The sequence below is a fragment of the Tachysurus fulvidraco genome, chromosome 26 (assembly GCF_022655615.1).
Source record: "Tachysurus fulvidraco isolate hzauxx_2018 chromosome 26, HZAU_PFXX_2.0, whole genome shotgun sequence".
Lineage (NCBI taxonomy): Eukaryota > Metazoa > Chordata > Actinopteri > Siluriformes > Bagridae > Tachysurus > Tachysurus fulvidraco.
In genome coordinates, this window is record NC_062543.1 from 4841267 (window position 1) to 4984134 (window position 142868).

The window sequence follows — 142868 nt, forward strand, 5'->3', positions numbered from 1 at the left end:
GGTTGAGGTATTCCACGTGATGTTTGGTTGCTACAAATACGACCGTCTGCTCCTGAGGCTTTACGACGTTTCGCAGAAGATACAGCAGCAGTGCAGGTTTGTCATCCAGACGCAGGTGAAAGAACGAGAGCTAATGCGGAGAAACAAACTGGTTATTGTTTCCTGATTGATGCGGTACAGCAGTTCCTCCAGGATTTCATGACTTTGTTGTGATCAAAACTTGTTGTTGTTGTTGTTTTCGGCGAAACTGCTTTCGGGATTCTGCTTTAAAACTCCTAGCAGTGAAAAACATGTGTAATAACTTTCTATGAGTTGTACTCCTGCTAAATGCATGTGAATGGAAGAAGGAAAGGAAAGTGTGTGTTGTGAACTCTCTGTTCTGACAGCTTGATGGTGGAATGAACTTCCCCTAGATATCCAAACAGCTTAGTGTTCAAACGAAATCTAAAGTCTAACCTCTTATTAAGGTACTTCAACTAGTTCTTCAAAGAAGTTCCCCCCAAAAGAAGAGTTTTATACTATATATTGCATATTATACTATATATATACAGTCTCAATTCTGATTGGTCAGACTTTGTTGATTCTTTCTAACACATCTCCAAGGCATATATATATTGTATAATATACTATATATAGTATATTATACAATATATATATATATATATAGGACTGATGGTCCTTTTTGTCTATGACCTGCGGATGACCAATAAAGTCTTCTCAGGACTTTTGCTAAAAGCCATAATAGTTGTGATTATGTCACATGATGCCATGATGATGTCATGAATGTGCAAAAAAAAAAACCTGCAGTAAGTTTAAAAAAATTCTCTCAAACATAAAGTGGAGACTCTAAGAATCCTGAGAGGCCGACTCTAAGAATCCTGAGAGGCCGACTCTAAGAATCCTGAGAGGCCGACTCTAAGAATCCTGAGAGGCCGACTCTAAGAATCCTGAGAGGCCGACTCTAAGAATCCTGAGACATCTCCAGTTAGACTCTGTGATACTAAGGAGATCTGAAGTCCATGATCCTTACACCAATACAACATTTGTATGACTGTATATTAAAATCACACCCCCAGTGTCACCCAGATGAGGATGGGTTCCCCCTTGAGTCCGGTTCCTCTCAAGGTTTCTTCCTTTACCAATTTAAGGGAGTTTTTCCTTGCCACTGCTGCCTGAGTCACCTCAGACTTGCTCATAGGGGAATAAATACATACAGATTGTGAACCATATATATTTAAATCGTGAATTTTTTATTCTGTTAATTCTTTTTCTTTTATTATTCGTTATTTCTTTTATCATTAATTATGTTTACCTTCTGCTCTATGTTTATGTTCTGTAAAGCTGCTTTGAGACAATGTCTATTGTAAAAAGCGCTATACAAATAAACTTGAATTGAATTGATGTTTTTTTTTTTCTTCATTTCTGTGATCACAAAATCCTGAAGCAACCGATACACAGTGAGAAATGAAGATATCCTTCAGCTGACATTTGTTCCAGTTTACCTTTAACTGTTCGCTGAGCTTACTGTCCACATCAAGCCGGATCAAGACTGGATCTGTCAATCCTGTGGATGAGAAAATAGAGATGCTTATTATGTGCTGATGTTTTTTGAGGTTTTTTTGTTTTTTTTGTTAACTCTGACAACGTAAGTGCTCTAACCAGCTCTCGCAAATTCCACAAGCAGTTTGGGCAGCGTGGCGGAGAACAACAGCGTCTGCCGAGTTTCTGGGAGTCGTCTGATGATCTCCTGCAGTTGGTCGGTGAAACCCATTTCAAAGAGTCTGTTGAGACGAACCACAGCACAAACCGAGGCTTACAACAAAACACTATTACGTAAGGAATAAACGCGTTACGGCTTACTCGAAGGAGCCCGCTGCTTACCGATCAGCCTCGTCAAACACCACATACTCCACATTCTGCAGTTTGAGGTTCATTTCCATGATGACGTGCATCAGACGGCCAGGAGTACCGATGATGCTGGAGAAATACAGTACAAGGAAGATTAGTTTGGAGGGGTGACGATTTCATTTATACTATTCATGTGTGCTTGATGACGCACTTACATGTCTGGATTTTCGTGCAGAGCAGCAAATTGATCGTCCATGCTGGAGAAAATTAGAACAACACACATCGATTGGCTGCTCAAAAGCCAACCTTTTTTATATGTCAGTAAAATAAATACTCAAAAACTTACCTGTCTCCACCAAGGATTAGTGCAGTTTTCAGACCAGTAAACCTGCCGAGCTTGGAAAGACCCAAACACGTGCGAATGAGCAAACAGTTTAAAAATAAATAAACAAATAAAAAAATCTTGCACTGTTTGAGTTTCAAGTCACCTCTTTAGTGAACTTCATGGTCTGTAGTGCCAGCTCTCTGGTGGGTGTGAGGACTACAGCTCTGGCACCTGTTTGAGCTTGAGGTCCCTTCAACCTCTCGAACATGGGCACCAAGAACGCAGCCGTCTTTCCGCTTCCTGTCCTCGCCATGGCAACGACGTCTTTCCCATCCAGGATGACGGGGATAGTCTGTCACAACAAAACATAAAAGGTCACCAGAAAATAAAGTAAATAAAATAAATAACTGGCAAAGAGTAAGAAGGGACTCACTTTTCTTTGGATAGGAGTCGGAACATTGTAGCCTTTCTTCATGACCCCTTTATAGACAGGATAGCTGAGCCCTACACCATGAGGAAGGATGATTTTTCAGGGAGAAGAGGAAAAAAAAGGGTGTGAATGAAAGTTCAGTGTGTAAAAGTCAGTAATATGTTTTTAACAAAAGTCTCCAAATGGACAAACCCATGGACTGAAAGCCTCCAGACTTTTTCTTTTTCTTGTTCTGAGCACGCACCATCTCTCTGGTGTCTGGTTCTACATCCGACAGGCAATCAGCAGACGTGGGGAAGCGAGGGAGCTTTTTACCAAACTGTGGGAAGCGAAAAGGTTAAACACTTATTTGTATAACTTTACAGCCTACTTGGTAATTTGAATATTGATCAGCTCTTAATAATTCATTAATTACTGAGGACTTGTCATTCCATCAAGCCTCATTCTGGTTCACGGTCTTTAAAGTATTTCTGTCTCTGCTTCATTTTTCCTTAAACTGCCTTGTAATTCTAAACAAAACATTTATAGAAATACTGATGCAAGAAGCAATCAGAGGGGTCCAAGCACCGATCAGAAAATTGTTTCTGGTCATTTGGTACAAACTTGCCAGATCATTTAACATTTACATCCATCTGCCTACTTCTATCAGGGATGACACTGGATTAAAAGACTACATTGACAGAGGCAGATGAGATCTGATGTTTAATTTATTTCCTATCTCAATCCCAGGCCATAGTTAACATGTGGGATCTTGACAAGTCACAGAGTCAAATCAAACATTTTCCAATAACAAGGAACTAGTACAAGGAATATTATTTTGCTTTTTAATGTAACTATATATACAATTACAGATTCAAAGTTTGTCATGATTTGTTGTTGTAGAATATTTAGAATGTTCACTTGGTACTGTTCGCTCAAAAGGTTAATGAATCTCTGGAATAAACCCAATTGTAAATATACAGAATACATTAAAAACCATCCAGTCAATAGCTGTGAAGTGAATTGTAATGATTTTAACTCCGTGACATTGATAACCAGAAATCCTCTCATGTGCAGTAGCAAGAATAATTGGTAAGATATATAGCAAGAATATTTTGTAACATGTGTATATACAAAATTTATTTGTAACATTTATTCTTGATTTTATATCTATCTATCTATATCTATATATCTATATATATATATATATATATATATATATATATATATATATAGATAGATAGATAGATAGATAGATAGATAGATATCAAGAATAATTGGTAAGATATGGTAACATAGATAGATAGAGAGAGAGAGAGAGAGAGAGAGAGAGAGAGAGAGAGAGAGAGAGAGAGAGAGAGAGAGAGAGAGAATTTGGTAACATATAGCAAGAATAATTGTCAAACAGTCAGTTATACAGATAAATTTGTACAGTTTACAGTATAGATCCTGTGACAGAACCCATATAAAGCTAAACATCAGCAGCCATGATGATGATGATGATGATGATGATGACAGCAGTCTTGTGAATAGTGTTTGTACTTTAATCACTTACTACAACGTCGTCTTTAATTTCAGCCGCCAGCTCGAAATCTCCTCCATCTGAGTCAACATCAGGCTCCCTGTTTCCTGAAAGCTTCTTCTTCTTCCACATCCTCTTCTTCCTCTGCGCCATTGTCATATACTGATCTGTAATATATCTACCTTTATACTTCCTGAGGAAGTCGAAGGCGAAATTTTCAATTTAAAACTCTTTAATAATTTAGGACTCTTTGCACAAAATGACTACACGACCAAAACAGTAAAGTAGGACATTTTGGAACACGTGTGGTCCGGTTCTTCTTCTTCTTCTTCATGGAGCTTTTTTTTTTAACAATTCTGTTGCATTAGCGCCCTCTTCAGGACGGTTAACAAAACTGCAACTACACTGTTTTTCCTTACCTTCCTTACTTTCTCTATTTCCATTTTCTTAATGATATAAAATATATAATGCATGCAACAGTCCCGTATTTATTCAGTAAGTAGTTTATGTAGAATCCACATTTCACTGCTAAAAGCTGTGATTGCAGTGAATGTCCACACGGTGGAGACACAAGCAGACAAAAGCATCTGCCTACTGCAGTAAATATAAGTATAAACCTAATTATATAATAAATGAAACCTCCCATGATCTTCACTCTGTTTTCAAATATTGTATCAGTAGAAGCTTTTTAAATATATATTTAAGTCTTTTGAAATTGATTGATTGTGTCATTAAAAAAAGATTGTAAATAAGTGGGGGGGGGAGAGAGAGAGAGAAAGAGAGAGAGAGAGAGAGAGAGAGAGAGAGACAGACAGACAGACAGACAGACAGAGAGTGAGTGAGAAAGAGAGAGAGACAGACAGACAGACAGACAGACAGACAGAGAGGGAGAGAGAGAGAGAGAGAGAGAGAGAGAGAGAGAGAGACAGACAGACAGACAGACAGACAGACAGACAGACAGACAGAGAGACAGTCATCCATTTCAAATAAACAGGGAACGTTTTGTATACCCACAGTTTTTAATGAAATACCAGAAATAAATGAGTTTCTAAATGTTTAAAATGAAACATTTGGCATCCTGCAACATAATGCAAATTAAATACATTGAAAACAATATAAACAGACTTTTTGCTGCTAACCTTTTGGATTCCAGACTTGATACAAAGGACACAATTTATGACATTTGGCAAAGTTACCAGATGTAAACATCTCAGTTATTAGAAAATAACTATATAGCTTATTAAATATATAAAAAAAATCTGTTTATTATCATAATTTTGATTGAAATTATTGATTTTCTACATACTATAAATTAGTTTTGTTTCCAATTGGTAATAAAGGGGGGGGGAGGTAGAGAGAGAGAGAGAGAGAGAGAGAGAGAGAGAGAGAGAGAGAGAGAGAGAGAGAGAGAGAGAGAGAGAGAGAGAATTAATACAGAATTAATGTGTTTTTAACAGGAAAATGAAAATTTTGCCCAAAACTAAATCAATAATAATATTAATACTAAAAAAGAATTATGGAATCCAAGTTAAAATATTCTACATATGATGGGAAGCCACAAACTCATTAAACATTTCATATTTTTTGTTCTCCGCTCCTGAAATCCCTTTTCTTGCAGCTTCATCAAGAATTCTGGACTCTGCACCATAGAGCTATACACTATAGCTGTCACTCTTCTGCTAAGGGATTTAAAATGGGCTTTTTCAAGCATGTCTGTGGGACATTAGATAAGGAAAAAAGCTTCTTAAATGATGGTGTTTGTGTTTGAGAAGCACAGCTCAAACGCTTTCAACCTCTGAGGCAAAGCTTCAGAAGCAGCACTTGGACTGGAGCATTATTTATTTATTTATAAAGGTCATTTCAGGTCATTCAGACATTTTTCTTCTGATGTGCATAGACTTAGTAATTCCTGTAATATACCGGGTATACAGGATGACGATTTGTGATGAGTTATGAGATCACATATGGTAGACAGTAAACTGTATTTCACTCCTACGACTAGTGCATCCCCTGATGGTGTAATGGTTTGTGACGGGGTTTGGTGGATTAAATGCCATTTTCACACAGCTTATCTCTGAGTAGAATATTAATAAGCATTTCAAAAGCCTTCAGCTCAGCTCCTACTGTTCTTCACCACTTCTTCACCACAATATTCCTTTACAGCACAGAATAAGGACACACGAATACACAGGAAGCCTTTCTGGTGTTACTTAACCATGGCCTAAAAAAGAAATAAAGCCATCCTGAGCGGTTTGTACCACTATCCTTGTAAACATATCTTTTATTATGAGGTGGAATCGTGTGTAATCACGTATCAAGCACGACCATATGTTGCTTCAGGGCCGAGAGAGAATGGGAGCTTATCGGAAAAGCTTGACTTATCCGCAGCATTACGGACTCTAAGAAAGGATTTAGCGTTTAATTCTTGATTACATAGAATGTCTCTACAGTCTGAAAAGCCTGGGGATATGATGAAGGGATGCAACCTGCTCAGAGGGAGAACAAACAAAAGCACAGATGAACCTAGACTGGGTGCTAGCTCCTAGTCTTTAAAGTAGCTTTGTTACTCAATTCTGACCTTCTCTGTGAGGTTTATTACTCTGTTGTCATTAATACCCACTAAATAAATCCTAGGGCACATATTAAACATATTCCATTAGTATTATATGTCCAGTGTTTTTCATCCCCAAAACAAAAATGAATACATCACTGATATCATAGATTATTAAAACAAAATCAATACGAATCAATCATTGGATGGAGTTTATGCCAAAAAAATAGAATTATACTAAAACTTGCTCTCCATTTGCTATCTCAACTCTGACCTGTGGTCATACACCTAAAAGGTTGATTACTCTTATTTCATTGATATAATTACTCATATTTTGGTTTCCTCTGGGTTCTTCGGTTCACTCCCATTTACTAAAAAACACCAATAAGCTGACTGCACTGCAAAATTTCCGTTGGTTGTATACCTATAATTGGAAAATGTTTGTATCCCTATAATGCCAGAGACAAAATTGCAAAATTAAGCATGCTTCTGAATGGGATGTATGGCATACTCTCTCTCTCCTGCAATCACAGGCACCTGTGAGCACTCTTTGTATCTGGAAGAGGGTGAATTAGTGCTTTTGGGTGTGTTACGCTACCGTGTGATGCAGCATGAGGAACAGTATGAAAACTCATCAAAAACCTTTCACGAATACTGTTCAGGCTCTTTACACTCCCTGGTTGTGTTGTGTTGTGTTGTGTTGTGACCTGGCTAGTGGGTTGGTATTTGTAAAAGGCAGGTGAAGAAATGTGGAAGTGAAGGCAGAATAAAGACTTGCCACCAATTACCATCCCATCTCTGACCTCTAATCCCAGAGGAATTCATGCGTTCCAAATGCAATGCAGACGTTAATTGGTGAACCACAGAACCCAGTATTTGTACACTCCTCATAGTTCATTTAACACTGTGGGTGTTAATTAAGCACTAGAGATAATGCTGTGGATAATGCTTTTCTCTTTCTCGTGACAGACTCATTGTTGATGGTTGTTATGGTTGAAGTGTTTCTCTCCCCCACCCCACTGCTTTTCTCCATGCGCTCTGCTCATCCTGCGTCCTGCGCTCTGCGCTCACAGCTCGCGCCTTGCGCTAAACGGAACAGCTGCGGTGCGCTTTATGGACTGGTTCTAACAAGAAATCTGGTTTAAACCCGAGGTTGTGGTAGACGTCCGACCCAAACGGATAAGACCTCAACGGAGCTGCATCCATGACTTTACACACTTGGTTGCTGTACGGGGTTGGATTCATTTTGGCATTCGCGCTCTTTGCTGCACAGGGTATGTGATCTAAAAATCACACAGAATAAGATTCTGTTTATCTTTTAAACTCCTTAAAACATCAATAACACGCAATGAAATTTTCCTCAGATAGTAGATGACTCCATTAGGAATGTGTTGATTATAGGTATTAGGTTTGATAGTGCGTGATGTGGGAGATAACGTGGCTCACACCTCTGGGGCTGGGGGCTTGATTCCTATACATGACCTGCACTCTTAAGATGCCAGGAAGAGACAAAAAAAAAAAGGTTTTCACAGAAATGTCACTGAAAAACCATTTTGGTTCACCAAAAAAAAAAAAAAAAAACGTTCTGTAAGATTTTCTTAGTTTCTTTCTTCTTAGTGCCATACCGAAGCTTTTTATAGTCTAGAAAGGTCTAGTTTAGACAGTTCTAAAACCTTTCCACTACAAAGAACCTCTTGAGCAATAGAAAGGTTCCATGGATATTAACCGTTCTTCACGGAACCATACACCTTGACATACAACCATTTAAGAACCTTTATTTTTAACAGTGATGTGTTCATGGAGCTCAGTCCAAAGGAATGTGCTGTAGGTTGACAAACATCTCTAAAATTGTTCATAATTTAAATCTATGCAGGATTGTGCCCTGTTATGGGTTGGCACCCTGTCCATTTATTCATTCTGTAGCTACTTTATCCTGCACAGGTTTGCAGTGACTCTTTCCTACCTCACGTATGATTGGTATGAAGTGGGAAAACACCCTGAATGAGACACCAGTTCATCACAGGGCAATTTATTTACCTACTATCTACCTACTGCCATGTTTTTAGGAGATGAAAGGAGTCTGAACAACCTGAAGGAATGTACACAAGTTTGTGCAATAAAATGCAACATAGAAAACAGGCCCATACAATATATACTAAATCCCCGAAAATAAAATTGCAAAAAAATGCAATTTCAATGAGGATAAAATCTTAAAAATTATGTATACTAGACCTAAACACACACACACACACACATACACACACACACACACACACACATACAAACACACACACACACACACACACACACACACACACACACACACACACACACACACACACACACACACACACACACACACACACACACACACATCAAATTATGCTTTGGACAATTTTTTCAACTGAGAGTATTTAGTATGGATTAATGGGCTTTGAAAATCTGTCTGAAAGCTTTTGATGTGATGATTTAATGGTGTAGTAAAGCGATTTTTGGGGACGGTTAACAATAATTGTTAATAGAGGACGATTAACAATAATAACAAGAAGATGTGTGCATTGAAAGGGGTCATGGGCAGGTGTAAAGGTGCATCAGACTACATTGCCTGCAGTGAGAGTCTTGGGTTTATTTTGAAAATTATTATTTTATTATGATGTATATACATGTTCTCCTATATTTGCTGTATATAGACGAACGCAATGCTCTGTTGGGTGACTTCACCAACTAATAAAACACTTAGGTAGTTACAGTACGGTAGAGCGATGCCATCTCAAGGTGGATTATTTTATCTGTTGTGGTTCATTCAGAGGTTATTTAATAGGTTGTGCACAAAAACAGACAGTTGTCAGTTTGTTGAAAGCCTTAGTACACCTTGTGCATTTAGGCATTACATGTTTTCATTTAAACTAAAAGTCATGTTGTGCCCTTTTACTTAATGAGGTCCAGGTAGAACAAGGCCTAATCAGATTACCTTTAAACATAGCTAATTTCCTGTGCATTCCATAATACCTCAATTCTGCCTCTGTGTCCTGTTTTAGATTTAGATAAGCTTTGTTTTTGGATTAACATTAAATATTCTTCATTTAAAGGCTGATACATTGCTTCCTTTCTCAAAATCGGACATTTGGATGATTTTGTTTTATTAATTGTGTAATTCTGTGTGTTCTAATCACACACTTAGCTGACGGATGAATTTTCTTTTCTGTCATTTTATAGTCCATGGACTGCAGTGCTACGGCTGTAACGTCATCCATGGCCAGAAGTATGTAGACGTTGGTTGCTCCAAACCTGAGATCATCACCTGTACTCATTCTCACAAAGGCTTTAAACACCGATTCTGCATCAAAACAGAGAGCAGTGAGTACTGTCTGCAGTTCATACTCAATTTCATACCGTCTGAATAGAAACTTCCACATCCAGAGATAAAAATCAGACTTTAAAGTTCACAGTAAAGCATTATATCGATATGCTTATATGCGTTTTTCTGTAGAGATTAATACAACAGCATAATCAAAACCTGATGTTCACCGTATAAGGAAATCACATGCTAGCAAGGTTTTAGTCACTAATAGGCTGATAGACTCAAAGACTCCATAACTTTTTACAGATCTTTTAAACAAGCAAAGCTAAATAGCTTTTGAGGTGCATGCAATAAAGAAACATAATAAGAAATCTATAGGACAACAGACTGCTCAAAAAACATGTTAAACAAGTGAAAACTATTTCATATTTTAAATAAAGATTCCTGGTGAATCCTCGTGTATCTGCTTAAACAGCTTCATGAGGTAGATTTGGATTAAAATGCATTTTATTTAGAAATTTAGAAATATATTTGCAAATCATCATTAATTTCACCATTTACATTTGTATTAGAAACCAGTTTAACCAAATTATCTTTAAGCTAAAGAACTGGGGTTCATCCTTTATCAACATTTACATATACCTGTACAGAACAATAATGAAGCTCTCATATGATGATACTAAAACATCCTGTTTTAATACCACATGTTAATGGTGAAGACATTGATCAATACAATGATACTTCAAATAATACACAATAATTTTGTATATTGGTATATGTAGTTATCTCCTATTAGTTATAAACCAAACATTTTTAATGAAAAGTTGTTTTAATTTTTGTTCTTATTTTGTAAATTCCTCCTCTATTAATAGTCCTTTTGTGTAGGTCAAATCCCAGACCTCAAAAGATTCAATAAAGAAGTACATGCTAATGTCCACCTAAGACAAGGCATCAATCTTGGAGACGTTTGTAGAGCTCGGCATCTTTGGTGAAGGGCTGAGGTAGCACTGTTTTCACCGGCTCAGGAAAATAACAGGGTCAGTGAGTGCTGATGATGGGTCGTCAGTTAGCGGACATACTGACGTATGAGACCAGGCTGTTTTAAGGAAGAGGCTTTCAGTCTTATGGGTTTTATCTGGACCTGAACAGCATCCCAGTCCAAGCAAAGCAGGTTTCCAGTCCTGTTAGAGGAATTATGTAACAGGCCTTGCAGCTTCTGCTGGCTGGACATTGCATATTAAAGCAAAGTGTCATTCACGGTGCGGAAATATATTTCTATAGCAACAGCTCATTCACAAGAATTTGTATTGTTCAGTCTCTCTCTATGTCTATCTTTATATCATATCATATATATGACATTATATACTGTATATATAATGATAATATATAGATATAGATATAATATATAATATATAGATATATATAACATAATATATCATATATAAACTTCAAGAAAGAAAAAAGATAGTAGAAAGGGTTATTGTGAGGGAACATCTGCTTACCTGCTTTAAAGTAAATGATAAACGAAGTTACATGTTTGTCTGTAAAATATGTTGGTTTATGGTCAAAAGTTTTGCCTTTGAACGTAATTGTGGTGGTGGGTGAGGACTTCTTCAATAAATTATGGAGTCTTAGTATTTCACACAGGGATTCATTGTTACCTTCAAAAGGATCCTCTTGCATGCTTTAAACCTCCTTCTTCTCCCAACAGGAAATTTCAGACACAATCTGGTTCCAAATCCAGCCATCAAAAAGTTAATGAATGCAGAGATACAGATGTAGATTTGTCATAGATTTTTCGTTAGAACATATTGAAGAAGGCAAAGACATTTAATTAGCACCTGCATGACACTGCTTAGTTTTCACATCTGGTGCTTCATTATAACAAGCAGAAAAATAGTGTTTACTAAGATTTTAATAAAGACAAAAACAAAGTTTATTTTTTCGTTATCCTGACATGCACTGCATTCGTCAAGATGGTTTGGATGCAGGAGGCTAATGTGAACCTGATATAAAACAGGATTTAGTGTAAACTTTTAAATAAGGCTATAATTATTTTTAAATGTAACTTAAAACTAAGAGACTTTTTAGACTTTTTATTCTACTTCTTTATTTATGGCATCCTAAATCTGTGGAAAACAGACAAGGTATTGGGAAGAGATCTGAAATTAAATATAAATTTACAAAAAAATTGTTTAACTAATATTGATTTTGAGATAATCTGTATGCTGACAATCTGTGTGATCTGTCTTCGGGTCCACAGTGGCACTGGGTATCGTCCTGACCAGCGGCTGTGCCACATCCCGCCACTGCCAGCAGCAGGAGCTTCCTGGAGTGAAAATCCACTGCTGTGATACAGACTTATGTAACAGCGCTCCTTGCTGGCACCAGGGAACACTGCATTACATCTGCATGCTGGTTGGTCTTGCGGTAATGCATCTGTGAAGGAAGAGAACTGCTAATAATGATGCTCAAAAGTTATGTTTTGTCCTTTGCATTATATGCAGCATAATACATTCCTACTGCCAATCAGGGATTGAACTAAAGGATGGCCAAAGGGACTGTGATGATCTACCTGTCATCAACATTAGCAAAAAAAAAGGAGTAATTTTGAATAATTGAATAATTTTGTTTTTTAATAGAGTGATGAGCCAATGTGTCTTTAAATGTAGTGAATATGAAAGGAAGTGCATATGTTGTTGTAAAGAGGTTATAAATTTAAATAAATACATTACATTTTATTTCATTTAAAATTGTTCACACTTTGTAAAGGCAAAGTCCTAATTATTTTAATCGGTATTTGTAGGGTTTGAGTCACTGTTGTCAAGTCTAAGATGCATTTTGAAAGCAATGTAAGTGTCATTATGGCATGGACAACAGTCATTGTGTTTACATACCTAAATATTCTTCATAATCGTTTGAACGTGTTTTGATCTGTATATAAATGAACTTGTCAGTATTAAAATAAAAGTTTCACATGAGTCTCTTCTGTTTCTCAGCAACTGGAGGTGAGAACAGTAAAGTGCCTGTAGTCAGCAAAACTAAGTTAACATTCGACTCTGTGCTTCAGTTGCAAATCACTCTTTCACACTAATTAAATCATTGACTTAAAATATAAGCAGAACAAAAAAGTGGTTATCAATTCGCTAATGTATATTTAAACAATTTGACACACTTTTAAAAACAGGGATGAAGGTAAGCTTATTTATTATTAATATCACCAAAATATGCTGCACTACCAATCTTTAAACTAGAACTGTATACAAATTATATTAAAGTCTGTATGACTCTTCTTTAAACGATGTATAAAATTCTGTTTAGAAATAAATTGAGGTAGTAACCTACTCATTCTCCACTGACAATACAGATTCCCTATAACTGTTTTTTTTTTTACTTTGTGTATTTCTGTATTCTGTAAATTAATCTCTTACTACAGTGAACTACAGTTTTTAATGCTTATCTTATAATCATAATAATAATAACTCAATGGTGGGTTGATTTCATGATTGGTTTAATATTTGGTCTTGTAAATCTAATGCTAGATCTTTAATTTTCCTTTTTTACTATCTCAGTTATTTTAGAAACCAAGTATCGGGTAAATGAACTGCCCAAACTCAGGAAACACTATCTACAATGATCTATTTACTAAGGTTTTTTTGTTGATGTTGTGTTAATCCCAAATGGTGTTCAGTAGGGTTGAGTTCATGGCTCTGTTCAGGACACTTGTACAACCTTGTCAGTTTGTCGATCTCAGTTTGTGTACACGTGATGGTTAAGATGTCGGCTTTCTGATTAGAAGGTTGCGAGTTCAAATCCCAGCCCCACCAATCTGGTACTGCAGGGTCCTTAATCAAGGCCATTAACCCTCAACTCCTCAGTTGTATAAATGTAAGTTGAACTTTATATGGGTGTCACACAATGCAGTAAATCTAAACACAAGGTCATTATCATATTAGAACAAATTTAGGCCCAATAGTTCTGGTGAAGGAATATCAATGACACAGCATACAATGACAGCCTGGGATTTCTAATTAAATTTCTAAGACAAACTATTAGAAATTACGATTTTAATCAGATATCACATTATTATTATTATTTGCTTTTTTTAACACTACATCACAATATTAGATGAGCAATGCTAAGTTTAAACGTTCATTTTAGCTTGTTAGTTTAATTTCACTCTTTAGATATATACTCTTTAAATATATAGCTTTATTTCTTGTTTTTTTAGAACGTGTTGTTTGACTAATAAAAGTGCTTCAATGATTATTTCTGACACATTTTGTGTGTCAAACACCCCTTTGTGTACGATAGAGGAAACCCTGTGGCGTTTACGCCGCCATCTTGGACAGGCAAGTTTCCCTCCTCCAGCCCAGAGGAAGCTGCAGATCCGCTCGGAAAAGCTCACGGCGTGAAATCAACACCACAGCCACTGGTAAGGACTTTATCTGCGTATAATTATAATGGAAATTTTGTCAGATACTACTGTATATTTGTCATGGAAAAGCGGTCTCTTGGTGTATTTGTTTAGAGCAAATATTTGGCTGGAAAACGCCTGGGATAGCATGTTAGCATGCTAGCTAATTTTACTCAGGTAAGCATATCATAGCCTGCAGTTAGCAGTGTAGCAGGCTAGCTAGCTAGCTAGCTAGTGTAGGAAGCAAATTGATGGACTGTTTGTGTCTCTGGGAAAACAGGAAGCTAGGTACCGGACTACACCCACATTCTACTTTGAGTTATTTTTTTTGGTATATTCTGCTTGTTAGATACTAGATCAGTTGTAGTTACTTTGCTGTCAGTGTAGCTTTATCAGTTGTGTTAGCTTTGTTTTAACATCTGTAGAATATAACAAGGATGATTGTGTTTTTCGACCTGCTAGCTAGCTAATATGTGCACATGACTCGTTTGAATTTATTTATTTATATAGTTTTAAGTGGTCGTTTTTGAATGCCATGAGGCAAAGAGAGTTGTTTGTTATTGTGTCTGTGTGCGTGACAGAAATTAATAAAGCAAGTTAGCTATTATTTGTTATGACACCACAATTAATGTCTAGATATGCTCGAGTTATTGTGTCAGTAATCGGTGTTTATGGCTTTTGGAGATAAATAGTTAGCGTTTGCTGTCTAGATGCTGTTCATTTTAATAGTGCAGGCGATTCCTGAGAGCTAGGCGTGTAACAATGCACTCGGGTCACGATTCGATTCACGATTCATGAATCGATTCTCAGAATATTTTGAACTACATTTAAATGAGGAAAAATGGTTACTTAGAAGAATCCTTTTTATCTTCTAAATAGTAAACAATGAGTACAAAAAGAGCCAAGGGAGGATACGATACATGGTTTAATAATGTTGATTTGAATGGTGTTATCTACTCTTAAATCTCATTCATTGCACAATAGAGAGCTTCACTTGGATATAATAGACCTAGAAATCCTCCTGATGCTTATCTTTCAAATACACATAGTATTGTTTGACTATTTAGTATACAACCGTAAAAGAGTACAAGTTTAAATCAGAATCAGATTTATTGGCCAAGTGTGTCACACACACAAGGAATTTGGTTCCAGCTGTTTGTGACTCTGAAAAGTACAGACATAAATAACACTATACTATACAAGATAGTACAGTGATCACATTATACAGTGTCACCTCGAATTTTGGGCTTCTCTGGAGTTTTTTCTTGATACCTTTGCCTCTGGCTTGCTTAATAGTTATAAATCAAACTCCATGTCTATATCCGGATATCTGTGAAAGCTGCTTCATGATAGTCTCCATGGTTAAAAGCACCATATAAATAAAATTGAACTGAACGTATTAACAAACAATAGCAGGAAATAACTTGCAGAAATGTTTTGCAGACATTCCATAACATGAAATTTAATCAGTTAAGTCAGATGTTGTTTAGATGTCGTATGATTATTCATACACGAGCGCTTCCATTTTTTGCTGTACTTACACATCAGTGCAGGCAATTCTCAAATACGATGCTCCACATAAATTAAGAGTGAGATCAAAACAATGTGTTGTTAATCAAGCTAAAACCAAGCTTTAACATTTTTATTAAGGAGTCTCGGTTTGTAAAACTTTAAGAATTGTGGTGCTTTGCAAAGTTTATCAACACAGGTAAGTGTTCAGGACAAAGACACTTGAGACTTGTTTTGCCATACTTTATGATCATGTGAGTTTCCTCCTGATTTTCTCCGGCATTGGTAGGTGGATTCCACATGTAAAATTGCCTTGTGTGTGAAAAAGTGTGTGAATGTTTGTGCGTACATGGTGCCCTGTGATGTACTGGAATCCCACAGAGCATGTATTTTCTACATTATGCCTGGTATGCCAGGCGTAGTCTACTGATCCACCATGACCTGTTTAGTTCACTTGTTGTGCCTGATTGTGGGTAAGAAGTCATCGAGTTTGTTGTGTTGGATGTAATGTGAATCAGAAAGTGTGCTCTTCTGCAGAAAAATATAAACACTTGTGAGAGATTTCTGCTTTCTGAATCATGGAAGGGAAGTGCTGAGATGGCAGACTGATCACATGCTTTCCTCTGTTTCTCCTTAATGCAGCACATTGAGTTTGAAGTCAGAAAGCTTTTATCACTCCACTGTGTAGAAATAGTATATAATATAACTCCATGGGAGGGTATGGGTCATATTTCTGTGCTGTGAGATCAGATGTGTGGTCTCGGATCACTTTGCAAGGGTAAGACTCTGTTGCTGAAGTCTCACATGTTTTACATGTAGTCTAATGTAATAGTCACATGATGCAGGGTCATAATAAGGTGGAGGTGAGAAAGCATTGTGTCCTGAGAGCTTATGGATTCTGAATGGGGGTAAAAATATCAGCCATGCTGTATTCATGAGTCAGTAAAAATTGCTTAGGGATTTTCCAAAACTGAGATCAGTCTCGCAGAACTGGTGCGACTCACTGTTAAGATGGCCCAGATGTTTCATTTTTCACCTATTCATTAGTTAGTGTACTAGTGTTGTGTGTTTTAATATTAACACACGGTTATGTAGAGAACTTCTGCATATCTATTTTAGCCCACTACTCAAGGTAATGTTATTAAGTCATATTTCAGAGGCCTGGGAAGCTTTTAATGCGAAACACAATTATATCTCTGGCTTATGTCTCATCTTATTACAGTCTGGATGTTCTCTTTTTCCTTGCTGAACAAAATCAGATAATAGATTTAAAGATGTTTTTTTTCAATGGCACCTGATCAGAGCCTCTACATCATAATCACAAGTCTCTGCCACAGTTATTTTATTATGCAGTACTAATGTACTTAACATGGTACATCCTTTATGGAAAGAAAGTTTTGTTCTGTGGTCCTGATTATGGTCAGGAGAATTACACCACAAACATGCTTGGTTCTTTCTCTGTCAAAAAGATGATAAATTTGTACACACCTTAGTAGGCTGATACTATTCTGATGCATTCATTACTTAAGTTCACCATTTTTTTTTTTAATTAACCAGACTCAATGTGTATCGAAATGAAATCCATTTTCACATTTTTTTAGTCAAACAGTTTAGTCTATCAGTCAGAGCTCCTAGGACGAGGGATATCACATGCTTCACAGCCAACTGCATCTTTACAGACTGCTCCTTTTGCTGCATCACAGTGCAGTGTAACACACTCGGAGGAAAGCAGTATCTACACCCAAGACCGGCTAGGACACTGGACATATTTTAATGAAACAGTAAACAAAAAATGTTAGACAGCATCCTGTAAAGCTGTGACCATCCATAAAAACTTTCAAAGATGCACCAAAAAAGTTGTAAGCAGCTGAAATCTTTGAGGCTGTGGTGTGGTGCTTCTAAACAACAGGAAATTCACAGTAAACTAAAGCTTGACTTTTCGTAGCGTGTTGTTAAATATCAAATCATTGAGACTTCTTATTGAAATAATAATAATTGACGATTCACAAGACAGTCTTTATGATCACAGAAAGGGCACACTTAACTTTTCCCCATCTCTTTCTTTCTCTTTCTCTTTTCAGAGCCACGATGGCCACTGCACCGTACAACTACTCATACATTTTTAAATACATCATCATCGGTGAGTATGAATGAGAAATCATGGGGGTTATAAATGGGTCAGACAACACTACATCATAGTCTATACTGGCAGCAAAAAAATTCCGTTCATACTTGAAGACTGTGCATTTATTCTTCACCCTAATTTGTCCCTCTTTGTGACTCTAGCACTGCTCGTAAATGACTTCCTTTACTCGAACTGTAGGAGAGAAGGCTCGCCGTACTGCGTGACACGTTACTGTTACGTTTGTGTGTGGAATGTAACACATGTTTTCTGCTCTCTCCCCAGGGGACATGGGGGTAGGGAAGTCATGTTTGCTTCACCAGTTTACAGAAAAGAAATGTAAGTACCACACCCAATGTTGCACCATTTAAATTCAAATATGTAAGCACGAGGCATGTAAGGATGATGCTTTTTTAAATCATTGATGTAGCAGTTAGATGAGGCTCTTGACAGTGAATAGCGAATGATGAACATCATCCCTAAAATGCATAATGAAAGTATAGGACTACTGACTGAAGAGCGGAGCCTCCAGATGCGCCGCCCGTCTTTCACCAGCGATGCATCCTGTATCACTCCACACAAGTGGGCCATTGAGAGCACAAAATAAACAGGATCTTGTGCAGTGTGAAGAGAAAAGGTTACGGAGTGTGACCGAGAAATTCAGTCAGCTGTTCTAGTGTTTTAGCTCTTCTAGCTGAGGCAATGACAAATTTTTAATGGGAGGAATTGAGAATAAATCTTTACAGGTCTTCAGTTCTTTATAGATACAGGACCGTACATCTTTGAGTCAAATTGAACCCAGTCCTGTCTTTATGCAGAGGTGCCATGGTTTAGTCAGAGCATTATTGGATTTTGATACTGCAGCAATATGAACACCTGAAAAGTAAAAAAAAAAAAAAAAAAAAAAAAGCTTTTCTGCTGTTTTAGTTAAAACGACAGTCAGACCAAAAGTTAATTCACTAAAGGAGAAAGAAAACAGTGCGTGTTCTTTTCCTTTATTGGTTGCTTTTGTATAACAGACTTTATCTAGGTGAACATTTTCCTGTGACTTCACAATGTTCATTTTGTAAACCAACATAAAACAAAGGAAGGGTTGAGCTCTCATAAATGTATCATTTATGCTGTAAGCATGGAGTTGTCTTTTCCACCCACATACACCAGGTTTTTTTGTGGGTTTATTTTTCTGTCTGTCACAATTTTCTTTAAAAGATGTTGGCACCTTTGCTTTTATGTACTTGGATCTCTTTTAGTACACCCTAAGGCAGGGGTGTCAAACTCAAATTCACAGTGGGCCAAAATATATAACTGAGATAAAGTCACGGGCCAAACTGAATATTTATTGAAAAATTAACTGCAACTGATATGTAATGTTCAACCTTTTTCATATGGAAACAAACTTTAGTTTTGATTAAATACAGGATTTGGAACAACCAGAGCTTGATGTTACAAACACATAAGAAATTAAATTTGAAATAAAAGACACATCAGTGGTGTTCATTTCGCAAACTTTGACCATACACTTTTTGACAAACTCCCTCATTAAAGGGCCGGGCAGATTTTGCTGTCTCTGCCGGGAAACCAGACTTTTTTTCATCTCCTCCAAGTTCTGGAGCTTCTGCTTTACATCCAGGTCCTTATACTTCTCATAATGTTTCGTGTCATAGTGTCTTGTGTTATGTTCTTTCGTTACAGACTCGTTAGCTCCGTCAGCACACAAGACAAACAGGTCTGTCCTTTATATACGTGAACAGATAATCTGCCTCCCACCTGCCTTGAAAGCTCCTATTGTTCATCTTTCGTTTGGCCATTTTTGTGGAGGGTGGAATTAACTTGTTAACGACTGTCAACAGAGAATGAGGGGCGCTTGCTGTTAGTGACTACGCGTCAATACAGTGGCAAGGCATTCTGGGATTTGTAGTATTAGCGGAGCATGGGGCTAGCCAGCTGTAATGCACTTTTGATATGATCTCACGGGCCAAATATAATTACACCGGCCAGAGTTTGACACCCCTGCCCTAAGGCCAAAAGTGTGTGGACCCCTGACCATCGCACCAATATGTGGTTCCTCCCCAGACTGTTGCCACAAAGTTGGACACATGCAGCTTTTTTCGGATGGCTGTATGCCGTAGCATCGCAGATCTGCTTTACCAAGGTTGGAGCCTCATCTCTCAATATCATTACCTGACCTCACTAATGCTGAATGGACAACATCTGGAATGGGTGTGATGGTCTGCTCTCCACATGCTTTTGGCTATTTAGTGTACTTTTTCCACTAGCCACTGTGGAAGGCATGGTGTGGTTATTAATCCGACTCCAGAACTGTCTGGAAAAGTCTGTGTCTGTTTCCCATCACGCAACGGCACCAGGGAAAGTGTGAGGCATTTCTGGATGTTCTGAAGTGATGATATCATTTTCAAGTGATGCTTGTAGCATCAGTGGAGTGTCTTTAAGGCCCGAGTAACCTTGTATGTAAAGGATCATTTAAACATTCATGTTACTGAAGATTGCTGTGTCATGCTTTTTGCCTGATGTCAATTACATCTGATCTGCAGTATTTCTAACCACATCCTGTTTGCTAATCTTGCTAACCTGGCAAGAAAGATTTAGCTTAGGAACCTTGTTATGGTGCTCTCGACATTGAAAAATGACAACAGAGACTGGACTAAAGCCCTGTGTCAGTGCATTTTCTTACCAGACCATCTGCAGTGTCCAGTTGGCCCATGAAGCATGTAGTGAAATATTTGATGTCTACAGTTCTATTTGTGTGGCATTATTTCCTTAGTGATCATAAATAATGTAATTTCACGCTTCCCCTGCAGTCATGGCGGACTGCCCCCACACGATCGGCGTGGAGTTTGGCACGAGGATTATTGAGGTGAGCGGGCAGAAGATCAAGCTGCAGATCTGGGACACGGCAGGACAGGAGCGCTTCAGAGCTGTGACCCGCAGTTACTACCGAGGGGCCGCTGGAGCGCTCATGGTGTATGACATTACCAGGTAGAAAGCTGCTCTTCTCCCAGCATATTGTTTACCCTAATGGCTAAGAGCAGCTTTGCATACAGTACAAAGATGCAAGGTGTGGCTCAGTTGAGTCTTTAACCCCCTCAATCGTCTCCTTGCCCATTAATCAGAATTTTTTTTTTAACATGTCTGTATACTTTTGCCGTAAACCAAACGTGCACTTTGGGGCCAAGTTAATTGTTTGACCTGCAACAAAAGTCTCATTCAGGATGTATTTATTTTTAATGATTGATGAGTGTACAACTATTCCGATGTTTATTTTAGATAGTGACAGTATTTGATGTAGACACCCGATAGTAAATTGTAACGGATTAACATTTACATTTTAGTAAATTATGTTTACAATTCAGCTGAGATTAAGCAGAGTTGTTAGTTTTTAAAGTCACGACTGTCCGAGAATTAGCCCAATTTCTTACCCTAAAATCGTTAACTGATAATCAGTGTGTGATTAGGTGGATATATAACACGTAGTTGTGCTCAAGCACTAAGGCTGAATATAATGACAGGTGTTTGTGTGCTATCTGTCTGTTCCTGATTGCTTTTACAACAATTATTGTTTTCTTTCTGTCTCCTCTTTGTCCATCACTCTGACAGGAGAAGCACATATAACCACCTCAGTAGCTGGCTTACTGATGCTAGGAACCTCACCAACCCCAATACTGTGAGTAGACATCTGCAGGAGTCCTCTTGTTTGTTTTTCCCTCTTCCTGAGTCTTTAAATAATCTATATATAATAGATTATATAGATATAACAGTGTTTCACTCTCAAGCCCAAAAGCCTATTTCAAGATGTATGTATTTTTAATGATGACCATTTTCAGAATATTTGTGTGTGTGTGTGTTACAGGTGATCATTCTCATAGGTAATAAAGCAGACCTTGAAGCCCAGCGAGATGTGACATATGAAGAAGCCAAGCAGTTTGCTGAGGAAAATGGTGAGAAATGAGGGAGAGAAACTTGTTGAACCTTAACATACATCAGATTCTTATAAACGTGCGCACACACACACACATACACACCAAGCATTACTGTTTCTACTTTACTCATTTCTGTCCTCTGCTCTGCAGGTTTGCTATTTTTGGAAGCCAGTGCAAAAACGTAAGTTAGTATTAAGCGGAATGAAGACCTGCCCACACTAACACTAGTTGCTCTAGAAGGGTAAATAAAGGCATAGTGGTATGATGCAATTTGATTAGACATGATTATTTAAAAATAAATAAACAATTTTTTGTTCAACATTCAGATTAGTTTCTATTTTGTGGGAGAGGAAAGGCTTCTGTCACCACAAAACATGCATCGTTATATCTGTTTTCTCTTTTCCACAGAGGTGAGAATGTGGAGGATGCTTTCCTGGAGGCGGCAAAAAAGATTTACCAAAACATTCAGGATGGCAGCCTGGACCTGAACGCAGCTGAATCAGGGGTCCAGCACAAGCCCTCTGCCCCTCAGGGTGGCCGGCTAACAAGCGAAGCACAGCCTCAGAGAGAAGGATGTGGCTGCTAATGACCAACACTACGTACTCGACCTTCTCATCCCCTCTCACCTCTTCTTCTCTCCCATCACTCCACCGGCCTTGTCCTTACCTGACCCGCAGGGGGGGTGAACAGGGGGCCGAAGAACGGAGGCAACTACACACAGGCACGACTGTTTGTGATTCTCCCCCTCACTTCCACTCTAACTCAGTTACCAGTTTGTCCTTTATCTTCCATCATGCTCTACTTGAGTTTCGGCCCATATCTGATACCGGTCAGGGGTATGAGAAGCATCAAGGGCATGATGGCGGTCAGTCAGATCAGAAAATATGTGAGTTCTGAGACAGTATTAGCCGTAATACCAATACTCAGGATCAGGTGTTATGTCCATATTAGCAGCAAAATCTCGTCAGATTAACAGTGTGTATTTTATTAGTGTGTGTTAATTCCTGGGGATGTTGGAGAGTCTTGTATCTCTCAAAGAATGACACTTTATGAAAAGGCACTTCCCTCACTTAATCTTTTAAAAGATTCCCAAGATTTCCTCCTCACCATCTCTTTGTGCTGGGCATCAGTTTTCCCTTCTCGAACCATGTCCATTAGAACTAGAACCAGCATCTTATTTGTTGCCTTATCGTCTTGATTTATGTTAATAATATAACCATCACTGGCTAATCTTATTCTGTCAGAATTAAACATGCAGTTTTACATGGTTGAGACATTTTTATTTTAATATTGATCTCAGTGTGACAGAAAAACAGCCTCGTTCGTAAAAGCAGTGTGGTAGATGCGCTTGTTCTGGCTGTAAATTTGACCTACCGCTGTCTTAGGCTTGTATAGAAACGTGACGGATCACAAAAGGTGTAAATCTATTGCGGTGTTAGAGGGAAGAGATCAGTGTTGGTTTCATGCGTTGTACCATATAAAACACATATTCAGCAGCTGTATATATGGCTAACTATGTTGGGGCAGAGTATATAGCAGCACTCTTCCTATTGTACAGCAGATACCCAGATCACTGGTAACCCTCGGCTAGGAAAGTCTTTAACATTTTCTATGACTAAACGTGTGGACACGCTCTCGCTTTGCTCACAGGGTGTTCAGCTTAAATCTTACTGCTCACCACCTCTCGGCTTCCATGTGGCAAAATCCTTCTGTCCGGCTCTGAAATTCCGCTCCGCACTGGAAGTTCTTTAGAGAGGACGGAACGCTGCTTAAAGCAGAGATGCGAACGGTTTTGTTAAGAGGAGGCGAACGTGTCTTCGTGCTCTGTCCGTCTCTTCACTGTCTCCGTAACCACTTGTGGCTGCGTCCACATCAGTTTAAAATGTATAAACTTTATACATACGAGTACATTTTGAAGCAGCTGCGCTAACATTAAAATGCATTCTTGCGTGTATATGATTAAAATGTTGATATTTTGATTTTAATTATAATAAAATATTCTAAACAGAAAATGTTTTGAAAATTTTTTTGGGTTAGATTTTGGTATAATTGTGCAATTTCTTTTAATATGAAATAGCATTGGAACATTCACTCAAAATGTGTGTGTACTATTTGCTTCACAATATGTAAGGAATAAAACACTCGGTCATGCTGCTATGACAAAATAATCAACTACATGGTGTGTGGAGGTCTGGTTGCTGTTTCTGCAGTTTACTATCTAATAACAGCATGCCCTTTATTCCTCTTATACCACAGCAACGTGCAGATTTTATTAATAAGACATGACGAACGAGACATGTTATCGTTTATTATAAACGTCTATCCATAGACGTTCCTTCACCCCACACTCAATTTCGCAAAGATATTCCTGTTGTGAAACTCGTGAGACTCCTTCCATAGATGTTCAAATTTAATCAGTTTATTATTAAAGTTTGGATTATGAGAAGCATCTACCATAATGTCCCTGTGTAAGTTGTTACTGTCCTTACAGCAGGCACAACTCTGATATGCTGGAACAGAATATTAATCAACGCTTTCTGACATACACAAATGGAGAATTTCAACAGCGATGTGGTATCAAGGAAATTAAACGCTGACCTTCCAGTAAACATCGCCCGTGAACAAAAACTGCCATCATTCAAGTAACAAAATTGCTTTGTATTTTATGCAGGAAATTGCACCATGGTTACAACAAAGAGGAACGAACAAAGAAAGAGTAAGAAATGTGTATTTACAAAGATGAGCAAAGTAGTGTACAAATCCGTGACGCATTAAAAAAAAAAGTAGTGGCATGATTTTTTTTTTTATGGAGATAAAAACAAGTCAACGTTGGCAGTACCATGTTGAAACTAAGGCAGCTTGTGGTTGGCTTCATCCTCAAGCATGGCAGTCAGAGGGCTGAGTGTTGAAAATGCAAACACTAATACTGTAAAACAATACGTGTAAAATGTAAAAGAACATCTTTCCAGTAAGAGTTTCTGACTTAGCAGTGAAGGTTCATTGGTTGGTTAAGTATACGATTTCTTAACTCTCGATACATCCCGGTCTTAACGTTTAACGACGTGTATAAGACGAGGCAAGTGACCTTGCCACTGAACTACGGGACATCAGAAAACCTTGAATCATGTTAGTGATTCTAATCCTTAAAGTCTCTCAGCAATCTGAACCCTGTTTACACCTGGTTGATTAATGCATCCTGGATTAGATTTAGTCTTTGTGATTTTAACTTGCATGCACTAATCGAAATTATTATTTATTTATTTATGCTCAATACGCATGGGCAGCATTTCCTTGTTTCCAGGAGTTTTTAGCTCTAACCTGAGGAAACGTTATCCCGATACCCAAGACACGCAAAACAACCAGGTGTATCTAGGCTTTATGTGAGTGGTGTGCAGAACATTACAAAGCGATGCAACGAGTGCCGGCTTCAGATCATTAGATAATATAATAAAATTCAGATACATAATTTTTTTTTTGTTGCAGGTCTTGCTTCACCAGTCCTTCTCCAGCTCCTAGAGACAGTAGTTTTCAGAATATCAAAAATCCATGTCAATTACTGTAGCTGAATGTATAAGTTAAAATGCTCAGTCAGTCCTGGATTTCCAAGGCCACATGGCTGATTATTGGTGCGACAGTCTTTAAGGGCAACAACGTTTAAGGCACAATCTGTTCAAAAGAACTGCACTGATTTGGAACTTTAATGGCACAGTGATTCTCTAATACTTAACTGGGCTCGATATTAACAATGGGGCTGTAACATCACACAACAGAGCCCTTTACTCAAAAAAAAAACAATAAATGGGAAAAAAAACAAGCTGGGGAACAAAGGTCTTTGTCAAAACCACGATAGTCTCCCATCTGTACACAAATATCTAGAGTGGATTTCTTGAGTAAGCCCCAGATAACACAATGTGAGGTTTGTCTTTGATACTGTAATGAACAAAATCAGAGAAGACTTTGGAGTTTTTGGCTGTTTTTTTTTTTTTTAAGAAACACTTCTAAAGACCCAATTAGTTCAATGTAACTAATATGCAGGCTTGGATCTTTTCAGATTTCAAGATTCTTTTATGATCAAAACCAATTGACATGAAGGTTCTTTTGAATTTGTGCTCAACACCCAGAGGCTTCTGTCCTATGATATGCAACCTATCAAGTCCTACAGTATTTTTTTAAAATGAGAGTTGATTTCAGATTGTTTAGGAAAAATGTATGTCACAGCCAATCAGAGAAAATATTCCCCCCTCTAAATCTTATCAAGATCGTTATTCTGCTGGTTTCCCTGAAAAGGGGAAAAATACAGGGAGGGTCGGTGAACTTCCGCTACCTCTGAACAATGTCACTAATCTCCTTGACAGATGATAGGAGCTTGGTAAAGTCTTGTGGTGTGCTAGCACCCCCTGTGGCTGAAGGGCAGATCTGCAGCTCCCTCAGGCTGTTCTCCAGCTTGTTGATGGCCTCACGGAATGCAAACTTGTTCCTCATCTGCTGTATGGAGTCCACGTAGCTCAGGCAGTACTTGGACAAGTTGTTGCCAGCCTCCAAAACCGCGTTGTGACTGCCCGTCTGCTCAGAGTTCCTGCTGATGGCAGCACGCAGAAGCTCTGTGCTCTCTAGGACCATCTCCCGCGTAATGGTCGAGTTGGGAATACGTTCGTTCTGTCGTGTTTTCCTTAAAGAGCGGCGCGTAGTCACAAGGGGGATGAAAGCCGTAGCTGAGCCCTGATCTCCAGCAGGTGAGCTGGGCACTACTCCCACTGGCTGACTGATCGGAGAAGTGGGCGTGGTCTTTGCTGACTGTGCTTTCGAGGTGCTAAGTTTTTTGGTGCTTTCCTGGGGCAAGAAGGATCTGCCTTGTTCGGAGCCAGAGGGGCTTAGGTCAAGACTGACTTTGACTTTGGTGTCAGCAGTTAGGTCTTGTGTGGGGCTCCTTGAAACCTTCCCAGATTTGACACTCGAGGGTGGAGGTGGAGGAGGAGCTGGCTTGGACTTTGTAACCTTCCCCCTATCCTTCTCTCTCTGACCCAAGATATCTAGAGGTTGTTTGTGTCGGCGTGCTCTACACTCCTCCCCAGCTGCTCCCAGGGCAGAGAATGCATTCAATTTAAGCAGGTCTGCTTGGAAGGCACTAGTTTTGGAGCTTTCGTTCTGTATTTGTGGCCGATGACCCAACTTGGGCGTTAGAGTCTGGGGGCTTGATCCCGGACTAGATTCAGAATCCTTAAAAACCTCGTCTAAAGCATCTTCAGTCTTTTTGGACAGGCGTGGGGGTGGAGTAAGAGTGCCACCACGTGGTGTGCTCTTGCGGGGCAGAGCAGGTTTGCTTCCCAAGGTGCTTGAGTCAAAGTGGCGAGACTGCACATCACGGGGGAGTGTGACCGACTTCCACTCTTTGCGGTCTGATCCTGGCGGCATGCTTGAGGCTGATGAGGACCTCTGAAAGCGCTTTGAGTTCGACAGATCGTCTTCACCTGGGGGCGTCGTTGCCAGTCTCCCAACACTGGAATTTCCCGGTGTGCCCTTTTTCCGTGGGTGTGGTGGAAAAACCTGGCCAGGATATGCAGGGGCTCCATTAGTCAGACCCCCAGCTCCATTATTATTCAGGCAGAGGAACTTTGAAGGGTCCATACCTAGCGTGGCATCATTAAATGAAGAGCCGTTGTTAAAATCATCCCTGGGGTGCTTAAAGGAACTGCTACGTGTTGGAGGGGTAGGAGCGGTTTTCTTTTTCTTTTTGATTAAACTGATCAAGGGGTTGAGGCTGGTCTTGGATTTTGGCTCCTCATTTAGATTGCTATCTACCAAAAGCCTCTCCTTCCGAGGAAGCATCGGCGACACAGCTACCTCTGCCTCTGCACCATCTGGAAACACAGATTTTAGATCAAACCAATATGCTAGATGTGGGCGACTGATTTGAACAGATTCGAGCTTTCATTTGCACACATAGTAAAAGCATTTTAACAAATGATTTCCTCTAAAATTTGATGCTCACCAGGGCTGTCTCCATCTTTCTCCATGGGTCTGCGTATCGTCCTAGTTTTGGTGGGTAACTCTGGGGCCTGCTGCATGGGTCCAAGTGTCAGCTTCTTACCCTTTTTCCCCAATTCTTTCTCCACCTCTGCCAATGGCAAAACATTTTGCTGTTAGCTATACTGGATAAAAGCATGCATAATGCATGCTTGCTTAGTAGTAAGAGATACCGATGTACCGTCTGAGATGCTGGATTCCTGGAACATAGTTTCAAATGCTTGATGGGTCTCTGCAAAGGATGGCCTTTCTGCTGGATTCCATTTCCAACCTGTAATTCAAAAACATATGAATCTGATGCTGCAGAATTTGTATATATTATATTGTATATCATTCCTAATATAAAACAAAGTTACTCACAGGCTCTCATTAGCTCATAGACCTTCTCTGGGCATCCTTCAGGTCTGTCCATGCGATAGTCCTTCTCAAGTAGCTCATATACCTGGGACAAATCTATCCCAGGGTATGGGGACATCCCATAGGTGGCAATCTCCCATAGCAGCACTCCAAAAGCTGAGTCGCCAACGACACAATTGGTTCAATAATACTTTCATGTAAATGTACCAAGAACAGACATCTTTACAAGAAGCAGTCATTCACACTCACCCCATACATCTGATTTGATTGAGAATTTATTATATGCCAGGCTTTCTGGTGCAGTCCATTTGATAGGGAATTTGGCTCCGGCATGAGCTGTGTATGTGTCTCCAGTCATCAGACGACTCAAACCAAAATCCGCTACCTTCACCAAATGGTTTTCCCCGACCAAGCAGTTGCGGGCAGCCAAGTCCCTGGAGGAGGAAAACGAGATGAAAGTGCTTAATTTAAACCACGAGAATTAAATACAACCCCTTGTTATTTTTTCATTAAGTAGGGAGGAGAAATATCTGGAAATTAGGGATTATTATATAAAGCTGGAATATTGTTCTGATCATCAGCCTGCTATATAAACTTGCCACAACAAGGGCTCCAGTCTGGGTTACTATACACTGAAGGAACCTTAACCAAACTACCACATTTACTAAAACCACAAAGTATGCATGCTATAATCATAAAGGAATGCACTGAGACTACTGAGCAATGCAAAGATGGAACAAAAAATATGTTCGATGCTACTGAAAAGAAAGCTTGAGTTACATAACTGTAGAATACCGAATCTTTATGAATTCCAGATAATAAAATGCACTGTATTTGTATCTGTGTTTTAATGGTTTCTCTTGCCTGTGAATAAAATTCTTCTTCTCCAAATACTCCATTGCTGAGGAAATCTGAGTGGCCATGTAGAGCAGCACCACAGCATTGACCTCCTCGCGGTTACACTCACGCAGGTAGTCCAGCAGGTTACCGTGGGTCATGAACTCCGTAATGATGTAGAATGGAGGTTCCCGTGTACAGACACCTGGCACAATAACATTTAAATCAAATATTATGCATATTCATAAAGTAATTTGATCTGATATTTTTTTTTTTTTTTTTTTTTTTATAATCATTGAATAATTAGGTTAAAAACAAGGATTTTTTTTTCCTCAGGCCCAGATATACCTAATAGTTGAACTAAATTGGGATGCTTGATTTCTTTCATGACCGCAGCCTCCTTTAGGAACTCTTCCACCTCCATTGTGTCCTCCTACAGGATCAAGAAAAATAGAAAATATAGTGCTCTTGTGTTTTTGTAATCTTAATCACACCATTTCTATTACAGAAGTCCAAGGCTAACACGCTATGCATTGTGTACCTGTATATTGAACAGCACTTACTGACCTTTAGCGTTTTCACAGCAACAGTGAGATTGTACTTTTTCCAGACCCCCTCATACACCTCTCCATACTGGCCTCCGCCCAGTTTGTGTTTCATAGTAATGTCTGTGCGCTCCATCTCCCACTTGTCGTAGTTGGGCGAGACGCCGTAGATGGTGGGCTTGTTGCGTTTGGGTGCTGGGTAGTGTAGTGTCGTAATGAGGCCATCAGCTACAGTGGAATGGTGGTGCACCAATTCGGCCAGTGTGTTGAAACGACTCTCTGATGATACATAGAGCTGTGTGGGAGGTAAACGGATTACATTTGGACATGGGCTCGCCAACTTCGCATACACTTTAGAAGCACAGCGTAGATTTATTTTATGAACACAAGACCAACTATACTTTCTATGTCTATTTATACGAGCCATTACATTTGTTTCTTATTAAGATACAGATCAGGAAATAAAAAACATTTCCTGTAGGAAACAAATTATTTCCTAGCCAAGAAGGCTTATAGGGCCACAGTACTTTTACATTTTTTATGAATTCTTTAAAACTGTTGATTCGGAACAGAAGCTCTGACAAGCTGCGGGCTGTATATTAAATGTTCCTGTAATGGAAAGGCTTCAGGTTGCATTGCTTTACAGTATCTGTGGAACCGGACATGTAGCATATCTTGTGATAAGTATGCGATAGCAGGCTAACTTGTTTTGGAAATGTTTCACAAACATTGCATGTAACTTTATAGAAATAAAAATAAGAGGAATTTTCGGCACAGGTCTGAAAACTGTGAGTAACACTGTGCCTGCCTTCAGAATGAGTAACATGACTGTCGATGATCAAGACAAAAAAATGAAGTGACACACAGCTTGAGGATGAAGTTCCTGGTATGAGGTCATCATAGCTGGGCCTCTAAAATCCTCTAGAATTACAGAATTCACTAAATCAAGAAGGACCCAGACTACTGCTCAATTAATCACCACGTGTGATGTCACTGAGATTAACTGAAAACGGGTGACTGCTTAAAGGGCTTTCAAATGATTAAATGGGAAGTGTATCATCTCTCCACTGCAGGCATTCTTCTCATACCCACCATTCTTCAGCCTCACCTCAATGTGCTGAGCAATGAAGAGCAGTGACATGCTCGTCTCTCTCTCTCTCTCTCACACACACACACACACACACACACACACACACACACACACACACACACACACAGCATTCTTTATTGGTGATAAAACTAACTGCTGAAATGTATCCAGCCTCCCTACAGTTTTGTAGGCCAGAAAAGATGTCTTCCGGAGCAGACTAGAGTGTCGCAACACATCTACGCCTTAGCACACTCACATGGAGGCATGAAAGTTTATATTTAAATAAATAAATAAATAAATAAATAAACAAACAAACCCACTAGCATTCATTTCAGCTGATGCTCTTATATGGTACGATCTATGGACAATAAATGTCCATTTTTTTTTTTAATCCTGCCATAAAATGGCTTCAGAACAGTAGGGGAAAAAATGTTCAAAATATAGTCTAGCCATTCTAACTGAAAAACAGTTAATAATTTATGATTATAAGGGCTTTATAATATAATACATCATTATATATAATAATAAGGAGTAAATAAAACACTAGGGGACATATTTTAGGAAAATAATCAGTCACTGGATGTTGTGATGTTTGTGTGATGTGAAGCAGAGTTACTGCTACCTCCTCAAAGCTAATTATCTTGCTGTGCTTTATTCCTCTTATATGAGAGCAATTTGCCAAAACGTATAATATACTCATAATCTACTTACTTAAAGTATCACATCGACGATCATATGTGTTTCTGTGTTAGCAAGAATACTTCTATTACGTGTATTATGTGCCACACTAGCTGAACAAGTCCCTTAGCATTAGCTGTTGGTACTAAGGTACTGATCTGTGACATGAACTATTAGAGCCTGCAATACAGGTCAGAGCTCCTGACCAATCACAATCAAGAATGGATCGGTACTGTGTTATACGTGGAACGTCGGAAGCGGGAGACTTTTGTGTGCGTTTGTGTTCTCACCTTGCCGTCAGAGGCTGTATTGATGCGGTAATGGTAGACGCGACCTTCGTAGCGTAGTGAGATGGACCGCTGCCCTGGGCTGCTCTCGCTCTCTCGCACCAGGAAGCTGCCGTTAATGCCGCTGCTGAGCAGGTACTCGGCGGCGTTGCGGGACACTGGCCCATGGTACCAGCTGTGCTTCTCCAGACTGTTGACAGGTGTGATATAGTTGCTGGGCACCCAACCCTGGCCATTCTTGGTCTGTGCTTCACACCACTCGCCATTGTGATTGTAACCTAGCACTCGCAGCTTCTCTCCTAAAAAAAAGAGACAGACAAACTAGATCACTTAGTACATTCTGAAAGTTGAGTTGGATTTGGCACAAACTCTGATAAATGTTAACCACTTTTTAGCTTTGATGAAGTAAGACAGACCCGGAGAGTCGACTTCCTTTGAAGATTATAAACAACGGATTTAAAGTCTACACACCCCTGTGCAGGGCAGGATTTTGTGATGTAAAAAAAAAAAATCCCCAATGAAACCAAGATAAATTGTTTATTTTTTTTCTACCTTCGATGTGAAACTAAAACACAAAATGTAAAAAAAAAACACCAGAGACAAGAAAAAAAAACTTTTATAATTAGGGTGTGGCAGTATGAGCCAATCGCATTCTAGCCTTTGTTCGATAGTAATTAGCATACAGCGGTCATTAATGAAATTCTGAGAAACCCCAATTAAAGTTCGTTGTTTTTATAGAGATGCTGCCAAGAAACGTATGTCACCATTCAAGGAGCTCAGGAATATCATCCTTGTTCAACAAATCAGTTGTTTGATGGTGATGAAGAAGGAGGAGGAAAAAAAAAACACCATACCCAGAGTAAAGCACGGTGTTGGTTGCATCATGCTTCAGGGCTGCTTTGCTCAGCCTTTAATTAAAGTGGTATTTTAAAAGGGGTGAGTAGTTTTTAATCCTTTAATTAACCCAGACTAAACCTGTGCTTATGGTGTAGGACGTTGAACGCCGATGATTGATTTGAAACATTAATAAGAAACACCACACGTTTGACTCATAGCATCCGGACACGACACGGCAAAGACTAATGGAGAGTGCGATGAGGTAGGAGTCTGACTCATGTACACTAATTGTATCATGATAACCTGTGCAATGATGTACAATGTTTTTCCACGCATTATGACAAATTTGTGGCAGTCTGTGGAAACTCAAACATCTGAGGATGATGAAACTTTTCATTAGACAAACTAAATAAACAGCCATGTGCTTGATTATAAGATAAGTCATCGATCTATTTGTTTAGTGAATTTATGACTAATACTACACTAGTACTAATACTATATATACTAATACTATACTAATACTACACTAGTACTAATACTAATACTATACTAATACTATACTAATACTATATATACTAATACTATACTAATACTATACTAATACTATAATACTAATACGAGTTATTGGAGGAAACACTGAAATACGGAACCCGATTTTTTGTAATTAAATTGTTTTCTCTCTTTAAACGCAACATCCTCATTTCCGTGGTTACACAAATTGGCTGTACAAACTTGGCAACAATGAAATCCTGAACTTGTCCTGAAAGCGACGACCCCTCATTTGTCTCTCTACAAACCGTCCAAAGTAAGTTTTGTGCAACTCCGAGCTCTTTCAGCCAGTCATATAAAGCACATTATTCAGTAACCACAATGATAATAACAGGAGAGGTTTTGTAGTAACGAGGGTTGAGGAATGCAACTCTGGACGCACGCACGCACGCACACACACACACACACACACACACACACGGACGGACAGACACACACAGACAGACACACACGGACAGACAGACACACACGGACAGACAGACACACACACACACTGACAGACACACACACACACACACACACACACTGACAGACACACACTGACACACACACACACACTCTGACAGACACACACACACACACTGACAGACACACACACACACACACACACTGACAGACACACACACACACACTCTGACAGACACACACACACACACACACACACACACTGACAGACACACACACACACTGACAGACACACACACACACTGACAGACACACACACACACTGACAGACACACACACACACACACTGACACACACACACACACACTGACACACACACACACACACACACACTGACACACACACACACACTGACACACACACACACACTGACACACACACACACACTGACACACACACACACACTGACACACACACACACACTGACACACACACACACTGACACACACACACACTGACACACACACACACTGACACACACACACACTGACACACACACACAAACATACACACACACACTGACACACACACACTGACACACACACACTGACACACACACACTGACACACACACACACTGACACACACACACACTGACACACACACACACTGACACACACACACTGACACACACACACACTGACACACACACACACTGACACACACACACTGACACACACACACACTGACACACAGACACACACACACACACAGACACACACACACACTGACACACACACACACTGACACACACACACTGACACACACACACACTGACACACACACACACTGACACACACACACACTGACACACACACACACTGACACACACACACACTGACACACACACACACTGACACACACACACACTGACACACACACACACACACACTGACACACACAGCCTAAGATTTTAAGTGGATAATTGACTTAAAGAAAAAAATAAAACATTTTGAAATGAAGTGTCATTTGATAGTAAGGTAATCCAACTGCGCTAAGATCATCCAACAGCCCCGAGTTCATTTCACCTTAGACATGAGCATAAATTGAATTTCTAAAGAACATGACTAAACGTGCTGTTCAGTGCTACAGGATTTTAGCTAGACAGACCACACTCCACAACAACAATGGGAAAGTTAGCAAATGTTCTTTTCTGGGAGATCATATTAAAAAATTTCGCATTGCTTCAGATGATGACTTTATGAAAATGACCAGTCGACACTTAAAAACGTATTCCGTCATTACTAAATTAAAGGTATGTGTATGTACTATTTATATCTAGAGTTTTCACAGGTCTAGACACTGGATTTCTATGTAGTGACAAAGTGTGATCGTGGCGTGGCTGATTTACATGCAGCGGCGCCCTGAATAACATGCGTTGAAATAATCAATGAAATTGAAACAGAAAAAAAAGCCTCTGAAATACAGAGAGCGCAAAAACGTCCAATAATGCAGCTCAGCCACTGCAGCGTGTCAGCTACAACATTTACTAGCTCTTCCCCCATCAGACTCGCTCATTGGGGATAAATACATACACACTGTCAACTAAATCTATCTAATATTAATCATGAATTTTGCATTCTATTAATCTTTATGTTATTCTCTATATTAACCTTTTGTTCTAAGTTTTAAGTTCTTTAAAGCTGCTTTGAGACCATGTCAAACTTGAATTGGATTGAATTTATAAAGTGTCATTACTTTTGTTCTAATCAGCAGCCTAGATATATTTGCCTTACTGTGTAGATTTGTTTTGGATCACTTTGTCAAGTCGTTAATGTAAAAAGCTTACTAACGTTTTCTGTAATAAACAACATGCGTTCTGCGTCCCTTCCGTGCAGTTAATCTTGCCACGTAAACGTAATTTAAAAGTGTGAAGCAGGCGCTCCCCGCGTGAGAAGCCGGCACTAGCCTGGCGGCAGCTGCCGTATTGTTTTTCAGTAAGTCCAGTGGAAAGAACGCACATGTTGCATGCGATAAAGGAAGCAGAAGGGAGATAGAGAATGTGGGGTAAATATGTGGATTTCCAGACAGTGACGTCACCAGGCTGGACGGGATGGAAGTCCCGGGACGCTCGCTTAACTCATTAACAAACAAACTGTCCTGTGCCCTTTCATTCAAACAGAATGGTTTAGATTGTACTTAGGGATTTTAGGGAGTAAATGTAAATGGAACTGGGAAAGTGCTTCTAGGGAACGTTTAATCAGATAAACCGTTTAATCAGATAGAAAACGCTGTATGTTGCTAGCTATATATATATATATATATATATATATATATATATATATATATATATATATATATATATATATATATATATATATATATATATATATTTCTAACCGCATCAGTATAAACAAACTTGTCTCGTCACAGAGTTTATTTTAAACTGAACTCACTACTTATTAACTAACTCCAAACCTACACATTAGCACAAAAACAATGGTGCGGTACAATGTGTGTCTCCAAACAGAAGTGGAAAACTTTTACTTTAATGGGCCCTTCAACACACATTACTGAAGGGAACAACTGATGGACACTTTGCTCCTTTGAGGCTGCGTGCGGTGTTAACTTGGAATGGAAAAACTGACAAACAACAAGGTTACTTATAAACATAGGTCTAGTATGAATACTCAACGTAGTGAGGTTACTTTCTGTAGTAAGATGTACCTCTTAGGAATACAACAGCAGAGGTTAGTGCGGTATCGGATAAGGTCTACGATAGAGATTTCCGGGTTTTATTACATCTTGTTCTCGTCGTGATGACTCAATACGTTCACGATCGCTTCGGAACGGACAGAAGATTTATCTGGTCAACACCCTACTGGCTTACCTTTGGTGATGCTGAGCGTGTTGTCGCCGCTCGCCACGAAGTCGTACAGCGCTACGAACAGATTGGGGTCATTTTCACTGGGTCCTGCCAACAGGTTCTCTTTAGAGTTCCAGCGCGCCGCCTCAGACAGACCAGAGGGCTCAAAATCCGGTCGAGCTTCTGTTATACAAGAAAAAAAACAAGTACAGAAAGATAAGTGAAAATAGGAAAAATATAAACAGGAATATAAACAAATGAACAAATACACAAACTTGTATCAAAACGGTGAATTCAGCCATAATCCTAGCCGTAACCACGGTCTCGTTTATTCCTCTGAATAATAATAATAATGAAGAATTCTGGTAGTCAGTCATCTTCAAGATCTAATCGTTTAAACCTGGTAACAAATGTTGTATAGAAAATCTCAGTGCTAATAAAACAAAACAAAAAACGAACCCATGTTCATGTATTTAGTTAAACCTGGGAAACATCAGTATCCTTACATTAACACCGATCTCCTTTGTTGTAACTGTGTGAAGCTTAATGAAGCATCATGTGATGTTGAAAAACATGTTTTTGTACGATGAGACATAAGAATGAGGTCTTGAGGTCTGGCAAGGAAATGAGGCAGCGATAGATAGCGGAAGATAAACAAATGACAGAGAACTGGCTGTGATTTTCCTGTTAGGCAAGAACCAGACAAAGAAGGGGTGGATATATTCTCCCATCTGAGAGGACCGTAAATCCTTCTCCAGCTGGACAAATTGAAGGTGCAGTATGTAACGTTGGGAAATTTAGCGATGTTGATGTATATGTGATGAAATCAGCTCATGAAAGAATGTGTACAACAGCAGCGCGAACTCCTTCACACTGTATAACAACAACAACAGAGAAACCGAGCCGGCAATTCGAAACGCCACCAAACACACACGTGTTGGCAAGATAAGCTTAACTAGCCAGCTGAAACAACCACAACAGCTACATTCCGTAAGATCCGATCAGGAATGTGTCACTGTTTCAGCAAGGAAACTAACGTGTGCGATATAACGTTTTAAATGATAATCCGTTAAAAAACAAAAATCACGATAAACAATTGAATAGTCTAGAAAAACTCGTCTGATTAAAAATTTAGATACAAAACAATCCACAAGAGCATTTCCACTACATTTTCTGTTAGCCTCCTGCGGCTCGAAGTGCTTCGATACGTCTGTGCGCTGAACTAAATTATCCCCGTTAACGATAACGATTTTATTATAGTGTTAGTTCTGGCACTTACACCATTTCAAACTGAGAGACATGGAGGTGGACGTGAAAGGTCTTAATATCCAAATAGCTGCACAAATCATTCCAGATTCATTATTAGCAAGAAGAATAAACTCGTTTTTGCTGGTGTTCGGTTCTGGTATTCAGAATAAACGTCACAGGGTATTGTGATTAAACCCATTAAATCATTACGTAGCACTCGTTTGTCCGTTCGCGAACGAAAGGTATAAATTTACACACGTTTACTTTTACAATCTTACAAACTGAACACTTAAAGTGAAAAACAAGCAGTGAATAGATCTTTTAATAAGGTTTAAATTCTGAATTTCTCCATCAACCTCCCTCGAAGTGATAAACCCCCAGCTAGCTCTGAATATCTACACTAATATTTATCTTTAGCTTAGTCATGTTGTCTTTTTGTTGCTGGCTCTTTATAGTAAAAGATAAAGGGCTTTGACCTACAGGGAGTTCCTCCACTTCCTCTGCTAAAGGCACAGGATTAGAGATGGCTTCACGCTCACTCATCAACGCTCCATGACCTTGATTTTCTTTTTTGTCGAAGTCGGTGGCATGACGTCCGGCATACGGATGGCGAAACTTCGGCCAATTTCAATCGACAACTCGTTTCTATTACTATTTTGAGCTTGACTCACATGACTGTAAGAACACTATATTTCAGAGGTCGGTGTACATCTGGGCGTTAGATTTCTGCTGTAAAAACAACTATTTTCATTGTTAACCAGACGAGCTTTATATACGAGTGCCAACTGGAAATAAAACACACAGCTAGATTCGTGTCATTTAAAAATATGTGCTGCTGTAAAATGATTTTTATTATTTACACAGAAACATCATCCTGCACTGAACAAACAAACCTAAACTGCATGACGATACAGTTATGTAATATGTAATATGACAAAAATCTGTTAAATCGACATGACGTTCCCACATGGCCTGAAGCTTTAGTATAGATTAGTGACTTTTTTTTTTTTTTGTACCGATACACAAAATTCAAACTATAAAATGTGAAGCTACGGTATGAGCGACACATCGTCTTAAAACTGATGCCTTTTAAAACTCCCTCAGCATCTTGCTGTACAGAAAAGCGAGATAAAGAAAAATCGGCTAAACCTGATTAGTTAAATAAAACCTGAGAATCAAACTCCGTTAATTTGTTTATTATTTGGTTCCAGACCAAACCAAGAGACGAATCATTTAAGAACATTTCGGTTGATACAAAAATCGAATGTATACGTCACAACCTACAGCGTTCGGTATCTTTTATTTTTGGGACTATTTGTATTAGTTTGTTCGGGTTTGCCCTCGGGGCATAAAGAGTTTGGGCTGGAATCGTCTTAAGTGTTACACATAACATGGCTTTTATAGTTACTGGAGCACGCACAAAGAACACACAGATGAAGGAAGGACAGATATAAATATAGGTATAAACATGTATGGAGGCTGGAGCAGGTTGAGAGGAAAAAGAAAAACAGCCAGCCATAAGAACCACTGTAAAAAGTCTGTAAAACCAAAGCAGGCCAGAATCATACTGGGGTTTTTTTTCCCCTCCCATTTTTTTCACATTTAACTTTCTTTTTCTTCTTTGAGACTTGAGGATACCTGCAGATCTTTTCCTCTGTTGCTAACTAACTAAACCAGACAACAGGAAACACACATGAAGCACGTCCTCCTCAGAAAAACTCCTCGGTTGCTAAATATGTCAGGGAAGTCCGGAAAAGTTTTCCCCCCCGTTTTTGAAAAAGAACCCCATGGCGACATACAGCAGTGTAAACATGAAGCAGAACACCTTTTCCTATATGTGCACAGGGGAGTGTGAAGTTCTATACACAATTGAACGTTTGCTTACACTGAACATATGCAGGCAATCAGGCTGGAGTCAGATTTCCTAGTATTCTCTCCTCCCTGCCTTTTTACCCCCCCTTTTTTCTTTTGCTGTGAGCCAGAGTGTCTGGCTTTGCTCTCTTTCTCTCTCTCGTTCCCCTCCTCCACTTTCCAAACGGCCAGGCAGAGAAGAGCTCAGAGGCCTAGAGATTTGCAAAAACCTATGATTTTCAAAAGACCATTACCCCAGAGTTCCCTCGCTTACATTAGTCTGTAACAGATTCTTCATGAAGCCACACACACATACACACACACACACTCTCTCGCACACACTCTCTCGCACACTCACACACACGCACGCACACACAAAAGCCATGCTAACTTTCTTGTGCTGCTCCCACGCAATCCCAGATTCTTACCTTGGAGGTTATAGCTGGAAGCTGAGAGGCCTTTTTTTGATTTGCACCCCACCAATTTCAGACAGATTTCCAACATTTTCATTTGATTTGCACAATCCTGCTTTAAAAGAAAAAGAGTCTCTTTCCCCCCAACACACGCACCGGGTAAAACGTCTTAGTTATCAGACATCCAAAAAGAAGTGACACAAAAATTAAAAAAAAAAAAAAACAACTTTAAAAAGCATATGACAAAGTGGAGGAAACAATAAAAGGAATCAGTTTTTCAGTGTAAAAGCTGGTATCCACATCACAAGGCTCTACAGCTGTATCCACTTTCTGACTTCTATGGATCTCTTCTACCGACTTTCCAATGCGAGAGGCTCCATTTTCTCCTCATTCCAGCTCTGCTTAATCGTTTTTTACTGGAAGAAAAGAAAAGAAAAAAAAAAAGAAAACATCCAAACACGAAAAAACCTTTCCCCGAGTTGATTAAGGAGCCAAGCTAACAGTTTGTCATGAAAAGGTACGGTCCGTATCGTGCCATTCTGACGACTCGGGAGTGCAATAGCGGGAGAAGCCGAGTGCTGGAGCTGCTCTCTGCCAACAAAGGGCCCCTTTCAGGCGCTGCCTTCTGGACTGAATGACATCAGCTGGCTGGATCCTCCCACCTCCCCCAAAACACACACACACTCACTCACGGTTGGAAATATACACACTTTCAAACACTCACATCAACAGAGTGGGACACCGAAGCACTCTCTCTGGCCACAAGTCAGGCTATGAGACGGTTTGAGCATTAATCTGCCTTTTGTCGCACGTCACTGTTTTTAGCTCCTTCTTCGATGTTTACAGCTTAGAAGAATAAATGAATGGCAAGAGTGCTGTAAAATGTCATGGCAAGCATTGCATTTAGATTTTTTTTGTTTTGTTTGAGCGATGAGGCGAACCAAGCAACAGCCTGATCTGAGAATAAAAAAAAAGAGAGAGAGAGAAAGAGAAAGAGAGAGAGAAAAATTCAATTGTGTCTTGTTGACTCATCATGGCCTGCTGGTCAACAGTGATCAATCAAGCTTAATGACTGAGTGATGATGAATTTGTATTTAGGATTAGAATTTGTGGGGTGTTTTTCCATGCACTCGATGTTCTAACCGAATGAAAACGTTTTTGTTTTTTTAAAAACCCTCTATTGTCCTGTTATGGATGTCTGGACTCTGAGTCGAGTTCAACAAGACTCGGGATGAGATAATTACGCAAGAAGAACAATATGTGATGAAGGCTTTATTCAGACGAGTTCAGGACCCTGAGTGTAGATTATTGAGCTGGATTGTGACTGTGGAAGAAATTCAAGATGGATGTTACACCGAACAATGAGCTTTAATGCTGTAGCTATACAGTGATCGTGAACGTAGAGAACATGCATGACTGCTGTGTGGAAACTAAGAATGAGCTTCGATGCTTCGATGTGCTGGAGAGAAAAACGTAGCCCGTTAGTAGACAGGAACTCCCGTCTAAATCGGTCTAATCAAGGCATTTCTTACGCAAAAATCAAGCAAACTGGCGTTCTGAGAAGCTCGCGCTTTTTCATGATTATCTGCAGATTTGGGTCAAGACGTGTTGTGTGATGTCATCATGACACGTATTCATACAAATCCCTGTTCAGTTCGTGTGTCGAACACGAGTGAGGCCATAACAAGAAGTCGATACATATTTAATAATAATAATAATAATAATAATAATAATAATAATAATAATAATAATAATAACAACAACAACAACAACAACAGTGTCTTTAATGGTAGTAGTTTAAAAGAAGAATCCAGTGCTTGAAATTTCACCAAAGATTTCTGTTAAATAATTAATAGACAGATAGACAGATGATAGATAGACAAATAGACATTTAAATATTCAGATATTCAGATAGATAGATAGATAGATAGATAGATAGATAGATAGATAGATAGATAGATAGATAGATAGATAGATAGATAGATAGATGTAAATAGACAGACAGACATGTAGATAGACAGATAGATAGAAGGATAGATAGATAGATAGATAGATAGATAGATAGATAGATAGATAGATAGATAGATAGATAGATAGATAGATAGATAGATAGATAGATAGATAGACAGACAGACTGAACGAATTCACAACTACATCATAAAGGTCTGAGGGCAAAAAAATTCAAAAACAAAATAAATAATAATAAATGAATAATAAAAATTCAAGCAACAATCTATAAAAACAACAAAATATGAGCAGCAAACAGAGAGATTACAGAAACTTACAGCAAACATCATGCCTTCAGTTAAAAACATTTACTCTATTACATTTATAGCCGGATGCTTTACACTGAGTAACTTTGCGACACATCCTGTGCAGTTTTCCACAGCGTCACGACGTCATTTATTGCTCCCGATCTAGGTTTTTTGTCTCCTGTGGCATTTCTAACGAGTGCAATTGTCTCACACTCGATCCGGTGAACACTAAACCAGCTCTAATGTAATAATCAGGATTTCAATCTGGTCTCCGTCAGCTAAGATTAAATGAATTATAACCAGTGTACCAAGAGCTGGAGCTGGTCACTAATCAGAACCAGATCATCTCTGCACGTACATTAAAGTATTCCTTTTAATTCATGCAGCCTTTATTAAAATAAAAACTTGGTGAATGTTTTGTGTAGCTAAGGAAAAGATTTCTCTTGCCAGCTCCAAATGATCCCAGTGTGTCTTCCATGTGTTTTAAAGCATAATTATGTGTTGTTTAGCGAGACAAATCATTTCTAATGTTCACCATCAGGACAACGACCTGCGAGTTGGATAATACAGCTTCATTTATTTATAACAATTTTTAGATTCAGAGCCAATGCTGACTTTCCAAAAACTGAGAGAGTGTGTTTGTTTTAAAACACAGATAAAAACATTGAGACTATTTCTGAGCTTGTAAACAAATATCACTTTCACTTTTAGAGCTAATTTCTGCTCAAGAAATTGTAGTTAAAATTCATTTCGAACCTCTGATAGCTCTCCATGAGCATGTGGAAAAGAGGTATTAATGTTTCTGAAGCTGACATCACCGCTCTCTACACCAGTCAACTGGAGTCTCCAGACAGGCGGGAACCTGGGCTCGCTCCGGAGTCCAGAGCCGCGTTGGCCCGCAAAGACATTCTCTTGACTTTCCAGTCTTAAGGGAGTGAAAACAACAGAAAATATGACAATGATACAATTCCACGTCTATAGTCTGGCCAACGGAACGAGAATAGAAGCGAGGTATGAAATGAGCCGTACCACCTAGGCTGCAACAAGGACTCCTTGGCATTCCAGCTACCCCACTTCATTTACAATAAAAACGCAGCTGGAAAGCGAGCGAGCTTAGCGTTCCTGAGCGGCATACCGAAAAAGGTCACTGTGTATATTATAGATCGGTACGATTGCATGAACGCTTCATACAGAGATAAAAAAACAAAAACAAATAAAAACAAACAAAAAAAAAATTATTCTGTTAGTCAAACAATGTTTGTGGTGCAGTAAGGAGCTTTTGCTTTACATTTGCTAAAAGGATTAAAAAGTTTTCACTGAAGGACTTCAGGGTCTTTGCAAGACACCTGGTTTACATCATCGACAATATCAAACTCTGGAAACAATTTATACCGAGGGGGGGGGGACGACAAAAAAAAAACAACAACAGATTTTGCAAGATGCACCAAATGACCTTGCTTTCATTAGTAATTAATAGTAATTTACCTCGATTATGCAAAAAAATAAATAAATAAAACAAAAACAAATAAATAAATCACACAACTGCCAAGCGTTGCTCCGATGTCTAATAGACTAATTGAGTAAAAACAAGACTTTAAAAAGCACCTGTGGACCTTTATACGTCCTTTAGGGTTTCTGAGTGCGAGGTTTAGAAAGAGCCGAGGGAGGAGGAGACTGCAGACGGAGAAACATGAAGCACATTGTTCAGTGATGAGCTCACAGGAGAATCACTTCATTACGATTTATATAATGCCACGCTCAGTATGTTAACAGTTAGCTGACGTCCACGGTATGCTCCCCCCCCCCCCTCCCGTCCTTCCTCTGTTTTTTTTTTTCAACCCCGCTTTTTAAGCTTTTTCCGAACCCTAGGGCACGAGCGAATAAAAGACAAATAACGTTCTGCACACCTACTGAAGCCTAGACACATCTAGATATTCCCTTTAAGAAAACTTTTATTTAAAAACCTAAATAAATAAAAAGATGTGCAGTGTTTAACTGAGAAGGGAAATGTGAGCCAGGTGTGGGACGCCACTCGCTTGCAAATGCAAACACGGCCTTGTATAAAACGAGGAGTGAGAACGCAAGATGAAACATCGTGCTGATTTTAAAATGTCAAGACTGTTAGTTGGTTTTTGTTGCCGGTATCCGTTCCACCCACGTCGACTGAGGGGGAAAATCAATGTTGTGCTCTAGACAAGGTCAGGTCAAGGTAGAGCAGCATACGCGCATTGGTCTACATCTATATTCGAAATATAGACGCCAGAATAATAACTTATTATTAATAATATCTTTTTGTCTGGGTGACTAACAGGATGTGCTACATGATGATGAGTCCTTCATTCTGTATTTACACACTGAACTAAATACCTGGCTGTGTCACATACAATTTTATCTTTACATTTTGGCTTTAAAGTTTATTTTGTAAAGGTTAATTTGACATTTTTTTATACACACACACATATATATAAATACATACAGTACAGACCAAGTTTGGACAAACCTTCCAAAAGTTTGGACACACCACCTCTTCAACAGGACAATGACCCCAAACACACCTCCAGGCTGTGTAAGGGCTATTTGACCATGAAGGAGCATGATGGGGTGCTGCACCAGATGACCTGGCCTCCACAGTCACCGGACCTGAACCCGATCGAGATGGTTTGGGGTGAGCTGGACCGCAGAGTGAAGGCAAAAGGGCCAACAAGTGCTAAGCATCTCTGGGAACTCCTTCAAGACTGTTGGAAGACCATTTCAGGTGACGACCTCTTGAAGCTCATCAAGAGAATGTCAAGAGTGTGCAAAGCAGCAATCAAAGCAAAAGGTGGCTACTTTGAAGAACCTAGAATATGACATTTTCAGGTTTTTCACACTTTTTTGTTATGTACATATATCATTCCACATGTGTTAATTCATAGTTTTGATGCCTTCAGTGTGAATCTACAATTTTCATAGTCATGAAAATAAAGAAAACTCTTTGCATGAGAAGGTGTGTCCAAACTTTTGGTCTGTACTGTATATAAACACATTTAAAATACAAGTCTTGCACTTTTATAAGAAACTTTTTGGACTATATTTGTTACGTTCTATAAAGCTGCTTTGAGATACTATCCATTGGTAAAAGTGCTCTATAAATAAAATGAATGAAATATATAAACACTCACATTCATGATTCATCATCCAATCGTACCACATCAACGGACCACAGACAGATGCGATCTCTCTAAACACTATGACTTAAATGTTCTATTTTATTTGTATTTGTTATCCCTGGTGTTAATGGCTCTATTTTTATATGAAGGAAAGTTTTTTTGTTCTGTATATGATTGGTTATGTGACAAATAAAATTTGAATCGAATTTTTAAAATGTTAAAACGCTGCTATAATATTCCTGGTGGTTTGCCCAACACTAGGATGTGATCCCAGGTGGTGGCTTGGATTCTAGTAGGTGAAACAATACGTTTTTTAAATATATTAGGATATTTGAATGGAGAAAATCTGTGTCAAAAAGAGGAGCAGGAAAGCTTTCGTGCGTATTTCTATAAGATAATAAAATGGCGTACAGCAAGCGTACCGATCTCTTCTGAAGCACAAGCACCCTCTTCCCATAGGTGATGTACACGTGTGCGGTGTTTCGACGCTTTAAAATCGATTCCCGGGGTAAACAGAAAAATTTGTAACTAAATAATAAGAAAACAGTATGCTGGCTCTGCCAAGACGTAATGATTATCTGATATATTTGTAAGCCACTTTGTTATTTAAGGCACATAAAAAAATATATATCATGACACCTCAAAAAGCTCATGATGATTCATAGTGTGTTTTAGGAACATTTCCTCACATCACAGAAAAAGCTGGCTAGTCCCAAATAGCAGACACGCAGCAACCAGCCAAGCTATGTGACAGTGTTTATCCTAGGTTCCTTCTCAGAACTCCGTCTGGGCATCTGGGCCATTTCAGGCCAGGGATTAAGCTCGTTCGTTGCCAAGATCCTCACTAGCATGGTGCATGTGTAATGAAAGAAGGGCAGAAAGCAGAGCGCTAATCAACGTGGAGCCAACGAGATTGGCCAAAGTGACTTCATTCCATAAGTGCTGAGAATTAATAACACAGGGTCAAATTAGCAGTCAAGGATATAGCCAAAAATGATATTAGCAGAGGTGGACACATCATGAAGCCATTAGTTTGCTATCCCATTGGGACAGTAATAGCTCCAGTGTGCTGCCCACTTTGATGTTAACATTGTTTGGAAATTGAGTGAATTGGATGAAATGTGGGAGCACATATAATGTAATAACGGAAAACTAGTTAGCTAATTGGAGGAAGCACAGTGGATTGGTGGCTTGCACTCTTGCCATAAATCTCCGTGGTTGGGGGTTCGATTCCAGAGATTAATCACGTATCCAATTTCCACTAACAAAATCTCAACATAGTGTTAAGGTCAAAATTCTCATTTAGGAGATAAAATGATGTTTTGATGACATCATTCTGCATTTCAGCTTCTCGTCAAATTTTCTGTCTAATCCGATGAATCTGGTGTCCCGCCCCTAACTAACCGTTCAGAATGGCTTGTGGGATTGATGAACGCTATTGGCTATTTAAAAAGGAGGAGGTGCCAGACGATATCCCGCCCTGACTGCGGGTTTCGGTTGGAATCACATCCGCACCTCAAATGACACTGCACATTTCATCACTGAAGAAACTTTTATACAGTGATGTATGTTACACTCAATACAAAAACAGACGAGTCAATGAGATCTTGCAATAGGTCTGTGTTTCAAGAGTACCGAAAAAACAAGTACTGAAAAAACAAACAGACTGACTGACCAGTTCACCATCACGTCATATTTAGTTCAAGATCTACAGCCTTAAGGATGATACGTGCTCAGTCCCTCGCAGATGCTGCGGTCTTGCAGCTGTTTTGCAGCAAGTATCATTCGACACAAATCTATCAGCTGCCTTGCTTTTCCGCAACTGTTTCTTTGAAACCTCTTAACTAGTGGTCTGATTTATACAGTTAATCTGCGCAATGCTGATTGTAACGGCATTCGAATCAATACTTTAGCAAAAGAGCCGCACGAGACGTTAAACCCCTGACTTTAAAAAGAAAACAGATTGCTAGATCGATATGGCCCTCGCGCTGTATCACGTAGTTACAGATATTACACAACACTGCAGGCTATTCATCTTCTTCGATATCTCTTATCCTTTTGGCCCCGCTTTAGAATTTACAAAGGCTATTGTTTCCAAATCGCTGCGTGGGTGACATGACAAAACCAAACACAGTCACATGGAAGAAATTAAGAAGTGGGATCCAGAGCAAAGATAAAGCTGGGCCCCAACAGGGGACCGGTTTCCCAGAAACACTAACACACAGAGGGGACGGATAAGATAGCCGTGAACGTTAACGTTTGAGATGAACTCCGTTATAGCTGTAAAGAACTGAACATAGTGGTAAATAAACAAAAGGAATCGTTTAGCTAAATTAGAAGCATATCTTGGGAGAAACTCTACCTGGTAAAAGATTCAAACCCGGCTAGTGCCTTGATAGCATCTCTTTAGAACGCAAATGTTATGCTTGCAAAACTGCAGGTCTGTAGAAAGGCATTACCTGTTCCGTGGGGATTTCTAGCACAAGCGCAAATTTGTGCGGGAGTCATTTTTGGCTCAAAAAATATCAACTGCTTCCTGTTGAATTGTAAATAATAATAATAATAATAATAATACATTACAACAGGTGAAGTGGCAAACTCTGTCCCATGATCCCTGATGAAATTCCCTACAGTGGGCAAGTGAGTGTAAGAACTGGACCATGGAGCAACAAAACATGATGACCTGGTCTGATGAAACTGGGGAAGAGATGGCACCATGCACTATGGGAATAAGGCAAGCCAGTAGAGGCAGAGGGATGCTTTGGATAATGTTCTTTGCTGGGAAACCTTGTGTCTTGGCATAAGTTTTGAAACGTACCACCTACATAAACACTACTGCAAACCAAATACACTACACTTCTCCACGGCAACACTATTCCTTACTGGCAGCGCCCTCTTTAAGCAGGAACGGTTTAAGAAACATGACAAAAAAGTTCAAGGTATTGACTCCAACTTCCCCAGATATCAATTAGATTGAGCATTCTGTGGGATGTGCTGGAGAGAGAAAAAAAAAGTCTGATCCATGGAAGCCCCACCTCACAACATGCTGGAATCTGCTGCTAGCGGCTCAGTGCCAGATACCACAGCACACCTTAATAGGTCTTGTGGAGTCCATGCCTCAAGGACAGCACATGGAGGTCCTACACAAAGTATCGCTGATAGATAATTTAATCCATCTATTGATCTAGAATGATTTAATTTCCCTTTTGAATCTCCAAATAAACCCTAATCACATGGTTATTAAATCCAGGACCTGTTTGCGTAATCAGAAAAATACAAACCTAAACGACGGAAAAGTGCTAATGGAACCGCAACTAACTCGTCTCATATGAAATGATGTGACAGGGTTGTATAATTGGTCATTGTTTAGGTTTTAGGATGTAAAGCGACACACCGTGTGTCGTTTTACAGACACAAATTTTAAAACGACGCCCAAAAAGAGGCAATGAGACGCTTTATATGTGCAGGACAATGCTGAGATGTCCTGCAGATGTTGTATTGGCAGAGACAGCGGAGGCCAGAGGAGCAGAGAACTGTGTAATATCTACAGCACTGAATGCATGCGCTCTCTCTCTCTCTCTCTCTCTCTCTCTCTCTCTCAGTCTCTCGTTCGCTTTCTCTCTCTCTCTCTCGCTCTCTAGGAGAGTGTATTCGAGTTAAATAAATCCAGCTGAAGCCTGGCGACTCTGCTTACAACACACTGTGCTGGGGAGACGCACTGGAAATGCAGCAGGCAAAGCTTGGAGGTTTTTCATCGTTTCGATGCCTAAACTATCGGTTCTTTTATAGAGGACGATCTTCGTATTTAAGAAGGTTAATACAATTCGTATAAACGTTTTCATGCTGGTCAACCTGGACCAAAAAAAAGAAAAGAAAAAGAACGAAAGAAAAAATGCTGTGGTATAAAGAGTAATATCCAACGTTGTTCAGAATTAGAACCGAATAAGTCATATTAAATAACTCGACGGGAAAATTACTTCATTTAAAAAAAATAAATAAAAAACAAGAAAAATCTTTTATTTACAAATAATGGATTTTAACTTATACAATACTTATAAATTTGAACAAAAAAAAAAAACTTAATAAGATAAATATATATTTGTTGTAACTGATCGTACATTAGTTCTTCTTTTCAAAACTTCAATGGTAGGATGGAATTATCTTATTGCAGCATTGGGGATTCATTTCGAACCGTGTCCCAAGGTTATGCGAGTTCTCTTAAGCCATGAGTCTTCTTGAGTTTATTGTCTTGTTGAAACATTCATCTTCTCTTCATTTTTTGTGACTAAGGAGATTAAATTCATCACTCGGTTCATGTTTCCTTTGATAAAGTATACTCTCCGGTACTGTTGGCAGAGAAAAGCAGCCCCACATCATGAAGCTTAGCCTTCTGAACTTCCTCTGAAGGCATGATGGTGTTTTGTGGGTTCTTCTATCTCAAAAATGACCAGCTGAATGATTAAACTAAATGTTTTAGATACACGACCCTGCTTTGCTTTTTAGATGTAGCATGAGGTGTAAGAACAGAGATGTATGTTGCTGTTCTCTGTTGTTCCTGATGTTTTCAGGTCGTCCTGCATCTTCTCTCTTCGCTTCTTTATGGTTACTCTGAGAACGGGTTGTGGAATCTTGCGTGCTTCACCACTCCGGGGACGATTTAGTTGTCTTTCCCTGAAGTTTTACTTGCATATTAAATCAAACCAGTTACACTGACAGCGGGGTTTAAAGTCGTTGTTACGGCTCTGTAGCTGTTTCCATTTGAGTGTTTGAATAATGCTTTGCCTGAGAACGTTAGGAAGTTCCTTCACTTCATTAGGATGGTGTGAAAACCTGGTTTATTTCTACATAACCTTCGACTTTATATGTATTTTTTTATTGTGTGCAAATACAATGTATGTAAAGAACTAAAAACAAACCAGACTTACGTCTTACTGCCCTCCACACACAGAGAGAGAGAGAGAGAGAGAGAGAGAGAGAGTGAGAGAATGGGAGAAAGAGACAGAGAGAGAATGGGAGAGAGAGAATGAGACAGAGAGAGAGACAGAGAGAGAGCAAGAGAGAGAGAGCGAAAGAGAGAGAGAACATGAGAGAGAGAATGAGACAGAGAGAGAGAGAGAGAGACAGAGAGAGAGAGACAGAGAGAATGAGAGAGAGAGAGAGAGAGCAAGAGAGAGAGAGAGACAGAGAGAATGAGACAGAGAGAGAGAGAGACAGAGAGAGACAGAGAGAGAGAGAGACAGAGAGAGAGAGAGAGAGAGAGAGAGAGAGAGGCAGAGAGAGAGAGAGATCTCCAACACTAGAGAAATATTCAGCTATAAACTTCATCAGTTCTTCAAGGAAAAGTGAATATACTACAAACGTTTATATACGTATACATATTCCCAGACCAATGTCAGAAAGACGGAACTAGAAAGAGTGAGAGAGAGCGAGAGAAAGAGAGAGAGACACTTAAGAGGAATGCACAGGAGGTCACATTCCTGACTCTGCTGCTGTGGCTTGCCCCGTGCTCAACTATTCCTTCAAAACAAGCTGTATTCTTTGAGCTCTGCTCTCGTGCGCACACGCAAACGCCGAACCCTCTCGCTGGATTTGAAAACATCAGACGCTCGGTGTATCACAGGGTCAGTAAGACATTCACATCTGTATCCATTAGCGTTCCCAAGTTTGTCATCGCCGGGGTTAACGTGTATTATATTCCCCAAAACCACGGATATCAGGTTTTAATAAAAACTCCAGTGAACCCTTTGTTAGGTTCGAGTTCTGTAGACATACAAGGATGGTGATTAAATGCTTTGAGTTAAAGTGTGGGTGAATTTCTTAAAAGAGTACTCGAGGATTTTTAATCTAATCTAATCTTTAACTACTGCATCTGTATGATGTGTGTGTTTACAATCTTATACTTTGACATCTTTAGCTATTTGCCCTCTTCCACATAGGAGATGATTGTCTAATGTAGCATCTAGAAGAGAGAGAGAGAGAGCGAGAGAGAGAGAGAGAGAGTATGCAATCCCTCCCCTGCCAAATATGATCCTTTTTTCCCCCCACAGTTATGACATCATCAAGATTCATACTTGAACTCTGTACTGTTGCACTACGGATGTGGGAAGAAAGAATTTCTGATGGAAACCTTGGAGAAAGCGAAAGCAGCCGAAACTTTTACTGCATTAGTCTGGAGCTGGAGTTCTCAGTACAGAGAAATGTGTTGAAGTGCTTGGTTGTGGATAAAGCACGTACATAGACATAGATACAGGAGATATTCTTAAGGGAGGAGATTAATCAGTAAGTCATTGACACACGGGGGGGGGGGGACGACGACGACGACTAATGGTCTCGGTTCAGCAAAGGCTTCGGTTTATGGACGTTTTCAGAGGACGCGGAGTTGATCTGGCTCGGGAGTGTCATTAAGGGCACATTTAGATGGCCTAGACTGAACCACGGAAACATTTAGCGACTCAAAATAGCGAAGATGTTGGAGCTCATGTTTGCTAATACTGATTACTAACATTTATAAAGGCACTCGTATAATATATATAGCGAGGACTGTTCCAGACCTCCGGAGCTTCAACATAAAGGGAGCGGCTTTGATTTTGTCACCCAGCTCTTCTGTGAGAAACTCATGTATGTACACATGGCTGCGTGACATTTCCAAAAGTCAAAAGAACTCCATGCGGTTCACATCCAGTGTAAATAGCAGAAGCTGGACAACAAAAAGAGTCTCTGTGGCTTAACAGCTGGTCGAAAATTACCAGGCTGAGGCACCTGCATCTCGATCCCTGAAGCTGAAAACAAACCCATGTCTTCGAGACCCAAAGGAATCACGGGGCGAGAGCTTTGGTGTCTAGACTGTACAGATTCCATGAGTTCCAGCCAAGACGAAAAAAAAGAGGGGGGGTGGGGGTGGGGGCAGACTGAAAAACGCCACGGTCGACTCCGCCACGGTCCATACATGTTCAGAACAGCTGTTGTTCTGGAGGGGAATCTGGTTCTGAAGCTAACATGAGGTGAAGTTCATTACAACAAAACAGTCGTTAAAAAAATTATATTCTGAAACTTTTAAACATGGACATCCATAACCAATCAGTATTTGCCCAGAACAAGGGATGTCATGATAGCAGAATTTTGACATGAATACCAGGAACAGTATGATGATTCTCAATATCAACTGGACACACTGTCAAAGTAATAAGCATGTAAATAAATTAATTAATTCGATTGGAATGAATAAATCCTGCATTGTTACGAGGCCCCCTGGTGGCCCTGGTGCCATAAGTGAAGGCTTAGATCTGTTGCACCTAGAAACAACCTCACATCTTATCAGCTGACATCGGCTGTTCTGTGAATGTTATAGAGTGCAAATTACACCGACGATCGCAATCTTTTACCAGGAGAGATTCCAAATAAAGAACTAGAGAACTAGTGAGAAAAGATGTCATGGCCCTGGTACAACTCCAGGTTAGACGCTGCTGACAGCCGATAACACCACCACGCTGACAAACCCTAACATGCATATGTACTGAATAGAAATCAATGTAACGTCAATCGCACTTTAATGTCAAAGAACTAACCATGAAGGGAAAAAAGACTAATTAGAGTTTAAATAACTGCATAATTATCCTACAAAGAAGCAGAAATGTAATATTCAGGTCAATAACACAGAACTGTCGATGATTACTAACCAATCTGACATCGTTAAGTTTGATAAAAAGATCTATAATCAGCGACGAACAAATCACTCAGGGACGTGTGACGAGCACATATTGTGCTGCGAAAATGTTTAAATCTAACCTGCTTACTAACTCGCAGTACGTTATGCTACATTAGAGACCGCTCTTGGCTCTTCAATTCATCAAGTTTCGGTAGCGCTTATCCTACATGTGTCTGGACTGGGGAGGAAACCGGTGGACCCAAAGGAAACCGCCTGAAGCTGTGAGAGAACAGGCAAACTTGCTGCTAACCACTAAGCCACAATGCTGCCCTAAATCTTAAATGTGTGCATTATGTGCTAAAAAATGCTTGAGAGGAAATATCGATCCGTTTCGACTGCGGGAAAGTGCTTTTTCAAGCATACACAAGATGCAGAAGTGTTTTCTTCCCGAGTGATTTTTTTTACATGAATATGATGAGTGTTTATATTCAAATGCATACTTCGATAACAAATGTGTTTATCACCTGTTTATCTTTTATTTCAGAATCTTTAGCTGAAATTTCTCCAGAAAAATAGTTCCTTCAGATCATTCAAAATGAGAATAATTCTTCTACACGCACAGACCGAATATACTTGAAGGCGTAACTAACAGAACCTTTAGAGAAACGCCAAAGACAGGTAGAGTGTACACACATGCAGATAATCTTACTGTACACCTTTGACTTGTAAATGAAACTGTGCGTTCGAGTGTTTTGGCGGATGCAACGGTGCAGCCAGACAGGTCTTTGCTTGCCTCAGTGCAGTGTGTATGAAGTGTGAACCTGCTCGGTGAGATACAACTCCAGCCACGAAGAGTCTCCAATCCAAATTTTGTAGCAATAATGCTTTTATTCAAGAGCTCGAATCTCCTGACAAAACAGCCGAACCGATCGGGAAACAGCTCTGAAAGACAGCGTGAATAACCCCGTTGACCCTAATACCACTTTACAAGAACTGCTGCTTGCTCTCGGCTTACCGGCAGCTGGCAGGAGTTTTTGTCTGCCAAACCACCCGCAAGTCATAGGCCTCTGGTTGCGCAAGAGCGGATCTGCAGATCTGACATCTTTCTGCCTGCCTTGACAATGATATGTTATGGGAAGGAACTGCTGAGGACAGCCGTGCTCGACGTACGTCCTGAACGAAACAGAGGTGTCAGCACTGACCCTGTTATCAACGATACATGCCACAGTGAACTGTGTATGGACATCTCAGAGCAGGATGTAAAGGCAATCAGGGAAAGAGTGTGAGGATTTTTTTTTTCCACACTGTTTACCCTGAGTGACATAAATACCGCCAGTCCTTTTAGGTTAATCGGAGAGGTTCCTGTTTTTCTATCGCTTCGCGTATCTTCGCCAAACCACGCTGTTTAACAGTTACGTATCTTTGTTTATATATAGAATGAATTCTCAAATCTGATATGTCAGATGGTGTCGAATCAATCTCTATAGCAGCAGCTCTCACATTAGTCCCAACTACAATTCAGTTAACAGGTCAATGCTACTAGGTTATGGTTTCTATAGCAACAACTCCCTTACTTTTCTTGTTTGGTGGATGAGTTACATAAACTAAGACTAATAACGACCATGTCAAAGACTCCAGACTCGGTGCTTTGTAACTTATTTTATATATCTTGCAACGTGACAAGTCGAAAAAGAAGCTTGAAAGGGAATGATGTTTATGCCGGGTTAATGATGTGCCACTCATGAATAAATGAATAATTTTACCTCTTGGCTGTGGTGTAAGTGATAAACACCACCTCAAGATGTCATCTTGTACTCCTTACACAGTTCCCACTGATTTACAGCAAACCACTGTCTAGAAAGCGTCAAGATTGACTTAAAATGAGCAAAAAACCTTATGCCAGGACATTTCCCTTCATACGTTCTAGTCTCAAAACTTCAATCATCCTTAGATAAAATAAATGCTGATGATACTAATTATGCTAATGAGCGATGACCTAAACCCTGACTTCCTATTCTCCCGTTGTATGATGTCCAAAATAAATGCAGAACTCCAAATGCCAAAAGGAACCAAAATCAGGAACTGAAGCTCAACTTCCTTACCATGAACGGCAAACACGTTGCAGGGCAGAGGTCCATGGCGTGACGAATCCCTCTTCCCACCGCTCTTGATGAAGTTCAGAGCAGGCAGACTCGGCCTCCGTTGGTCGCCAACAAACTTCCCTGGCTGCTGCCCCATAAGGGCAGGATGCCAGGCCGAAGCCGGGAATCACAATCGATTACGATCGTGATATCACAGCGATGGATCGAAATAGACTCAAAGGGAGCCTCTCTGTAGTGAAGACCACTTCAAGGAGCACACTTTCTGTCAGTGTGGCCTCCAAATCCCAAATCCCAAATCGTGTCTCTTTTCCCTGTCCAGCACAGCGACAAGGCTGACACGGATCGTCGCCGGTTGCGTTATTTGTGTCATGAATCGAGTAGCTGAGAGGTGCTTTTTTTTTCTTCAAACGTTAACACACACAGGTGGACGAGAAGTAATTTGTACAATCAAATCATCTCGATACGGAATACGGTTACAGAAAGAGGACGTAAAACTACATTCTGTGTTTAGAAACGACGGCTCGAACAACAGCATTCCTCAAAAACGATCAAGCTTAAAAACTAAAATGACACGTTTAAAGCATCCAGGTGCCCAGTAGTGCATAAGGCATGTATAACAACCTGGTAAAGAAGCATCATTTCTGTCAAGCTTGATTAATGATTTAACCTGAGAACATTTAGTTAATAATAAAGGAAACTACATCGACGATTTGGATTTGGTTACTGTCAGTACAAAATGTACTGAAAATTGCATCAATCTAAGAAAAGTAGTGTATTCTTGTGTTACGGAAATAGATAAGAGTCTATACTTAAATTGGCATTTAAATTTTTTTTTAAATATAATATAAATACAACCACTAAACGATTACAAGCCGAGGATTTTATTTTATTTGTTTGTAACCTAATAAAATGAAAGGAATGTTATCAGTTCACACTGAACATTAGTGCAGGTCAACATCAACAATGTTGTTAGAATAATAATTAATAATAATAATAATAATGAATTGTTTGTGCAAATTATAAACGTATAAGTCAAAGTGTCTACCTGCTCTGCTATAACTGTAACGTTATATAACTTGACATATCAGTACTCACCTAATAAAAGTTACAGTTTAATGTTTAAAGGTGTTTTAGCATCGACTAGCTAACAGGACCTCGCCTCAGCTTCACTCGTTAGTTAGCTAGTCAACAACAGCTAGTTAACTTAGTTGGCAAGTTTTCCAAACGAGTCGTGAGCACAATAAACTAAGACTGAAGTCATCCCGAGCTCATTGTTAACACGTTTCACACACTTCACATGACAAAGTCCTCGTCTTTGACTTCCGTATCCAAGCTTTTCTCCCTCCTGGGGCTCCAGATAACGTTACACCCGGACCTGAGGCACTTCAGCTCAGCTACTCAACCTGACTTTTATCCAGTTTACTAAAGTGCTGACAGGTTGTTTTACTAAACAAACCATCCGTAGCGGTGAGACTCACTTCCCTAATATAAACCCCGTTAATGATTTTCACTATCTCTTAGTGTTGAATGTGTTTTGAGGGCTAAAGAACTACCGAGTAGTCGTCGACGCAGGGGCCGCCATATTTCCATACGCAAGGTGGGCTGGTTCCTAAGGAGATTTGCGTCTGACGTCATGACGTCCGTTTCTTCCGTCAACAAAAACGATAACATAACATAGCAATGAAATACGCGATGATAGAGTTCAATAGAATTGATGATAGAATTTGTTAACGTGAACATTTTTATTTATTTATTTATCTATTTATTTATTTAGTTTTGCCAACAGGAATTTACACGAACCACACAGTTACAACAGTAAAAAAAAAAATACACAATGACAAATATTTAATATTAATAATTAATAAGAATATTAATAATGAGAAATGAGAATCCCTAGGGAATGTAATAATAAAGCTTTCTTTTTAATTTATTAATAAGAAATATTTAATAATTATCATTTTATTTAATAATAAGAAATTAAATAAGAAAGTTTTTATATAAAGTAAATAATAAATGTATTATTATTTACTTTATATATATATAATTAAAACTAATTTAATAATACTAATGATTTTATTATATAATAACAAATTAGGAAATAATTTATAAATTAAATAATAAATTACATTATATATATATATATATATATATATATATATATATATATATATATATATATATATATACAGACAAGATATTACAAATAAAATAAAAAATGTTTTGTATTCAATAGAGTTTATATTAGAATTTGTTAACGTGAACACTAGTATTGTAGTGACTATTGTACTTCTAAATAAACGCATATTTTATGTCACACGGTATTTTGTGATCGACATTGTTTAACTAGTGTTATGGATGTTTGGGCAATTTATTTTGTGAACTGTGAATTGTTACCACTAGAGGGCAGTCGTACTAGCAGGCTAAAGTAAACACTGCCCCCTTGTGGGTGTTTGCTGTTCTTTCGTCTATGCGTAAAAACACTGTGTATCTTTCTCCATCTCATAAAGTAAAAAAGGCATAAAAACCAAATATAACTATATAAATCACATTATTAATCATATAACTATTGCATACAACTATTGCAAAATCCTGTGTAAAGTGACAATGCGACTAGTGATGGATAATTTTCGACACATGGTGGAGAAAATGTTTTTATACTCAGTGTTTTTTCACATAACTTTGACCATAGAAGGCCTAAAGTTGTTGAAGGAATGAATATGGATGAATGTAGTTAGTCCCCAGGATTCCCTTTATGTGCCATAGAGAGATAAATATAGAAGAATTTTTGGTATTAATGCCAGTGAAATAAAATTACTACTATTTTATTCAGAAAGCATCATTTAATAAATGCCAATTTATCTTTCTTTGTACAGCTTAAAAACAAACCATAATACATAATAAGTTATAAAAGGTTACAACACTCCCGTAATAATGTAGGAAATCACATTCAAGATTCACAAAAAATCAGTCTAAATGAATCGTGACTGATAGTTTACATTGGTGAAAAACCTGCAAACAAATCAATACCGAAAAAAAAAACAACTAAACATTGAACATTACATGACACTTTAAATGTTTGAATATTCTGCATCAAATATAGTATTTTATGAACATTTATCCCTTTGTATGTCACTGTAAAGTTTGGGAAATGGTTATGCCCTTACTATTTACTAGGATTTTAAAGATACTACTAGGAATAATAGAGGATATTACTGCAGTAGATTTGATTTAATCTGTCTACTGCATGTGTGTTCATGTCTTGGTGTGGAGAATTTGTGCAATTACTACAGCCAAAAATGTCGACATGCCTATACTGTGAAAAGAAGGAAAGTTTTAATTCCATCCATCAACATAATACATACGTGACATTTTTGTAGAACGTGCTAATGAATTCTCCAAATAAATCAGCATAAAGGAAGATGTTAATGAGGTTAAGAAGTGCCATTAATTTTATTTTTTTTTAATTACTGAAGGTTCGTGTAATGTTATATAATCTAATAATATAAAAATATAACAAACACATGTTAATTAAATAAGTCTTAATTTCATGTCTGTAGACATTCAACAAAAAAGGTTTTCCAGGATTTACTTCTAAATGCGATTGGATCGTTTCTTAGCAGAACTTTATATCATAATACATATTGTTTATCATAGAAACGTCCTTAGTATCGTCCCTTGTGCGAAAAAGAGGAAGATTAAACTATATAAATTTAGATTAGGGTGGTTGTTTTAAACTTCATGTCATTTTGGCACACATTTTGAAATATTTATTGATCAAGTCTACACCTGCCCTTTGACACTCATGATAAAGTTTTGAAGTAATCGAGTTCTGTTCATAGTACAGAGGAAACATGTCAAAGTTATTATCGGGGACAGATATGTTACAGATTCACAGGACAGACACTGGTTGGACATTACTAGAGTTTTCCTTCAATCAGTTTAGGCAACATTAATAAAAAAAATAAAATAAAAAAATAAAAAAACCTGTACAAGGTGTACAAAGTGTCCCAGAGCTCGTCTCTATACATATGGGACATTAATCTCTATACATATGGGACACGTGTAACTGCATTTTGAATCTGTTTCTTTATATGATCTCTGTGCTGTTCTTAAAAAGCTATCTGGGGAAAAAACAAAAAAAAAATATCTATAAACTATGTATGCAAGTATGAAAAATTTTGGAAGACATTTTTGCATAAAAAAAAAAGTTTTTAATTTCACTTTGGTATTGAGACCTTTGGGACTGTGAGCTGTATCTCAGAAAGAATCTCAGAAACAGGACACTATTTGTATAACCAGAGATAAAACAATACATGTGCCTTGACATATAAACATCAATGCAGTTCCTGTTCTTTTTTTTTTTTACTCGGGAAGTTTAAATTTTAACACTGGTACAGATCCTTTTTGTTAGATCTCCTATCACAGTCCTCATTGTTGACCACGAGCATTTTAACCCTCTTGGTCTAGAAGTCGTTGCCTTGTCTCCATCACGATTTCGTCGGTGATCTCAGGTTTCAAGATGTCTTTGATCTGCAAAAAAGACGGTCATCTGATGAATCGAAATTATGATTTAAATAGAAATAATGGCTAGAAATTCTCATTAAAGTGCATCATGAGGTGGATACGATAGTCATATTGGTCATCTGTATAAACTCATAGTACCTGGTGTGTCATTGAGGACTCATAGCAGTAGAGAATGCTAGTGTCATAAAGCAGAACTTTGTGAGCTGCCAGAGCCAGTAAACAGTTCCTCAGTCTAGAAATGACTTCCCGGTCTGGGAGAGGAATGGGCTGGAAACCAGATAGGAAAAAAAGTGAGCACGTTCAATCAGTGATTAAATTACACAAATCTATGTTTAAACAGTTTCACAATTACAACCAACATTGTCCTCACCGCCAGGCTCGTGTAATACCCTCCTGCCTCCTCATCCTGATGCCCTGGTGTGGGGTAAATCCAAATATAACCATTGTTCCCTAGTATTATGGACGCTCCACATGTCAGATTGTGGAAATGGGTTTTCTGTCTCTTGATGAGCGAGGGTGAGACTTGCACAAACACGCCCTGACCCAGCTAAACAAGACATAAAAACATGCGAAAGTTTTTAAGATGCATCCCAAATCGCACACTTATGCACTATTCTATACCATTTTGTAGTAACCGGTGTGTTCACACAGAAAGTCCAGCAAGAGCAAGAGCACAAGGACGAGAATAATGCGCTTTTTTTAAACAGAGAAAAAAGAAATAAAAATTGTAGCTTCGTTCATCTAGCGCAAGAAGGGGCGGAGCTACCAGGTGCTGTGTAATGAGCAAACAATGATAATAATAATAATAAAAAAATCATAAAAGACATCATAATGTCTTTTTTAACGTAACCTAAGCTGTGCGATTTATTAACATTTTTAATATTCAGTATTCTGCTAAATCGTGCGACATCACATTATGAGCTTGAGGTCACACTTCCAATAAAAAAAAAACACTAGTCTTCTTATACACTATACAGTAGAGTATTTAGTGCATAGTGTACAGTAGGGGTGTAGTACGGTATTTAGGATGCAGCTTTATTGAAACACTAAGAACACAGGAAATGCCTGCTTCAAGCAAATATGGATATGAAAAGTATCTTTTTACCAAACTAATGCATTATGTAATGTTTTTCCGACCTACCTTGCCGTATTTTAAGCTGCGTGTATGAAGAGACAGGGCTCCATCTGAAAAGACAGACTGCACCTCTGCCTTGAAGAAGTCAAGGAAGTTAATAGGATGATGAGCAAAGTTAAAAGCGTCATTCACTTATACGGATTTATATATGCACGTGTAGTGTTCGTCAGGATACACTGATAAGATCCCCTTCTTGAAGATAGACTCTCATGGTAAGTTCGTCCTCTGCTGATCGCCTCCTCTGAAATAGTAACGTTTAATATGAAGGTTTAACAGAAATCGTACACATCCTGGATGACCGGAGTGTAACGTTCAATCGCAGGTCCTTACATCAAAATACTCACAGTATCTACAAAAGTATATTGCAACGTTCATTACTTTATACCACCGCTGCTGAATCCTCGGCTCTGATTGGTCAGAAGATACGGTTGTACTGATTTATTTAGTAATGTTGGCTCCAATGTGTAATATATTTATATTTAAGGTATTCGGTAGACGCCCTTATCCAGAGCAAATTATCTAATTTTATACAACTGACCATTTAAAGGGGGGGGGGGGGGGCACGGTGGCTTAGTGGGTAGCACGTTCGAGTCACACCTCCAGGGTCGGGGTTCGATTCCCACCTCCGCCTTGTGTGTGTGGAGTTTGCATGTTCTCCCCGTGCCTCGGGGGTTTCCTCCGGGTACTCCGGTTTCCTCCCCCAGTCCAAAGACATGCATGGTAGGTTGATTGGCATCTCTGGAAAATTGTCCGTAGTGTGTGATTGCGTGAGTGAATGAGAGTGTGTGTGTGCCCTGTGATGGGTTGGCACTCCATCCAGGGTGTATCCTGCCTTGATGCCCGATGACACCTGAGATAGGCACAGGCTCCCCGTGACAGTTCGGATAAGCGGTAGAAAATGAGTGAGTGACCATTTAAGGTTAAGGGCCTCACTGAGGGGCCCAGCAGTGGCAGCTTGGTGCACTTGGGATTTAAACTCCAACACCTTAACCAGTAAGTTACCACATTCCCCCATATAGTAACATTACTTTAGCATTTCTTTACAGAAATTAGGATAGAAAAGAAAACACAGATATTCACAAGTAGGTTCTGAGGTTCAAGTTTCCCATGAGTAGTCATGTATTTAGTATTTACAGAAGTTGCCAGTACTGACATAGTAAAGTCAGCACATCCTGTAGTTACTCTTTACTTACCAGCTCTCCTCCAGGAAGGTTGACGGAAGACAGAAGCAATATTGAGTCCAGCCGAGAGTTCGTCTCCACTTTCCAGCGTTTCTGCTGTACCTACAGTCAAAGAGTCACATGAAAACATCCTTATTCAGGTGCTTAAATAGTCTATCACTGGCAATGCAAATCATGCTTCTACATCATAAACATTCGCAAACCTCAGTGATCCGACCAACGACCACATCGCCGACTTCACCGTTGAATCTAAAAAAAAAAAAAAAAAGAAGAGTACATTATGATAAATTCAACATAATGTCGTCGGGTCAATCTCAGAGAAAAGGAAGTCTAACGAATGTAAAATTCTGACCTCGTCTTCAGCGGCCTGACGCAGATGAGTTTGTTGACTCTTTCAACCTCACCAGCCACAGAAGCGGTGAGTTTTTCATCGTCCATGTACGTACCATGGCCTCTGAAGAACAAAAATAAAAAGGGGAAAAATGTATGATCTTGATGATTTTGAGAAAATCAGGAAAAAAAATCTATTTGGAGAGTTTAGATACGAGACACACAGACACATGGACAGACAGACAGCAAAAATAATCCTGAAGTACAGAACTGAAAACAAACACAATAGATACGGCAAGAATAGATTATTTTTGCTGTCTGTCTGTCCATGTGTCTGTGTGTCTCTTATCTAAACTCTCCAAATAGATTTTTTTTCCTGATTTTCTGATACAGATTTGAGATTAATTGTGTGCCGTTTAATTGTGAACCGATCTGATCCAAAACACTGGTTTTGTGCATCAAGGGCCACAATGAAAAAAGTCTAAACACTCTTGGTCCACTTTCTATTTACAACTTGAGCACCTGATGAAAAATACCATGTGTAAACAAGGTCACAGAGTTGAGTGCAAAAGTTTGCACACCCTTAATTGAAAATTAGAAAAGTGAAGCATGACATGAACCTGGGGTTGTGTTTTCTAGACGAAATGTCTTATTCAGGTACGTAAAGAAACGAAGACTAGAAAGAAAGAAAGAAAGAAAGAAAGAAAGAAAGAAAGAAAGAAAGAAAGAAAGAAGTGTATATAAAAAATGATAGAGGAAGTTACGATGCACAACGAATGTACAATAAAAAAGTATAAATCCAAACAAATAAGTATAAGTTGTTCAGACATGACGCTTATTAGGATGACAGATCTTTTAGTAAACAAACAAAGTTAGCATAAACACTAGCCTAGCATCAGGCTAAGCTTCATTCATTAAGTGATGCCGCTGTAGTGAACTTTACTACACAACACTACACGCTCTTATTTACCTCATAAACCCGGTGTCTGATGTGATCACATCCCCCGGAACAACCAAATGCTGAACGTCCGAACTGGAATGAGAAGCCGGCAGAGACGTTTCTCTTCTCACAGGCAATCTCATCTCCATCGCCATGCCTGAACCATGTGAACTTACACTAAAATGGCCGAGTTTTCTATCACAAATACCGCCATCTATGTGCTGTGAGATCTGTCTAAGGTGGCCAGATTGGGAGAAAACCATGTCACACGCATGAGTTAGTGCTTTGAGTTTTCAAGTCAAGTCAAGTCAAGTCAAGAAGCTTTTATTGTCATTTCAACCCTATACAGCTGTTGCAGTACACAGTGAAATGAGACAAAGTTTCTCCAGGATCATGGTGCTACATAAAACACAGACAGAGCTATAAAGACTTAGTAAGAATTCCTAGATACATAAAGTGCATCTCTGTGACCTGGTGTAAACAGTGCAGGACAAGACAAACAAGAAAAAGACAGATAAGACAAAAAGACAATGCGGGACAAAAAATACAAGACATCACACAAAAGGCAAAACACAGTACAATAAGCAAAATCAGCGCCGACCAGTGTAAATACTGTACGTTCAGTCAATATTAAGTGTGCAGAAATACATTAAAACACATTATAGCAGCAGTTGCATGAGGTGTTGTAAAGTATTGTGCAAAACAGCAAAAACAGGGTGCTAAACAGTATGCACACAGTTTGATGGCTATGTAATGGAAGAGTGTTTTTGGTGTAGGTCTGTGCAGTCCATACAGTTGGTGTGTGTGTGTGTGTGTGTGTGTGTGTGTGTGTGTGTGTGTGTGTGTGTGTGTGTGTGTGTGTGTGTGTGTGTGTGTGTGCGTGCGTGTGTGTGTGTGTGCGTGCGTGTGTGTGTGTGTGTGTGTTGTGCTCAGTACAGTTCAGTTATTAAGTAGTCTGATGGCTTGTGGAAAGAATATATGTTCATATATAATTTATTTCATATATGTATAAAATACATTCTCTATACCACCAATAGACACAAATTTATGGTCTTAAACCAACCATTAACTATGATCTACACTGTTTAAATCTGAACAACAATTCCTTTTATTCCTAAACATTCTTAATGCAGTTAAATGCAGTGCATATCGGGGCTCTTTGTTGAGCCAAATAACTTTTTGGGAGTTTTGCTTTTTCAAGGATAGAAGGTTAGAAAATTAGCTTTTCCAATTTTCCACCTTGTCAGGGACAGACATACTGTAGTCATTCGGATGACTGGGACAAGCATAGGCAAAGAGGGGGAAATGCAGTAGAGTCCATTATGTTTTCTCAGACATAGAAGCATCCTATAGAGCATTTCTTAATATTCTTCTATTTTAAGGGCTTTTTTTTTTTTACACTTCTTGCTTTTTCTATACTTTATGTCTATGCTAAGGCAATAATAGTCATATTTTACATCGGGTCTTCCTCAACTATTGCCATTTAAAAGTCAATAACAACAATAAAATCAAATCTTTTTTCTCTGTCAAATAATCTGTTTACCGGCATGCTGTCCTAAAGTTTTCGCATTGTTTAATTCTTTACTTTTAGGTCTTTTATTATTTTATTTTTCTTGTTTATTCAGTTCTCTCTCGTGTAGAGCACCTCAATCAAGATCTGTTATTTCTAATTGTGTTCCAGAAATCATTAGTTTCTCTTACACTTACTCCTATAAAGATTACACAGAGCTTAACTAAGCTTGTACATGTTCATTGTAAAGTCCACTAGATGATGCTGTTTGTAATAAGTGTTCATTTTCACTCAGTTTTTAAGTTAATCTTTATTTATTGTTCTTTTTCTTTATTTCTCTTTATTTATCTCTTAATTCTTTATTTTATAATCTGCTGATAATATATACCATTTTATACAGCACTAGACCTAATATTTATTAGTGCTATATAAATAAAGTAATTAATTTATTTAATTAATTGAATTCATTATAAGTCATTCTTGGCAAATCTTACCAGAAAACCTTATCGGATTAGATTAGAGCACATGACTGAGCTCAGTAACAGATTTATGGCATGACTGGCATAAGGTTTTTAGTGTTTATATTCCTTTGTTGAATAGAAATGATTCTTTATTGATTATTGATTTTCTGGTTTGCTGCTTAAGAGGGCGTGGCGTGCAGCGCAAATCTCATTGGCCCAAATCCCGGAAGTGTACAAGACCTGAGGATAAAATAATCAACAAGTGAGCTCCAGCTTGGAAAAGGCAACATGGAATCTGGTAATACTACAAATGAAGCATCGTCAGAGGCGAAAGATTTCGGCAAAGCTCTTTGCATCATAACAGGTGCGTCTAAAGGCTTCGGAAGATGTCTTGCTAAAGAAATATCAACTCTCCTGAAACCCGGCTCAGTGCTCATCCTGGTTGCCAGATCTGGAGATAAGCTGCGAGAACTGGAGGAGGATTTGTCTACGCAGAGAAGGGACCTGGTTATCCAATGTGTGGTTGCAGATCTGGGAAACAAGGATGGAGTAGAAGGTGTTATAAGAGAAGCAAAAAAGACACCAAGCTCTGATATCGACACCCTTTTTCTGTTTAATAACGCAGGTGAGTAATCTGTAAACACAAACCTCACACATTATGAGTTTAACTATATATATTGTAGTTTTTAAGACTGGCCTATGGTTAATTGAATTAAGTCGATCATTTATAGCTACTTATATCAAATAGAAACATCACTTGAAGGTTTATAAGGCAAGAAAATACAGAAGAATAACTGAAATAAATAAACACACACACAAACAAACAAAAATAAATAGTGCTAAAAAAAACTAGTGATAGAAATAAACATTCAAAATGTCTTGAAGTGAGATGTTTGGTTTTACCCTTTTTAAAAAATATTTTAAAATGAAACAAATTGAAAGTTTAATTTAAATGTTGCAGTTAGGCGACATTTATAAAATAAAAAAAGTATAAAGAAAGTAAAAAAAAACAGACCCCCAAAATTATTCACATACACATGGATATTTGAAACAGAATTTTATTTAGCTTGTTTATTATTTGAATAAGATTTATATCAATTTCCAAATCTGGCACCATGAGAGAAACTTCAGATGCCCTGAAATGTTGGTTTGTCCTTTATGTTGAACTTTTCATGTAGAATTCAGATCAAAATAATTATGTTGATGCGTTCTGTTTTCTTTCAGCTTCACTTGGTGATGTTTCACGCTATGCTCGAAATTTCACCGACATGGAAGAAGTTAACGATTATCTGTCGATGAACGTGAGCTCAGCATTGTGTTTGACTGCCGGGATCCTGCAGGTGTTTCCAGCTGACATGCATTTGCGTCGCTGTGTGGTGAACGTGAGCTCTCTGTGTGCTCTGCAGCCGTTTCCCTCCTGGGTGCTTTACTGCATGGGTAAAGCAGCACGGGAAATGATGTTCCGTGTGCTGGCCAAGGAAGAGTCTGAGCTCAGAGTTCTCAGCTATGCTCCAGGTAAACAAGCACACATTAGACATCTTATCATCTTGGTAGTGCAGCCAAGTATTTAACTACAATTTGTCAATGTTAAAGTATCTAGAAACTGATGTCAAAGTAACTAGTATAGAAGGTGTAACAACTACTTTCAGTAACAGGTAAAATACCTGAGTTAAGAATGTTAAAGTAAATATGACATGATAATTAAGTTATTTAAGTTTCTTTTGTGTAATTAATTACCAGTAATTTCAAACAAGATATGAAAAAGCAGAACTACCAAACTATCAGTATCGGCCATCTTAAATCATTAGATATCTGTCAGTGCGCATCTCATGCATACCACATGCCTCCTAGGTCCAGCAGTGCACTCCTTACAGTACCTGTGTTAATCTCATTAATTTTTCAGGCCCTCTGGACACAGATATGCAAACCCACGCCAGGTCTAACACAGCAGACGACTGTTTTAGGGCGTCTATCACAGCAATGCACTCTGAGGGCTGCCTGCTGACCTGCGAAGAGTCTGTGGGCAAGCTGATAAAGGTCCTGTTGAAGGATAGCTATGAATCCGGAGCACATCTGGACTTTTACGATTTGTAAATTTGTTACTGGAAGATTTCTCAGAGATGCAGTAATACCACAGACAGATTCAGAAGCTGTTACAGTATCAGCATTTAAGTTTACTTTATTTATGGAGATGATCTTGTTACAGTAGTTATATGTATATTTTCACTTTGGTTGCCATTACCTCAAAATGACATCCTTCATCAGTCATTAACTTTACTTTTAGTATCATACGATCCAAAGTCCATACATTATGTACACTTTTTTTTTTTGACAGATTTTAATAGTAATTTCAGTTTCCTATAAGACCCTGGTCATGTATGACTGAAAAATAATTTGAACAGTATCTTAGCCCAAAACAGCCACAGAGTAAACAAACTTTAGAAGAACTTTTTTTTTTTTTTTACTTCCACTCCATAGACAATTATCTTTTTTTTTAAAAAATAATCAAACACATAATACTTTATTAAATATGAATTATATTTCTATCTATTGTTATAAATATGCTGGGAACCTAGCTTAGTCTCTTAATGCTAGCAAACCAGGCTTCACAGAATACAGTAATTAGCATGAATAGTTAGTTAGCTTACTAATATAAGCTGACTTGCTCTGTCGACTCTCCTACTGATTCTAACCACAGAATAGTTTCTTTCAGATTTCTTGTCATGCAGTTAAGTTATGTTTTTATCCACAATAACATTACAGACAGTAAACACAAACATGCATTATCTTCATATAGGCTAACACAGTTAGTTAGCCTAATGTTAGCTAGCTCACTACATTCATACAGTATAAGATCTCTCAGTGGCAAAATTTTCTGCTGGTTTACTTACACAATATAATAAATCAGTTATTCAGTTAGATTCAAAGCACTTTGTGTAAATATACACGTTGTAATAGTTACTGTTAGGTTTGGTCATTTGTTGGTCAACTTCATTAGCTAACCAAGTAAAAAGCAACTGGATTTTCACGGTGCAAAATGAAAAGGAGACCATTTTTATACAACACTAATACTTTTTTGGTATTTATTGGAACACAAAGTACAGTTTTATACAGTCCCAATGCAAAACTGTGGTATCATTGCATCTCTAACCAGACTTTAGCATTCCTAATTCAGCAACAAACTGGCATTAGCATTTCTAATCCTGTCGATCTAATCCGTAGCTGATGTAAGAGTCTTCTGTAATTTAGTGTTGTATTAGTCTGATTTTGTGGTTTGTAATGTCCTGAAATGAAATAAAGGTGCCTTCATTTACTCACGTGATATTATTTTCTTCCCATTTTAATTAAGCTTGTTTTTTTTCAATTACATTAACAATGTAGGCCAAGTATTTCTCCACAGACCAAATTACTCACATCCTGGTCAGGATGGAAGCTGAAAAATGTGATACATTTCCTGAATCAGGGATGAAGGCAAAGGTACAAGTGCAGAATTTTTTTTATTTGCAATGATGAATAAACAGGAACAGTGGCCAAAGAAACTAGAAATAACTACTAGACTACAGCAATGCTCAAGAACGATATCACAATGGGTCACGGCAAAAACTAGAAGCTAGATAACAAATGTAATACTAAAAGGAGCTTAAAGCAGTAATGTAATTACCCAAGTGACTAATGACTAAATACAGAATAGGTGAACAACTGAACAGGAAAAATGAAACACATAATGAAACCAATGAAGAGTTTACTCCAAATGTGTGGGGTTCCCCTTTGGTGGTCTGGAAGGGAAGTGTCCCAGATGTATGTGATATTCACTGCACAACATGTTCAGCACAACACCTTGTACATGGTACATCTCCAAAAGAAACAAAAATATCCCATCACCTCTCTGTGGATTTGCATATTCTTCTCTACCTTACCTCCTACATTGTTTGTTTGTTTTTTTTTTGTAATATAATAAGAGACCTAATCTTTCTGACAGGCATTGTGTAACATTTCATTCTAGATACTTTTTCAAACAATAGTTATTCACTCAGGAAATGTTTTTCTTCAATAATTTATATTAATTGTATTAGTTTATCTTGGAAATAAAAGAAGCTTTAAGTACCTCTGGGATCAATAAAGTATCTATCTATCTATCTATCTGTCTGTCTGTCTGTCTGTCTGTTTATTAATCTGTCTATCTATTTATCTGTCTGTCTGTCTGTCTATCTTTTCCACTCAACCTCAAGTCAAAGAACGATTCATTATCCTGGCTAGAAATACTCCAAACTGTCACATTGTTTTTTCTCTCATTTGATCCTCTCCAGCCTACAAGCTCTGGAAACCATCTCATCAAACACAACACACAATCCATCCCACACTCTTTTTATAAACATTTTGTTTCGGGAAGATTCTGGAAACATCCGTGCCTGTTTGGCGAGGCAACATATTTTCCAAAAAATCGCCAGGAGCTCAGAATAAACTGGCTGCATAAAAGGTATTGTAATAGTTATATATGGAGGGAAAGTCAGATAGGTGTAGTTTCTAGAAAAATTCATTTTCAGTTGTTACCTTGTCTCAGTTCCTGAAGCTCAGAGACAACAAAAACAAGCGAAACAAAGCAAAACAAGAACGTATGAAATGGTGCTCCCCAGGGTGGAATTAGACAAAAAACATGCACCATTTTAGTCTCAAAGGCCATAATTAAGTGAATACACTGTACAAGTGCAACATTTTCAGGTATTTCACAAAAAAAGTTTTTGTGATCAATTACATGTCAATCATGGGGATATAGAATTTTTTTTCAGTTAGTACACTAGCAGAAAAGATGCTGTTAACTTGGACCCTATCTAAGGGGAACAATGTTGTGTTTAGATACACTGAGGTCTATAGTTCGATTTACATATCAAAATAACTATTCCTCTGTAGCAGAAATTTTAAAATGCTTAAAATTTTAAAATGCAATCCCTGTCATTAACAACCAAATATCCAAATATTACATTGTTTTTAAATTTAAAAAGTTGCAGGTTCTTTTGAGCAGTCAGACCATCCCATACATCTCCCCTGTGACAGGCAAACGCAGCTGCTGGATAAAAATACTCTCAGAGCCTCATTTCTCCCAAACAAGGGGAGGCCATACACTCCCATGCACACACACACACACACACACACACACACACACACACACACACACACACACACACACACACACACACACACACACACACACACACACACAAACACACACTCCCACAACCTCTGCAGTGCATCCACCTTCTCTCTCGCACACACACACACACACACACACACACACACACACACATACACACACGTACACACAATCCCACAACCTTTTCAGTGCATCCACACACACACACACACACACACACACACATCAGGCCCAGAGGGAGGGAAAGAGAGAGAGAGAGAGAGAGAGAGAGAGAGAGAGAGAGAGAGAGAGAGAGAGAGAGAGAGAGAGAGAGAGAGAGAGAGAGAGAGGGTTAGTCTATTTTTGGGGAGGTGCTGAGTAGTGGATGGCTAGGTAAGTTTCAGAAAAAGTCAGTGTGCACTGCATGTGCAGTTCCTCTCCCAGCAGAAGCAGCAGCTGCCTTTCTCTTTCTGCCAGATGACCCTACAGAAAATGGATAACGTAGAGGTGTTTGCGGCTGGAGAGAAAGGCCGTGGCCTTCGTACCACCAAGGAGGTGAAGGTTGGTGAGGTGGTGTTTGCAGAGGCTAGCTTCGCTGCCGTGGTCTTTGACAGGTGGGGTCAGTGTTTGGGTTGTGTGTTACTAACACTTGGAAATGGACATAAGAATTACAAGAATTAAATCTAATGATTAGAATAAAGTTACCTGTATATATCATATATATATGAGCTTATTAATTTATACCCATTTATTATTTATTTGTGGAGGCAAGTAAAATCCAAGCAACACTGTTCATTCCATTCTAGCCTGTCACAAAAAAATTATTCAATTCAACTTAAAATATGGAGACATGCTGATATTTTAAATAATTCCTTCACTCGTTTCTTAGAAAACATTTAAGAGAATAAAATAAATTGACATATTTGTTTGTTTGTTTGTTTATTTATTGGTTCTACAATTATAGGTCATTTTGATCCTTTAAAAAATTCCATTGATTTGGTTCATTTATGGAGTCATATAATAAAAACATTAAGCATTTTTGCTTCTATCTAAGGCATTATCGATTCTCAAGATTTTATATTTTGAAGTACATACTAATAATTGCACATAAAAAGGCTTTCTTTAACAATTAAATCTGATACACAATGTCACTATCTTTAAACCTGGTGGCTTTAAAGAAGCTTTAAAAAATTGCACTTAGGCATCTTACATATTATTATTAGAATAAGACTAATATTAGAACTAAGACTATTATTAGAATCCTACTTAGGCATCGTACATATCATACATATACATGAATCATACATCTAAGACCTTTATGCTAACATAAACCATAGCCCTCTGTTAGTACACATAGTGTCGGGGGTTCCATCATGATCTTTTTTGTATGAATGTATTTGACAAAGCGATAAAAGTCAAAGAGGAGAAGAGAGAATGGTAATGTCCTAATTAGCAATGAAAAACTAATAAGCTAATAATATGAGAGGTGCTGTGCTACTAATAAAAACAAATTTGGACTAACGAAGCAATATAGAAGGCATCTGATGTCAGCTCTACACTGCTTTCAAGACACATTTCTGACTGTTTGATACTCTAGATACGCTTAAGGGTAGGTATAGGTTAGCAACTTCAAAGATGGAGCACAGCTTGGAACTCAAAAGGCCATACTGCTAAAAAAATACTAGAATTTTACAGGTATTCTAAATAACTGTATGGTTAAAGATATAAAATGTAAAGTACATCGAGATAAATACAAAGAAATGTGATGCATCCTGAATATGAAGCTGCAAAGACGTCAACCATGGCTAATGTTTCATTTCAGGAAAAGTTGAGTGTCAGCGTTAAGACTCAAACTGCTCCATCAGTACGCTACTTGCTAAATTGAATTATTGTAGCCAGCCATGTAACATTTAGCTAGATACAAATTAGCTAGATATGAAGTTTAGACACAATTAGCTATATACGAAGTTTAGCTACACACAATTTAGCTAGTTATGAAATTTATCAGTTGTGAACTTCAAAATAATTTAGCAAGGATAACTAGCTTTGTGTTATCATAAATAATTTGCCTAATTAGATATAAGTATAAGGTTATTGCTGTTGTAGCTTGATTATAACTAGCTAGTCAGCTAAAAGGAAGATAATATGTGGCGTGTTTGGCTAGTTTACTCACTTTTGATGAAAAACCTTTTTTTAAAAAATAACAAATCCTGGTTTTAGCCTCAGAGTCCGTAATGAACTATCATTAAAGAAACAATTGACGTGTTTCTTTTTTTTTTTTATTAAGTGTATAGAAAGTCCACACAGTGTACAAGTACATAGTCATAAAGTCACAAATAGCATTTCACTGCATTTTGTAGTGTGTAAGATTTTGTCTGTGATCAATAACATTTTCATTTACATTAAAAAAAAAAAAATGACAGTGCAGAGTCCAGTATTTATTTCTCTATGTATTTCAGTAGATATATAACTATGATGAGGATCCTAGATATAAGCATGGGTTTGCTGGAAACAACTGGAGAACATCAAGAGAAAATAAACTGACATCACTGTTAATGCGCTTGTTATATAGTACTCCAAAGTTCTGCTGGTATTTTCCTGCTCTGGTGAAACTCTATGAGAAAGTGAGTCACATGATTCAGATCCTATGACTTGATAGCTATGTACTTCAGGTCTATTTCTAGAGAGAAGCACATTCAAATAGTAATTGTTGGATGACTCTTCTGATTTACGTTTATTTTTATGTTTATGATTTATGCACTCCATTTAGAATATCATTCTAAATATTTGTAATTGCATTTATATATAGCATCTATTCAAAACAAAGCTTGGAAGATAGTGTTTAGCTTTACATGTACTGTCCAAGGTTCTTAAACAACAAAAGGTTGAAGGAGGTTTCACTCTCATGTGACTGGATCAGCGTTTCACCTCCATAAAAAGTAAGAAGAGTTTGCATAGTACAGTAGTCAGGTTATGCATGTCAGAAGCGAGCACACAGAGCTTTCCACTTAAAGCCTTCATAAACAGAAACACTACTTTCCATTATTGCTTGGCTGAATGATTGCAGAGCACTGTGAGTGACTTTTGTACAAAATGAAGGTTATATAAAGAAATCCTAGCATCCTTTTATTTATTTATTTATTTTAAATTGGCATCACATAAAACATCTAATATTTATCTATTTTCTTTTCTTTAAATTAAGGCACATGTCTTTTAAATTAAAGTTCATAATACACAAAAAATAATTTCCTTTTTTATATATATATATACAGCATTGTGACAGTGGCATACAGCCCAGATTGATCTTAGCCATTAATGAAAGATAAGAACAGAATATCCCTAGTGGGTTTGTATTTGATATTACATCCCTTTAGATAAGACCAGAGTTCAATATTCCCCTTATGAAGGGCCTAAGCCATCTATAAATTTCTATCTGTCTGGTGAACAGGATATTTGTCTTTGTATTTGAATTAGAGAGGGTGAGTTTTAATACTTTTTCTGTTACCATGGGTGGATTGCCATAAAAACATTGGAAAGGACAAATGGTTTATTTTTACTAAAACCTGACAGTTGTATACAGATGAATTCTTAAGTAAAAGACAAACAGCAGCGGAAGGTCATGCTGGGATAAATAAATGGCTAATCTTTGCATGTGCAACATGAAATATTTAAAATACAAAAATGATATTTAAGATTTTTTTTTTACTCTCTCTCACTTTCTTGTGACTTGTGACTCACTTGTGACTTGTGACTGAAGAATGAATTAACTGTCATTAAAAAAGAAAGATTTAGTGTTTATTTTCTGACCTCAATAACGCTCTCATGGCTGAATGAACTTAAATCCCTACAGCCATGTGCCAACATCTTGTTGAAAGCTTTCCCTGACGAGTGGAGGTTATTAATATATCAAAGGGGGACCAAAGGGGAAACATTTTAATAGGATGGATAATAATAATTATAATATTAATGTTATAATAATTATATACATTATTTATATGGATATGACGGTTAGGAGTACATACCTTTGATCATATAGGGTGTAGGATTAGAGACTGAGCAATCTGTTTTGAAATACAGTGAGTAAATGTCAAAAGCCAAAAAAAAAAAGCTAAATTATTATTGGTCTGTGTATTTGACAAATAACATTTGAATTTAAATTTAAATTTTATTTATTTAATTACCCTTCTTGTTTGGTGTGCAGTTTGTCCATGCACGTGTGCCACAGCTGCTTCCGCAGCCAGGCTAATCCTCACCGCTGTGCCCAGTGCAAGTTTGCACATTACTGTGACCGCACGTGCCAGCGAGCTGCCTGGGATGAACACAAACAGGAGTGTGCTGCCATCAGACAGTGTGGCAAAGCACCCAGTGAGAATGTGCGGTGAGTAGAGGTTCTATGCTGGGACTCATTTCAGACCAACACGCCATCCATCCATCCATCCATCTGAGACCAAACATCATTTCATGATATCAGATTCACAAGAATTTGCATGTGTGAAAAGTTATAAAAGGTTCTGGGTAGGAGTAGGTTTAAAGAAGAAGGACTAACAAATGTGTCTTTGTTTCCATATATGATATTTATCTGGACAGTTCTGAATAGTTTTTATAGTTTAAAGTAGTCTGTGACGTTCTTTCAAGATATTTCATGTTAGCCATTTTGTTAACATCAAGATTCGAAACATATTTGAGGGTGATTAAAAAAATCCCATCAGAAATCCTCTCAGGTTGGCTTATGTTAATGATCTAGGTAAATCTGCCAATAAATGAACATTTATAAATATGATTTTCCTTCAGAAATCCTGTCAGAACATTTACACAACTGAATCCTGTCAAATACTTGGGTTAGCTAACATTCTAGCAAGAAAGATGATAAACGTTTCATACAACTGTCCCTCAGAAATCATTTGAGGTTAGAGATATTTTTAGGTGTTAGCATTAGCAGTAAATATTATGAACATTTATGACTTTACTTTAGAAATTCAGTCAATTCATCTTAGCTATCTGGTTATATTTGCAGTAAAGATTTTAAACATGACATGGTATAAAAAATCTGATAGAAAATCCAGTCACATTATCTTATGTTAGATTTCTGACCTGAGATTCTGAACTTTTATGAATTTTTTTCTCTCAGAAATCTTATTACATTGTTAGCTCCTGTTTAACGTACAACATGCCTTAGCAGTGAAAACTGGGAACATTTATGAATTATTTTCTCTTAGAAATCCTGTATGAGCAGCTTTTCTTAGCCATCTGACTAATTTTGGCACCAATATGTATGTGTAATTCTCTATGAGAAATCTAGCTAGCATTGTAAAGTAAGCAGTAAAAATTAGCATGAGCATTATGAATTTCTCTCAGAAACTAAGAGTTTAGAAGATGAGCTTATGTTCAATACATTAAATTAATGAAAATATGTGTAAAAGGATGTGCAAGGATGCGTATTGTCATCTGGAGAATGTGAACATGTTCCTGTATGTTGTAAATTTCAGTGTCAGGTTTTTCTTTCAGTCTGGCAGCACGAGCTCTATGGCGCGTGCACAAAAACAAAGGGAAAATCTTCGACACACAGCTCACAACGTTAGACCTTTTGGAGGACCACCTCTCTGCTATGACCCCAGATGACCTTAAAAAGCTCAAAGTGGATGTTAATAATTTCCAGGAGTACTGGCAAGGCAATAGAAGGCAGTATAGTGCAGACTACGTCTCACATATCTTTGGCGTGGTAGGTACGCCTTCACTGTCCACCAGCAAACTCTGTAATTAAACAACATAACACACAGCACATAGTAGAAAACTTTTCCTACACATTTGTATTTCTTGACCTCTGTATTTCCTTTTCAGATCAACTGCAATGCCTTCACTCTGAGTGACCAGCGTGGGCTCCAGGCAGTCGGCGTGGGCCTCTTTCCCAACCTCTGCCTGGTCAACCATGACTGTTGGCCTAACTGTACAGTCATCCTCAATCATGGCAGGTGAGAAGTCCTGACAAGACTTTTGTAGTATTGTTATTTAAAAAACAAAAAACAAATAGCCCCTAGGTGGACCATCGGCAGGATCCTGCACGCTTGATGTCACGGCCCGGGTTTGATTCCCAGGCAGGGCGATAACCCAGCCACTGAAGAGTTCATTCTCAGTTCCGGGGCCCAAGCCTGAATAAAAATGGAATGGATGCATCAGGAAGGGCATCTGGTGTAAGACCTGTGCCAAAGCTAATATGTGCACCATGTGATCCGCTGTGGCGACCCCTAACATGGAGCAGCCGAAGGGACAAAATAGAAAGTTATTTAAAAAAAACAAGTATCATAGATTGTCTCATAGGAAATTGTGCCTGTATTGTTGTGTCCATGTTTATCTAGCCTACTAGGTGCAATAGAATAAAAGAATATTTTCATAGATAAGTTAATTTTTTTCTTTACACTATCTTCAAATAAATGTTATATCAAACCCATTTCTGCTCTCTGAGATGTGTCAAGTCCTTCATCTTCTTCATAAGCATTTAAAATTTGAAAGTATTATCATCAACCACTACCATTCTCTGTAAGGTTATCCAACAGAGGAAAAAAACAAACATCTCCCCCTGAAAGTCAACAGTGTCCTGATTCTGGTTAAAACCAATCACTCTGGATTAAATCATTCATTTGTTTATACTGATAGAATATGTCTGATAAGTTGAATAGAAAAGCAGTGTCTAGTTTAAGGCTTATAAATATATAGACACCGCTTTCAGTTCCCGGTGGTGCTTTTCAGTAAATTGTGATTGACATGAGAAATGTAGCTTAATGTAGTGAAATGACGTTTAAATCATGTTGCTCTGTATCCGTCTGTGATCCGGCCTCTTGCCTTCTCTTCCAGTCAGACAGCTCTGGATTCAGCTTTTCACTCACACAGGAGGTAGGCCAGTGGAGTGTACTGTAACTGCATTTTAACCTTTGACTTGATGAACTTAATGCATACTTTCTACGTCACCTCTATAAATCATTTAATTCCTCCCTGTGACTGTTTAACTTGATCTGTTTGTGACGTTTAATCTTTGCAATGGTGTTAACGCTACTAATCTGAGTGGCTGGTATGAATTAAAATAATCATTTATATTAATTCACTTGCTTTTGGTGTTTGCATTAAATTCATTGCAATAGACTGTTTTGGAAATATGCATAGAGATTGAATAGATTTGTATGTATCAGAAGCATGGATCATTATTTTATGGGTTTTTTTTTTTCAACATCCCCATATAACACCTCTGATTATTGTGTATTAGTTGACAATCATTTTCTTCTGCTGAATGTAAACGTTCTTTATCCTTCTTCTCCTTTTATCGAATGATGTTTCTGTTCTGTCCTGATTGTAGGATTGAGCTGCGTGCTTTAGATAAGATCCCAGAAGGTACAGAGTTGACGGTCAGCTATGTGGACTTCTTAAACTTATCCAAGGATCGTCAGAAGCTGCTGAAGAAGCAGTATTACTTTGACTGCAAATGTGAACACTGCAGCAAGGGCATCAAGGATGACCTAATGATGGGGGTGAAAGAAACCGATGGCAAAAAGGTGGGGTTATAAATATCTATGCCGGCATGTTGGTAAAAATCTGTATTATGTCTTAGATTGAATTCTTTAATCTGATTGCTCATCAGTTTCTTCTGTCTGCAGTTCAAAAGACAGAAAACACTACACAATCTTAGTCTAATAATAAATAGATTTTTTTAAATGTGTGGGTATTTAGCAAAACAAATACATGATCATCGATAAGGTGAAACTTTCTTTAAGGACGTGTTTATTTAACATTATATGGAAGGAGTCTCCAGTGTCAGCAGTCATGGGTTTTCTTGAATATTGATGATTGTTTTTATCTTTTTTAATGTAAGTGAACTTCTGGGGGTCTTGAAAGTCTCCATAAATAAAGAAAGTGAACACATTTTAGCCAAATGTAACTTCGTTTTCAACACATCCTCTATATGACTATAGATTATAGATATACATTATTTTGTAAACCCACGCAGTCCTAATTGTTAGAGAGTCTGACTCCTAACCCTAAGGTTGTGGGTTCGAGTCTCGGGCCGGGCATGACTAAGGTGCCCTTGAGCAAGGCACCGAAGCCCTCAACTGCTCCCCGGGGGCCGCAGCATAAATGGCTGCCCACTGCTCCGGGTGTGTGTGTGTGTGTTCACTGCTGTGTGTGTGCACTTTGGATGGGTTAAATGCAGAGAAAGAATTCTGAGTATGGGTCACCGTACTTAGCTGTATGTCACGTCACGTAAACTACTGTCAGGTCACTTCCTCTCTCTCACCCATGATTGACTCATTGTGTGTAATTGCATCACAACCTTGTGACAGTTTTCCTGATCCTGCCTTAAGAATGACTTCAATGTAAAATATCCTGTAAATGTAACTAGAAATGGATAAAAAGTATCTTCTATAAAATTATGTTCTTTAGACTAAAGTGTTGGCAGGTTGCTCTAATATAAGATTAATTAAAACCCTTATGACTTACTGTTCTTTGAAATCAATCAACTTCTCCATCACACTATGCTGTCATTGATTATTTTTCTATAGCAGGACATTCAGTCATTTTATATGCCTTACCTGGGCGTGATAAAGAAAATATTTTCTTTAAAACCTTTAAAAACTTAATTAAGGCTGCATCAGTACCATGATTTGGTTAAAAAGAAGACGACGTCAAGCGGCATGTTAATGTTTTACTGAAGATGTCTGATGATGTTTGGGATGTGGTTTTCGTCTCAATTTCTCTACTGAATCCTCAGCCTTCAGCTGAGCTGGTGAAGGAGGTCACAGAATTCAGTGTGGAGGCTTTGGCTAAAATTGAAGAAGCTCGAATGATGGGAGACTTTCATAAGGTAATATCAAAGCAAAAAATAATGCTATACGCTATACCACTATACGCTATACCGCTGATAGATTGTAAAATTGTATGTTGCATTGTTCATTTATCAATAATTATTCCATGTAAGTGCTAAGAGAAGTTAATTGAGAAAAAAACAAATTTAAGAATTCATTAATCATAATCTTGTATTGTTGGTTAAAGTATGTGTGACAAATTATGAACCGAATTCACATTCTTGCATTGTACAGTCTGGATCCTTTAAAAATAAAAAAGAAGCAATGTGCATTGAAAAATTCTCATCGCATGATGTAACAGCTGTCTGTGAATGGGAGCAAAAATGGCTCACTTGTTAGGAGGAGTGTAACTCTCTCTCTCTCTCTCTCTCTCTCTCTCTCTCTCTCTCTCTCTCTCTCTCTCTCTCTCTCTCGTGCCTGTCAATCACAGCAACTCTAGCTAAATATGGATAACTGTGAGCTCATGGAAATAGGTTAGATACTGTAGCTTGTTGTTGAGAGGGTTACTCTACACTGAGATGAGCAAGAGCAGAGCTGTCAAAATGCAGCTGTTCTTAATTTAATATTCATTGATTGGCTGTGTTTTGGCCGAATTCACCTTTCAAACCCCTGACATATAACTGGTTTTCCTAAGCTGCCACACACATGCCTTTTGAAGCATGCGACACATATTAAAGCTTCATATCTGTCATTTTCTAGGTCGTACAACTCTGCCATGAATGCTTGGAGAAGCAGGAACCAGTGCTGGCTGACACGCACCTCTACCTTCTGCATGTGTTGAAGGTGATCAGTGAGGTCCTGTCGTACCAGCACTCCTTCAAGGAGGCCGCCGAATATGCGCGCAGGATGGTAGAAGGATATGTGTAAGAGTCCACATTTGATAAAGAATTCATACAATCTCACTTGTTAATATCTTTGATGTGTACATACTCTACTTGTTCCCTGCCGTCCATCAGGAAGCTTTATCACCCAAACAATGCTCAGCTTGGCATGGCCACCATGAGGGCAGGCGTGACACAGTGGCACGCAGGGCTGATCGAAGCTGCCCACAGCCAGATTTGTAAAGCTTACGCAGTCCTCATGGTCACACATGGACCCCATCACCCAATTACAAAGGACTTAGAGGTAATACATCAGTCATCTGACACACGCTTACACAACTACACAGGTATAGTTTTAACACTGGAGAGGCATATGTGTCTATCAATGTTGTGGAGAAATAACAAATAATCTCTTAATGTTAATATAAAGCTTAAGGCTGAAGTGTAGTTTGTTGCTTATACAATTGGGAAATGTTAAAAATTGGCAAATAACATAATGGCTGAATTATGATTATATTATTTACTGCATGTATTGTATATATTAGGGAGAGAATGGCCAAAAAAAACATAATATTAAAATTATTTCATTTTTTATTTCATTTTTATTTATTTCATAATTCTGCAGAAATGTTTGTTACAGAAAGTAAAACAAACAAACAAATAAATAAATAAATAATTGTCATTAGAAAGTTTCAGATGTAAAAACTGAAGCCCCCATCTTTTTAAAGAAAATTGTATAATAATTTTTAGATTTACATAGAAATCCAGATCCAGCTGAACTTAAAACATGGATGAAACACGTAGAGACAACAATACAAAAATGCAAAGAAACTCACAGAAAAAGTTTCAGAAAAGGTTACATACAGGTTACATACATAAGCGCAAAGAATTATCTTTTTTTTTTTTTTTTTTTTTTTTTTTTAGAGAATATTCATATCACATTGAATTGATTTTGCCATTTAGTCCTAGATGTGTCTACATTTTTGCAATCGAATGTTCTGTCTTTAAAAATAAAAATGTTTTATGAAATGAACATCAATCCCAAGAGGCAAGAGTGTTATTTTACAGAGATATTTTAGATTTCCTGCCCACATAACTCATGCATGAGAACAGGATATTGAATTTGCTATGTATAAAACAACACTTGACTATAGGGTGAGAACGTCTGATGTGTGAAGTCTGTCTTTCCCCAGGCTATGCGCACACAGACAGAGCAGGAGCTGCGCATCTTTAAGAAGAACGAACATGCCTACCACAGCATGCGTGAGGAGGCTCTCAGCAATAAGCATATGACCACTAGACTGGTCAAGAGCAAATAAATCTACAAATACCTGTCACTAATTTAACCACATCTGAAAAACCATACCCATGGTGTTGGATTTCTCCAACCTAGAGCTGGAAAATTCCTCAAAACTATTAATTAATTATGTGAGATGAACAGAAAGGATGAAATGGAAAGAAAAATTTCCATGTATGTCTCTCTGATTTGGAAAATGTTTGTGTAAATAAATCTCCAAGACATGGAAATTGCCAATAAATATTGAATAAGGTGTTTCTAGTTCTTTGTACAGTACTTTCAGAATATACAGACGTTTCCACAAAACTCGCAGAAAACATGTTACACTGTAAAAAATAAAATCATGAGGAAAAAAATGAATAATGATAAAATGGAGTACTATTTTCTCTTATCAGATCACTGGAAATTGAGTATAAGCTTTTTAAAGGGATTTCTAGAGATTTATTTTACTATTTTTTTTATTCCATTGGATAAATAAATAAATAAATAAATAAATAAATAAATAAATAAATAAATAAAGTGATTAATTAATTAATGTCTTATTTATAACTATAAAGAATGTAAGTGTATAATGCAATTTATAATAATTTTTTATATCAATAATTGTATTATATTATTATTATTATTATTATTATTATTATTATTATGTATATCAATTATAAAGGAATAATTACATATGTTAGATGACATTTTTAAATGACTACGAGTTTACTGTAGAATGAGTGGAATAGAAAGAAGCTCATGATGCATTCTTATGCCATGTGATGATGAATGGTCTTCTCCTGACCAAGAAGAACTTTGTTTGAACATGAATGATTTAGATATTAAGGCGTTGGGATGACAAATGATACACAATTAAGTGAGATTGAAGTTCATAGGAATCTGTAGGAATCAGCCGAGTGAAACGTCTTTATTCCACAAGAAATGTCTGATACCAGGCAATTAGAGAATACCACAAAGCTGGACACAAATCCTATATACGCTGTATACCAAAACTGTAATGATATTCAATCACCCTAAAGAGGATAAGTTCCTGTCTGAGTCTGGTTCCTCTCTTCGTGTCGTCTCAGGCTCACTCTGTCACCACTGGCTTACTCCATAGAGATCAAAGTCTACATCTAGATTACTAGAAAACTTTTCTTGAACAAGGTGTATTGTGAAAAGTGTTTCACATGTGGAATGAACCATCTGACACAGAAATAGTCCAACATAATGAGATGAACAAAGAATCTACAGTCCTGTTGACATGAATAATACAGCAAACAATAGGGTTAGGGAGGACTGAATAATCCAGATTACGTTTAAAGATTAAAGGTCTATGTGGAATGAAGAAATAGGTTCAAAGTTCAATCCTGCAAAGATATACTAGTTTCTTTGGTGCAGCACAAACAAACATTGCAACAGTGCAATTTAACGTCAACTTAAAATGAATACATTTTACAGATGATTTTAAATCTCACAAAGTGTACTTCTGAGTTCACTGGTTTTCTTCAGTCTCCATAAAACACGCTGGTAAGTAAAAAAGCCACTCAGTTAGTATGTTTACATACAACCAGTGGTGTAGTCTAGTTTTTTGTAGTGAGTATACTGTGATCCATCCCCCCCCCCCCCCGCCTCATACGCACCCATCCTAGAGCGACACCCCATAGGCACCATCACACTCACTAATGCATAAAATATGCATCTACGTGTAATTGAGAGCATTATTAAAGACGGCTTATGTGTTATCAACATTCCAATTTATTACAAGCAACAAAAGATAGTCAGCTGATAAAACCTGTGCTCCAGGTCCCATATTCATATAACATTTAAGGCTAAATGTAATCAGACAGTTGGCAGCACCCATTGACTTTCACAGTAGGAAAAAATATAGACTATGAAAGTCAGTGGGTGCTGCCAATTGTCTGATTACCAACATTTTTCAAAATATCATTTTTTGTGTTAAACAGAAGAAAGAAACATACAGTTTTGGAACAAATTGAGGGTGAGGAAATAACACAATTTTCATTTTTGGGTGAACTTTATACCTTTAAGAGCTACATTTAGCCTTAAATGTTATATGAATATGGGACCTGGAGCACAGGTTTTATCAGCTGTCAATTTTCAATGTACATTTAAGAGTGAACAATAAACATTTGTTCAGTTTTATCACCAACACTCTTTCATTACAGAATATTATAAACTGAATGAACTGGTAGTTTACAAAGCTTTCCAAATACATGTGTACTCGGGCTGTGGGTGAAATGTCACCCGGAGCTGCTGTAGCTTTAGGCGCAGGCTTCCGAAAACACTCAGAGTGTAGTTTGGGTCTGCTTTGGTTTCAGATCTTCTTTTACATTAGTTATTTAATTTCAAATTTGCGCCACAAAACACCACCAAGCAACTCATTTTCCACCTTGGTAGGTGACGTCAGATCAGGTCACAGGCCACGGAAGCCACAATGGTCCAAAGAATGGTTGGTGATTCGCAATCGCATCCACAGTCTGTGTTCGCAACACAGACAGGGTGAATTTATGAATGAAAATTCTGTTACAAAACGATATTGTTACGTATCTTCACGCTTTTTAAGTGGGTATACGGAAATCATTGGCATTTCCTAGTGGGTATACGGCGTATACCTGCGTATCACGTACAACACTGCATACAACCAAATAACCTGTTTGTAATCCTAATCATAATCCTTATCATAATCCTTGTCATAATCCTAATCATAATCCTTGATCGATTGAGGAAAACACCTCAATCGATCAGATTGAACACGATCACAATGAAATTCAGATTCAATTGTAAGGTAGATCTGAAACAATCCTATAACCAGCTGAATATATATATATATATATATATATATATATATATATATATATATATATATATATATATATATATATATATATATAATAAAAAAAACACCAACTTTTTTCTTAGCCAGAAATAGTGGAGACACTCATGGAAGGAAACTTTGGAGAGGTTTATATATAATAATAATAATATTATATATATATATATATATATATATATATATATATATATATATAATTTATATTAATAATTATTAATTAATTAGAATTATATATATATAACACTTTTGTTTGTGTTATGGAAATGTTTTATTTGGTCTTACTGTCTCAATGTTTACTCCAACAAAACAAAAGGTGTTATAATATATTATTAAATTAATTTTCATTTCAGATCATATAATACTGTATACATCAGTACATAAATGTAAATGTAGTAAAATCCAAGGTATTGTTTTTGATTCCTGAACAAGAGATTTTATAAAATAAAATAGATTTTAACTTTTGAACATCTATTCCTGATACTTTGCTCTTTGATCTGGTGTTAAAGTAAACTCTAATCCTCTTCATCCATAAAGCAGTATAACTACAGTACATAGGGCTCCTAGAGCTGCATTCACGTGCTAACAGAAGTGCTGTAAATACGAGTTTTCAAGTCGAAATTTCTAATGGGAAACTCTAATAATCTAAAAGCATGTTCGATCCTATGCACGCTGTACGTTTTAACATCGTTAACATTCCACTAGCAAGCTAGTTAACTCATTCATTTGTGACGGTGTTAAAAAAAAAACGAATAAACCTGGCGTTGTCTATGTTTCATGTGAACACGACATACTCGTAATTTTTACTTGGAATTACGATTACACGTGAAGGCAGCACCAGTTCTGTTGTCATTCCCTTGTCATTCAGGCTGCATTTAATCTTACAAACTAACATAATAAATAGGCACCCTACATAAAAGCAAACTAGAATTTGACCCACTATTTAGTGCTCTTTTGGACGTTTCTACAGTCCCTGAGGTCTTCTGGAGTGTTTCTGTAAGTATGAAAAACACTGAACAGAAATAACAAATTAGATTCAATACTTAAGAGCATAGCAACAAAATAAAAGACAAGGTAAACAATGTCAGGTTTTTTTCCAATACAACAATAACAACAATTTAAAATTGTTTTTGTTGTTGTTTTTGTTGTTGTTTTCTTTTCTTCTCATCTATTTTTGGTTATAGATTGAACTTTTTGTGCTGTGTTTAGAGTTGCATCTTTATTATCTCTGTTAGAGGTGTAGGATGCAGTACTGCAGCACACGAGGAGGTGTTCGTGGCTGGGACTTCCGAGATGTTCTCTTCTCAGGCTATGCTCCAGATGGGGGCATGTTCATGCCCGAGACAATTCCTTCAATCTCCCCTGCCACTCTCCGATCCTGGTGCTCTCTGTCTTACCGGCAGCTTGTGTGTGAAGTATGTTCGCTCTTCATCTCTGAGCAGCTCATCCCAAAACATGATTTAGAAGGTACCTCAAAACCTCCTACTGTTACTCCCCTCCTTATCCCAAACGCATCTCTAAAGCTTCTCTAAAGCCTCTTTGTTTCATTCCAGACCTCATATCCGGTGCTCTGTCCCAGTTCTCTGTGCCAGATACGGTGAAGTTGGTGCAATTAAAGGGCTCTCTGTCTGTCTTGGAACTGTTCCATGGAAAGACGCTGGCTTTTAAAGATCTGGCCATGACCTGCACCACACGCTTTCTGGAGTACTTTCTGCGTAAGGACCACAGACGTGCCATCATCCTCGTTGGTAAGCAAAATCTAAAATTCTCTCTGTCTGCCTGTCTGTCTGTCTGTCTGTCTGTCTGTCTGTCTGTCTGTCTGTCTGTCTGTCTGTCTGACTCTTTCTTTGTCAAGCTACAAATACTACTCCTGAGTTACTAATAATCATGACCACTTCTGTTCTCTGGACCTACCCGATCCATCCTGATGCCCATCCTCATCACTTGGAATCCACTCACAACAGTTTTACCCTCAGGTCTCCATCAGTGAACAGTACCAACCAGTGATGAGGAACTTCACCAAAATAGACGTCATGTTATAACTAGAATGAATTTTCTGGTTACACACTTGCACTTTTTGACCGTATAGCACTTTTTGACCGATTATAGAAGGGAATGATTTATAATCACGGTATCCGTGTCAAACAGATGTGGATGGATTCCCTTTTGAGTCTGGTTCCTCTTATGTTTTCTTCCTCATATCGTTTCAGGGAGTTTTTTCTCACCACCATCACCTCTTGCTTGCTATGGATAAATTTATCAATGTAAAACGTATATAACATCGATTTATATATTATTGTAAAGGTGCTTTGTGAATGTTAAAAGCTATACAAATAGAACGGAATTGAAATTAAAATGATAGAAAAACTGAAATATACCTCTTACTAATGGAATGAAACACATCTTTTTCAATACAGGGACATCTGGGGACACCGGAGGCTCAGCCATCAGCAGTGTGTGTGATCTTAGTGCCGTGGACATAATAGTGGTTTTCCCTTGTGGACGAATCACTCAGGTGCAGGAGAGACAGATGACCACTCATATAGAGGACAATGTCCATGTTTTTGCAGGTGAGAAAATTAATTTCTCCCTTATGTCCTGTTTGGGTAAAAATGTTCTCAAATTTGTCCCGGTCAGTGTTTTGGTAGATCTCAGTACTTGGCAAGGTCTCATGTGCAGACATATTCATTAATATCATGCCAAGGGGCAATTTTAATTAAGCAGCCTGTTTACCTACAGGCATGTTTATGGGATCTGGGGAAAAAACTGGAGAATCCTGAGAAGTGCAATGCAAAGATTAGTTCATTTTAACATTAATTTAATTTATGTAAAATTGTAAAATGAACACTTGATTTGTGATCTTTGTATAAATAGAAAACACAAAGGTTATTTCAATCCCTGGCCACATAACCGCCACATGACCTGTCCTCACCTGCCGTCGTGAACATACCCGAGCTTTTTTGTCTATAGTCTCATCCATTATTCTCTCATTTCTTTTATGCACCTCTCTTTGTGCTGCACTTAAAGCGGACGGAAGTTCGGATGAAATCGACGTGCCTTTGAGGAAGCTGTTTGCCGATCGAGACTTGGTGAATCGCTACGGTCTGATGAGCCTGAACTCAGTGAACTGGTCACGCATTCTGGTGCAGCTCTCTCATTTTATATACGCCTACCTGCAACTGAGCGGAGTTCAGTATACAGACGGAGACACACTACCCGCTGTGGAGGTAGTGGTGCCCACAGGAGGGGCAGGAAATATCACAGGTACAGACAGTCCAACTGGCATTAAGCCTCTGGAATTGTTTACTGAATTATAATAACAGTCAAACAAGAGGTGTGTGTGGGAATATGAAGGCTTCCACCGTGATGTCTCTGAAGTCAAATATCATATCAGGAAGCAAATCAAGGCCAGTATGTATTATTAGGTTACCATTATACGGCTACTAACCCTGAAATCAATTAGACAAGATGGAATAAAATATCTTTGAGGAAATTAGAGCATTGCTTATGAGCCACGTATAACAGTGACAGATACGTGTATGTTCCTTCAGAACTAGTGCAGGATTATGTGCAAACACTTGATTTGAACATGATTCGATGCTCTAGTGTTTACAAAGTAACCTGTCACTATACTGAGTCACCAGTAGGCGTTTCTAACACTGGTTGGCATAGTAATAATGTTTAGCAGTGGGTGGTGCGACTAACATTCCAAAAAGTTTTTCCTGCCGCTAATATGTATATAATACTCATACTAATATATTATAATAATCTTATTATACAAGAGAAACAGTGTATGGTCTTTTCTACGCATCACATACACTACCGTCTTCTTACTCATCAATAGTCTCTCTGTATTTGCATAAACTTCAACTTTTCTAAGCTTGGCCAAACCCACATCTATTCAGCAGAGGGTTGCTTTATACTAGCAGCATTTTTTTTCTCATTTCAGACACACTACAGTACATGAATTAGGAAATGTATAGGATAGGTATGATTATACAGTATGTGACTTCGTCATTAAAAGGCAGAGCCTATTTAATAAATGTTTATTTGCTCCAATTTTTTTAAGATAGAAAGAATCAAATGACCATGACAGATGGTTTATGACAGCAAAGGTGCCTATTTTCAGCTAAGAAAAGGGATTTGAGACTCACTAAATCTGGGCTGTTGAAAACTGTTGAAAACTTCGGTGTATGGGTGTTCCTATTAAAAGGGCCACTTATTGTATATAGCCATGTTTTTTTGGAAAGGAATAAAAACCGTCTCATCTGGTAAAGATTTTAAATAAGTCAGGGGATGGTTCTTTATTATATAGGCAGGTGAAACGGTAGTGCTGCTGTTTGTGTTGCGGATGCATTCATTCTTCCTATTCTTAGGTATTCCTGTTTATTTTTCCGCTGGCTTTGTAGCTCTTGGATCAACACGGGCTCAATAGAATCTCAACAATAGCATGTGGGTCATTTAGATGCTGAGGTTTGGTTTGACAAAACCCCTAAATCACTCAATTCAAGCTAGACATAGTGTAATAGTAGGCCCTGTTTGAATCGCATGTAATTGTTGAAATACAGTACATTCAGTTCATTCATGCACTTATCTGAGTGTGTGTGTATGTGTGTGTGTGTTGGAGGGTTGTAGCTGGATGCATCGTGAAGCACATGGGGGTTCCTCTGCACCTCGTGGCCATGGTGAACTCTAACGACATTGTGCACCGTGCAGTTCAGAGTGGAGACTTCTCTATGACCGACAGCGTCAAGCAAACTCTAGCTCCAGCCATCGACATTCAGGTGTTTTACATTTTTCCTTTCAAAAAGCTGGCCTTATCCCGAGAGTGCACGTGTGATCCCGATCTGTTTTTAGGATCCTTATAACATGGAGCGTGTGTTCTGGCTGTTATCTGGGAAGGATGGCGCCTTAGTAAAGAGGATGATGGAACAGTTTCAGGACACTCACACACTCTCTCTACCTGAAACACTCCACAAAAAGGTCTGTGGTGTTATATTGTTTTTTTATGTGCATTTCATAGCAGAAACTCCTTAACATCTTGACATACTTTTCTGGACACAAGCTTCAGGATAACTGATTAATATATCCAAGTTTGCTAATAAGTTAGCTAGATTAACTATTATGTAAAGTCTGGGCTTTACAATTGGCAGAAATTTACATGTTAGTATCATTTCATTCTGTTCATACCTTCCTTCGTTTTTTATTTAGTTGTTTGTTTATCTGTTTGTTTGTTAAATTTTTACAAAAATTGGGAAATTCTATACGAGTACATTATGGGTCTCTGATTTACCCATTTGAATGTAGAAAAAATCCTACAGTACTTGAGCATCTTATAATGCACTGATGTTCCAATGCAGTTTCAAAATAAAATGCTAACATTTTTGATTTTAGGAAAAAGGCTTTCTTGGGTGTTTTATGGTTCATAAATACATATTGTTCTTGTGTCATCACTCATATTGCAAGCCAGATCTCTCCAGATTAAATCACATCAGTAGCCTGGTATGCTAGTCAAGCTCGTTAACATTAAGGCTAGTTATTATATGAGGTAAAACAACAGCCAAATTCACTATATTGGGCTACATATTACATCATGTAAAGCAGTAGACAAGGTTGTTAGCATGTTAGCTGTACTAGCTGTACTATTATATCGTATAAGCCAAATAAAATCAATTATAACTATGGTCAAGCAAGCTAGCTAACATTAGTCTAACTGTTACATTATGTAAAGGTTGCTAGCAAAGGTTGTGTGCTGACATTAGGTTATGTAATGTGATTATAAACAGTTTGATATTAAGTTTGTGATGAAGAAGATTTTTTTATTATGTGTAAGCCAGATGTGCTAGCATTTTAGTTGATGTTAGGCTAAGCTTATATTGTTAAACCAGGTGCTTTTTTTGCTATCAAATAGGCACTAAAAAGTAGAAATGCTTTTCTATTACAGTTGACTTTAATGTTTTTCAAATAGCTGAATATTACATTTCTTAAATAATTATGAATGTGACTACAAAGCTGTGCTTCGAAGTGATGTGACTATGTGACTAAGTGACTATGTATATATATATATTTTTTTAATGTTCTCTGATATATTCTTTCTGTTGATGTAGTTGTGTTCAGTCATGCGTTCAGGTTCTGTGTCTGATGAGGGGATAATAGAGGTCATAAAGAGATGCTGGGAGGAAAATCAGTATTTGGTGTGTCCTCATACAGCTGTGGGAGTCTGGCATCACTTCCACCATCCTGTCCGGCATGGCGAGAATAGGTCTCCCACACACACACACACACATACACATACACACACACAAACACACACACATACACACACACACACACACACACACACACACACACACACACACACAAACACACACACACACTCTCAAACAAACACACACACTTGTACACAAACACACACACACACTTGTACACACACACACACTCTCACACAAACACGCACACACTCTCACACAAACACACACACTCATACACAAACACACGCACACACTCTCACACAAACACACACTCACACACACGCACACACACACACACAAACACACACACTCGTAAACACACACTCTCACACAAACACACACACACACACACTCTCAAACAAACACACACACTCACACACACACACACACACACACACACACACACACACACACACACACACACACACACACACACACACATACCTGTATTTACCTAAATTAATTCCTTATCTGTGGAAACACTTCACACCAAAGTCAAACACAAAGCCTGTACAATCCACAGGTTGTGTTCCAAACTAATCATGCTCTACGCTCTTATCTAGATGCTGCATTGCTACAGCCTCTCCAGCCAAGTTTCTTGAAGCGGTACAGAAAGCAGACCTAACCATCGACCTCCCTGACGTAGTAAAGCAGCTGGAGACAAAGGAGACTCGCTATAAACATCTAGAGCAAAGCGAGAACTGGGAAAGAGCATTAAGAGAGCGCATCGAGGCTATCGGCTCTGCACGACAACAAGGAGCGCTGTTTTATACATTATAACTAGGTTTAGTGTCTGGAAGGTTGTGGGATCAAATCCCAGCGTTTGCTCTTATATACTCAAATAATCTATAGTTGGGCCTGGATTCAGTAAAGATTTCTGTGTATAAAAACCCACTCAAACTTGATTAAAAATGTGAAAATACTAAATAAATTAGTAGATACAGAAGTGCATCTAAGAAAAAGTTAAATGAAATGAAATGAAATAAAATTAAATGGGGAGCATGGAAACCTTTATAATTTCCACATATACATTAGAGCACAGTGGAATTATTTTCTTCGCATATCCCATCTGAGAAGGTTGGTGTTCCAAGCATTATTTTGATTTTATTTTTGATAATTATGGCCTGTAGCTCAAAAACATTGAAAAAGCGTATCTCAAACAAGAATATTTCATTTCCACTTTTTAGGCGAATCTCTTTTTTATGCAGTATAAATACCAGGTCTCTCACGTAGACACTCGGTACACACTACCATGATCATGGGGAAGACTGCTGACTTGATGGCTTCCAGAAGTCACTCACTGCCCCCCCTCCATAAAGATGAGTGTTGTATCAAAGCGTAGTCGATATATATTTTTATGAAACATTCTATTTTCAGATACTAAAATTTTTGACTTTAAATTGTAAATTATAAATTGTATAATAATAAATCTAAAATATATGAAACTTTCAATGTTTGAATTAAATTTGAGGGGGGGGGGTGAACGTTTCCTTGATATTCTAATTTTTATTCATTTCTATTTCAGTTGTCTTTAAAGTTTATATACTAATAGCTTTGCATGTATAAAAAAAACTTGAATTAAAAACAAAAAGTGAAAATTACCTTATCGTTATCTTGGAAGCTTTTATTAATCACAAACGCTGTGTTTTACTGCAACCACGTCACGTCAGGACTCATGATCAACAGTGTTCATGTTGTGAATATGGATTCTTTACATTTCTGTCATTTAACTGAACTCACATTCATTTCTGCATGCTTTTATATTACATTCGCATCGTGTTTTAAACATGATGAGCTTTTCAGTTACAGTATTCTCGTCCCGGACTCTGACATTTATGCATTTGGTCAAATAATTGCACACACTGTTCATGGGATTTATTTGAGTTTTAGTAAATCAATAGCTTTGTGTTGGATTCCTCTTCATGTTCATGTGAATGTTTAAAAAAAAAAATACATGTACCAACTGAATTGAAAAGGTAGTAAAAAGATGGGACTGTTGCAGAAACTCTTTAAATATAATTTTTTTTCAGTAATTGTGTAATTTTTTTTCCAGCTGTATGTTTTGCTTTAATTTTGTTCCTGATTAAATACTTTATATTATACACAATATTCTATGTGGTTTCACTTACTTATTGTTTATTGGCTTTCAGGAAAGCTTGAAATATCTCCTGTGCTATTGTGCGGTGTGTGTGTGTGTGTGTGTGTGTGTGTGTGTGTCAGTGACCTTAACTTTATGGAGCCTGTGCAATACACTTGACCTGTTGGACTCAGATAGGACCAAGTTACTACTGAAATAAAGCCTTAAACTTGCTGATTTTCACATTTTTCTTTCCTTTATGATATTGGTATGTGGCTATGAAGCAAATGGACACACAAAGTCTTGTTAAAGTGTTAAAGCACCAGATAAAGTGACTTTAATTGCTGCAGAAAAGCACAATCAATTACAATCGTTGACATAAAAGACCAATATTCATATCTGATAACGTTCTAGATCGACATCTGACATTACAAACTGTGTACAAAGGTCATCAGATGGTTCGGCTGGTGTTTTGCTTCTCCTACGATGATGTGATCCCTGAACGCACGTCTCACTGGTAAGTCCTGTAGTTTGTCCAGTGAAGAAGCTTCAGAAGCAGGTCTTTGCCACTGGAAGGTAGACTGTGAGCGGACACGTCTCCTTCTCCTTCCAGACACGACGGATCGTTGGTGCAGCTCTCTGTATCACACAGAAAAATATCGTCTCAGATACAGAGTTTCAGTTCAACTGTCATAAAGAAGATCTAACCAGTTTCTGGCATTTTAGCAATATATTTAGCTCTAAGAAGAGTAGCTTGTAACATAAAGATGATCATATACTTCTGAGATGTTTCTGTAACTAAAAACGTTTGTTGAAAATTTCTCAGCAAAAAAATAAAATAAAATCTAAAATTCTAGCCAACTGAAATCTAGCCTTATTAAAATTGTTAGCTAAATTGAATCATATTTTTAAAAAATGTTTTGTATTGTAAAATAAATCTTTAAATATATATTGTAAAAAAAAAAGAAAGAAATAGAAAACATATTGTATGTAAAATTTCAATTTTTTCATATTAAATTTGAGATTTATTACATTTGTAAATAAGATTTTTTTAAACAATTTTTGAAGATTCTTAATCTAAGTAAACATAATTCATTTATCTGAGCCAGCTAACAGCAGTTGACCTGAGTCACAGCAGACTCCTGGTGCAGCGCAGCGTCCTGTCACAGAGCCACAGGGTTTTCCTCCAGTCTCACACGGAGAGGGCAGGTAGTCTTCCTCCAAGCAGCGCATAGCCTCCAGAGTGCCAACCATGCAGCCTATTTCCTCTCCGCAGCAGATATTGGGACCAAAGCATCGACCCTTATCTCCAGGACCGCACCCCATACACTTAGCACAGACAAGATGACATAAACTATGATGAAATAACTATTTGTATGAAACAACCGTTCGAATTTTGTCACATGGTTTATTTAATTTTTTTATTAGCTAGGTTCAGTTGATTTTTTGTTTTGTTTTGTTTGTATAGCACTTTTAGCAAGAGACTTTATTCACTGAGACATTACTTCTACAAAATTATACTGTACTTGGCAAGAAGCCAGAGGTCATAAAAGGAAAAACGGGTTATAAAAGGAAAAACTTTCTGAATATCAGGAAACATTTTGTCAAATACATAAATAAATAAATAAAAATCTGTAAGTTCTTTAACATTTGTGTAACTAACCTTTTTTTTCTAAAGTAAATTTATTTATTCATGATTTATTTATTTATTTATTTGTTTGTTTGTTTATTCTTTACTAATTTCAAGAGAAAGTGAGAATGGCTGCTATAACATAATGATAACAGGAAACAAATTTTCTTTTTAATATCCTACAGTAATTAATGTAACTATGAAAGTATAAAAATGACTTGTCATTCTTTAATGAACTGAAAAAAAGTGGCATCACATGACCTCATCACTGATTATTTCCATGTAACTGCACAACTCATCATGTTTGATTGCTGAATTATTTCATTCTGAAATAAACTTTCTACTTTCTTTTATGGTTTACGTTTAGCAATGAAAATACCTGTCGAGTGGGTAGGTCCTGTACTGCTCTTTTGCCACCGATGGGGCAGTTAGAGATGTAGCAGGCAGTGCATACAGATAGCAGGCACAGCACGCAGAAGACTGAAAGTGGTGCTCCAGACATCTCTGTTAAGACATACAAAACATTGGAAAAGATATTAACAAAGATGCTGAAATAAATCACACATTCTATTTCTTCAATCTGAGATGAAGTCGAACTAATTATATAAACCATGATCGTTAGCTTTAATACAAAAAAAAAACAATAAGAATTTGCATACTTACTTTGTCAAGTTTGACGTTAAGATAAAACACAGCGTGCTTCGGTAGCTTCAGTAGCTGATGTTCTTCTGTAAGCCTTAAGCATTTCCTTTATATAGCTTTAAGGTTCATTTTACAACGTGATATTAACACATCACTGCCTATTACACTCAAATAATCCTAATTGGCCAGATATTAATTGTGTGACCTGATTAGGGCAGAACTCTGGTCACTTAGTGATCCAGTAACAAGGATGTGAGTCATCAGTGCTCAGGCCATGATGGTGCATATGATTACAGAATAAGATATTCAGAAATATTTTTAAATGGCCTTTGCTTTATTGTATAGAATTTAGTAACAAAACACACTGGGTACGTGAGCAGGTCATTTTGTACAAATACTCTCTAAAATAATCTTATTATTATTACTAAACATAATGAGGACTTGTTTAACTAACACAAAAACACAATGGTTAGCCTGAAGCTCATTATAAACTAATAGTATTCCAGATTCTGTTATGAAAGAGCTATATATTAATATTTTAATATTATAATAATTACACAGTAAGTACAATATTCCCAAATTGAAAAAAAAATGGTAAAATCATCTAGATGTCATTTATATATTAGGATATTAATACACACCACAATACATTTTGTATTCTTGTATTCTAAATACATCTTCTACTGTATGTAGCTTATAACATTGCCTTTTCCTCTTTTGTGAACGCTTTGTTAGCTGTGAATAACCACCAACTCGAACAGTGTGAAACTGCGAGTGTGTTCTTAGACACACTTCAACTTTTTACACGAACGTCTGACTAGAATATTTTGAGATCAGCGATAGTCTGTTTTAGCCAAAGTAGGTCAGGATCATTAAGTGTTACCTTTATTCATGTCTCATATCCAGATTAACACAATCCCAAAATACATGATATTAATGACTTAAAGCAGAAGATGAATGCAAATTGGTGAATACATTACCCTTAGGTCAACGATTGTCATACTCCTCCTGTTTTTTAATAATGTATCAATAATTAGGGTGTAATAGTGAATACATCTCATGAATTAATATAATTACAGAGACACTGGTTATTCAAGACTTCATGGAATTTCCACTGTCTTTATTGCAATTTCAAACCCTAGATGTAAATCAAGTGACATCTGTTTTTCCACATACGCCATCAAAATTTTGACTGCGGCACGGTTTGAATAGTTCAGACAGTCTTTAGTTTTCTAAAGAGCAGTGCAAAAAAGATCAGATTGAGAATGACAGGCAGACAGGAAAGCTACTGTAACACATTTACAACTGAAGTGGAAAGGAAAGCATCTTAAACTGTGCATTACATCCAATATGTTGGAGCTACAAAAGCAAAAGAACAGGAATCTGAAGCTACAGTGGACACTTAACAATGATACAGCCAACAATGAGACTTTGTCAGTTGGTTAAATGGCTGTAAGACATGCAAAAAGAAACCCTGATAAAAAAAGATGTACCCAAAACTGTTTGCTATAGACTGATTAAAGCAGGAGAGCATCACAAATGTTTACAGCAAACCATTCAAACTTTTTTCATTTGCTAAAAAGATTATTTTTTTCATCTGCTTGATATCTTATATCTTGTGTAATATCAGAATTGTAAAAAAAAAAAGACTTTTATCATTGCAAGATTTCAAAACTTTCATTATCATCTAGATATATATAAACATTGTTGCTATTTATAATAATAATAATAATAATAATAATAATAATAATAATAATAAACAACTTTTATTTTGTATAGCTCCTTTAAAAGAAGCATCTCAAAGCACTTGACATAAAAAGATGAAATTAAAAGATACACATAACAGTACAGGAACTAAAACTAAACTAAACTAAAACCATACAAAAAAATAAGCCAATAAATAACAAACAAAGTAATCACATAAAAGCTACCTTAAAAAATTATGTTTTAAGGTGGGATTTAAAAACACCCAGGGATTCTGCATTCCTAATCTCTGAGGGCAGGGAATTGCACAATTTGGGAGCCAAAGCAGAAAAATCCCGATCACCCGTAGTTTTTAGCCGTGTTGTTTGGACAGTTAGAAGACCAGCTTCAGAAGAGCATAGAGCATGTGTAGGAATGTAGGGGGTTAACAGCTCAGAAAAAAATCTAGGGGCCAAATTGTTCAAGGCCTTATAAGTGATCATGAGAATTTTAAAATCAATATGAAAACTAACAGGAAGCCAGTGCAATTTTTTCCAGGGTAGGTGTGATGTGCTCCCTTGCACTGGTCTTAGTCAGAATTCTAGCAGCTGAATTTTGTACCAACTGTAATTTATTTGGGGGGACATGGTGACTTAGTGGTTAGCACGTTCGCCTCACACCTCCAGGGTTGGGGGTTCGATTCCCTCTGCCTTGTGTGTGTGGAGTTTGCATGTTCTCCCCGTGCCTCGTGGGTTTCCTCCGGGTACTCCGGTTTCCTCCACAGGGCCAAAGACATGCATGGTAGGTTGATTGGCATCTCTGGAAAAATTGTCCGTAGTATGTGAGTGTGTGAGTGAATGAACGTGTGTGTGCCCTACGATGGGTTGGCACTCCGTCCAGGGTGTATCCTGCCTTGATGCCCGATGACGCCTGAGATATAGGCACAGGCTCCCCGTGACCCGAGAAGTTCGGATAAGCGGTAGAAAATGAGAGCGTAATTTACTTAGGGTTGCTTTAGGAACTCCAGCCAGCAAAGCAATTCAGTAATCAATACGTGAAAAAACAAAAGTGTTGATTAACGTTTCAGCCACACAGACAGTCCACATGGGACGTAATTTGGCAATGTTCCTAAGATGAAAAAAGGATGCTTTGACAGTGTTATGCACATCATAGTCAAATGTTAAACTGGCATCAAATATCACCCCAAAATGTTTTAGTTTAGTTTGGAATTGTAAAGCAGAGCCATCCACACCTAAGGTTATGGACTCTGCTTTACGCAATTGATGAGGTGAACCAATAAGCATCACTTCAGTCTTGTCACTGTTTTGACAAAGAAAATTTTCAGACATCCATTTCATAATCTCAGTAAAACATTGAGAAACACAGACACAGGCATATTGACGTCTGGTTTTGAATGTATATAGAGCTGAGTGTCATCGGCAAAAAAGTGATCTTGAACCTATTTGTTAGGTTTACCTCATGAGTGCCAATAAGTAACTTATTATATTCTATATACTATATAACCTGAATATATTAAACTATTAAACGGTAGTTATGATAACACGAATAGATTATATGTTGGTATATAAATTCTTGTCTGGCTAAGTGAATACTATTTTATGTCATTATTGCTATATATATATATATATATATATATATATATATATATATATATATATATATATATATATATATATATATATATATATATATATATATAAAACCAATTTAACATTGTTGTTATATGTAATGTTCACTTTATATATATATATATATATATATATATATATATATATATATATATATATATAAACTAAATATAATAAGGTTAGTTATTAGCTCCGCCCCTTTTGTCGAAGCCCCGCCTCCACCTGTTCACGGTGAGCAGAAGCAAAGATGGCGGTGTTTCTGTAACGCAGGGCGGCTAATGTGCAACGTCAACACGCAAAGATAATAGATAACGCGCTTCACAGCTTAGGATATTATATCGCTGACGATATACGTGTTTATATTTACGGTGCTTAAAGTGTAGCCGTTTGTAGACGTCGTGTCGATAATGACAGAGCAATAACAACACAGCAGCTAAACCCAGGCAGCTAATGCAGGCAGCTTGGTGTCCTGTAGCCCAGATTTCTGCTCCTCTGGGGTTCTGATATGTCTCTCAGGTAAAATGACAATATTTGTGTTATTTTAGTCTTAATAAAGATAAAATATGCTTGAATTAAAGAGTGTCATTGAGTGTCACTAGGCTGTTGTCTTGATCAGCCCTTAACCTGTGCTTTAAGATTCATAATAAGGGATTTTTTTTGTAAATGTTTCTAAAGATAAACAATTATTTCTAGCCATTAATATATAAATAAAATATAAAATATAAATACTAGTGTCTGTCGTGTAAGTTCACGTTACTATTTTTGGTTTGTTTACTTGTAGCTAAACGGGTGTCATTTGATCTGTCTAATGTGTGCATTTGGTAAACTTTCCTATTAAAATAGTTTTTTTTTTGGCTGATGTAATATAATATATTGCTTCTACGTGCAGTGCATTAGATCCCATTTTATTTAACCTGATTTGTCCCATGAGTCTTGATACTTATTTGTGTGATGATGTAAATATTTTGCATGGTGACTTCTTAGAAATGAGCCTAGAAATTGTGTATTTGTTTCTGAAGATTTGCACCATTTCTTATTTATTTATTTATTTATTGATTGATTGATTGATTGATTGATTGCAGTTGTATTTTTACACATGCGTCCTCTTTTATCCGGCCTACATCACGATTCTCAGACGATGGTTTAATTTTAGATTATATTCTTGCCAATTATTGATGACCAATGTATCATAAGTCTGGTAGTCGAACACGCCGGTCGGGTGAATAACAGACCCCGAATGACAGTTTTGCACAGACGTGCTGTTACTGTAGCTCGTCCTGTTCTATAGAAGTGTGTGTGTGTGTGTCTTGCTGTACGTATTCGTATGTGCTTGCAAAACCTGGAGTAGAGAGAATGGGGACTGAGTGAAATACAATTGCGCAAGTAGCCACAAGGCATATGCTGGCATTCCTAAAATGTGCAGAATAGCAAAGAGACACAACTGCTGAAGACAAAAAAAAACCAGCTTGTCACACTATGTTCTAGAAAAGCGTATGTTTTAGACACCGCGGTCTGTGTGTGTGGTGCCGCACAAGGTGTGTATTCCTGGATTAAGCTCCAGACCCATAACAATCCTGACTAGGGTAAAGTGCTTACTATAGATGGGTGAAAGATAGATTTCTAAACATCTAGACGAAATCATTTCAATATCGTATTTGAACTGTTTTGATAAAACTATTTGATAAAAACATGTAATTCATTTAGACAGGAAAGCATGAATAATTGTTGTTTTTATCATGGTTTATGCTACTAACAGTCTTAACTGATGACTTGTGCTGTCAGTAAATCAGAGCGTTTTAAAGCTTACTGAAAAAAGAATTTGCATAATTTTTAAGATAAATCTGTATGATAAGAAATCTTTTCCTCTTCTCTACAGGTAGTTTAGTCAGGTGTAAATCTTCTCCTTTTGCGTTGCGATGGCGTCCGCTGAAGACGTCCCAGCACTTGACAACTTCTCAGTGAGCTCACTGCTGTCTGGGGAGCTGGAAGATGGGAAAGAGGGTGAGGACGATGAGCTGGGTGACCTGGAAGTGAACCCTTATGATGGATTACCCTTCTCATCGCGTTATTACTCCCTACTGGAGGAACGGCGGACTCTGCCCATCTGGGGAGTGAAGTACAACTTGCTGGAGCTACTGGAGACACACAGCATGGTGGTGCTGAGTGGAGAGGCTGGCATGGGCAAGAGCACACAAGTAAGGAGCTCTGATGAAATCCACTAGGTCTTATTAACTTCAGTAATTGCGCTAGAAACACTCATATGTGCATTAAGCAGTGGCTTTGTGTGTGTGTGTGTGTGTGTGTGTGTGTGTGTGTGTGTGTGTGTGTAGGTCCCTCAGTGGTGTGTGGAGTACGCGCTCTCTCTGCAGTTTACTCAGGGTCTGGTTTGCTGCTGTCAGCCGTACTCAGCAGCAGCATGCAGCTTAGCCATTCATGTAGCTGATGAAATGGACCTGAGTCTGGGCCTTGAAGTTGGTTACAGGGTCCCTCATGATGACGGCTGCACATCAGACACTTTACTACGGTAAGCTAAGACCTCTCTCTCTCTCTCTCTCTCTCTCTCTCTCTCTCTCTCTCTCTCTCTCTCTCTCTCTCTGTCTGTGTGTTTCTCTTCTCTCTCTTTATTTCTCACACACACACACACAGATATGCATACATACACACCATGCACATAACATATTTGGTAAATTATCAGTGTGTAATCAGTAACTAGCCAGCTGCTGTTTATTAAGCTCCATTATTTACTCTACTAAGCTGTTTATGCACATTGTTAAATTCTATTTCTATTCTATTTTTGACACTGCTTTTTTTTTTCTTCTATCTTTTGTCCCTCAGATTTGTCACAGATGCACTGTTGCTGGAGGAGATGATGTCAGACCCCCTGTTGCGGCGCTACGGCGTGCTGGTGGTGGACGAGGTGCAGGAGCGCACAGTAGCCAGCGACGTGCTCCTGGGCCTGCTGCGTGACGTGTGCCGGCAGCGTACAGAGCTTCGCGTGGTGGTGCTTGCTACGCCCCCTGTGGCCGATATCGTCGCAGATTTCTTGGGCGAAGAAGTACCTCATCTCAAAGTTCCTCCTGCGTCGGACCGGACTGCTTCAGAAACGCTATACAGAGATCAAACGGCCGGCAGAGACCCGGCCACGGCCGCATGCCACATGGTGCTGGATCTGCACCGACGAGGAGAGGAAGGAGATATACTAGTTTTCCTGCCCAGTGCACAGGTAATATATAGACCTGTACATTCACCAGTCACCTTTTAAAGAAACTTTTTTTTACTACTTTTACATTTCCAGTGTTGTCGAGCTCGTACCCCTTGTAGCTTGAGAGCATTTTCAGGTCTGTCCTTTGTTCGCTTCATGTGTTCATGTAAGTTAAATGTGAGTAACTGTATATATATATATATATATATATATTCCAGGTTCTCACTTCTAGCAGTACATCAAAATGGATATACAGAAGCTCTCCAAGCTTATTGTGGTTTTCTTTCTAGCTGTAATAATTGCAATTTATAAGTGTGAGCAGGAATCATTGATGCAACAGGCAAAACACCCGTCCACGTGGTCTAAGTTCAGTCGTCTTGGTGCTTGGATCTGAGTACAGTTGCTGTTCCATATGTGTCTAGAGTGAAGTAAAACGCGCCAGTGAAACGAAATGAGAAAACACACAAGATTCCCGTTGTTGGCTGACACGAGTGTAACCCTTCTCCAGCCACAAGTTTCAGCGTATTGTGTGTTCTGATGCTTTTCTGCTCACCACGATTATAAAGAGTGTTTAATTTGAGGTCATATTTCCTGTAAGCTCAAACTACCGCCTTCTACATCCACAGAACTGCCGCTCCCCGAACGTTGTTTACTTTTCACGCCAATTTGTATAAACCTTAAAGTTGTTCTGTGCGAAAATCCCCGGAGATCAGGCCTCTCTCCCAGATAAGTGTGTCATTGTGAGTTAAAAAAAAAAACTCTGCACTTTATCTCTGTTCTGAAATGTAGCTCAGTTATATGTGCTTGGATTACATTTCATACCCTTATGTTCATTGTCTGCTTTGACAAAAAGGCAAAAAAATTTTTTGGGGATTAAATTACTATCCCATAATCCTCTCAGTGCCAAAATCTCTAAGAAACTTAGTGAAGTCGTTTAATGCACGTCACTTTTCTGGTTAGATCCGTGTCGGCTCACGTGATCCGATAACATTTTCTAATCATTTCCTCAGCCAGGTCTTCTTGTTATTACTTATTTATTGCAGTTCGTACATCTATCTCTCCTACAGCCGTACACACTCTTTCTCTTTCCACGGCATTGTATCTGCCGTATGGATCAGGTGACGGACACCGAGATCGCTTACGTGAATTGAAAAGCTTGGTTGAGTTTCTGGGTATTTCTAAAAGATCTGTTTTTATCAGAGCAATATCTGTACAACATGCTCAAGAAATCATTACAGCACCAGTGCATGTGACACACACACACACACACACACACACACACACACACACACACACACACAGTTGTACGACTACTCCTTTTGTCAATATTTTCACAGCACAGCTCATTTCCTCATCCTAGATATTCCAAGAATTACACCGAGTTAGTTGCTGTAAATACAAAGAGCGACTCAATCGGTTTTTATTTATCTGCCTTACATGATGTGGTCTTTATTATTATAATGAACGTGATGGTGGTTTGTTTGTGTGTTTTTCTGTTAGACATCATGCATGTGTTGTAAATATAAGGTATAAATGTATAAGCAAATACTAATGTAGAGTAAACATACAGCCATCAGGACAAAGACATTGACGGATCGTGTGTGTGTGCGTGTCTGTGTGTGAGTGTGTGCGTGTGTGTGCGTGTGTGTGCGTGTGTGTGCGTGTGTGTGCGTGTGTGTGCGTGTGTGTGCGTGTGTGTGCGTGTCTGTGTCTGTGTGCGTGTGTGTGTGCGTGTGTGTGTGCGTGTCTGTGTGTGTGTGTGTGTGCGTGTCTGTGTCTGTGTGTGTGTGTGTGTCTGTGTGTGTGTCTGTGTGTGTGTGTGTCTGTGTGTGTGTGTGTCTGTGTGTGTGTGTGTCTGTGTGTGTGTGTGTCTGTTTGTGTGTGTGTTTGTGTGTCTGTTTGTGTGTGTGTCTGTGTGTGTCTGTGTGTGTGTGTGTCTGTGTCTGTGTGTGTGTGTGTCTGTGTTCCAAAGCCTTGAGATGGAAAATAAGGTGACCAGACTATTAGTTTACAACCTTTTTTTTTTTTTTTTAAAAACAGTCATGTTTTATTTGAGAAACTATTCTGTACAAACCTGCTATACATGAATGACGCATATACTCCTTGACATTAGACACAGCAAGTGGAATCACGCTATCTGCAGACATGATACATTTATTTCTTTATTTATTTTCTACTATCCGCAGGAAATCGATGATTGCGCAACTCTGTTGGAGAAGGAGTGCGTAGCTCTGAGCCCACAGCTGGGCGCGATACGGGTCGTGCCGCTCCACACGGGCCTCGGCGCAGCCGCCCGGCACGTTTACACAGCAGACGGTGATGACAGCCAAGCCGAAACAAAAGAAGAAAAGAAATCCGGGCCGTGGATAAGACGCAGGGTGGTACTTTCAGACTCTCTGGGAGAAGCCTCGTTCTCTTTGCCCAACATTCGTTACGTCATCGATACAGGACTTGAACTGAAAACTGTAAGTTTTTACGAATAGGAACTCAAATGTAAAATATCTGACGGATAAAGGAGATCAAAACCATCGCATTAGTTAACTGTAATGTTTTTCAGAAGAGACATAAGAGTACAGTTTACTAATGGAGCAAAGATGGTATAAATATTGGCACCCTTCCAGAATGTGAGGAAAAAATCAAATAAATGTTTTAAATAATTCACATTTTGAGTGATTTTTCCATTTTTACTAGTGGCACACGAATGAAACTTTTTTATTTTATTTTTTATCTATGGATGGATGAATGAATTTTTCAGTAGTTCTCTTTTCTTTAACAAAAATGTTCTCATTCTATTTATTTGAAATAAAAAAGAACTTCCCCCTTAAAGTATCAATAATAAGTAAAACTATTTTGGTGCTAATTTTATTCCGAACTTGGTCTTTTTGCAAATACAGGTGTACAGTCCACAGATTCGAGCTGACTCCCAGGTTCAGCGGCCGATCAGCAAGCACCAGGCAGACGGTCGCTCTCAGAAAGTGAACAGCTCGCTGCCGGGTGAGGCGCTCTCATTATCTTACCATAGCCAGAATGCTACTAATGATTAACTTCTACACATTATTGCCTTGCCCAGTGCTAGGAGAAGCCTGAAATGCACTAAAATTGCAATAAATTCCAATAAATCTTAACTTGTTGCTGGTCTAACTGAAGTCGCACTGAAGTCAGCATAATTTATTTGCAAAGTAGTGTAATGTACAGGGCAGGAAAGGAAGTTGTGAGAAAGACAGATGTGAAAACCACAGAGCTACAGTAAGTGCTAACAGTTTACTCTCTTGTTTTAGGAGCGTGTTTTCGTCTGTACCCCCAATCCCTGTACGAGGAGGGAATGCCCGAAGCTCGGTGTCCTGGAGTAGCCGAGGCGAACCTCAGCCACCTGGTCCTGTTTCTTAAAAGACTGGATATCGCCGATATGGGCCAGTGCAAGTTCCTGGACCGGCCAGGTCTCATCATTACACTGTTTTTATCTGTCTTGTATCCAGTAGATCTAATAAGTAATAAATCTCTTTACGGGTTTGTACGTGATGGATGTTGTCATAATAGAGAAGGACTTTATATTTTGTATATCTAGTGCGAACTCCACTGTCATTATTTAACAGTTAAATGCATTTCACAGTGTACACACTTTTATGTACTGATTTCTATCAGTCTGATGAGGAAACTGACTTTTGTACAACACTAAGCTGTGGATCGAAGAAGAAAAAAAGAAAAAAAAAATTACTGGCAAATAAATGAGACAGAAGGCTTTGAGAAGGTTGATCACGCTTTTCTGAGGCGCGAATGTTCGACCAATCCCACTCTCTCTTGCAGTTATTTTATTTATTATTATTTTGTTCTTACCCATACTATTTGAACACCAGTGTCCATGAACATGCCATTTCATTCTTGTCACCTTTTCACTCAGCTTTTTTACTGGGTCCTGGGACCCCTAGAGATCTGTTACTTCGATTACCATCATTCTATTTTGTTTTGCTAATAAACAGGACAGCTAGACGATAAATAGTACTTATGATCTGTGTATCTGCAGCTCCAGAGGCTCTGATGCAGGCTCTTGAGGACTTGGATTACCTTGCTGCTCTGGATGATGACGGGAACCTATCAGAAGTGGGCATCATCATGTCTGAGCTCCCTTTGGAACCACCGCTGGCCAGAGCCCTTATCGCAGCCTGCGAGTTTGACTGCGTTAGTGAAATTCTGACCATCGCTGCAATGCTAACCGGTGAGGAACACGTCTACCCTAATACATGTATGCATATTCTGCATGTGCCCAAAGAGTATATACACAAAATTAGACGCATGATCATCATTTAGAGCTTGCTTTTGATCTCCTCCAGACTTTGTTGCATTGGATACCACAGAAGAAACAAAGTCTGAAAAGAAAATAAACATTTTTAAGGTTTTTTTCTTTTCTTTTCTTCACAGCTCCTTCATGCTTTGCGATTCCTCCACCCAATAAAGAAGAAGCAGCATTAACTCATCGACGCCCCCTTTTGCACCCAGACGGAGACCATCTGACCCTCATTAACATCTACAATGCCTACGTACAGCGTGAGTCATGGCAAAACATCAGCAGGTCTTCAGTAAATGCTAAATTTTATATCTAGGATCAATTTCTACGTAGAGAGGCCAGTCAAAGTCCAGTCAACCTGATTTATTACCAGCTAAACCCATACATTTCTGTCCACGATAATAAGACTTGAGAAATTTAACTTTACAAAGGAAGTTGGAGTTTGGCATTTTGGTTGGAGGAGAGCCTGAGCTCCTGAAGAACTAGCAACAAGCTAGCAGGCTGACGGTAATTTACATTAATGGCATTTGGCAGATGCCTTCATCCAGAGCAGCTTATATATTTTCTTATATTATACAACTGAGCAATTGAGGGTAAAGGCCTTGCTCAGGGGCCCAGCAGTTGCAGCTTGGAGGACCTTGGATGGACCTTCAGGAAAGTGTAGTTTAGAGTTATAAATTTAAACAGCTCGTTATTTTTTGTCTCGTCTAATAGACAACGAGGACGAAGCCTGGTGCAACACTAACTTCCTGAACGCCTCTGCATTGCGATTGGCTGTGGCTATAAGGGCGGAGCTACTCGAGGTGATGCAGCGAATCGAATTGCCAGTTTCGCCACCCGCCTTCGGCTGCCAAGACAACACTACCAATATAAAGCGTGCGCTCATCTCTGGGTTCTTCCTTAAGGTAGCATGAATAAAACTTTTTTTTTTCTTTCTAAGAACACTGAAGTGCTATTATATCTATTAGCAACAAAGCTTTTACTACATTCCCTTCGTTCTTCATCAGGTTGCTCACGATGTAGACGGGGCAGGGAACTATTTACTGCTGACTCACCGGCATGTGGCTCACCTGCACCCTTTCTCTTCATACCTGAGCCGCCGGCCACGTCCCAATCCTCCCAGCTGGGTCCTCTATCACGACTTCACGATCTCACACGACAACTGCATCCGCATCGTCTCTGAAGTTCATCCACACATGTGAGTCTGCTCATAACCTGCTTTGTCAGTGCCTCTTTTCTTAATGCACAGGTTTTCATCCCTGGTCCTGGAGAACCCTGCACAGTTTAGTGTTTTCCTTCCACTAACTGTAACTATAACTGTTCTCCCTACAGGTTGGTGGAATTAGCCCCACAGTACTATTTGGAGAATCTTCCTCCCAGCGAAGGCAGGGACTTATTAATGGAGATCAGACAGTGTGTTTTTCCGCCAGAAGAACAAGAGAACGAAGACGGAGAAGACGAAGCACATGGACAGCAATCAGGAGAACATCGAGACCAGTACAGTACAGAGATGTGTGTGCTTCAGTGAGGCACTTCCTGAGTTTCCCATTATCTTATAGAAATGAACAGTTTCACAAAACAGAATCTGGACAAATTCAGTTTCACTTAGTCTTTGCTATAACATGCTCGCTTTAGTACCGACAAGCTCATATGATGCTGTTAGGATCCTGGTTACGCAGGAAAAACAACAGAATATAGACAGACATTTAAATACTGGAAAAACGTTATGAGCAATAACGAGCATGATGTCCAGACTTAAGCTCGTCATACAATTAGAACTTGTAATATTTAGCATTTTTCTAACTTCAGACACATCATTTACTGAGATATTTTAATCCAGGCTGCATGTTTTGGGCTCGGTTGTCTGTCGTGAATAGAAGAAACTCAAGTCCTTCCCTTGCCCTCTTTTCATGGATGTATATAGAGTTTTAAGTAGAATAATAATTCAGGGTTTCACGAGCCTCGAGAACAGACTTGAACTTGATCTCTGGATTTTTCTCAGGGTTGTTTTCACAAACCCTTATTTTGCTTGTACGACGTATTTTCTACTATGTAGTCTTTGTTTTTTGTTTTTCTGAACAAACGTTTGGCTACTTCTATTAATTTAAAAAGATCGTGTGTGTAAATTACTGATGTAAATACTTTTTTTTTCCTCCTCTCATAACACTAATATAGCACAGCAGAAACCTGTATTTTGTCTTTGCAATCAAAGTTTAAGGAAATTTTAGTTAGACTCAGCATCACATGTCTGAATAATTAGCCTATAGGCTTGAATAAACAAAGCTGTTTTTTCCCCCCTCTCTTTATACCATCTTGTTTACAAATCTGCTCCTGAACTGAGATGTAGGACTTTTTTGGGCTCTGTAATAAAATTTCTGCTTTTTCATACCCAAAGTGGATGTGACTGGCAAAGAAATTTCATGCGATCATTACATTTTTGCATCAATTTGGCAATTTAATGAAATTTCAAAATTTTTATATAAAGGAAAAAAAAAAGAAAAGAAAAAAAAGGTTTTCATGCCAGAGCAGTAATTTATCAAAATCATTGCAGCACTTAGGATTTATTACGTCTTGCAACATAGTTGGCCTTTATTTTAAAGGTGTTTGTATTACAATGCAGCTTGTGCATGCAGTGAAGCACTGAGTCCAACAACAGGACGGCAGTGAGATCAGCCCAGGGTGGGGAGGGGGTTGGTGGTGGGGAACAGGACGGTCAGAGGGAGCCAAAATTATAGGAAGCTGATTTGTCTTTTACACTATTCTAAATGCAAAAGAACAAGGTAGCCTAAGAACTGAGGCCAATTATAAGGTTGGGGTAAGACATTTGTCTTCCAGAACATTAGGTGGCAGTGTAGTTGTGTAGCAATACAATCATCACAGCAAGGGCAACTTTAGAAATATGTTCATGGTTACCTCCATATTATAGGTAATGTCAGTTTTGTTTGCCGTTTTAGTCTAATAAGTGTAAGTAACTCAAGCTTGTGTGAGAGACAAATATTGTTAGTGTGATTTGAGGGGAAGATGGAGGGAGGAAAGGACGAAGGGAGGGAAGGGCTGATTTCGAGGCTTTGTCCTCATTTCGTCTTGGGCTCCAAGGGTTGTCCAATATATTTCCCACGCAACTTCATTCCTTTAAAATAAAAATACAAATAAATTGATTAACTCAAGGTGCATTTGAATGATTTCTTTCTCTTCAGGAAACAACACGAGGTGTGCTGAAAATGGAATGAATTTGTGCAGAACCGTTATCATTTCAGTCATGTTATATTACAAGTTTAAAACCCACTGTCCAATCACAGTCGTAGCGTTTGTATGAGGTGCAAGAATCAAAGTGAAAGACTATAAATTAAAAAAAATTGAAACACCCTAGAATTTCAGATTATAGTATTTTATCAAACTTTTTAATTTTGCCTTCAGAGGTACATCAGGGGCCAAAAAAAACAAAACAAAACACCTCATCACAGATATAGCTCTGATTTTTACACTTTTATTTGCATTAACAGTCCTTCTGTGTTGTAAGATCATGCAACACAAGCTGGTTCACCGCATTCAACAAAGCAGACCCTACACAAATCTGAATCCTTACCAAGTGCTCTCTCGAGCTTGCCCATAATCTGGTTGTTTGGGATCGCTTTGCCACATTCATAGTCAGCGATGACCTGAGGCTTCTCATTAATTTTCTGAAAAAGAAGAGCAGAAAAAGAAAAGTCTCATGATTTATTCTGATATTACAGAATAACAAAATCACTTTAGGGTTTAGGGTCCAGGAATTCTTTAGTTATACCATAGCATACAGTAAAGAGTAGATTGTTTAAAGCTACTATAACACAGGAAATAACATTTTCTTGGATGTTTCACAATAGAAAAAGTAACTAAACATAAACTGTACAATGTGTTTTACTTTAAGAAATAAAATACTGTTACTGTCTGCAATTTTCGGGTGCAAGAGAGAAATAAAGTGCTTCAGGACATGCTGTTATTGGAAAAATAAATAACTTTGAACAAGTAACAAGAACTGACATGAAGTACAGAACAAGTTGTATCTTCACCAACTAACATAAAGAGGATATATGTAATGGTTACATACAGTAGCCAGGTCTTTCTGAGTCATTCCCTTTTCTTGACGGCCTTGCTGGATGACTTTGCCCACCTCCAGCGTCACTCTTTCGTGGTGCAGTTCTTCTGTTTCACGGTCCAGTTTAGCAGTGTTCTTGGTCACCAAGTGCTGTTTATTCTGTCCTGCTGCCCCTGAGGTGTTTAAAAAAACAAACACAGCCTTAATGAGCCCTAAATTATAACAATACAGTTTACAAAATAAAATAAAATTTATGATAACGATTAAGCCTTTTGTTCAAAATGAACCATTTTCAGCCTAAACCATTTCAAACAAGGTTCATGTGTGAAAACTAGTACAAGATTTTTTAGAATCTGGATCAACAAATCTAAGTAAAAGCTTTCAACATGTATAACTAACATTTTTAATAGACACACTTACATTTCTTGGTGGTCTCCACTTCTTCTCCACGTCTTTGGGCAGCGTTGATAGCCTGAACGTGTAAAACTGCATTACTAATAGCTCAGAAAGGTAACCAAGATATTTACATAATAGTCTGATAAACAAGATAAGTATGTAGAGGAGTTAAATGACACCAAAGCTGAAATGCTGCAATCTACAGTGCCGAAGGAAGAGGCAGCAGAAGAAAAGGGTGGCCATTTTAGCCAACTTTAAAGCTCTGTTTCTGGGTTAAACGACCCCTTCATTGCTGCTATGGTGCTCATTATGTTTCAGTCATCCTACTTGGCTCAGAAACGAAACATATGTTCTTAAATTAAAATAAATAAATAAATAAATAAATAAATTAAAAAATATATAGAATTTATACATTTAGGTGTGTGTGTAAATAAATAAATAAATAAATAAAAAAACAATTTTTATTATTATTTATACAGACAACACTTTTTTGAACTGTTTATGACTCGGACATTTAAAAAAAGTGTTTATTCAGAATATTCTGAATTTTATTATACTGGATCAAATCACGAGTTTACACAGAACTGGACTAAAAAAGTAAAATTGGATTGTTTCTATCCGTTTTAATATTAAACCGACTGTAAATAAAGACTTCAGTATTATTTTTTTTTACACTGAATTCACATCCTTCACTTTCACCACCAAGTAACTGAGCAGACGTTAAAATATACATTTAACACCTTATTGTTGAAAAATTCTTCTTAACATTCGGTACATTTTAGAAAACTCTCCCGTCGACTGAAAACGTCTTTCTACAACCGAAACAAAGCGTTTTTACTTCACAAAAATCCGCCACGGTTCACTAGAAAACAACAACAGCAGCAGCATCAGGCAGCACCAGACCCGTTCTCACACACATACACAACTGAATCAGGACTCGTTCACATTACCATGAATTCGGTCTCACCGAACCGCATCGAAGCACGAGACACGCCACGAGCGCATGCTCAAGTCGGCCTGACTCTCTAACTCCATCGCGCTAAGCTACTTGACTAAATATGGCTCCACTCCGCTAACCTGTTTGGATTTGGCCTGTGCTGAAGACGGGCCCTTCTTCCTCAATACAGTCACCGTGTCCCAGTCGCTCTCCGCCATAGTTTCCGGATAGTGGTTTCCAATAAAAGACTATTTATGATTATATAAAAGCTATTAGGTTCTCGGTAACTAGCCAATTTCTCGTTGTGTTTGGGAGTGAAGCAGAAAGGTTGTAGCTTCTTGTCTGTTGGTATAAAAAATGAGCCAGCAGCGCCACCTTGCCTTTACTCTACATCATTGCAATCCTGATCAGTTCAAAATCGATTTATTCATTCATTTTTAGTCATCACCATCCAAACACACAGACACAGACACAGACACAGACACAGACACAGACACAGACACACACACACACACACACACACACAGAGACACACACACACACACACACACACACACACACAATAATCTGTACATGCACTAGCATGGTAGTAGGAAGGTTAGTTAATCTAGCATGTGGTGTAGGGAAAACCCCCACACAGAAACGATTTTTCGAAGCTTTTAAAGTTTCTGTCTGGTTCATATCTGTGACTGATCACCCAAAATGGCCAGCTGGTATAAATATTTATATATGCTAATAAGTCTAAATCACCCCTGTCTTTCACTTTAGCTTATATTCTTTTTAGGCCAGACTGTTTATCAGCCTTGATATATCAGTTTATCATATGATTTTTTTTTTTTTTGCTGTATAATTCTTAAAAACCTTCCATCCACCAATTTCTTTGGAAGAGAAACTAAAAGTAAACAGAATATACACACATTGTCCAGTTAACTTGTACAATGTATACATCATCATATAATGTATACTCAAAATATATACATCATCATATAATGTATACTCAAAATGTATACATCATCATATAATGTATACTCAAAATATAGACATAATCTCTGATTGCCGTGTATGATATTCAGAGGCATGAACCCTGTTTTTAAATTATATATATTTTTTAACACACACACACACACACACACACACACACACACACACACACACACACACACACACACACACACACACACACACACACACAAAATGTGAAAGTTTTGTGTGGATATGTGTAATACATTGCCCAACAACATCATTCTTAGCTTTTTTAAAAGCCACATTTTGTCTCAAACATAAATTATGTTCTGTAGTAGTTTTTAGAAACCTGGACCTCGAGACACAAAAACCCAAATCATCAAAGATCTCACCCCATATTTTACACTTCTTTTAACAATGTTGTGTTAAAAGTAAATAGCAAAGGGGTTTTACCTCACAGACTATATACAGCATTTCTGATGGAGAAAGACAAGACAGTATGAGTGATCTATATCATATTTTTTTATTTCAGCCATCTTTGTGTTTATATACCAGACATTGACATGAAACATTTCCTGAGTGGCTACGCTTATCCTAAACAGAAGCACATTACCTGAACTTTCATCAGTATAACTTACTGTAATTCTGGATCCACAGAGATCAAAACCTAAAGATCTGATAGTTTTCATTAGGATTGAAAGGTCTTGAAATGAATCAATGGATTAATGCTTTGGTCAGGGATACAGTCAACTTCTTATAATTACACAGCTCAAATACATCAATAACATCCATTGACACTCGTACGGTTATTCGTGTTTTTCTTTAGTTACGAAAGTTTAAAGGAATTTGTGAGGACATGGAAACACAAATCAAAGAAATCAGAAACCATTTAATATTATATAAAACTATGTACTAAATTATACTGAATAATCAGCGTAAACAATTTCCCCCCAAGTTACTGTGGAGGTTGGCTAAGAAAGATGGCATTCCCAAAACTATACTAGATCAGGTAGTAAATATGGTGAAATTTTATATGACTCGGTTTAAACCTACTATTTAGGACCTTTCCAAACCAACATGGTTTTAGCAACTCTAGCAACGATTTTTTGGAAAATCTTTCTTACTACTCATTTGGAAAACTGGAATATTGAATGTCAGTGCAAACGATTCCACATTTCTGAATTAATCATATTCCACTGAGGGGGAAAAAAATGAAATGGAACAATTATGCTTTCACTATTAATATCACTATTATAGACACATCTGGGTCTCTTTAATTCAAACTTGATGCAAAGGTTTTTAAAATTGAACAAGCTGTAGTGGTCTATAAAGGGAACATTATTAAGAGAATTAAAAGGATTTTTTTTTCCATATTCTCTGATGCCCTATTTCTATTATCTTTCTTTATTTACATTTTCATCCTGTCCCAAGCTCAAATACTTTACACACACCCATGGTCAGCGAGTGTGTATGGAATAATCAAATCTGGCAACAACAACAACAAAAAAAAGTGTTGCTCCCATTGGTGTGGTTGTGTGTACATAAATTTGCTTATGTCCTAGAAACCACTGTGTGTATGTGTGTGTGTGTGTATGTGTGTGTGTGTGTGTGTCTGTGTTTTACTGCAACGTCACAGTCCAATCGGCCCCTGCATTGATGCCAGGTTTGTGCAATGTTAACACTGATGCTTTCGAATCAAAATCAAACTCCACAGCAGACTCTGCACCATCTAGGGAAATCATGGATAATATTATACATAATATTAATGATTTTAAAAAGCTGATTGACTTTTTTGCAATTACATGTCATTTAGTCACTTTGTCTAATGGAATCCTATCACAGTATTAAAGGAGCTGAATCTCAGCCTCGCCTCCTGCCAACATAGCAAAATTTTAAACAGCTGTGGTACTTGGAAGCCCATCATATTATTATTAGATTATTATCTTTAAACCACAAACATAGCTATAAAATATTCACCATAAATTGGCATTACACAAAATGGTATTTTAGTTATCCTTGAATGTCACATATAAATCTAAATAGTCTTCTGCTAAATGCACCAGACTCTGAACAGTGGAAAATATGTGACCACATTCCCTAAAGCACATTTTTGACAGAGCTCTTGTTGTCAGGATCGTAATACAACGTAAAAAAGCAATAAGGATTCAACCAGAACACGAAAACACACTGACCTGCAGTCTTCAGTGAAACAGAAGACGTATGAGTGGCTCCAATTATAATCACCTTCTCTATCCATGCTGCTGTGGTGAACTTGGAGTCTGGAGCCAGATTACTGAGGAGCAAAAGAATAACTCATAACTCATGGATAAAACAAATAAACAAAAACTACACCAATTAGAACAATATGAAAATTGTGGAATTTTGTGGGACTGTTCACACTACAACAAAATAAACAGCACATAAGGAACAGAACCGGTTCAAACGGGATGGAACAGTTCAAACTACAACAACATGAAGAGCTCAGCTCATAAGGGACAAAATGGTTTAAAATGCAACAACATGAGCAGTCGATGAGGGAAAGAATGGTTTAAACTACAACAACATGAACAGCCTATAAGGAAAAGAACAGCTCAATTTACAAAAACATGAAATACCAATGAAGAATGAGAAAAGCTCAAATCAAAACACAAAACAGGAGGAGGAAAAGAATAACTCATAAGGTACAAAAATAAGGTACATTGTGAGTAGCCCAAAAATGATAAAACATGTCAAACTACAACAATGTGAACAGCCTATATGAGACAGAACAGTTCAAACAACAAGAAAGAACAGCCAATAAGTGAGCAAGGAGACCAAGAATAACTCATAATGAAACACTCTGAGCAGCCCAAAATGACAGATTATTAATTACAGATTTCAAACTACAACATGAACAACACATGAGGGACTGAAAAGCCCCTGAAGACATGGTAAAAGTACAATGTGAAAAAAAAACCCAGGAGGACTCGTCCATAATAGTTAAAACCACATCAAACCAACAGCCCATAAGCGACAAGATGTAATCTGACATCTGATAAATAAGTGACTGAATCCTATAAGACTACGAGGATCTGAGCGCTTTCCTCCGAAATATGTACGTAAAGAAAACGTGCAGTTTCTTTGTAGTCTCATAGGCTGGAGCCAAATAATTCAGGATCCGTGTTATATATGTTATGTTTTCAGAGAGAACAATATATTAGTGTGCTGACAAAGGAATGAAATGCACACCTGGAGCTAAGTACGTTATCAGAGAAGAGAAGTTGCCTGTGGATAAACTGCTTTTCTTTTTCAAAGTTGAAGGTATGGAAATCATCAATGTAGAGCTCTCCTTCAGCTGTGGCCTAGAAAAAAGGACAGGGGATTTTGAAAGACTTTTTTTTGTTCTGTTGCTGGTACAGTTTACGTCATTAATCTTTTATGATGTAGCACAAAACATCTGAAACAAAACTAGAGCATCCCGTTTTAGCGAGTATACAGTACCTGAGCACTCAATGCTACGTAAAGGGTGTAAGGGTCATTGTCCATGCAGGAGGAGGATCTTCTGATGCGGTCCTTCCTGCTGATGATGGATCCACCACGTTGGAACACTGGGATCTACAAAGAAATGACGACATTTTTGAAAGAGGCCAAGTTTACACAATACACACAATTGGCACTGTAGAGGTGTCTAAGCCCAAAGGCAATACTATGGGTTTAAACTGTGCAATAATAAAATAAAGATGGTAAATAAATCCAGAAAATATAAAATGCTATGTAAACTGACATTTTGTTTTATGTCAGCTGTTAATTTAGTCCTATTTAATCCTAGCATTTGCTTTATAAACAGGATTGTAACTAATCTAATAATTTTCTTCCACTTTAGTGTTGATCCAGCAAAAGAAAGTTGATTGGTTGACGGAAAAGATGGAAAAACTGTCGGTTTGTTGACTTATGCAGTAATGAGGTGTAGCTGTGTATTATGTTCTGGCAAAAAAAACAACAACAAAAAAAAAATACTGTAGTATTTAAATATCCAGTTATTCACTATTTACTACTATTTACTTACTGAGCTCATGGTGACCGGAATGTGGAGACTCTGAGCCCCTTCGTGTTTTTGTAATGTGTGAACATCGTACCAAACCTGTGAAATAATAAAGGAATACTATTAAAAAAAACAAAATAATTACATTTATTTGAATAATTAAATAAAATTGAATTAGTTTAATCTTTCCACACAATTCTCTAGAGAGAGATTATACCTAAATTATACCTGCTTCTGGGTGTAGAAGAGTACCTTCAAACAAATGTGTTGAACGCATGCTTATATTGTGAATAAGACAATCTTTGTGATTACATCAGCAGTTCTTATGTACAGATCTACACCATCCTGAGATTATCAACTGAAGCAAGGGTGAGACGATGAAAAAAAAAAGTTAATATTAATATGAAGCTAGACTGCACCTCTCCTTTCCCAGGCAAGTAGGCTGTGATGCTCTTTGCGCCCTCGTCAGTAACAGGGTGGACAAGCAGGTCTTTACCTGTTAAAGATGACAAGTGAAATCTTTATTAGAAATGACAGAAATTATTTTTCCTTAGTGGCAACCTGGTCCAGTTTGTTATTACTCACCAATTAAATACTCATTCTCGATGGCAAATGTGGCTGGATCTTCAGGATACTCAACCCACAGAGCCCTGGGTTTGAACAAAAGAATGCAGACAAAGATGGGGATAGAGAGAGAGATGCAATTTTAGATGTAGCCCATGCTGGTATGATCTATTTTAAAACATCTGGTTGGAAACACTCTTTTCCTAAACTGAAATAAATCTATATGTCACATAGAGTGACCCACCTCATAACCGGCTGTCCAGTGCGATATGCATTATAGAAGAGCTGGTACCAGTACGGCAGTAATCTATATCTCTGTTGTATCACTTCTCTGATCAGGGCAGTGTTTTCTGGCCCAAAAAGCCAGGGCTCACGCCGTGGGGTGTCCAAGTGGGCATGACTACGAAAAAATGGCTGGTATGCACCGGCCTGGTACCAACGCACCAACAACTCAGTGCTCGGATGCTTAAAGAAACCGCCGACATCAGCTAAAGAGAGCAATGAGAGTCGGTTATTTTATTTACATATTATGTAGAAATCATAACATATATAGACCAGACACTTATAAAACCATACAGAGAAATGTAATACTGTGTAATACGGTAATTATTATTAGTAAAATATGCATCATGCTAAACAGAGGTTGTGTTTTAATATCTTCTTATAAATATGAAGAACATTCTCCTTATTTCTAAAAACTGAAACATTTGGTGCCACTAATAAATATGGTGGCTGTAAATTATTTTTTATTATTAATCAGATATTCGTATCCATCTAGTTTTTACCTCCACAAAAAGAAATGCCCACAAGGCCCAGACTCAAACACATGGGTATGGACATCTTCAGATGTCCCCATTCAGCTGCATTGTCTCCTGTCCATATGGCCCCTGCAAAGAGTAATAAAGACAGAGAATAAGCAAATAAGTACAAAGAAAACTTGCAGAGAAGAACAGAAAAACACTTTCTAAAACTCACCATAGCGCTGGGATCCTGCAAAAAAGGCCCTGGAGAGAACAAATGGTCTCTCTGTACCACCAGAGCGCTGGATCAAGCCTTCAGCGGTTGCCATATGCTAAAGGTTAAAGAATAAAACCATAAACAGAAAGCTAAAGAAACTCTACCTTTATCCTAGCTAACATAAACTATATTAGCTTATAGTTGATATATAGTTTATTTATTTATGATTACAATTCAAATGTTCACCTAATGAAGAGCCGGCCACGTCATGTTCCACATTGCATATTTTATACTGGGTAGTCTAAACTGCAGCAGTACATACTACATAATGTATAATATTCATCATACTTGTATTAAATATGTGAGAATTGTTATGTAGTTGATTGCACAGTCAAGTATAGACCAGCTGTTGGTAAAATTTACCTCAGAATTACCTCAGACTACTTCACTTCCTTCATGTACAGAGTTTTTTCACAGCTATTTTGACCAGAGTGTGTTCACTTTTAAAAGTTTAATTAAAAAAACCTTTACATGAGGTGGATGAGAGATGTTTTAAAGCAATTAAAACCAGGTTTAATCTAAATTTGGAACAGGAGTTGCAGCGTCAATACAGTAACAGGGCAGTAAAGCTAGTTTCAGTTTCAAGCTAACTAGCACAGTTGGTTAAGAATGAAAAAAACTTCAGAGGAATAAAATTTTTATATTAAATGCCAATTTCTTAGGAATCAACCCAGTCACAACAATAGCTAATAAACAGCAGGCTAGGTAACTATTTAGTGGTTGCTAATATTTGTTAGCAGTGTCAGTAAATTAGCTGAGGTGATTATTTCAGTTAATGGGCAACATTTTAATGAAAATATCGTAGCTTATAAAGAATCATGGTGTTTATTGGTAGTTTCTGTGTTCAGTGTTTTTTTTTTGGTTTCTTTGGTTTTTAATTTTGAAAGTTCATTAGTTTTGTTAGTTATTTAAATATTTTAAAGTTTATTACATTTTGTTGAGATTTAATATGAGGTCAATAGATAATATGCTATTTTAAACAAAACCAATAATATGGTTGTACATTTGGTTATAATTTTCAGTTTTCTCTGCTTCCTCCTGATCACTCACCCTAAACGCTGAATTTGAATACTGATTATGACCAGATGTGTTAACATGTTTGCCCTTCTTACCACATACAACCCATAGAGGTTGTGCAAGTCTCTGTTCTCCCAGCTGCCAAACAGCGCGTCTTTGTGCATGGTCACCTCTGGCCCATTAAACACAGATGGTTCGTTCATATCGTTCCACGTATAAAGGTTCTCCATGGAACCCTATCCAGAGGAACAAAGAACAAACAGCTGTTCTAATCTGATATTTACATTTCAATGTGTTCCCATAATATGCATTATAATGAGTATTTTTTTAGGAAAGAATAAAAAGAGCGAATTTTACTCTTTGTAGGAGAGATAGAATAACAGCTTCCTACCTTGTACTGGTCGTAGGCAAACTGGCTGGCCCACCAGGCTCTCATCTCGGGGTTGGTGAAGTCGGGATATCCAGCATTTCCTTCAAAAGAAGAACAGAACTTGATTTGGTTCTCTATTTAAGTGAAGAGCTATTGATTTATAATAACAGGACTGTACATATAAAAGTGATCTAACCAACCTGGCCAGCACCAGCCTTCATAGTCTGCTCCATCTTTGCTCTTGACATAAAGGTTCTTGGAGCGAATTTCATTGTGAATCCTGTAGCCACTGTCCACTTTGATGTGAGGGTCTACTATGGTGACCATCTGAAGAAATATTAATATACCTTATTATATTTCATCCCACACTGTTTCTGAATTCTTCAATCTGGTTGGTCACAAAGCATTGAATAATTTTCTACACAATTCCACCTTGCCATCTCACCTTGCGCCTCTTTTCCATGAGCCCCTGTAGCATTTCTTTCGGTTGTGGGAAATTTTGAGGGTCCCAGGTGAAGTACCGTTTGCCATCAGTGTGCTCAATGTCCAACCAGATGAAGTCAAGGGGGATGTCGTGCTCATCAAATCCTTGATCCACAGCTTTTACATCTTCCTGATCGTTGTAGTTCCAACGACACTGATGGTATCCAAGAGTGGATAGAGGAGGGAAGGCCTGAGTGCCTAGAACAGCAGTGAAAGAAAGAGAGATTACTGTGTCTGTGTTTCTACTAATTAGCTGCATAAACAAAGACAAGAATATACACACCTGCTGTGTACATACTTGATAAAGTGTATTTTATCCCTAGGGGTATTTATTTGAATGTGTTATGTTTATTTAGTTACAGTATGTAGTGTTATGTAATGCAATGACTGTCTGTAGCTGTACTTGTTTACTGCTTCAAATATTCCAAAAATTCAAAAAAATTTAATCCCTCTCTCAAAGTTCTGTTTGACTGATTTATTTCCCAAAAAAGAAACAAACTACAAGCCAATAAAACCATAACAACTTATGGTAAATCCATTAAAACTCTGACCAGGCAGATACTAAAGATGAACGAAGGAATGCTTTAAATGCATCAACATCAATGCATATTTCATATACATACTAATAAACGTGTTTGTCCCATAAGCTTCAGATGTGGTCTGATTTGCTTATCTGCTGCAATGAAAACGCAATTCGACGGGTTCCTACTTAAAAGTTGCACATAAAAATAGACAAAAAATAAATGCAAACACCAAATCAAATATGTATTAAAGTATTAATACTGAGAAAATCAATCTAAAGTATGCCTTAGTAGAATAATTAGAATGATTTCTCAAAATAACACTTTTTTTTTTAGTTGGTTTTACATTTGTTTTTCGATGCACATTCAAGGTTGATTACTTGATAAGATTACTTGACTTAAGGTGTACACTCTCCTGAGAGTCTATTGGATGTACAGATTTATCTTCTTAACTCAACGAACGCAACTTCTCATTTACATACAATTTCCTCTCAGGCTTTGCATACGTCAGAGAATTATTCTTTGAATATCAGCCACAAAAAGTGCCATTCCCCTTGTACATGCAAATTAGTGCTTGTTAGTTTGGATCTTAATTAGGGGTGTGTAAAATTTTGTACTATACTGGTCTTAGTAGTGGTTTTCTCTGTGTACACACTATTTCTAAATATACCACATACCAATGGTTATAAAATGGCATAATGTTTTGCACCCTAAATGTGAAATTACAACATACAAGCGAAATACAATACATTTTTGGTGGGGGAAAAAAATCCAAAAGACAAAAATAAATAAATAAATCTTTATAACTGGGGATGTGGGTATATTTCCTGAATTTGGCTTTATTTCCATATACATAAATACACACATGGACATACGTATATGCGTATGCACTTGGGTTACACGCTCGTGTGTGTGTACCTGTTAATGAAGCGTATTGTGTGAAAACGTCACTCGGTGTTGGTCCGAGCATGATGAAAACATCGATGATGCCACTCTCCGAGATCCAGCGCACATCTGTCTGTGGGACTTCACCTGAACTCTGGACAAAATCCAGCTTCTCACCAAAGACTGTCTGCACCCATAAATACACGTCCAAACACACACAAACACTCAGTATTACATTTCACAGCGTAATAAAATTTCACACAAGTGTGAAGAAGCACAAAGCCCTTGTCTCTCACCACGGTGCTAGAGGAGATGTCCACCCAAGTCTCGGCTGCATTTAACCAGAAGACTCCCATGGTGCGCCGAGCATTGTGGGATATGAGAACAGGCACAGAGCCATAAAGGGCCATGGGGTTGTGCAGCTCGTACTGGAACACATCCAGGTTATAAAGCCTATACGGGTCACTCCCACTAAATGCACACAATGAACCAGAGCACATTTAACCAACAAGAACACGGATTCTTTTTTGTCTTTGCCTTGAAAGGAGTAAGACACAAGCAGAACACTTACTCTGTGTTTTTCAGTTTGAGAGTGTCCGCGTGCTCGGGAATACCGTAAACATGTTCCACGGCCGGAAAAGAGAAGTCTAGGCTAATGGAGGTTGGACCTGTATGAGCAGAGTATAAAGAGGCAGAGATTAATGACCATAAGAAGGTTGTATTTTACTTACATGATGAATAGTTAGTGTGAAATCTATTTTTTAAGATAATCAGTTAGTACATGTATGCAGTAATGCAGGGTTTATAGTGATCACCATTGGGCTTTGAGTCACTGTGGGTTTTAAATGTCTCTTCCCACATGCCAGGCTTCTCTTCCTCTTCTATCTTTTCACCCTGAAATAGATAAACAGATGGCAAACAGACAGATATTCAAAGAGAAAGACAGGCAGACAGACAGGTTTTTAAAAAGACAGGAAGACAGACAAAGAGACAGACATACAAATGATTAAAAAGTTAGGAAGATACAGCAATTGAGACACAGGCAGACAGACAGTTTGTTGGACAGATAGGCAGATATAGAGGTCGAAAGACAGCCATATAAATATTTTGTCAGTAAATAAATACATAGAAATGACAGACAGAGAGACAGACACCCAAGCAGCTACTCTACATAAAATGAAATGCAGTAAACGCATTTCAGATTTAGAGGGAAATATGAACCAAGATCTTAAACTTGAACCACTTCATACCAGTTTCATACCTTATCACCTGCATCCTCTGCATTCTCTGATCCACCAGCTCCCTCTGTGTCTTGTTTACTGAAACACACACACACACACATCGTCAATTAACATAATAAAACAAATCACAATCCATATATTTATTCGTAATACTCCATTCTTAAAAAAAAAGTATTGGTATTATATAAGTATACTTATTGGAATGTGTCATAAGATGTGATGCCTGTGTTGCACCCAAAAGTCTCCCTCTGTTCATGCTACATGCACAATGTCTCAAAGAAAAGTGACAGAATTACACAGCTGTTTTTTTTGGCAGAGGCTCGGGGCTAATTTCTGGATAAAACTTGTAATCAGAAATGAAGGAACAAATCTAATTTACCCCAAAACGACATTACAGATGTATTTTTAAATGATATAAAATACAGATGTCTTAGAAACTGAATTTTTTATTATAAAAAAAAGAAAGAAAAAGAAAAGACAAAACGCCACCCTTTTATATTCAGACCACATTTACACTCCGGATTAACATGCCATTGGTTGTCTCGATACCTCATTTATGTATCTAAACCTCTTTTTTTTTTCATGACCAACACGTTAATGCAAAGTATGAATTCACCGTCTGACAAATTCAACTGCAATAAAGTGACACACAGACATGCAGAGATCACACAACACCGCAGAAAGACATTACCTAGAGAACACGCTCTTGATCGAGTCCCACATGCTACCGAATGTGCTTGTTATTTTATGAGAAATGCTGGAGAGAGAGAGAGAGAGAGAGAGAGAGAGAGAGAGAGAGAGAGAGAGAGAGAGAGAGAGAGAGAGAGAGCAGGAAAGGAAAGGAAGTAAAGTAAAGCAGGGGGAAAAAATAAAGGAAAAGAAATGGAGAGATTTTATGAGACTTTATATTAAGGTAAACATTTCAGCATACTGTAGAAGTATTAGAGAGTGCTTTTGTAGGAAACCAATTTTTTTTTTGATTCACCGATGACATTTTACCCGAAAGAAAAATAACCTTAGACATTCACACATTCTTAAAACTACAAGATTCTAATATTTAAACGTTAATAGTGCTCGAGACCCAGACCTTTGTTTTAGAAGCGTTAAACTCTGTGTTCACTGACAGGTACTGACTGATGGAGAAGCTTTGATTAATTGAGCTGTGATTATTCAGAGAGATTAAAGGGTAACTCACGTGTCTTTACGCAGACGCAGGTGCTCGAAAGCCAGCAGGCCACGGGAATTGAGGGACAGCAGCACCTCAGGGCCGTCCACAATGTCGAGGCGGAATGGCTGGGCGCTGACGATCAGCCGCTGTTCGTCTGCACCCAGAGAGAGCACCACGCTGTTCTTGTCCTGAGATACCACCATCATGCTAAAACCACACAGAGGAGAAAGCACAAGTCCCCAAAAATATTCAGGAGATAAAGAAAAAAGTCTTGAAAATGCTGTTTTGATCGATCGATATGACCCGAGCGACTTAAAACCTTCATCCGCAGGTCACTTGACTCACGGTTTGGTAGGAGGATCAGTGACAAGGACATCCTGGACCTCATAACGAGGTCGGAGAGGCTTCAGTTCGTTGATTTTAACCCGTGTCATGTTGCCCTGCAGCCTGTACAGCTCCAAAAGCAGACGCACCTACACACACACAACCACACACCAGATTATTTGTCTGTTTATGTTCATCTTCTGCCTTAAATTGGTGAGGAAAATAACAGTTTATATAACTCATAGTATACACTAACTGGCCACTTTAATAGGAACCTCTGTAATCACTAAACAACGTCCAATCATGGGGCAATGCATACAATCATCTAGATCTAGAGCTTAAGTTCATATTAAAATCAAACATCGGACTGACAAAATGTGTGCTCTCAGTGACTTTTACTGTGACATGGTGGTGGGTGTCATATGGGCAGGTTGGAGAATTTCATAAACAGCTTATATCCTGGAAGTTTGCAGGAAAAAAAATGATGATAGAGGTCGCAGGAGAATAGCCAGAGTGGGACAACGAAACAGCAAGAGTACAAAAATGTATATAATCGCTCTTTACTATGGAAGTGAAAGGAAAGGCTACAGAAGGCACAGGCTCATCGAAACTGGACAGGAAAAAGGTCAGACAACCTTGACCTTGTAAATGGCTGCTTGTTTCCAAAAAAAAGTGAAGGTGAGTGTATATAACAGATGTAAGAGTGAACATGTGTAGTGTTCTGACCTTGTTGTTATCATTAATGAGCTGCAGTGTAATCCTGGAGTCGCTGAGCTCTAAAGTATCTAGCAGAGCTCTGTATGGAGACTGACCTGGCTTCAGCTCCCTCTGACGCCTACACACACACACACACACACGTATAAACAGGACAAATACAGAACTAATCAGTTACTGTGTGAACATGAAATGGATTAAAGTCAGTTTTTTTGACCTGGTTTATTTTTCATGCTGAAATTTCTTTTCATACTCACTTGCAGAAGGCGCTCTGCTCACATGTTTTGAAGTTACCACGATCCACGGCTTCGACACTGAACCACAGCACCAGCAGAACCATTAGCACTCGTCCCATCCTGTATGATATAATAATGTATGATATAATAATTACAATCATGAATGTCAGAGATATCAGAATATCTTGTTGTATTTTTTGTTTGATGCATAATGAACAAAGACGTTACTGTTGTTTACTGTAGTAAATTCAAAACAAAACTACCCTAATGATTTACATCTACTAGAAAGAGTAAGATATGATGTATCTGAACAATTCAGCTATGGTTAGGAAGGCACATCAACGCCTGTACTTATTGAGGAGTCTTATGACAGCTCGTCTGTCCCCAGGGATTTTATAGTTTCTATTCTATACAATTATACATACAATGTACATATTACATATTGTATTTTTTTAATCTCCTCATTCTTTAGACATATTGTGCCTTACATACATTTGCACTATTTTATTTATATATATATCTATTTATACACCTTACAGTCCATTCTGCACATGCTGTACATTCCACACACTCATATTACATACTGTACATATGTTTACATATACATATACATATATATATAGTATATACACACACATATATATTACATGCTATACATAAGTATATATATATATATATATATATATATGACTTATTTATTTATTACATATACTTTTTTTTTTTTACATTTTATATACATTTACATATATAACTATACATATTACACACTGTACTCTACTACATATTTATCTGTCTATTTGCACAAGTGCTACTCTTTGCACTTCTGGTAGATGCCAAACTCCATTTCGTCACTGTGTACCTGTACTATGCAATGACTCTATCTATCTATCTATCTATCTATCTATCTATCTATCTATCTATCTATCTATGCTGCATGAAGAAATTTCATGAATGTAATATGCTGAGATGTAACTTATTTGATAAGCGTCTTGATATATAAAACCAAATCACATTTTCTGGTGTTTATGATATAAATTGTATATGATGAAGATGATGAAAATGACCCTAAACTGTCACAGGTACTATAAAAGATTGTAAACACCATCATTAGTCTTGGTATAACTGCATTAATAAATCACATGGCTAAGTGTTTATATGTCCAGTAACGAAAGAAGCGATTCTATCACCTAGTTTACTTGCATGTTTGTTTTCTTCCTTTTAGAAATACAAAGGAAATGACGTCTATATCAAACAGACCACAACACAAAGCATTAGCTCGCTTGAGTATCTAGTGTTATTATGAAGTTGTTAAACTCAAAAACCAGAAACGAGAGATTTATATCATGACGGGAAATGCATGTGATAGAAATAAAACCGCGTTAAACGATTACACTTTTTGAAAGAAAATACATATAATCCTATTAAAACGCTGACAATGACAGTGACAGTACCTGTCAATGGAAGGCGCCATATTTGCTGCGATGAACTTTGCCCCCGGATTAGTCACGTGCAAGCGATTTTTGTTTTCTAACCAGAATTAGATTATATACCTGCCTGGGGAGTGGGTTATTAGTTATATTGTGTTTTTAATAGACATTTAAAGTCTTGATATGTTTTAAATAAAACGTATATAGAGTGTATCACGCTGAATTAAACAAATATATATATATCGATTAACAGGAGCTCGGGGATTGGTTGTTGTTCGTGACGCGTGATGACGTCACCACAGGCATAAATACCACAACTGGGCCGTTAGCTCGGTCTTTTACAACAGACGGCGGCTGATTTATTATGTGTACACGCTGACCAGCTACCATGTTGTGCTTCAGCCGTTCTCTTTAATTATCTCAGTTAAATCTCAGCACGTTCTGGTAATAAATGGACGGTAAGCGAAAGATTAATTTTCGTAGTTATGTCGTTTTGTTGGTATGTGGTGTTGCGCATGCGCAGAACGTTCTGACTTGAAGAAATTGTCAATGAAGTTATTGCGTTTTTGTAACCGTTTAATTATTAGATAGAAAAAATAAAATAACATCGTGTAGCCGAATATGTGAAGCTGTGCGGTGTTTTCAGAGCCTGAATCTTGGATATATGATGACCCTCGTGGTCGCCATTTTGTTTTGGCTAATTGTTAGCTAGCTGTTTGGGCTAGTCAGTATTTTATATTTCTAATTATATTATGATCCACCAGCTCCATCTGTGTCACTCATCTTATTCTTTATTTTTATATCATAATTTTTAACTAATTTTGTTCGTTACAAGAAATGAGAACCCTTAAAGAAGCAGTTTGTAATGCGTCATAAGATATGATGCCTGTGTTTATAAATATGATCTGATTCTCATGGACGCCATTTTGTTTTGGCTAGTCAGTTAAAAAAAATAAAACAAATAAATGTAACCCTCCTTTCTTGGCATGCACGTAGTTTGCTCAGTACTCGTGTGTGTATGTATGGAGGAATATGATTCCCAGTGCTATGTCTTCGGTACCAGCATGTTCCCATCAGCTGGTCCTATCCTCAATCACTGGTACATCTTACACGTGACCACTGCAGATGGGTCTTCATGCTCTAAATTATATTTTAGCTTGTATACCAATATATTAAAAGAAAATAAGCCATGTTTTATAGCATTTCAAGTTCTTGCTTTGTTTCCTAACTTTTACTTTATATTCTTTAGGTGGTCAAATTGCATCCTGGGAGAATAAATCTGTAAGTACTAAACTTTATCTTTATATTCATCCTCCTCGTATTGGCACACACAGTGTCTTCCGTGCCTGTGTGTGTAATCTAAGGAGGAACATTATCCTGTCATATTATAGCTGGCATCAGGGGTTGTAGTCTCTTGTGCCTGCTTTCAGATTGAGACAGTTTCAGTGTGTATTTAAACTACAGTTGAGCTTTATCTAATGCAGAATTTTTTTTTTTTTTTGCTTTCAGGTGAACGTGGAGCTCTTCATGTTCCTGTAGATTAAGAGTTGGTATTTGTTTTCATAGAGATGTGGTTTTTACACTACAGCTTGGTTTACATTTGAGCCTGGTATGATGTACAAGTTTGCTCCTTGAACAAACCCCTTAAATCCTAAGACCGTGTGTATATACAATTCTCATTGTTCAATAAAGACTTCATTTTGCAGTACTCTTTATCTTGACTTTTTTTTTTTTTAACCTATAAAACAGAATTGTTAATTAACCTTACATGTCATGAAATGGACATGTAGAAAAACTTCATCAACCCACTCGGTGTATGACCTGGATGATGGACAAAGTAAGCAGGATATATGATCAAGTTCATAATTTAATAAAGATTGATGTGAACAAAAAATCTTGTAAGGTCAGAATCACTTATCAGAGATGAATACTTTATATAAATGTCTCATTTCAAATCATACTGTCAAACATGACTATTCTCTTAAAAGCAAAAGAGCCAGGAACACAGAAACCTGACTGAACAGTTTTCACTTGGATGTACAGTAATGCTTTACATTCAGGTTCTTTTAGCCAACAATATTTACTGCATTAGTTAAAATGCTCCCACATCCTCAAATCTGATTGGTCAGAAGTGTTTACTTGTATAAACCTGTTAAATCTTAAGACACATTTTTGTGCTTGTGTATTTTAACAAATCATTGATGTAAGGTGATGCTGGTATAACATTTATGGAAGGAGTCTCCAGTATCAGTATTTAGTAAACGTCAGGATGTCTTCAGGCTTTTTTGGTTTCTTCATAACAAGCTGCAATTTTTGTCTTTAAGGCAGAGGAAAAGTATTTGGTGATGGAACAGCTTGAATTTAAGTGATGGGAAGAATTTCTTGCTGTTTCACAAAATTAAACCAGCTGAAAGATTAAAGTGTAGTTCATCTGTGGTATAAAATAAATCAGTTGGTTAAACCGGGATACAACTGCATTGACTTGTTCAATCCGTGACCAAAAATAAAATCATCTTTCTAAGTAACTTAAAGTTTTTCAATGAATAACTGCAAAAATTTGTTACTGGTTCTTGTTTATTATATTCTTTACTTTTACTCATTGATATTTACGTTGCTTAACGCAACCGTTATTTAATATATTTCGGTTTGTTTGAAACGAAAGAAACAAATACTGTATAAGAGTCATGTTTTCTTGGTGTTAAATAATGCGTCAAATAGTGTCAGTTAAGAGAACCTTAATTTAAAGTGTGATCAGCTGTACAAACAAAAAACATCTTCAGTTTAAAGACCAAAGACCAGCCATGTGGACTGAATTCAGATTCAAACTGGCATCTGAAAATAATTTACAGAATTAACATATTTTGGAATATACAGATTAAACCGTGGTTCAGAATGGACGCCATTTAACCAGGTTATTTAGTCCGGAAATGGGTCTGTGCCATTTTTTTTAATCTAGACTTCACTCAAAAATATGGCATAAACCATATTAATGATTGCATACTCACACACACCCTCCTATATCTCACTGAAGTGTCTCATTCGTTTCTATTGGGGGCTGTAAAGAACAGCTTTGGTATCTGATATCATAGAATTTTAACTGCAAACATAACATTGAAATTCTGCTATTTTGTTTTAGTATGTAAATTTCTCATCGCTTTCTCTCAGAATTCTTTCTCCCTCGCAATAAAAACACACATCCAACTACAGTGTTCACATAGACATGAACCCCCTGCAAAGTGTTAAATACGCTCTAAATATCCAGAGAGCCTTTCCTATGTTAATTTCACGACAGGTCTTATTAAGCAGGAGACTTTTTAACAGGAAGGAAAGTAACTGGATCATCATCATCATCATTATTCCCACAACCCGAGCAAGCATTTTACACACTGGTCCCAGCCCTCAGGACAGTCACACTGTGCTTTCCTGCTGGTTTTCTACTACAGGAGCTGCACTCAGTTCACATGTTTCCCACTCTGATGTTAGGGTTGAACAAGGGGTTTAGGTTTGGGTCTTCGTCAGCTGAAGCCCGGCCCAGCTTGGCCATGATGATGATGAGGGTGAAGAAGCCGATCACTCCCAGGATAAGGAGCATAAAGATCCTCTGCTTTAGTGTAAACGTCCTTCTCTTAGGGCCCAAGCGATTTCTGGTAAGAAGAAGAACGACAAAAACTACAGATAAGACACAAAAACAGATGAGGTTTAAACAGACAAGCCAAAATGTGTCGAATATTTGATACTGAGGTAAAAATTCTTCCCCGGATGTCCGTAGAACGAGCCTTCACATTTTGCAGACCGGGATAACCGGCGTGTGAAGACGCATCCTGATGGGGAAGTACGTTTTAAAGGACTGCAACTGTGTCAGGGTAAATATTCTGCAGAACGCAATTACACTAAATAACTACAATAAAAACCTGTACGTCTACTCACATACACACACACACACACATACACACGCACACACACATACACACGCACACAGACAGACACACACACACAGACAGACACACACACACAGACAGACACACACACACACAGACAGACACACACACACACAGACAGACACACACACACACACAGACACACACACACACAGACAGACACACACACAGACAGACACACACACTGACAGACACACACACTGACAGACACACACACTGACAGACACACACACTGACAGACACAGACAGACACACACACACTGACAGACACAGACAGAGACACGCACACAGACAGACACACACTGACAGACACAGACAGACACACACACACTGACACACACAGACAGACACACGCACACTGACAGACACAGACAGACACACGCACACAGACAGACACAGACAGACACACGCACACAGACAGACACAGACAGACACACGCACACAGACAGACACAGACAGACACACACACACTGACAGACACAGACAGACACACGTACACAGACAGACACAGACAGACACACGCACACAGACAGACACAGACAGACACACACACACTGACAGACACAGACAGACACACGCACACAGACAGACACACACACACTGACAGACACAGACAGACACACGCACACAGACAGACACAGACAGACACACGCACACAGACAGACACACGCACACAGACAGACACACGCACACAGACAGACACACTGACAGACACAGACAGACACACACACACACACTGACAGACACAGACAGACACACACACTGACAGACACACACGCACACAGACACACACGCACACAGACACACACACACTGACAGACAGACACACACACTGACAGACAGACACACACACTGACAGACAGACACACACACTGACAGACAGACACACACACTGACAGACAGACACACACTGACAGACAGACAGACACACACACAGACAGACAGACACACACACAGACAGACAGACACACACACAGACAGACACACACACACACAGACAGACAGACACACACACAGACAGACACACACACACACAGACAGACACACACACACACAGACAGACACACACACACACAGACAGACACACACACACACAGACAGACACACACACTGACAGACACACACACTGACAGACACACACACTGACAGACACAGACAGACACACACACTGACAGACACAGACAGACACACACACTGACAGACAGACACACACACTGACAGACAGACACACACACTGACAGACAGACACACACACTGACAGACAGACACACACACTGACAGACAGACACACACACTGACAGACAGACACACACACTGACAGACAGACACACACTGACAGACACACACACTGACAGACACACACACTGACAGACACACACACTGACAGACACACACACTGACAGACACAGACAGACAGACACACACACTGACAGACACAGACAGACAGACACACACACTGACAGACACAGACAGACACACACACTGACAGACACAGACAGACACACACACTGACAGACACAGACAGACACACACACTGACAGACACAGACAGACACACACTGACAGACACTGACAGACACACACACTGACAGACACAGACAGACACACACACTGACAGACACACACACTGACAGACACACACACTGACAGACACACACACACGCACACAGACACACACGCACACAGACACAGACACACACACTGACAGACAGACACACACACTGACAGACAGACACACACACTGACAGACAGACACACACACTGACAGACAGACACACACACTGACAGACAGACACACACACTGACAGACAGACACACACACTGACAGACAGACACACACTGACAGACAGACACACACACTGACAGACAGACACACACACAGACAGACAGACACACACACAGACAGACAGACACACACACAGACAGACACACACACACACAGACAGACAGACAGACACACACACAGACAGACAGACACACACACAGACAGACAGACACACACACAGACAGACAGACACACACACAGACAGACAGACACACACACAGACAGACACACACACACACAGACAGACACACACACTGACAGACACACACACTGACAGACACACACACTGACAGACACAGACAGACACACACACTGACAGACACAGACACTGACAGACACAGACAGACACACACACTGACAGACAGACACACACACTGACAGACAGACACACACACAGACAGACACACACACAGACAGACAGACACACACACAGACAGACAGACACACACACAGACAGACAGACACACACACAGACAGACAGACACACACACAGACAGACAGACACACACACAGACAGACAGACACACACACAGACAGACACACACACTGACAGACACACACACTGACAGACACACACACTGACAGACACACACACTGACAGACACACACACTGACAGACACACACACTGACAGACACAGACAGACACACACACTGACAGACAGACACACACACTGACAGACAGACACACACACTGACAGACAGACACACACACTGACAGACAGACACACACACTGACAGACAGACACACACTGACAGACAGACACACACACTGACAGACAGACACACACTGACAGACAGACACACACTGACAGACAGACACACACTGACAGACACACACACTGACAGACACACACACTGACAGACACACACACTGACAGACACAGACAGACAGACACACACACTGACAGACACAGACAGACACACACACTGACAGACACAGACAGACACACACACTGACAGACACAGACAGACACACACTGACAGACACAGACAGACACACACACTGACAGACACAGACAGACACAGACAGACACACACACTGACAGACACACACACTGACAGACACACACACTGACAGACACACACACGCACACAGACAGACACACACACTGACAGACACAGACAGACACACACACACTGACAGACACAGACAGACACACGCACACTGACAGACACACTGACAGACACACACACACACTGACAGACACAGACAGACACACACACTGACAGACACAGACAGACACACACACTGACAGACACACACACTGACAGACACACACACTGACAGACACACACACTGACAGACACACACACTGACAGACACACACACAGACAGACACACACACAGACAGACACACACACAGACAGACAGACACACAGACAGACAGACACACACTGACAGACAGACACACACACTGACAGACAGACACACACTGACAGACAGACACACACTGACAGACAGACACACACTGACAGACAGACACACACTGACAGACACACACACGCACACATACAGACACACGCACACAGACAGACAGACAGACACACACACACTGACACGCACACAGACAGACACACGCACAGACAGACAGACACACACACACACACTGACAGACACACTGACAGACACACTGACAGACACACTGACAGACACACTGACAGACACACTGACAGACACACGCACACTGACAGACACATTTTCTACATAATAATGTGTGTGACTCACTGATTTGGGATGCACTGAAATTTACCGCATGCTGTAAACTTTTATCTCTTTATCCTTATTCGTGACTATTAGGTGTCTAAGACATTACTCACAAATTTCCACCACAATGTACAAAGTATAGTACGTACGAACATACGGCACACACACTGTTTAAAAAAACAACAACAGATTAAAATTAAAGTCTCACTTTAGGATTTGTGCGAACCAGCTGAGCGCTGGTCTCCGCCGGTACTTATCGTCATCGAAGTCGATATGAGTGACGGACGTGTGGCCTGATTCTCGTGTGTCGTACACCTTTCTAGGTGAAGAAGCTGAGAGGGGGGAGAAAAAAAATTGCACACTTGTAGCACATGGGTTCAGTGATAAAGTTTACACACACATGCACAAAGCACTCTTTGATTATTACTATTAATATCAGTAATAGTAGTAAAAAAAATCATTAAAAAACATATATATATATATATATATATGTGGTTTTTTTTTTAAATATATATTTTTTATTCCTGCGATACAAAAAGATTTATTTTTTTTTTTTAAACAGAATTTTTCAGGCATTAATAATGATACTGAAATTTTTTTTTATTAATCATTTATTATGCCCACACAAATCTATACTATATAATATAACAAAGACACCTGTTTTGTAGGTCTTTATAAATAAACAAAAAGAAAAACAGATCTCAGGCTGTTTGGAGTCGAGTTGCCCGTCTTACTGTGATTAACATCAAATACGGTTCATTCTGTACCTTTGTTGATGACGATAGTGTCCGGTGCGGTGGCTGTGATCATGTCGATAACGGAGGGCTCCTGTACCCCCAATCCTCCATTATTGTGGCTGTGGCTGTGGCCATGCCCCGAGTCCTGATGAGAACAGGCTGGAGCGATTGTGGGTTCTGAGGGATAAAAGTGTGACGGGGCAGAAATGGAAGATTCGGCCGATGGCGCTGGGGATCAGAGGAGCAAGACGTTAATATCCAGCACCGACAAAGAGTGTGAAGAGAGTTGAACCTTTAGTAAACTGATTTAAATTGAAAAGTAGGCTGGACTCACCGTCAAAAGTCCAGTCTGTATAATCAGTCACGTCTTGTGCTGTGCTTTCTTCCACCACAGACTGGTCCTCCACCTGAACAAAGGGAGCAGCAGAAACGTCTTGCGTTAATGATCATTTTCTTACAATATTTAAATTTTACTCATTGTGTCTTGACCAGAATTTAGTCTTTATTAAACAATATGGCAGTGGTGGCTGAAGCGGTTAAGGCTCTGGTTGTTGAATAGAGGATCAGGATTCAAGAGCCAAGCTGCCACTGTTGAGCAAGGCCCTTATCCCTCACACATGGCTGACCATGTGCTCCGACCCCGACCTCCAAAGTCGAGATAAGTGAAGAAAGAATCTCACTGTGCTTTAATGTATATGTGACAAAATAAAGGATTCAATTCTATTCAATATCATTAAAACCCGGTCTATGTTTGCATACACTTTAAATTCACTATAAATCTGCCCCATTTCTCACCCTGCTACTCACCAGTGGAAGGCCCAGTCCTGCTCGTGCCCAGTTCACTGAGGACAGTTGCGTTCTCAGCATGTCAGCCACAGGGCTGGCAAGGTTAGAGGGAGGAAAAACAGGTCCCTGGCATGTTGGACACTGGTAACCCGCTGGTGCCGTGTACAGTGGCAGGCGTGATGCCAGTTCATTCAGGCAGGACCAGTGGAACAGATCTGACATGAAAAGAAAAAGATCAGCCATCTGACACAGTGTGATCTTGTTTCACAGCCTGGTAACTAACAGAATATCAGAAATTGCCTTGAGTTTTTTTCTGACTCATTTTTAAGTTGTACTAAAATCAGAGCAATATTCAAAGACCAAATATTAAACAACTACTAACAAAAATATATAATATAAATATAATATATAATATAAAATATATAATATAAAAATGTACAAGAAACAAAAGAGGACAGCAAACACGATCCCCAAAAATGTAAAATTAAGCCACATTTTCAACAATACTGTTTGTATTGCAGATATAATGTATAAAAGGGATAAAACAAAATAGATCAATGTAAACGAATTCTACATTTATAATACGGTCAAAGCAGAACAGATGGTTTGAGCCAATGGGGTGAAATCTAAACAAATCAAAAATCTAAATCAAAAGTTTTACATTTATATAGAAATTGCTATTCCTAAAGGGACTCACCATAGCACACTAATCTCACAGTGTCCTGGGAATTTAAAGGCTGATTACACAGACTGCAGTTAGGATTGTAATCACTGTCCTGTAGCCACTGCAGGTAGGATTGTACAATACACTGTACAAGAAAGAAGCAAACAGCGACATTCAATTCAAAGGAGCTGATCTGTAGTTCAAGTTCAAGGTTAAGAAGCTTTTATTGTCATTTCAAACATATACTGTATAGCAGTTGCAGTACACAGTGAAATGAGAAAGTTTCTCCAGGATCACGGTGCTACATAACACACAGACTATAGAGCTATAAGGACTTAGTAAGTAGCCCTAGATACATAAAGTGCATCTGTTTGACCTGGTGTAAACAGTGCAGGACATGACAAACAAGACAGTACAGGACAAAAGACAAGAAGACAGCACAGGACAAAAAACAAGACAGGACAAGACGACAGCACAGGACAAAAGACAGTGTAGGACAAGAAGACAGCGCAGGAGAAAAAACAAGACGACAGTGCAGAACAAAAAGTCAAGACGACAGTGCAGAACAAAAAGTCAAGACGACAGGGCAGGACAAAAAGTCAAGACGACAGGGCAGGACAAAAAGTCAAGACGACAGGGCAGGACAAAAAGTCAAGACGACAGGGCAGGACAAAAAGTCAAGACGACAGGGCAGGACAAAAAGTCAAGACGACAGGGCAGGACAAAAAGTCAAGACGACAGGGCAGGACAAAAAGTCAAGACGACAGGGCAGAACAAAAAGTCAAGACGACAGGGCAGAACAAAAAGTCAAGACGACAGGGCAGAACAAAAAGTCAAGACGACAGGGCAGAACAAAAGGTCAAGACGACAGGGCAGAACAAAAGGTCAAGACGACAGGGCAGAACAAAAAGTCAAGACGACAGGGCAGAACAAAAAGTCAAGACGACAGGGCAGAACAAAAAGTCAAGACGACAGGGCAGAACAAAAAGTCAAGACGACAGGGCAGAACAAAAAGTCAAGACGACAGGGCAGAACAAAAAGTCAAGACGACAGGGCAGAACAAAAAGTCAAGACGACAGGGCAGAACAAAAAGTCAAGACGACAGGGCAGAACAAAAGGTCAAGACGACAGGGCAGAACAAAAGGTCAAGACGACAGGGCAGAACAAAAAGTCAAGACGACAGGGCAGAACAAAAAGTCAAGACGACAGGGCAGAACAAAAAGTCAAGACGACAGGGCAGAACAAAAAGTCAAGACGACAGGGCAGAACAAAAAGTCAAGACGACAGGGCAGAACAAAAAGTCAAGACGACAGGGCAGAACAAAAAGTCAAGACGACAGGGCAGGACAAAAGACAGTGCAAACAGAAAATACAAGACATCACACAAAAGACAATAAACAAAAACAGCACAGTTCATACATGACCAAAGTTGAAATGCTGTACACATTTATTTATAATGACATGACCGACCTTGCCGTGATTGGACACCAGGCAGTGTTCACACACATTGACACGATGCTCGAAGCAGAACAGGTTTGTCACCTTCCTCTTCGGACACTTACACAGACCCATAGTCTGGCTGTCAAACTGCGCACAAACACATCCACGTTGTCACCGAAAACAACTAAACATTCAGTGATTAAAGACGACTTCAGAACAGACAGATTGCTAGAAAATCTCTATTCATCCTAAACGACAACACTGTTAAATACTGAAACTTACAAACAAGCTAGTTATTAGCTCTGTTAGCTATTAGCTCTGTTAGTTAGCTCTGTTAGCTATTAGCCCTGTTAGTTTTAACTATTAGCTCTGTTTAAACTTCACATGGTTGTAAACATTAAACAGACTTACATGGATTTAAGGGATCGAATCACCACAAATTAATCGTCTCTCTACTATTCACTATGTGCAAGCTTAGTTACTGAGCTTCATATTTGAGTAACATTTTCTTCCGGTCAGAATTTTTTTGCCACGTCTCTTCCGCTACAGTCGCACAGTAATGACGTCACATATTGACAGCGTCCAGTCAAACCTGGAAAACTGTGAAATAAATGTTAGTATTCAGTGCGTTTGTATTTTTGGTATTGTGTTGTGGAATTATGACATATCTTACGGATACTTCTGCAACATTTTAAGTTAAATAGACATTTAAAAAAAATATAAATATATGTAGATGGTTATATGTTATTAATATTTAATAACTGGTAATTGTGTAATAAATTAAAGCTACATTGCATATAAATACATGTACATGTTTACATTTAAGGTAGAATGTTATGGGTTTTTTTTTTTGGTTTTTTTAAATGGGACCTTGTGCATTGCTTTGACGTCCTACGTTTTACAAAAAGCAATTAAAATTTATTTTATTTTATTATTATATAATATTTTTTAGATTTGTGTAAGGATAAAGAAAATATAAGTTTAAATATATAATAAATAAAGACATACATGTTTGTAGAGATTATTTAAAATTAAAAATAAAATAATAAACAATCATATGTTATATTATATTATATATTATATTATCTTATATGATTATATTTTTTATTTTATTATTATATTATACATTATATTATATATTTTTTAGATTTGTGTAAAGATAAACACGTAAAGAAAATATACGTTTAAATATATAATAAATAAAGACATGTTTGTAGAGATTATTTAAAATAAATAAATTAATTAATAAAGTAAATAATTATATATTATATTATTATATTATATTATATATTATTATATTATATTTTCTAAATTTGTGTAAAGATAAACACGTAAAGAAAATATAAGTTTAAATATATAATAAATAACCAGACAGACATGTTTGTAGGGATCATTTAAAATAAATAAAATAATAAAGTAATTGTAGCCCCGCCCCATTTTCCGCCATTTTTGTTTAAGGCGGGTAATTTTGAAACGCTGCTGAAGGTTGTATCGATTTCAGCGTTTACGATTATTGTAGTTACTACAAATGAATCTGATTTAGTATAATATTCATATTATCTATCTATCTTTAGAGTTTAAGCATTTATCGGTGCGCTTGTTTTAGTGAATGTCGAAGTAACTGCTTAGTTATTAGTCCCCGAGTTATTTGTTTTGTAAGATGAACAGCAGAACATCCGCTGGACAAACGAGCACAAACAACAAACAAAACAGAAGTAAGTTGTACATTTACTAGTTTTTAGGAACACAAAAAGTCACATTGTGCACCGTTATAGGAAACAATGTGAGCAAAACCACTAGGTTATCCAGCTCATGTACTCACTGTTATTGTTTTCATGAAGCTAGGCTAATGCTAGCGAGACGGCTACGTTAGCTTAGCTTTTTTTTACGTCACGTTTGTCGGTGTTTTTTTCATCAAAACATCGCAAAAACAAAAAATCCGGAAAACTCCCTGAAAACAACGAAGCTCATTTCGACACAGTCTCGTTCACTGACAGCTACATTGCTTAGGTTTTCAGCCGAGTGCAAAAGTTAGTACTCCCTCGTTTTCTGGGGGCGGAAATAATTTGATAATCTTAATGTCTTTCATGTGGCTAATTCTGATGTATTTATTACACTATATTCACTTGGCAGACCCTTTCATTTCAAGGTTTTGCTTGAGAACACAAAAAGGGCAATTTGGCAGGCTTCGAACCCACAACCTTCTGACCAGTTAAACAAAACCCTAAATACTGTGTAATTTAAAGCAACACACACACACAGACAGATAAACAGGGGGGGAGGGGGGGGGCAGACACACACACACACACACACACACACACACACACACACACACACACAGAGAGACAGAGAGAGAGAGACAGACAGACACAGGGAGACAGACACAGAGAGTGAGTGAGAGGGACAGAGAGAGAGACCGACAGACAGAGTTTTGGCTACATGGGATTTACAATATGAAAATGTAAAATACACTCAAACTGTCAAGCTTCTTTAACCTGTGAGTAGTCAGTAATCAAAATCAGATATTCACATGACCAGAATTTACAGACCTGACAACTCAAAATGACCCTTCAGAAATTAATTCTGATTCATGGCTGCATCAGAACACAGACACAGATCTTGGGAAAAAAATCCCAAACAGATGACAGGAGACCTGTATTTGAAAATAATTAATTATTTGTGTTGGAAAGAGCATCCATGCAAAATGTAGCTGCCAATAAAAGAAAATATAATTCACAACTATTGAAACAAATTAAGTGATTAAAACAAGGCAAGTGGAAGTTATGGTCACTGAAATCCAGCCAATGTTTCTTCATTACAATCTGAAGACTAAAAATAATCAGAGAATAAAATGCAAAAGAAAATATTTGGTTTTAAGTAATGGCTTTTTATGAGTAGTTCTAGCTTGTTAATTGTACTTGTATTTTTGGATTGTCTTTTTGAAATAAATCCGAATGTTTGATTTTGTAGAGTCAGATGGAGGCAGCACACCACGCCGGAGATCAGCCCGGCTGTCTGCAAATGAAGAAAACATTCCTCCTAAAGCTGAGGTGAGAAAAGGCTATTAGTGTTGGAAGTAAGAGTAAATCTGATTAACATAAATATTGGAAATTCTCCACTGTGCTTTGGACACTCACATATGCTACTGTTTTATCCCGAAGGCTCCGTGCGTTCCTGTCAAACGATCGATCACTGTGAGGAAGATTGTACCAAGGAAAACCCAGGTGAAAACCCAGGTTATATATGTATTAGGAATGACGTTTTTTCATTAAAAAAAATTTTCATAAATTTTTGCTGTTATCTTTTCCCAGGCCACATCTGAGCTTAATAAGGAAAATGTGGAGAAAAGACTATCCGGTGATTCTAGAAAAAGGTCCAAAGTCTCAAGTCCACCCCAAGCTGAGACAACTGTGTCCAAACCCACCATCCTGTCTCCCATCCAGGCCCCTGCATCACCTTCTCCCAATACAGCACAACCTGAGCAGGACCCCGTGTGGTCCCACAAAGTGCGACGCTCGTACAGCCGCCTGAGCATTGGCGACCGCTCGTTTGAGAGCCCCAAGCCTGAGTCTGCCTCGTCCCCCACACGCAGAGAAACTATGTTCGGGTTCGAAAGGCTACAGACCCCAGAGGTGATCCATAAGGCCAACGTGTCCAGAGGAGCGTCTTCCTCCATGTGCATCGAATCCTTCAACCTCTCAGCAGCCGACGACACAGTCGCCAACACCCCAGAGCCTGATCTGAACATTCCTGGTGTTTGCCTGGTGAAGAAGAACGCACGGAGGAAGAGGGTTCAACAGATAAAGGTGAGTGAAGGACACAGAGATGGACACTACTCGCATCATTTTCTTTTATTTTTTTCAGCAGTAGGTAATGTACATGAGCATTAATCATATTTATGTTCTTAAGTTTCATTTTTATACGATGTACCTGAATATTTTTTTACCTGATTGTGTTCAAAAACATTACTTTTTAAAAAAAAAATACTTCTGAAACTCATGACTAAATACACATCTCCTTTACCTAAAGATTTGATGATACTAAAAATTAAAGATCCATATACGGTGTCTGCTATATAAATCCTGTCGCAAGTTGCAGGGGAAAAAAGCACCATTTTGAAACAAGTGCATTGATGTAATCTGATGATTTGCCTTGTACTCAGAGCCGCTGTTACAGAAAATTCATCAAAAATGTCTGACTAATAAAACGTTCAATCACGTGTAAATGGTTATCCAGTGCTAGCCTTAACATTCATGCTTTTAATTGTATTCTGCCTCGGTGTGATCTCTTCTTCAGACGTCAGAACTGGATATTCTAGCCGCACAGATGAATGCTGAGTTCGAGGAGGCGGAGTGCTTTGAGCTGGTGGTGGAGTGACACACCGAGGCAGCTACAGAGACATTTCATGCCCTGGGGACAAATGAACTCTGACCCAATCCTGCTTCAGTAAAAGAGTTCATAATTAGCTACAGATCAAGGTGTTAATATACAGATCTGGAAAAAAAATGGAATAATCCATTATGTACGAGGATCATTTTGCCCTGTCATATGTTAGTGTTCCTTAATGCATCAGTAGATCAGAAGTTGAATATGAATATCGCGTTTGAAATTTGACACTTATTTTTCTCAATGTCAAAAGGATTTATATGCTGTTCTACATGTTTTCTCTTTTTGTTGTTTATTTTATTATTCCGTCTATTGTCCGATTCTGTAAAAGCCCTAGATCTGCTCGTTCACGTCATTAGGACATGGTTACTTATTGCTTATGTTTCTTATGACTACTGTTGTGTTCATGCTTTCTGTTAGCTAAAAAAATTAGCAGAAGCATAATCTTTATTCCTCATTGTTCAGTGGTGTCTTTATTATGCATATTATACACAGCTGTTGGATTTAGTCATGTCCAAGCATTTAGGACATTTGTCACGGATTAGCTGCTCAAATGACATCCATCCGAACCCAAATGTAGATTGTGTAGTTTAATTCTGCGCAATACTTTGCAATTACCAATGCTGAGTAAAAAAAAAAGTTTTACCATTTTATTCACTTTTGTGTATGTATGAAGTTTTGATGTATGGTCCACTTTATTAGGAACACTGGCATACCTACTCATTCATGAAAGAATTAAATCAGCCAAACTGTGCAGATGACGATCTGAAGATCCAGCAAGTTTCCCCAATTCTGTGCCAACTATTGTGTCAAATTCCTGAACCGCATCTACCAGAATGATTGAAATGCTTTTCTGTTCACTATGGATGTAAAGAGTTGTCATTTGCTTTATCACAAGCTTCCTTAAAGCTCAAACAAATCTGTGTGTTCTTTCACTTTTCATCTCCCATGCACAATGTTTCCGCCCACAGAACCTCTATTCACTGGATGTTGTTTATTTCCACCCACACAATTCTGCGTAAACTCTATATACTGTTGTAGCTGAGTCATTTTAAATGCTGTGTTGCTGCTACGTGATCAGTCGATTGGATACTTGGATGAATGAGCAGGTGAACAGATGTTATAATAACGCTCGAAGGTAATGAGGCAAAAACGAGAGAAGCCAGAAAGACCTCATTCTCATGCTAGAAAACGTACTGTTACTAAGCAGTGACGTTAGAGGCTTTTTCCATAATAGCTTTGACCTACAATGATATACGAAACATATTGCCACACATTCCAGTATAAACAATGAAACTATTTAAAAACTAATTCCATTCAAGGAAGATTGCATTTAGGGTTTTTTCTTTTTGGTCATGTACTCAGACATTAAATTGAAAAATAAAAAGTGTTTAGAAACAAAGGAAAGTCATTCATATAGTCACAAAATAAGAAAAGAACTGACGCGCCCATGCTGTTTTGTCCTTGTCTACATAGAGGGTTCATGCTGTAGCATTTTCTAGCATTTTGCCCTTCCAGTCTC

At 38.2% G+C, this 142868-nt stretch overlaps 13 protein-coding genes, 1 long non-coding RNA gene and 1 other non-coding gene across 20 annotated transcripts in view; 8 read left to right on the plus strand and 7 right to left on the minus strand.

The window, feature by feature from the left end:
• The window catches only part of ddx54 (DEAD (Asp-Glu-Ala-Asp) box polypeptide 54), a 9644-nt gene extending 5205 nt beyond the window's left edge, over positions 1 to 4439 (minus strand). The window contains exons 1-10 of the mRNA XM_027132973.2: positions 4138 to 4439; positions 2796 to 2922; positions 2607 to 2677; positions 2337 to 2525; positions 2195 to 2244; positions 2064 to 2105; positions 1882 to 1977; positions 1660 to 1781; positions 1503 to 1564; positions 1 to 130 (exon numbers count right to left, since the gene is read on the minus strand). The exon at positions 1 to 130 is cut by the window's left edge and continues 2 nt beyond it. Coding sequence (XP_026988774.1) covers positions 1 to 130; positions 1503 to 1564; positions 1660 to 1781; positions 1882 to 1977; positions 2064 to 2105; positions 2195 to 2244; positions 2337 to 2525; positions 2607 to 2677; positions 2796 to 2922; positions 4138 to 4263 — 1015 coding nt within the window. The 5' untranslated portion in view covers positions 4264 to 4439. The remainder of the gene's footprint in view (positions 131 to 1502; positions 1565 to 1659; positions 1782 to 1881; positions 1978 to 2063; positions 2106 to 2194; positions 2245 to 2336; positions 2526 to 2606; positions 2678 to 2795; positions 2923 to 4137) is intronic.
• A 9825-nt stretch (positions 4440 to 14264) lies between these two features.
• rab14l (RAB14, member RAS oncogene family, like) lies at positions 14265 to 23954 on the plus strand. Of its 2 annotated transcripts, XM_027132909.2 has the most exons (8): positions 14265 to 14391; positions 17964 to 18022; positions 18290 to 18343; positions 20824 to 21001; positions 21620 to 21686; positions 21873 to 21960; positions 22093 to 22123; positions 22351 to 23954. In XM_027132909.2, the coding sequence occupies exons 2-8, from the start codon at positions 17971 to 17973 to the stop codon at positions 22526 to 22528; spliced, it is 648 nt and encodes a 215-aa protein (XP_026988710.1). In that variant the 5' UTR covers positions 14265 to 14391; positions 17964 to 17970; the 3' UTR covers positions 22529 to 23954. The 2 variants fall into 2 exon arrangements, with proteins under 2 accessions (XP_026988710.1, XP_047665188.1); XM_047809232.1 differs by lacking the exons at positions 14265 to 14391; positions 17964 to 18022; positions 18290 to 18343 and adding an exon at positions 19712 to 19730.
• Positions 23955 to 24579: 625 nt separating this feature from the next.
• On the minus strand, positions 24580 to 56685 carry abl1 (c-abl oncogene 1, non-receptor tyrosine kinase). 2 transcript variants are annotated; one of them, XM_027132902.2, is made up of 11 exons: positions 55080 to 56685; positions 36441 to 36599; positions 31764 to 32059; positions 29728 to 30000; positions 29509 to 29593; positions 29188 to 29365; positions 28573 to 28757; positions 28327 to 28479; positions 28148 to 28237; positions 27932 to 28057; positions 24580 to 27800 (listed from the first exon to the last, which is right to left on the minus strand). In XM_027132902.2, the coding sequence occupies exons 1-11, from the start codon at positions 55213 to 55215 to the stop codon at positions 26263 to 26265; spliced, it is 3219 nt and encodes a 1072-aa protein (XP_026988703.2). In that variant the 5' UTR covers positions 55216 to 56685; the 3' UTR covers positions 24580 to 26262. The 2 variants fall into 2 exon arrangements, with proteins under 2 accessions (XP_026988703.2, XP_026988704.2); XM_027132903.2 differs by lacking the exon at positions 55080 to 56685 and adding an exon at positions 39944 to 40568.
• Positions 56686 to 57885: 1200 nt separating this feature from the next.
• Positions 57886 to 63429, minus strand: exosc2 (exosome component 2). Its single transcript, XM_027132906.2, has 9 exons — positions 63220 to 63429; positions 62272 to 62373; positions 62123 to 62168; positions 61932 to 62021; positions 60914 to 60979; positions 60745 to 60813; positions 59974 to 60150; positions 59742 to 59870; positions 57886 to 59609 (listed from the first exon to the last, which is right to left on the minus strand). The coding sequence occupies exons 1-9, from the start codon at positions 63342 to 63344 to the stop codon at positions 59529 to 59531; spliced, it is 885 nt and encodes a 294-aa protein (XP_026988707.1). The 5' UTR covers positions 63345 to 63429; the 3' UTR covers positions 57886 to 59528.
• A 1930-nt stretch (positions 63430 to 65359) lies between these two features.
• spra (sepiapterin reductase a) lies at positions 65360 to 68473 on the plus strand. Its single transcript, XM_027132907.2, has 3 exons — positions 65360 to 65785; positions 66385 to 66675; positions 67064 to 68473. Exons 1-3 carry the CDS (start codon positions 65449 to 65451, stop codon positions 67252 to 67254), a joined length of 819 nt encoding a protein of 272 aa, XP_026988708.2. The 5' UTR covers positions 65360 to 65448; the 3' UTR covers positions 67255 to 68473.
• A 2153-nt stretch (positions 68474 to 70626) lies between these two features.
• On the plus strand, positions 70627 to 81508 carry smyd1a (SET and MYND domain containing 1a). The gene is made up of 10 exons (XM_027132905.2): positions 70627 to 70902; positions 74490 to 74666; positions 75794 to 76007; positions 76127 to 76257; positions 77138 to 77176; positions 77634 to 77829; positions 79044 to 79136; positions 79837 to 80000; positions 80094 to 80262; positions 81152 to 81508. Exons 1-10 carry the CDS (start codon positions 70766 to 70768, stop codon positions 81275 to 81277), a joined length of 1446 nt encoding a protein of 481 aa, XP_026988706.1. The 5' UTR covers positions 70627 to 70765; the 3' UTR covers positions 81278 to 81508.
• Positions 81509 to 84818: 3310 nt separating this feature from the next.
• On the plus strand, positions 84819 to 92451 carry thnsl2 (threonine synthase-like 2). The gene is made up of 9 exons (XM_027132904.2): positions 84819 to 85087; positions 85329 to 85558; positions 85645 to 85839; positions 86509 to 86661; positions 87119 to 87355; positions 88727 to 88875; positions 88949 to 89074; positions 90199 to 90353; positions 90906 to 92451. Exons 2-9 carry the CDS (start codon positions 85336 to 85338, stop codon positions 91120 to 91122), a joined length of 1455 nt encoding a protein of 484 aa, XP_026988705.1. The 5' UTR covers positions 84819 to 85087; positions 85329 to 85335; the 3' UTR covers positions 91123 to 92451.
• A 276-nt stretch (positions 92452 to 92727) lies between these two features.
• On the minus strand, positions 92728 to 94814 carry oxt (oxytocin). The gene is made up of 4 exons (XM_027132877.2): positions 94713 to 94814; positions 94429 to 94553; positions 93544 to 93748; positions 92728 to 93058 (listed from the first exon to the last, which is right to left on the minus strand). The coding sequence occupies exons 2-4, from the start codon at positions 94549 to 94551 to the stop codon at positions 92931 to 92933; spliced, it is 456 nt and encodes a 151-aa protein (XP_026988678.1). The 5' UTR covers positions 94552 to 94553; positions 94713 to 94814; the 3' UTR covers positions 92728 to 92930.
• Positions 94815 to 98238: 3424 nt separating this feature from the next.
• dqx1 (DEAQ box RNA-dependent ATPase 1) lies at positions 98239 to 107911 on the plus strand. Its single transcript, XM_027132916.2, has 12 exons — positions 98239 to 98539; positions 99900 to 100218; positions 100354 to 100547; positions 100859 to 101246; positions 103412 to 103690; positions 104120 to 104219; positions 104504 to 104662; positions 105247 to 105438; positions 105642 to 105767; positions 106222 to 106412; positions 106515 to 106705; positions 106840 to 107911. The coding sequence occupies exons 2-12, from the start codon at positions 99940 to 99942 to the stop codon at positions 107033 to 107035; spliced, it is 2295 nt and encodes a 764-aa protein (XP_026988717.1). The 5' UTR covers positions 98239 to 98539; positions 99900 to 99939; the 3' UTR covers positions 107036 to 107911.
• Positions 107912 to 107936: 25 nt separating this feature from the next.
• On the minus strand, positions 107937 to 111283 carry LOC113634164 (endothelial differentiation-related factor 1 homolog). Of its 2 annotated transcripts, none has more exons than XM_027132917.2 (5): positions 111056 to 111283; positions 110003 to 110054; positions 109595 to 109755; positions 109094 to 109187; positions 107937 to 108637 (listed from the first exon to the last, which is right to left on the minus strand). In XM_027132917.2, exons 1-5 carry the CDS (start codon positions 111131 to 111133, stop codon positions 108582 to 108584), a joined length of 441 nt encoding a protein of 146 aa, XP_026988718.1. In that variant the 5' UTR covers positions 111134 to 111283; the 3' UTR covers positions 107937 to 108581. The 2 variants fall into 2 exon arrangements, with proteins under 2 accessions (XP_026988718.1, XP_026988719.1); XM_027132918.2 differs by lacking the exon at positions 111056 to 111283 and adding an exon at positions 110929 to 111034.
• A 1545-nt stretch (positions 111284 to 112828) lies between these two features.
• ganaba (glucosidase II alpha subunit a) lies at positions 112829 to 126056 on the minus strand. 3 transcript variants are annotated; one of them, XM_027132897.2, is made up of 25 exons: positions 125891 to 126056; positions 124461 to 124559; positions 124216 to 124324; positions 123511 to 123638; positions 123193 to 123372; positions 122689 to 122754; positions 122018 to 122075; positions 121572 to 121650; positions 121328 to 121424; positions 121053 to 121227; positions 120790 to 120943; positions 119313 to 119548; positions 119068 to 119194; positions 118889 to 118968; positions 118593 to 118733; positions 117439 to 117535; positions 117249 to 117350; positions 116708 to 116951; positions 116485 to 116549; positions 116319 to 116395; positions 115924 to 115998; positions 115359 to 115472; positions 115107 to 115219; positions 114071 to 114171; positions 112829 to 113607 (listed from the first exon to the last, which is right to left on the minus strand). In XM_027132897.2, the coding sequence occupies exons 1-25, from the start codon at positions 125908 to 125910 to the stop codon at positions 113498 to 113500; spliced, it is 2847 nt and encodes a 948-aa protein (XP_026988698.1). In that variant the 5' UTR covers positions 125911 to 126056; the 3' UTR covers positions 112829 to 113497. The 3 variants fall into 3 exon arrangements, with proteins under 3 accessions (XP_026988698.1, XP_026988699.1, XP_026988700.1); XM_027132898.2 differs by lacking the exon at positions 125891 to 126056 and adding an exon at positions 125627 to 125648; XM_027132899.2 differs by lacking the exon at positions 122689 to 122754 and having other exon boundaries at positions 125891 to 126055.
• Positions 126057 to 126172: 116 nt separating this feature from the next.
• Positions 126173 to 127574, plus strand: LOC113634149. Its single transcript, XR_003438454.2, has 3 exons — positions 126173 to 126324; positions 127116 to 127147; positions 127376 to 127574. It is a non-coding gene; the product is annotated as an uncharacterized LOC113634149 (long non-coding RNA).
• LOC113634195 lies at positions 126839 to 126973 on the plus strand. The gene has a single exon (XR_003438462.1). It is a non-coding gene; the product is annotated as a small nucleolar RNA SNORA57 (small nucleolar RNA).
• Positions 127575 to 127720: 146 nt separating the features above from the next.
• Positions 127721 to 137532, minus strand: zfpl1 (zinc finger protein-like 1). The gene is made up of 8 exons (XM_027132900.2): positions 137372 to 137532; positions 136991 to 137107; positions 135555 to 135666; positions 134879 to 135072; positions 134406 to 134478; positions 134102 to 134299; positions 133543 to 133666; positions 127721 to 129510 (listed from the first exon to the last, which is right to left on the minus strand). The coding sequence occupies exons 2-8, from the start codon at positions 137090 to 137092 to the stop codon at positions 129324 to 129326; spliced, it is 990 nt and encodes a 329-aa protein (XP_026988701.1). The 5' UTR covers positions 137093 to 137107; positions 137372 to 137532; the 3' UTR covers positions 127721 to 129323.
• Positions 137533 to 138406: 874 nt separating this feature from the next.
• cdca5 (cell division cycle associated 5) lies at positions 138407 to 141999 on the plus strand. The gene is made up of 5 exons (XM_027132847.2): positions 138407 to 138675; positions 139931 to 140010; positions 140122 to 140184; positions 140272 to 140766; positions 141257 to 141999. Exons 1-5 carry the CDS (start codon positions 138621 to 138623, stop codon positions 141335 to 141337), a joined length of 774 nt encoding a protein of 257 aa, XP_026988648.2. The 5' UTR covers positions 138407 to 138620; the 3' UTR covers positions 141338 to 141999.
• Positions 142000 to 142868: the final 869 nt, after the last annotated feature.

Coding starts and splice junctions, on each gene's coding strand:
- dqx1 (XM_027132916.2), top strand. CDS start 99,940: ATGGCGTCCGCTGAAGACGTCCCAGCACTTGACAACTTCTCAGTGAGC. Junction 103,691..104,119: donor CAGGACTTGAACTGAAAACT/GTAAGTTTTTAC, acceptor TTGCAAATACAG/GTGTACAGTCCACAGATTCG. Junction 106,706..106,839: donor TCTGAAGTTCATCCACACAT/GTGAGTCTGCTC, acceptor TTCTCCCTACAG/GTTGGTGGAATTAGCCCCAC.
- smyd1a (XM_027132905.2), top strand. CDS start 70,766: ATGACCCTACAGAAAATGGATAACGTAGAGGTGTTTGCGGCTGGAGAG. Junction 76,258..77,137: donor GTCATCCTCAATCATGGCAG/GTGAGAAGTCCT, acceptor CTTCTCTTCCAG/TCAGACAGCTCTGGATTCAG. Junction 80,001..80,093: donor AGGATGGTAGAAGGATATGT/GTAAGAGTCCAC, acceptor GCCGTCCATCAG/GAAGCTTTATCACCCAAACA.
- LOC113634164 (XM_027132917.2), bottom strand. CDS start 111,133: ATGGCGGAGAGCGACTGGGACACGGTGACTGTATTGAGGAAGAAGGGC. Junction 109,188..109,594: donor CTCAGAAAGACCTGGCTACT/GTATGTAACCAT, acceptor CTTCTTTTTCAG/AAAATTAATGAGAAGCCTCA. Junction 108,638..109,093: donor CAAGCTCGAGAGAGCACTTG/GTAAGGATTCAG, acceptor TTTATTTTAAAG/GAATGAAGTTGCGTGGGAAA.
- abl1 (XM_027132902.2), bottom strand. CDS start 55,215: ATGGGGCAGCAGCCAGGGAAGTTTGTTGGCGACCAACGGAGGCCGAGT. Junction 28,058..28,147: donor GGAATCCAGCATCTCAGACG/GTACATCGGTAT, acceptor TGCCATTGGCAG/AGGTGGAGAAAGAATTGGGG. Junction 27,801..27,931: donor GAAAGATGGAGACAGCCCTG/GTGAGCATCAAA, acceptor CTGTGTTTCCAG/ATGGTGCAGAGGCAGAGGTA.
- cdca5 (XM_027132847.2), top strand. CDS start 138,621: ATGAACAGCAGAACATCCGCTGGACAAACGAGCACAAACAACAAACAA. Junction 138,676..139,930: donor AAACAACAAACAAAACAGAA/GTAAGTTGTACA, acceptor TTGATTTTGTAG/AGTCAGATGGAGGCAGCACA. Junction 140,185..140,271: donor TTGTACCAAGGAAAACCCAG/GTGAAAACCCAG, acceptor ATCTTTTCCCAG/GCCACATCTGAGCTTAATAA.
- zfpl1 (XM_027132900.2), bottom strand. CDS start 137,092: ATGGGTCTGTGTAAGTGTCCGAAGAGGAAGGTGACAAACCTGTTCTGC. Junction 135,073..135,554: donor TGTGAGATTAGTGTGCTATG/GTGAGTCCCTTT, acceptor TTTTCATGTCAG/ATCTGTTCCACTGGTCCTGC. Junction 134,479..134,878: donor CAGGACTGGGCCTTCCACTG/GTGAGTAGCAGG, acceptor CCCTTTGTTCAG/GTGGAGGACCAGTCTGTGGT.
- oxt (XM_027132877.2), bottom strand. CDS start 94,551: ATGTCTGGAGCACCACTTTCAGTCTTCTGCGTGCTGTGCCTGCTATCT. Junction 93,749..94,428: donor AGGACCTACCCACTCGACAG/GTATTTTCATTG, acceptor GTCTGTGCTAAG/TGTATGGGGTGCGGTCCTGG. Junction 93,059..93,543: donor AGGAGTCTGCTGTGACTCAG/GTCAACTGCTGT, acceptor TGTGTGATACAG/AGAGCTGCACCAACGATCCG.
- spra (XM_027132907.2), top strand. CDS start 65,449: ATGGAATCTGGTAATACTACAAATGAAGCATCGTCAGAGGCGAAAGAT. Junction 65,786..66,384: donor TTTTCTGTTTAATAACGCAG/GTGAGTAATCTG, acceptor GTTTTCTTTCAG/CTTCACTTGGTGATGTTTCA. Junction 66,676..67,063: donor AGTTCTCAGCTATGCTCCAG/GTAAACAAGCAC, acceptor TTAATTTTTCAG/GCCCTCTGGACACAGATATG.
- exosc2 (XM_027132906.2), bottom strand. CDS start 63,344: ATGGCGATGGAGATGAGATTGCCTGTGAGAAGAGAAACGTCTCTGCCG. Junction 62,169..62,271: donor GTCAGGCCGCTGAAGACGAG/GTCAGAATTTTA, acceptor TTTTTTTTTTAG/ATTCAACGGTGAAGTCGGCG. Junction 59,610..59,741: donor AGTCCTCAATGACACACCAG/GTACTATGAGTT, acceptor TCTTTTTTGCAG/ATCAAAGACATCTTGAAACC.
- ganaba (XM_027132897.2), bottom strand. CDS start 125,910: ATGGCGCCTTCCATTGACAG. Junction 119,549..120,789: donor ACAATACGCTTCATTAACAG/GTACACACACAC, acceptor CTGCTGTTCTAG/GCACTCAGGCCTTCCCTCCT. Junction 118,734..118,888: donor TTGCCTACGACCAGTACAAG/GTAGGAAGCTGT, acceptor TCCTCTGGATAG/GGTTCCATGGAGAACCTTTA.
- rab14l (XM_027132909.2), top strand. CDS start 17,971: ATGGCCACTGCACCGTACAACTACTCATACATTTTTAAATACATCATC. Junction 18,344..20,823: donor CCAGTTTACAGAAAAGAAAT/GTAAGTACCACA, acceptor CTTCCCCTGCAG/TCATGGCGGACTGCCCCCAC. Junction 21,002..21,619: donor ATGGTGTATGACATTACCAG/GTAGAAAGCTGC, acceptor TCACTCTGACAG/GAGAAGCACATATAACCACC.
- thnsl2 (XM_027132904.2), top strand. CDS start 85,336: ATGCAGTACTGCAGCACACGAGGAGGTGTTCGTGGCTGGGACTTCCGA. Junction 85,840..86,508: donor ACGTGCCATCATCCTCGTTG/GTAAGCAAAATC, acceptor TTTTCAATACAG/GGACATCTGGGGACACCGGA. Junction 88,876..88,948: donor CTCCAGCCATCGACATTCAG/GTGTTTTACATT, acceptor ATCTGTTTTTAG/GATCCTTATAACATGGAGCG.